This window comes from Notolepis coatsorum (genome assembly GCF_963971535.1).
Source record: "Notolepis coatsorum genome assembly, chromosome: 12".
Taxonomy (NCBI): Eukaryota; Metazoa; Chordata; class Actinopteri; order Aulopiformes; family Paralepididae; genus Notolepis; species Notolepis coatsorum.
The window spans coordinates 123889883-124034061 of record NC_140176.1 but is presented as its reverse complement, the minus strand read 5'-3'; the positions used below and the strand labels follow the sequence as shown (position 1 = coordinate 124034061).

Genomic DNA, 144179 nt, shown 5'->3' with positions numbered 1-144179 from the left:
CAGTCAGCATGGCCGTAAGCACACAAAAAAGGTTAACCAACGGAAGCAGGCAGCGCACCGGGGAAAAACCAGGCAACAGGCTGTTAACCCTAGCCTGGAGACTGCGGACGAGACAGGCGCCAGAGGGGACAGCTGAACACAGCCGCCCCGGCGGAAGGAGCGTAAGCTGGCGGTGTTGCATGACCAAGCCTCCATTTAACAACCCCCACCCAGAGGGGTCGAGGCAGAGAAGGCTGACACGATTGGCAGACGTCATGAACGTGCAGGGGCACCCTCAAACGGTGAACCCGGGAGTTGACACTGCTCCAACACACCAGGGAATCAACCACCTCGGTGTTACCCAATGCGGTGGTTGTTCCTATAACCCCTCAAGAAAAAACTCCAAAACACACCTGCGGGTATACACCGGCTATACCGCAGTACAAGTGTTCCAGTTTCCAAAAAGGGTTAACCCAGGCCTACGGGTCGCAAACATCACTTCGGACCGGGCCTGGCGGTACGGGAAGCACAGGGTCACCAGAGGAGGTCAAAAAACCACCCCCACAGGCCCCTCTTCGCCATGCGTGAGAGAGGAGCGAAAAATAATGGAGAACCAGCCCCTAAGCACACCGTACCTGGTATTCCCCGGCGGTCTCCCAACCAAGTACTAACCAGGACCAACCTGTGTAGCGGCCGAGATCCGACGAGATCGAGCGCGTACAGAATGGCATGGCTGTAAGCCATGACGACAGTGCTGAGTAAAAACATACCCAACCAGGGTCTCCATAGCGCTTAACCCTGTGACACCCAGACCGACCTGGCATTTTTCCCCCTGAAAAAAGCCCAAGTCCCTCAGGGTACCAGAACAGCAGATCTGCATCCCCGGCGGACAACGGGTTCAACTGATCTGGACCAGCGTGACCAGAACCAGTCCCGTGCCCTAACCACGCCGACATGCCTACTCCAGGAGAAGGGCAGATATGCGTGTTGATCTTAACATGAAAAGAAGGCGCCACCCAGACGTCGGGACGAACCGCGCCTGGTGGCCCACCCCAAGGGCGTGAGACCCCACTACATATGTTCAGATCCATCCCGTCATCATCCCCCAGACATGAACGAGAATCCGTCGACAACCCACCCAGGTCATGGGATGTGGTCGCCGGAAGAGGAAAAACCCCCATCTCAGTTGCTTTATAAAAACGCTGTTTCAACCACAAGCAACTAAGGCGTGCCAGTCAATCGCCTGTTTACAGCGAGCTAGCACTATACGTGCGTCGGGACACACCCCCATCAATGAACAGGCTATTTAGACCTGTCATTGAATCCCCAAGGCGCCCAGGGGAACGACAAGAGGGGTGTGACACTCCCTAACTCCAACACTTCTGGAATAGAAAGAAGGAAGCATCAACAGTATGTATCCCAGTCTACACAGCCGGGGTAAAAAATGTTCACATTTTTACATCCCACCACCCTCCCATAGGAAAGAGACGGGGATCCCCAGAGAGACTTCCCACGCGAGCTGTACAGATTGAAAAGAATATATTGCACCTTGAGCCATGTAAAAAACTGGTTTTAGGGCCTCCGGGGAAGAGGCACCGAACCCATACACACTCAATAAACGAATTGAATCGAATATACATACAATAGAAAAGGACCCTTCTAGAGGGTCCACTCACTTTGACAATCTGAGGAGGAAGGCTCTGTACTCTGATGGAGGCTTCCTCACATGGAAGAAGGAGTCCGAACTCACAGAAGGCCTGAGTAGGCGCTTGGTGAGGAGGAGCCCTGACCACCCCCCCTGAAAACAGATCCATCACATGGACCTGAACAGCACACGGAAGTCCTACCAACAGAGACGCGCACGGTGACGTACTCTATGGCGGGGGAATTCCTGCGGTGCACACGCCCAATATACCAGGCCGTGGGACCAGGAACTCCCTCCCCCCCCCCCCCCCCCCCCCCCCCGTAACGTGCCGAACCGCCACGTGACGGGAACCTTGAAGGACAGGGGGTGTACCCCTGACCGACAGAACAATGGGGAGAGGAAAGGTTACCAGTTCACCCCTTTACGACCCCACACCCATGATACGACGTAACGACAAAAAGAGAATATGACACAGTCATAGTCAGCTCTATGAAGCGTTTCACAGCTCCACACAGCGCACGAGCTAACCTGCTATCTGATTTTTACTAAGGAAAAACACAGAATAGAGAGGGCTCTAAGAACCCCGGTCCAACATACACATGTGCTTCTGTGGCCAGTACAACCCAGTTGTAGGTCACATGACACACACAACCCATCATCACCTACAAAAAATGGCAAAAACACTCAACAGAGGAACGCCGTTTTTTTCACAATGAGAGAATACATCATTCTTGATTAGTATCGACCACAGGCCTTGCTAAGCACACATGACAGCAACCAAACCAATTTCCCTTTAGGAAATAAGTTTCTCCAGCAGATTTAGCACAACCTCAGCAATCAAGCTGAGAGTTACATCGTATCCCTACCACACAAAAGACACAATTAATGCACAACATGTCTGATAGGAGGTGATAAAGTCCCCAGGGAACCGGGGGGGGAAACACAATCCTCCTATTTTACCCTCAATACGGCCAGTTAAAACAGGAAAACCTGTTAATGTGTGAACTCACTGTTCATTGTCATTACAGTCTGAGAAAGAACATTCTTTTACTCACTCGTCACCAAGCATAGCTTCATAGGTTAGTTGCCTTAGTAGTGAGTACACGGTACACATAAACACCATGATGTTTCTCACACAACAACCAGATCAATACATCACGACCTGCACGGAGAAGCTAACTGCCAGTGACAAAAACAGCTCACACACAACCCGCAACGTATCTCAAATGCATTGCAACAACACACGTTTTGGGAAAAAACACCGTTATTCACAATACATTTAGCAAGGTAAAACCAGAAGACGTGTTATGAGGTCTGGCCAACCCCGTACCTGCCCGGAACGCAGATCAGCGAAGTGCAGTCACAAGCCACCGTAGAACACAGCCGTCCCGTGTTGTTCGATCCGGGCAGCGTCGCCGCTCCACCAGTCGCTACAGTCCTCTTTGTTGACGCAATCCCCGTCTAGGCTCAGGCAGGGTCGACGAACATCCCCTGTCAAGGATGACGTCGTGGTCAAGAGTGTAAAACATGTTAAAAATCAAAGCACGTTCAACAGAATAGCATCAAGCTAACGGCTGCTCCAACCGTTCGGGTGCTATTGCTTCCGCTCGCGGGACGCCGATCTAAGACGCACGCGATCAGGAGCGAGCTCCCGGCGGCGCGCGAGAAGCCAAGCTACCCCGCGCCAGGCCACCGACCGGCTAACCGTAAGCTATGAACATGTAAACAATGACATAACACTCACCCAGACAGGCCGCCGTTCTGAACCCTCCTCACTTTTTAAGAGAAAAGAGAAAACAAGACGTCAACACCGCTTCACAACGGTGACATTAACACGTCCGGCGGAATCAGCACAGTACCAACTGGCCTGTATAGCTGACTTTGAACATGAATCTGCCGCTATCGCACATTACATGCACATATCCCCTCGTGAAGGAATACTCTCATTTGGATATGAAAGATGGGGTCTTAACACGGTGACAGAGAGAATCCACTCGTCCAGAACACACAGGGATCACCAGTGTCAATGGTCGCGGCCCACTAGTTAAAACTATAATGGTCGCCAGACCAAGGCCTTCTGTCGCCTAGACGGCTAAACAAAGGACCCTAGCCTGGGGCCGGTTTCCATAAACTTTGTCAAGTAGCCCCCATAGCACTAACAGACAAGTGGAGCCCGCCAGCAAACACTACTCACCCAACCTGGAACGCACCGCTCCTCACAACAGCGGCATGTCCGACAGTTCAGCTGTGGCCTGACAGGTTTCACCCCAACAAACACAGCAAGGAACTGCAGTTGAGAAGCATGCAGCGGCGTGCTCCCAATACGAAAACCGGCGGAGGGTTTGTAGAATGATCATCATCTTCTAGACACTCCAGTACGAAGACAATATCGCCGTATTTTCTCGAAAATAGTGAGAGAGAAAATAAAGATATGATGTCAACGTATCCTTGTTTCCCAAGCTGTTCCTAATCCAATTTCTTCCATCATGGTGTCAAGTGTGGGGATCTACCGAGGCACCTCTTCCTTGTGGTGAAAGCGAGAAGGAGGAGAGCAGGTGACCACACACCTGCTTATGAAGGTAAGCTGATGAGGGGTGTGGTCAGACTAATACTGGTATTAGAGGTACATTTGTGGTTTATTCAGTACGCGTGCACGTACGCGAGATAGTGCAGTAGCGATGCCAAGCTAAGCCACTAACGATACAGAACCTCTCTACCTCAGTATGTAACTGTTTTTAATTTAAAACATGATCACTAACCTCCCTACCTCAGTATGTAACTGTTTTTAATTTAAAACATGATCACAAACCTCCCTGCCTCAGTATGTAACTGTTTTTAATTTAAAACTTGATCACAAACCTCCCTACCTCAGTATGTAATTTTTTTTTTTTTCCTTTTTTCCTCCATTTTCCTCCGATTTTCCTCCGATTTTCTCCCATCCCAATGTTAGTCGTATGCCAATTCCCAGTCCCTTCCTGGTCGCTGCGCACTTACCCCCCACAGTCAGATCATCTGGGAGAGTGGAGGCTACCACGTGCTTCCTCCGACACACGTCCAGCCAATCACCGCTTCTTTTCACCTGGCAGCGCGGATTCTCATTGAGAGGGCGTAGCGTGTGGGAGGACCACACTATCCCCCTCACGTCCAATCCGCGCTTAGCAGGCGCCCCGACCGAACTGTAGGAGTCGCTGTTTACAACGACCCGGACCCACCCCGCCAGCTTCTCCCACCCTCTGATACAGCCAATTGTATCAGTGCAGACGGCCAGCCAAGCTGGTGACAACCCCGGAGCTGTGAGCTGGATTCGAACAGGCAAATCCAGCTCAGCTCCGGGGCTGGTGACGAACGCAATCTCCGCTCGGCCACCTAACCGCCTTAGTATGTAACTGTTTTAATATAAAACATGATCACTAACCTCTCTACCTCAGTAGGTAACTGTTTTTAATATAAAACATGATCACTATAACCTCTCTACCTCAGTATGTAACTGTTTTTAATTTAAAACATGATCACTAACCTCTCTACCTCAGTGTGTAACTGTTTTTAATATAAAACATGATCACTAACCTCCCTACCTCAGTATGTAACTGTTTTTAATATAAAACATGATCACTAACCTCTCTACCTCAGTATGTAACTGTTTTTAATTTAAAACATGATCATAAACCTCTCTACCTCAGTATGTAACTGTTTTTAATTTAAAACATGATCACTAACCTCTCTACCTCAGTGTGTAACTGTTTTTAATTTAAAACATGATCATAAACCTCTCTACCTCAGTGTGTAACTGTGTTTAATATAAAACATGATCACTAACCTCCCTACCTCAGTATGTAACTGTTTTTAATATAAAACATGATCACTAACCTCCCTACCTCAGTATGTAACTGTTTTTAATATAAAACATGATCACTAACCTCTCTACCTCAGTATGTAACTGTTTTTAATATAAAACATGATCACTAACCTCCCTACCTCAGTATGTAACTGTTTTTAATTTAAAACATGATCACTAACCTCCCTACCTCAGTATGTAACTGTTTTTAATATAAAACATGATCACAAACCTCTCTACCTCAGTGTGTAACTGTTTTTAATTTAAAACATGATCACTAACCTCCCTACCTCAGTGTGTAACTGTTTTTAATATAAAACATGATCACTAACCTCCCTACCTCAGTATGTAACTGTTTTTAATATAAAACATGATCACTAACCTCCCTACCTCAGTATGTAACTGTTTTTAATATAAAACATGATCACTAACCTCTCTACCTCAGTATGTAACTGTTTTAATATAAAACATGATCACTAACCTCTCTACCTCAGTATGTAACTGTTTTTAATATAAAACATGATCACTAACCTCTCTACCTCAGTATGTAACTGTTTTTAATATAAAACATGATCACAAACCTCCCTACCTCAGTATGTAACTGTTTTTAATATAAAACATGATCACTAACCTCCCTACCTCAGTGTGTAACTGTTTTTAATATAAAACATGATCACTAACCTCTCTACCTCAGTATGTAACTGTTCTGTATCGTTAGTGGCTTAGCTTGGCATCACACTGCACTATCTCGCGTACGTGCACGCGTACTGAATAAACCACAAATGTACCTCTAATACCAGTATTAGTCTGACCACACCCCTCATCAGCTTACCTTCATAAGCAGGTGTGTGGTCACCTGCTCTCCTCCTTCTCGCTTTCACCACAAGGAAGAAGTGCCTCGGTAGATCCCCACACTTGACACCATGATGGAAGAAATTGGATTAGGAACAGCTTGGGAAACAAGGATACGTTGACATCATATCTTTATTTTCTCTCTCACTATTTTCGAGAAAATACGGCGATATTGTCTTCGTACTGGAGTGTCTAGAAGATGATGATCATTCTAAAAACCCTCCACCGGTTTTCGTATTGGGAGCACGCCGCTGCATGCTTCTCAACTGCAGTTCCTTGCTGTGTTTGTTGGGGTGAAACCTGTCAGGCCACAGCTGAACTGTCGGACATGCCGCTGTTGTGAGAAGCGGTGCGTTCCAGGTTGGGTGAGTAGTGTTTGCTGGCGGGCTCCACTTGTCTGTTAGTGCTATGGGGGCTACTTGACAAAGTTTATGGAAACCGGCCCCAGGCTAGGGTCCTTTGTTTAGCCGCCTAGGCGACAGAAGGCCTTGGTCTGGAGACCATTATAGTTTTAACTAGTGGGCCGCGACCATTGACACTGGTGATCCCTGTGTGTTCTGGACGAGTGGATTCTCTCTGTCACCGTGTTAAGGCCCCATCTTTCATATCCAAATGAGAGTATTCCTTCACGAGGGGATATGTGCATGTAATGTGCGATAGCGGCAGATTCATGTTCAAAGTCAGCTATACAGGCCAGTTGGTACTGTGCTGATTCCGCCGGATGTGGTAAAGTCACCGTTGTGAAGCGGTGTTGACGTCTTGTTTTCTCTTTTCTCTTAAAAAGTGAGGAGAGGTTCAGAACGGCGGCCTGTCTGGGTGAGTGTTATGTCATTGTTTACATGTTCATAGCTTACGGTTAGCCAGTCAGCTGTTAACTGCTGCGTTAGCCTGCTGGATCGCTGCATGGCCTGCTTAAGGCCTACTATTAGCCAGTCAGCTGTTAGCTGCGGGGCTAGCATGTCGTGGTCGCTAGGTAACGTTAGCTTGCTGCTATGGCCATGGCTGGCGCGGGGTAGCTTAGCTTCTCGCGCGCCGCCGGGAGCTCGCTTCTGATCGCCGTTAGCTTGATGCTATTCTGTTGAACGTGCTTTGATTTTAACATGTTTTACACTCTTGACCGCGACGTCATCCTTGACAGGGGATGTTTCGTCGACCCTGCCCTGAGCCTGGACGGGGATTGCGTCAACAAAGAGGACTGTAGCGACTGGTTGGAGCGGCGACGCTGCCCGGATCGAACAACGCAGGACGGCTGTGTTCTACGGTGTCTTGTGACTGCACTTCGCTGATCTGCGTTCCGGGTAGGAACGGGGTTGACCAGACCTCATAACACGTCTTCTGGTTTTACTTTGCTAAATGTATTGTGAATAACGGTGTTTTTTCCCAAAACGTGTGTTGTTGCAATGCATTTAGGATACGTTGCGGGTTATGTGTGAGCTGTTTTTGTCACTGGCAGTTAGCTTCTCCGTGCAGATCGTGATGTATTGATCTGGTTGTTGTGTGAGAAACATCATGGTGTTTATGTGTACCGTGTACTCACTACTAAGGCAACTAACCTATGAAGCTATGCTTGGTGACAAGTGAGTAAGAGAATGTTCTTTCTCAGACTGTAATGACAATGAACAGTGTGTTCACACATTAACAGGTTTTCCTGTTTTAACTGGCCGTATTGAGGGTAAAATAGGAGGATTGTGTTTTTCCCCCCCGGTTCCCTGGGGACTTTATCACCTCCTATCAGACATGTTGTGCATTAATTGTGTCTTTTGTGTGGTAGGGATACGATGTAACTCTTAGCTTGATTGCTGAGGTTGTGCTAAATCTGCTGGAGAAACTTATTTCCTAAAGGGAAATTGGTTTGGTTGCTGTCATGTGTGCTTAGCAAGGCCTGTGGTCGATACTAATCAAGAATGATGTATTCTCTCATTGTGAAAAAAAACGGCGTTCCTCTGTTGAGTGTTTTTGCCATTTTTTGTAGGTGATGATGGGTTGTGTGTGTCATGTGACCTACAACTGGGTTGTACTGGCCACAGAAGCACATGTGTATGTTGGACCGGGGTTCTTAGAGCCCTCTCTATTCTGTGTTTTTCCTTAGTAAAAATCAGATAGCAGGTTAGCTCATGCGCTGTGGAGCTGTGAAACGCTTCATAGAGCTGACTATGACTGTGTCATATTCTCTTTTTGTCGTTACGTCGTATCATGGGTGTGGGGTCGTAAAGGGGTGAACTGGTAACCTTTCCTCTCCCCATTGTTCTGTCGGTCAGGGGTACACCCCCTGTCCTTCAAGGTTCCCGTCACGTGGCGGTTCGGCACGTTACGGGGGGGGGGGGGGGGGGGGGGGGGGAGGGAGTTCCTGGTCCCACGGCCTGGTATATTGGGCGTGTGCACCGCAGGAATTCCCCCGCCATAGAGTACGTCACCGTGCGCGTCTCTGTTGGTAGGACTTCCGTGTGCTGTTCAGGTCCATGTGATGGATCTGTTTTCAGGGGGGGTGGTCAGGGCTCCTCCTCACCAAGCGCCTATTCAGGCCTTCTGTGAGTTCGGACTCCTTCTTCCATGTGAGGAAGCCTCCATCAGAGTACAGAGCCTTCCTCCTCAGATTGTCAAAGTGAGTGGACCCTCTAGAAGGGTCCTTTTCTATTGTATGTATATTCGATTCAATTCGTTTATTGAGTGTGTATGGGTTCAGTGCCTCTTCCCCGGAGGCCCTAAAACCAGTTTTTTACATGGCTCAAGGTGCAATATATTCTTTTCAATCTGTACAGCTCGCGTGGGAAGTCTCTCTGGGGATCCCCGTCTCTTTCCTATGGGAGGGTGGTGGGATGTAAAAATGTGAACATTTTTTACCCCGGCTGTGTAGACTGGGATACATACTGTTGATGCTTCCTTCTTTCTATTCCAGAAGTGTTGGAGTTAGGGAGTGTCACACCCCTCTTGTCGTTCCCCTGGGCGCCTTGGGGATTCAATGACAGGTCTAAATAGCCTGTTCATTGATGGGGGTGTGTCCCGACGCACGTATAGTGCTAGCTCGCTGTAAACAGGCGATTGACTGGCACGCCTTGGTTGCTTGTGGTTGAAACAGCGTTTTTATAAAGCAACTGAGATGGGGGTTTTTCCTCTTCCGACGACCACATCCCATGACCTGGGTGGGTTGTCGACGGATTCTCGTTCATGTCTGGGGGATGATGACGGGATGGATCTGAACATATGTAGTGGGGTCTCACGCCCTTGGGGTGGGCCACCAGGCGCGGTTCGTCCGAACGTCTGGGTGGCGCCTTCTTTTCATGTTAAGATCAACACGCATATCTGCCCTTCTCCTGGAGTAGGCATGTCGGCGTGGTTAGGGCACGGGACTGGTTCTGGTCACGCTGGTCCAGATCAGTTGAACCCGTTGTCCGCCGGGGATGCAGATCTGCTGTTCTGGTACCCTGAGGGACTTGGGCTTTTTTCAGGGGGAAAAATGCCAGGTCGGTCTGGGTGTCACAGGGTTAAGCGCTATGGAGACCCTGGTTGGGTATGTTTTTACTCAGCACTGTCGTCATGGCTTACAGCCATGCCATTCTGTACGCGCTCGATCTCGTCGGATCTCGGCCGCTACACAGGTTGGTCCTGGTTAGTACTTGGTTGGGAGACCGCCGGGGAATACCAGGTACGGTGTGCTTAGGGGCTGGTTCTCCATTATTTTTCGCTCCTCTCTCACGCATGGCGAAGAGGGGCCTGTGGGGGTGGTTTTTTGACCTCCTCTGGTGACCCTGTGCTTCCCGTACCGCCAGGCCCGGTCCGAAGTGATGTTTGCGACCCGTAGGCCTGGGTTAACCCTTTTTGGAAACTGAAACACTTGTACTGCGGTATAGCCGGTGTATACCCGCAGGTGTGTTTTGGAGTTTTTTCTTGAGGGGTTATAGGAACAACCACCGCATTGGGTAACACCGAGGTGGTTGATTCCCTGGTGTGTTGGAGCAGTGTCAACTCCCGGGTTCACCGTTTGAGGGTGCCCCTGCACGTTCATGACGTCTGCCAATCGTGTCAGCCTTCTCTGCCTCGACCCCTCTGGGTGGGGGTTGTTAAATGGAGGCTTGGTCATGCAACACCGCCAGCTTACGCTCCTTCCGCCGGGGCGGCTGTGTTCAGCTGTCCCCTCTGGCGCCTGTCTCGTCCGCAGTCTCCAGGCTAGGGTTAACAGCCTGTTGCCTGGTTTTTCCCCGGTGCGCTGCCTGCTTCCGTTGGTTAACCTTTTTTGTGTGCTTACGGCCATGCTGACTGCCTGTTCTGCAGGGTCAGTGTGCCAGGCGGTGTACTATTGGGGGGACGGGGCCCGCTCGGCTTACGGCCATACCGACCTGAACACGCCCGATCTCGTCCGATCTCGGAAGCTAAGCAGGTTCTGGCCTGGTTAGTACTTGGATGGGATTCCGCCTGGGAATACCAGGTGCAGTAACTGAGGGGCCTTTGTCCGAATACGCTGGCGATGTGGGGGGCGGGGCACTACGTGCCCACCTGGTGGGGTCTTGATGCTGGCATCATGGACTTCTCCGGGCCCCCATTCTAGGGAGTCCAGTCCTTTTGGTGGGTCTGGGTCTTCCTTCGTGCTCCGCTGCTACGGCCTTGCCACGGGGTTGGGTTTGCCCTTGACCCCGTGATTCTGGGGGCAGTAACGAGGTTGTTCCTCCGTTCGTTCCCGGGTGGCATGCGGGTTGTGCGTGTGTGTAGTCGTGGGGTCAAGCCACGGTCTGCTCACCCTGTGCGTTGAGTTGCTTGAGTGCCTCTTCGCACGGTCGGGTCCGTCGCCCTCCCGTGACGTCCCTAATAGGGGGGCTACCCGCCATTAGGGGGGGTCGGGGGGGCTCGGCCCTCCCTGTTCTGATGGTTGTGGGGGGGCTGTCAGCGGGGTGTATTTGTCAGCCAGTGGCTCCGCTTGGCCTCCCTTGTGCAGTGTGATGCCAAGCTAAGCCACTAACGATACAGAACGATAGGTTATGACTATAACCAAGTTCTGTTAGTTAGGGGCGATGCTTGGCATCAGACGGCCGCTGCAGCCCTTGTCCTCACCTTGTGGTGAAAGCTTGGGAAGGAGGAGAGCAGGTGACCACACACCTGCTTATGAAGGTAAGCTGATGAGGGGTGTGGTCAGACTAATACTGGTATTAGAGGTACATTTGTGGTTTATTCAGTACGCGTGCACGTACGCGAGATAGTGCAGTGTGATGCCAAGCATCGCCCCTAACTAACAGAACTTGGTTATAGTCATAACCTATCGTTTTTAATATAAAACATGATCACTAACCTCCCTACCTCAGTATGTAACTGTTTTTAATATAAAACATGATCACTAACCTCCCTACCTCAGTATGTAACTGTTTTTAATATAAAACATGATCACTAACCTCTCTACCTCAGTATGTAACTGTTTTTAATATAAAACATGATCACTAACCTCCCTACCTCAGTATGTAACTGTTTTTAATTTAAAACATGATCATAAACCTCTCTACCTCAGTATGTAACTGTTTTTAATATAAAACATGATCACTAACCTCCCTACCTCAGTATGTAACTGTTTTTAATTTAAAACATGATCATAAACCTCTCTACCTCAGTATGTAACTGTTTTAATATAAAACATGATCACTAACCTCCCTACCTCAGTATGTAACTGTTTTTAATTTAAAACATGATCATAAACCTCTCTACCTCAGTATGTAACTGTTTTTAATATAAAACATGATCACTAACCTCCCTACCTCAGTATGTAACTGTTTTTAATTTAAAACATGATCACTAACCTCCCTACCTCAGTATGTAACTGTTTTTTATTTAAAACATGATCACTAACCTCCCTACCTCAGTATGTAACTGTTTTTAATTTAAAACATGATCATAAACCTCTCTACCTCAGTATGTAACTGTTTTTAATATAAAACATGATCACTAACCTCCCTACCTCAGTATGTAACTGTTTTTAATTTAAAACATGATCATAAACCTCCCTACCTCAGTATGTAACTGTTTTTAATTTAAAACATGATCACTAACCTCTCTACCTCAGTGTGTAACTGTTTTTAATTTAAAACCTGATCACAAACCTCCCTGCCTCAGTATGTAACTGTTTTTAATATAAAACATGATCACAAACCTCCCTACCTCAGTATGTAACTGTTTTAATATAAAACATGATCACTAACCTCTCTACCTCAGTATGTAACTGTTTTTAATATAAAACATGATCACTATAACCTCTCTACCTCAGTATGTAACTGTTTTTAATTTAAAACATGATCACTAACCTCTCTACCTCAGTGTGTAACTGTTTTTAATATAAAACATGATCACTAACCTCCCTACCTCAGTATGTAACTGTTTTTAATATAAAACATGATCACTAACCTCTCTACCTCAGTATGTAACTGTTTTTAATTTAAAACATGATCACTAACCTCTCTACCTCAGTGTGTAACTGTTTTTAATTTAAAACATGATCATAAACCTCTCTACCTCAGTGTGTAACTGTTTTTAATATAAAACATGATCACTAACCTCCCTACCTCAGTATGTAACTGTTTTTAATATAAAACATGATCACTAACCTCCCTACCTCAGTGTGTAACTGTTTTTAATTTAAAACATGATCATAAACCTCTCTACCTCAGTGTGTAACTGTTTTTAATTTAAAACATGATCACTAACCTCCCTACCTCAGTGTGTAACTGTTTTAATATAAAACATGATCACAAACCTCCCTACCTCAGTGTGTAACTGTGTTTAATATAAAACATGATCACTAACCTCCCTACCTCAGTATGTAACTGTTTTTAATATAAAACATGATCACTAACCTCCCTACCTCAGTATGTAACTGTTTTTAATATAAAACATGATCACTAACCTCTCTACCTCAGTATGTAACTGTTTTTAATATAAAACATGATCACTAACCTCCCTACCTCAGTATGTAACTGTTTTTAATATAAAACATGATCACTAACCTCCCTACCTCAGTATGTAACTGTTTTTAATTTAAAACATGATCACTAACCTCCCTACCTCAGTATGTAACTGTTTTTAATATAAAACATGATCACAAACCTCCCTACCTCAGTATGTAACTGTTTTTAATATAAAACATGATCACAAACCTCCCTGCCTCAGTGTGTAACTGTTTTTAATATAAAACATGATCACTAACCTCTCTACCTCAGTATGTAACTGTTTTTAATATAAAACATGATCACTAACCTCCCTACCTCAGTATGTAACTGTTTTTAATATAAAACATGATCACAAACCTCTCTACCTCAGTGTGTAACTGTTTTTAATTTAAAACATGATCACTAACCTCCCTACCTCAGTGTGTAACTGTTTTTAATATAAAACATGATCACTAACCTCCCTACCTCAGTATGTAACTGTTTTTAATATAAAACATGATCACTAACCTCCCTACCTCAGTATGTAACTGTTTTTAATATAAAACATGATCACTAACCTCTCTACCTCAGTATGTAACTGTTTTAATATAAAACATGATCACTAACCTCTCTACCTCAGTATGTAACTGTTTTTAATATAAAACATGATCACTAACCTCTCTACCTCAGTATGTAACTGTTTTTAATATAAAACATGATCACAAACCTCTCTACCTCAGTATGTAACTGTTTTTAATATAAAACATGATCACTAACCTCCCTACCTCAGTATGTAACTGTTTTTAATTTAAAACATGATCACTAACCTCTCTACCTCAGTGTGTAACTGTTTTTAATTTAAAACCTGATCACAAACCTCCCTGCCTCAGTATGTAACTGTTTTTAATATAAAACATGATCACAAACCTCCCTACCTCAGTATGTAACTGTTTTAATATAAAACATGATCACTAACCTCTCTACCTCAGTATGTAACTGTTTTTAATATAAAACATGATCACTATAACCTCTCTACCTCAGTATGTAACTGTTTTTAATTTAAAACATGATCACTAACCTCTCTACCTCAGTGTGTAACTGTTTTTAATATAAAACATGATCACTAACCTCCCTACCTCAGTATGTAACTGTTTTTAATATAAAACATGATCACTAACCTCTCTACCTCAGTATGTAACTGTTTTTAATTTAAAACATGATCATAAACCTCTCTACCTCAGTATGTAACTGTTTTTAATTTAAAACATGATCACTAACCTCCCTACCTCAGTGTGTAACTGTTTTTAATTTAAAACATGATCATAAACCTCTCTACCTCAGTGTGTAACTGTTTTTAATATAAAACATGATCACTAACCTCCCTACCTCAGTATGTAACTGTTTTTAATATAAAACATGATCACTAACCTCCCTACCTCAGTATGTAACTGTTTTTAATATAAAACATGATCACAAACCTCTCTACCTCAGTGTGTAACTGTTTTTAATTTAAAACATGATCACAGACCTCCCTACCTCAGTATGTAACTGTTTTTAATATAAAACATGATCACTAACCTCCCTACCTCAGTATGTAACTGTTTTTAATATAAAACATGATCACTAACCTCCCTACCTCAGTATGTAACTGTTTTTAATATAAAACATGATCACTAACCTCCCTACCTCAGTATGTAACTGTTTTTAATTTAAAACATGATCACTAACCTCCCTACCTCAGTATGTAACTGTTTTTAATATAAAACATGATCACAAACCTCCCTACCTCAGTATGTAACTGTTTTTAATATAAAACATGATCACAAACCTCCCTGCCTCAGTGTGTAACTGTTTTTAATATAAAACATGATCACTAACCTCTCTACCTCAGTATGTAACTGTTTTTAATATAAAACATGATCACTAACCTCCCTACCTCAGTATGTAACTGTTTTTAATATAAAACATGATCACAAACCTCTCTACCTCAGTGTGTAACTGTTTTTAATTTAAAACATGATCACTAACCTCCCTACCTCAGTGTGTAACTGTTTTTAATATAAAACATGATCACTAACCTCCCTACCTCAGTATGTAACTGTTTTTAATATAAAACATGATCACTAACCTCCCTACCTCAGTATGTAACTGTTTTTAATATAAAACATGATCACTAACCTCTCTACCTCAGTATGTAACTGTTTTAATATAAAACATGATCACTAACCTCTCTACCTCAGTATGTAACTGTTTTTAATATAAAACATGATCACTAACCTCTCTACCTCAGTATGTAACTGTTTTTAATATAAAACATGATCACAAACCTCTCTACCTCAGTATGTAACTGTTTTTAATATAAAACATGATCACTAACCTCCCTACCTCAGTATGTAACTGTTTTTAATATAAAACATGATCACTAACCTCCCTACCTCAGTATGTAACTGTTTTTAATATAAAACATGATCACTAACCTCCCTACCTCAGTATGTAACTGTTTTTAATATAAAACATGATCACTAACCTCCCTACCTCAGTGTGTAACTGTTTTTAATATAAAACATGATCACAAACCTCCCTACCTCAGTGTGTAACTGTTTTTAATATAAAACATGATCACTAACCTCCCTACCTCAGTATGTAACTGTTTTTAATTTAAAACATGATCACAAACCTCTCTACCTCAGTATGTAACTGTTTTTAATTTAAAACATGATCACTAACCTCCCTACCTCAGTATGTAACTGTTTTTAATTTAAAACATGATCACAAACCTCCCTACCTCAGTATGTAACTGTTTTTAATATAAAACATGATCACTAACCTCTCTACCTCAGTATGTAACTGTTTTTAATATAAAACATGATCACTAACCTCCCTACCTCAGTATGTAACTGTTTTTAATATAAAACATGATCACTAACCTCCCTACCTCAGTATGTAACTGTTTTAATATAAAACATGATCACTAACCTCTCTACCTCAGTATGTAACTGTTTTTAATATAAAACATGATCACTAACCTCCCTACCTCAGTATGTAACTGTTTTTAATATAAAACATGATCACTAACCTCTCTACCTCAGTATGTAACTGTTTTTAATATAAAACATGATCACTAACCTCCCTACCTCAGTATGTAACTGTTTTTAATATAAAACATGATCACTAACCTCTCTACCTCAGTATGTAACTGTTTTTAATATAAAACATGATCACAGACCTCCCTACCTCAGTATGTAACTGTTTTTAATTTAAAACATGATCACTAACCTCCCTACCTCAGTATGTAACTGTTTTTAATATAAAACATGATCACTAACCTCCCTACCTCAGTATGTAACTGTTTTTAATATAAAACATGATCACTAACCTCCCTACCTCAGTATGTAACTGTTTTTAATTTAAAACATGATCACAAACCTCTCTACCTCAGTATGTAACTGTTTTTAATTTAAAACATGATCACAAACCTCCCTACCTCAGTATGTAACTGTTTTTAATATAAAACATGATCACTAACCTCCCTACCTCAGTATGTAACTGTTTTTAATTTAAAACATGATCACAGACCTCCCTACCTCAGTATGTAACTGTGTTTAATATAAAACATGATCACTAACCTCCCTACCTCAGTGTGTAACTGTTTTTAATATAAAACATGATCACTAACCTCTCTACCTCAGTATGTAACTGTTTTTAATATAAAACATGATCACTAACCTCCCTACCTCAGTATGTAACTGTTTTTAATATAAAACATGATCACTAACCTCCCTACCTCAGTATGTAACTGTTTTTAATATAAAACATGATCACTAACCTCCCTACCTCAGTATGTAACTGTTTTTAATTTAAAACATGATCACAAACCTCTCTACCTCAGTATGTAACTGTTTTTAATTTAAAACATGATCACAAACCTCCCTACCTCAGTATGTAACTGTTTTTAATATAAAACATGATCACTAACCTCCCTACCTCAGTATGTAACTGTTTTTAATTTAAAACATGATCACAGACCTCCCTACCTCAGTATGTAACTGTGTTTAATATAAAACATGATCACTAACCTCCCTACCTCAGTGTGTAACTGTTTTTAATATAAAACATGATCACTAACCTCTCTACCTCAGTATGTAACTGTTTTTAATATAAAACATGATCACTAACCTCCCTACCTCAGTGTGTAACTGTTTTTAATTTAAAACATGATCACAAACCTCCCTACCTCAGTATGTAACTGTTTTTAATATAAAACATGATCACTAACCTCCCTACCTCAGTATGTAACTGTGTTTAATATAAAACATGATCACTAACCTCCCTACCTCAGTATGTAACTGTTTTTAATATAAAACATGATCACTAACCTCTCTACCTCAGTATGTAATGTTTTTAATATAAAACATGATCACAAACCTCTCTACCTCAGTATGTAACTGTTTTTAATATAAAACATGATCACTAACCTCCCTACCTCAGTATGTAACTGTTTTTAATATAAAACATGATCACTAACCTCCCTACCTCAGTATGTAACTGTTTTTAATATAAAACATGATCACTAACCTCCCTACCTCAGTATGTAACTGTTTTTAATATAAAACATGATCACTAACCTCCCTACCTCAGTATGTAACTGTTTTTAATATAAAACATGATCACTAACCTCCCTACCTCAGTATGTAACTGTTTTTAATTTAAAACATGATCATAAACCTCTCTACCTCAGTATGTAACTGTTTTTAATATAAAACATGATCACTAACCTCTCTACCTCAGTATGTAACTGTTTTTAATTTAAAACATGATCACTAACCTCCCTACCTCAGTATGTAACTGTTTTTAATATAAAACATGATCACTAACCTCCCTACCTCAGTATGTAACTGTTTTTAATATAAAACATGATCACTAACCTCCCTACCTCAGTATGTAACTGTTTTTAATATAAAACATGATCACTAACCTCCCTACCTCAGTATGTAACTGTTTTTAATATAAAACATGATCACTAACCTCCCTACCTCAGTGTGTAACTGTTTTTAATATAAAACATGATCACTAACCTCCCTACCTCAGTGTGTAACTGTTTTTAATATAAAACATGATCACAAACCTCCCTACCTCAGTGTGTAACTGTTTTTAATATAAAACATGATCACTAACCTCCCTACCTCAGTATGTAACTGTTTTTAATTTAAAACATGATCACAAACCTCTCTACCTCAGTATGTAACTGTTTTTAATTTAAAACATGATCACTAACCTCCCTACCTCAGTATGTAACTGTTTTTTATTTAAAACATGATCACAAACCTCCCTACCTCAGTATGTAACTGTTTTTAATATAAAACATGATCACTAACCTCTCTACCTCAGTATGTAACTGTTTTTAATATAAAACATGATCACTAACCTCCCTACCTCAGTATGTAACTGTTTTTAATATAAAACATGATCACTAACCTCCCTACCTCAGTATGTAACTGTTTTAATATAAAACATGATCACTAACCTCTCTACCTCAGTATGTAACTGTTTTTAATATAAAACATGATCACTAACCTCCCTACCTCAGTATGTAACTGTTTTTAATATAAAACATGATCACTAACCTCCCTACCTCAGTGTGTAACTGTTTTTAATATAAAACATGATCACTAACCTCCCTACCTCAGTGTGTAACTGTTTTTAATATAAAACATGATCACAAACCTCCCTACCTCAGTGTGTAACTGTTTTTAATATAAAACATGATCACTAACCTCCCTACCTCAGTATGTAACTGTTTTTAATTTAAAACATGATCACAAACCTCTCTACCTCAGTATGTAACTGTTTTTAATTTAAAACATGATCACTAACCTCCCTACCTCAGTATGTAACTGTTTTTAATTTAAAACATGATCACAAACCTCCCTACCTCAGTATGTAACTGTTTTTAATATAAAACATGATCACTAACCTCTCTACCTCAGTATGTAACTGTTTTTAATATAAAACATGATCACTAACCTCCCTACCTCAGTATGTAACTGTTTTTAATATAAAACATGATCACTAACCTCCCTACCTCAGTATGTAACTGTTTTAATATAAAACATGATCACTAACCTCTCTACCTCAGTATGTAACTGTTTTTAATATAAAACATGATCACTAACCTCCCTACCTCAGTATGTAACTGTTTTTAATATAAAACATGATCACTAACCTCTCTACCTCAGTATGTAACTGTTTTTAATATAAAACATGATCACTAACCTCCCTACCTCAGTATGTAACTGTTTTTAATATAAAACATGATCACTAACCTCTCTACCTCAGTATGTAACTGTTTTTAATATAAAACATGATCACAGACCTCCCTACCTCAGTATGTAACTGTTTTTAATTTAAAACATGATCACTAACCTCCCTACCTCAGTATGTAACTGTTTTTAATATAAAACATGATCACTAACCTCCCTACCTCAGTATGTAACTGTTTTTAATATAAAACATGATCACTAACCTCCCTACCTCAGTATGTAACTGTTTTTAATATAAAACATGATCACTAACCTCCCTACCTCAGTATGTAACTGTTTTTAATATAAAACATGATCACTAACCTCCCTACCTCAGTATGTAACTGTTTTTAATATAAAACATGATCACTAACCTCCCTACCTCAGTGTGTAACTGTTTTTAATATAAAACATGATCACTAACCTCCCTACCTCAGTGTGTAACTGTTTTTAATATAAAACATGATCACAAACCTCCCTACCTCAGTGTGTAACTGTTTTTAATATAAAACATGATCACTAACCTCCCTACCTCAGTATGTAACTGTTTTTAATTTAAAACATGATCACAAACCTCTCTACCTCAGTATGTAACTGTTTTTAATTTAAAACATGATCACTAACCTCCCTACCTCAGTATGTAACTGTTTTTTATTTAAAACATGATCACAAACCTCCCTAACTCAGTGTGTAACTGTTTTTAATATAAAACATGATCACAAACCTCCCTACCTCAGTGTGTAACTGTTTTTAATATAAAACATGATCACTAACCTCCCTACCTCAGTATGTAACTGTTTTTAATTTAAAACATGATCACAAACCTCTCTACCTCAGTATGTAACTGTTTTTAATTTAAAACATGATCACTAACCTCCCTACCTCAGTATGTAACTGTTTTTAATTTAAAACATGATCACAAACCTCCCTACCTCAGTATGTAACTGTTTTTAATATAAAACATGATCACTAACCTCTCTACCTCAGTATGTAACTGTTTTTAATATAAAACATGATCACTAACCTCCCTACCTCAGTATGTAACTGTTTTTAATATAAAACATGATCACTAACCTCCCTACCTCAGTATGTAACTGTTTTAATATAAAACATGATCACTAACCTCTCTACCTCAGTATGTAACTGTTTTTAATATAAAACATGATCACTAACCTCCCTACCTCAGTATGTAACTGTTTTTAATATAAAACATGATCACTAAACTCACTACCTCAGTATGTAACTGTTTTTAATATAAAACATGATCACTAACCTCCCTACCTCAGTATGTAACTGTTTTTAATATAAAACATGATCACTAACCTCTCTACCTCAGTATGTAACTGTTTTTAATATAAAACATGATCACAGACCTCCCTACCTCAGTATGTAACTGTTTTTAATTTAAAACATGATCACTAACCTCCCTACCTCAGTATGTAACTGTTTTTAATATAAAACATGATCACTAACCTCCCTACCTCAGTATGTAACTGTTTTTAATATAAAACATGATCACTAACCTCCCTACCTCAGTATGTAACTGTTTTTAATTTAAAACATGATCACAAACCTCTACCTCAGTATGTAACTGTTTTTAATTTAAAACATGATCACAAACCTCCCTACCTCAGTATGTAACTGTTTTTAATATAAAACATGATCACTAACCTCCCTACCTCAGTATGTAACTGTTTTTAATTTAAAACATGATCACAGACCTCCCTACCTCAGTATGTAACTGTTTTAATATAAAACATGATCACTAACCTCTCTACCTCAGTATGTAACTGTTTTTAATATAAAACATGATCACTAACCTCCCTACCTCAGTATGTAACTGTTTTAATATAAAACATGATCACTAACCTCTCTACCTCAGTATGTAACTGTTTTTAATATAAAACATGATCACTAACCTCCCTACCTCAGTATGTAACTGTTTTTAATATAAAACATGATCACTAACCTCTCTACCTCAGTATGTAACTGTTTTTAATATAAAACATGATCACAGACCTCCCTACCTCAGTATGTAACTGTTTTTAATTTAAAACATGATCACTAACCTCCCTACCTCAGTATGTAACTGTTTTTAATATAAAACATGATCACTAACCTCCCTACCTCAGTATGTAACTGTTTTTAATATAAAACATGATCACTAACCTCCCTACCTCAGTATGTAACTGTTTTTAATTTAAAACATGATCACAAACCTCTCTACCTCAGTATGTAACTGTTTTTAATTTAAAACATGATCACAAACCTCCCTACCTCAGTATGTAACTGTTTTTAATATAAAACATGATCACTAACCTCCCTACCTCAGTATGTAACTGTTTTTAATTTAAAACATGATCACAGACCTCCCTACCTCAGTATGTAACTGTGTTTAATATAAAACATGATCACTAACCTCCCTACCTCAGTGTGTAACTGTTTTTAATATAAAACATGATCACTAACCTCTCTACCTCAGTATGTAACTGTTTTTAATATAAAACATGATCACTAACCTCCCTACCTCAGTGTGTAACTGTTTTTAATTTAAAACATGATCACAAACCTCCCTACCTCAGTATGTAACTGTTTTTAATATAAAACATGATCACTAACCTCCCTACCTCAGTATGTAACTGTGTTTAATATAAAACATGATCACTAACCTCCCTACCTCAGTATGTAACTGTTTTTAATATAAAACATGATCACTAACCTCCCTACCTCAGTATGTAACTGTTTTTAATATAAAACATGATCACTAACCTCCCTACCTCAGTGTGTAACTGTTTTAATATAAAACATGATCACTAACCTCTCTACCTCAGTATGTAACTGTTTTTAATATAAAACATGATCACAAACCTCCCTACCTCAGTATGTAACTGTTTTTAATATAAAACATGATCACTAACCTCCCTACCTCAGTATATAACTGTTTTTAATATAAAACATGATCACTAACCTCCCTACCTCAGTATGTAACTGTTTTTAATATAAAACATGATCACTAACCTCCCTACCTCAGTATGTAACTGTTTATCATTTAAAACGTGATCACAAACCTCCCTACCTCAGTATGTAACTGTTTTTAATATAAAACGTGATCACAAACCTCTCTACCTCAGTATGTAACTGTTTATCATTTAAAACATGATCATAAACCTCCCTACCTCAGTGTACCTGCTTTTAATTTGATCTTTCTTTTCTTATATTTTCACCTGTGATTTTGTCCCATTTATTAAAATGTATTTGTATCCCTTTTATATGTGTTCTGATTCAGGGATGTCCGATATTATCGGCCTACCGATATTGGCATTAAAATGTGATATCGGAAATGATCGGTTTTCAATTTTTTTTATATATATATTTTTTAAACATTTATTTAACCTTTATTTACCCAGGCAAGCAAGTAAGAACTAATTCTGATTTGATTTATTGTCAAAAGTATGCATAATGTTGTGTTAATTCCACGACAACAGATATGTAATGTTAATTACCTGAAATTATTCCGTTTGGGGGGGGGCCTGCATATATCGGTATCGGTTGATATCGGTATCGGAAATTAAGAGTTGGACAATATCGGTATAGGTAAAAAAGCCAATATCGACGAACATCCCTAGTTCTGAACTGTTTGACCTTGTGATCTCAGTGTTGCAAATGAGGGTACGACATCAATGTCCATTTCGAGAAAATAAATAAAGGTTTCAAACTATTTAAATAAGACAATAGAAAATAAACAAACGTCATCAAGAGGTGCATTCACCCCCAAGCAATATGCTCGGTTTTAACAACTTTAATAATTAAAATATGGCCTTTACATTTTCCCTTTATTGTTAACAAATTTGACACATTTGTAAAGAATAATATAAATCTAACACATATCAGAATAATTACTCATATAAAACATAAACTTATCTTAATCCATTTGGTTCTATAATCAATATAAAACATTGAAGCTCTGTATAAAAGGGGACCACATATCTTGAGGATGGAATCAATTAAGGGAAATAATGGGGAGAAACAACAACATTAAAGGTGCTATAGATAAAAACCTTTGTAGAGCAATCTTTGATTTTTTTAAATAATAATAAATACATCCACAGAGTTAAACATTTTGTATCCCCTCCCTACTTCCCATTTCCCCACATGGAATGCACCTGATTGGATAAATGATATGTTGGTGCTCTAGTGCGACATCTAGTGGCTGAATGTTATCTATAGCACCCTTATGACAAATAATGGGAAGAAACAACACTAGAGAAGTGAAAATAAAAGCAAAACATTTTTAAAATACGTTTTCTCTCTACTGCAACATACAGTAAAAAATTATAATAATACAAAAAACTCCAACAGGGGCTGCTCATCAGATCTGGGTCAATAGCACTTGTAAATAATTGTGTTTGATTTGCGCTAATGGGAACACCGGTTGGGTGGAGTTCAACATTATCCGAACAATTCAGACAGGTACGTCAGTCAGTCAGGCACAGACATGTATATATATATAAAAAACCTGTTACTCATTATATATATACCGTACTTTTCGGACTATAAGCTGCGGCTTTTCCCCCCATTTTTCGACCCTGCGGCTTATATAACGGTGCGGCTTATATGTGGACAAAACCCGAAAATCGAAATATTGCTTTTTTACTGCATTGAAATGTTATTTATCTGTTCCTTTATTTACTTAATACAACTTATAAATGAGTTAATTCTTGTTATTTGTCCGACAGTATTGTGTCCCAATGGGAGTCATTCTCTGTAGAGGTGGGAGTCATTCTCTGTAGAGGTGGGAACTTAAAGCTCCATAAAGAACGGCCATGCACCACCACTCACAGAATCGAGAAAGAGCCATCAATCTGTCAATCCTTTCCGTGTCCGGGCCGGGTGAGGTTTCCTGTGTTGAGTCAAATTAAGCCGCAGGCTCCACTCCTTACATATGGTAATTAAACATTAAAACACACGCGGCTTATAGTCCAGTGCGGCTTATAGTGCGAAAAGTACGGTAATATGTAATTAGGTGAATCTCACCCAGACATGGGTGCTGGCACTGGCTAAGAATGATGTAAATACGGCTAGACCCAGGCCTGCTGCTTACGTAGCTCTGAATGTCAGTGGGACAAAGTCCAGCGTAGCAGCGCCCTCTAGAGGCACGGAGGGCGTTAGCTCGTCTGCAGGGGGCGGCGCCGAGGTCATTTTCTCCAAACCTCCTCACCAGAGATATAGGTGGCTTTGATGTTGAGGGCGTCATCGAGCAAAATGAGGTCTGAAAAGAAACGTTTTCATCATGGCAGCTGTACTCTCACTCTCTCTCACACACACACACACACACAATATAATGCACATCATATCTGAGTCCATGTCAGTCACCAGTCATTACAGACTAGGCATTGAAAAACAATGATTCCGTCAGTAGGTGTTGCTTAGAGAGATGGCTCTGATTTCTGGAACCCTAGGCTCTATTTCTTATATTTCTTACGTACCAATGATGATGTTGATCAGTAGAGTTCTTTCTGGGCACAATCCACGCTGTTCCTCATGCTAGCTCTGGATAGTTAGCTACAATCCATGCTGTTCCTCACGCTAGTTCTGGATAGTTAGCTACAATCCATGCTGTTCCTCACGCTAGCTCTGGATAGTTAGCTACAATCCATGCTGTTCCTCACGCTAGTTCTGGATAGTTAGCTACAATCCATGCTGTTCCTCACGCTAGCTCTGGATAGTTAGCCACAAACCATGCTGTTCCTCATGCTAGCTCTGGATAGTTAGCCACAAACCATGCTGTTCCTCATACTAGCTCTGGATAGTTAGCTACAATCCATGCTGTTCTTCATACTAGCCCCGGATAGTTAGCCACAAACCATGCTGTTCCTCATACTAGCTCTGGATAGTTAGCCACAAACCATGCTGTTCCTCATACAGGGTATCTGCAGGTTTAGCCCAGTCAGATTTAAGGCTTTTTAAGACTTTTTAATGCCACTCAGAATACAATTTAATACCAATTTCACAATAACAAAATGGCAAAAATCATGCAACGACACCAATTAGTTTAAGTTTAGGGACACGTTGGTCCAAAGATGTTTATTAAAAAATAACTTGGAAACTTAAAAATCTTGAACTTAAAGGAGTAACTGGATTGGATGAATTTCAACAAAGAGGTGACCAAACATAAATAGCAAATATAGCTATACAAAATATACCAGGGGCCAAGCAGCAAGTGCAACAGCCACATTTCCGTCAGAACACATACTACCATAGGACTGATACCTGTAAGAACACATGATTATTACCAATGGGACTGATACCTGTCAGAACACATAACTATTACCACCCTCCCCAGGGTATCAAAAAAGTCAACCAACAAACTAGATTCTTGTGCCGGATCTCCTCTCTGGTAAACAAGAATACCCTGAAGACTCTTAACAGGAGCACTCATTCAAGGGTACTACGACTATGCTTGCACCTCATGGTACCAAAGCACCTCAAAGGCCCTAAAAACAAGATTACAAACATCACAAAACAAACTGGTCAGACTACTGCTTAACCTCACTCCTAAAACCCACTTTACCCCTGCCCACATTCAAAACCGCTCTTAAAGAGCACCTACGGGAGGCTGCAATTAGAAACTGGGCACCATAAATGTCCAACGCCCCCCCCCCCCCCCCCCCTAATGTACAGTCTCCTTCCCATCATATGTATATATTTTCTGTTAGGATCTCTGGGTAACAGTACTGTATATTTGCATATGTCACAAATGTAACAGTACAGTTACTATGAATTGAAAATGGGGGACCCTGATGTAAACAAGACGAAAGTCTCTCTGGTCTGCATCCCCTTAACAATTGTGTGTATTGATCTGTTATCTGTTAATAAAGTTTTTCATTTATTCATCCAGTCGTTTTGTTTTTGTGGTTTGGTTGAATGAATGAAAACTTTGTTTAACAGATTGCAGAATGGGTACAATACAGTACGGCTCAATACACACAATTGTTAAGATGATGCAGACCAGAGAAAGACTTTAGTCTTGTTTACATCAAGGTCCCCCATTTTCAATTCATAGTGACATTTATGACACTCAACATACATGACATTTATGGCATATGGACATACAGGTATATAGTACAGTTACATTTGTGACATATAAGATATGCAAATATACAGTACTGTTACCCATAGATCCTAACATACATATGATGGGAGGATACTGTACATTAGGAGGGGGTGGGTGGAAGGAAAAAATACATAGTGGGTGACTCTCATCGAACATAAACACAAACGTGTCCTTGTTTACATCCGTGAATAGATTATTTTCAAGTTAAGACCTCAGCTTCAAGTGTTGGCGTGGAGCCGCATGTTATCCAGACTTCTGTTGGTGCAGATGTTATAGTCCTACCTGAGATGGCGGGGCCGAAAAGAAATTCGAAATAGTAGTTTGCAGGCGCCGTTTTTGCAGAGGTACGCTTAGCGCTGCTCAGCATGTGCGACTCGACTGCTCTTTTTTTGTTGTTGCAGCAGGCCTCGTAATGGTCTTTGACTGGGACCAACCATGGCGCAAACAGTGGATTGTCGAGCCAGTTCTCGTTGAATTGGCACTTTCCCATATTAACGAGTGCAAATGCTAAACTAAACGTAACGTTATCGCTTCCGCTTCGCCTTGCTAACGTTAGCTAGACTCCACTGAAATTGTTCCCGGCCAACATAAGGACCCGTGTTGGTTCCGCCCCATTCCGGTCTGCGTGATGCTACAACGCGGTCAATAAAAACTCCCGACTTTATCTCCCGTTAACCGTACTTCCCCAGATTTCATAATAAAACATGACATGGCATTTTATCTTTCCTTTCTATGGCATTTTTAAGACCTCTGAAAATGGATTTAAGACATTTTAAGACAAACTAAGGCCTTAATTATTGATAAACCAATTTAAGACTTTTTAAGACTTTTTAAGGATCCGCGGACACCCTGTCATACTAGCCCCGGATAGTTAGCCACAAACCATGCTGTTCCTCATACTAGCCCCGGATAGTTAGCCACAAACCATGCTGTTCCTCATACTAGCCCCGGATAGTTAGCCACAAACCATGCTGTTCCTCATGCTAGCCCCGGATAGTTAGCCACAAACCATGCTGTTCCTCATACTAGCTCTGGATAGTTAGTCACAAACCATGCTGTTCCTCATACTAGCTCTGGATAGTTAGCCACAAACCATGCTGTTCCTCATACTAGCTCTGGATAGTTAGCCACAATCCATGCTGTTCCTCATGCTAGCTCTGGATAGTTAGCCACAAACATGCTGTTCCTCATACTAGCCCGGGATAGTTAGCCACAACACATGCTGTTCCTCATACTAGCTCTGGATAGTTAGCCACAAACCATGCTGTTCCTCATGCTAGCTCTGGATAGTTAGCCACAAACCATGCTGTTCCTCATACTAGCTCTGGATAGTTAGCCACAAACCATGCTGTTCCTCATACTAGCTCCAGATAGTTAGCCAAAAAAAACCATGCTGTTCCTCATACTAGCTCTGGATAGTTAGCCACACATGCTGTTCCTCATGCTAACTCCAGGACAGTTAGTCACATAAGGTAGCAGTCCCTATAAGACAAGGTATTATCACTTCATGGAACTCTCTCTCGCTCTCTCTCTCTCTATTCAAATGGGCTTTATTGACATGGGAAACATACGTTTACATGGCCAAAGCCAAACAAAACAATCAAACAGAGAAATAAAAAGAAATCCGTACATTACAGAAGGAATTTCTTGTACAGTCTTCTGTACGGCTTCTCAGTTACAATGGGTGACAATATTGTCACAAGGAAAGATGAAATTACATACCAATATCTGACTTTTTTGCATTGGAAAACACTTAGAGATCTGTCATAATGAAAACATGACAAAGCCATTTGACTATCTTGTTCATAAACAATGGTGTCAGGACTTTTCATTTTGATGACACTGACACTTTCATTGACATGAATACTTGCTTTTGAAGAAGCTTTTTTGTACATGTAGATTTTGCCTAAATTCATCGTGGTTTTTTAATAAAATTGTGTGATATTCTATTCCAGTTGTGTTTTTTTCATTTTTTTTTTATATAGTGATACACACAATGACCGGTCTGAGAATACTTCTGTGTGTGTGTGTGTGTAACCAAATGCATACCTACATGTATGACCTATATCGATCTAATACTTTTGGATATGAGAATTTTTTCAATAAGTATGGATGCCTGAACACAGAATGACACCAGTATCACTGACTACCACGGCAAGCCTATAGAAAATTATTCTATTTAATAATAATAATAATAATAATTATAAATGTCTTTCTCTCTGTATCTTTCTTTCTCTCTCTCTCTTTCTATTATATTACTATACTATTATATATCTATCTAAATATCTAAACCTCTGTCTATCTAGTGTGTGTATGCATGGCATCAAATCAAAGTGTGTGTTGCTGTAGGCCTGCCTGTATTGATCAGTCACACTATACCCCCATTCAGCCGTAATTGTTCCGTGCTGGGCCTTTGTTTCATGGTGTGAATTGGTCTAGTGACATTGACATCACATTGCATTCTGGGAAGGAGTGTAGTTCCCTTATCATTAGCTGAATTCACTGAATTATCTTCAGAGGCTCCTGCTGCAAATTGGTAATGACTGTACCAGAATGTTTGATAGGACATTGATTGAAAACTATCGGCTAAAATTTTACAATTGATGGCTTACTTTGAAGGTATGAATCTGTAATTTTATATTATGTAACAAAAAAAAGGGAAAATTCTCAGGAGGAGGAGCTCTTGAGTTTAGACTCCTACACAAAGAAAACAAGAGAGATCATAGTGGATTTTAGAAGATCAAAGCCTGACCACTCCCCTCTGCTCATCAACAACGAGGTAGTGGAGAGGGTCACTGAGTTCAAGTTCCTGGGTCTCAGTGTGAGTGAGAGCCTGTCCTGGAGCACCAACACCGCCTCAGTGATCGGAAAAGCTCAGCAACGCCTATACTACCTAAGGAAGCTGAAGCAGGCTGGCCTGCCATGAAATCTCCTTGTCAACTTTTATCATTGTGCGGTTGAGAGTGTGCTGACCTACGGTGTGTCTGTGTGGTTCTCCAGCTGCACAAAGGCAGAGCAAGAGGCTCTACAGAGGGTGGTGAAGGCGGCAGGCAGGATCGTCGGGACCCCTCTACCAAACATCACCTCCGTCTTCACCTCCCGCTGCCTCCACCGCTCCAAGTGTATCATCAAGGACCAGTCTCACCCAGCACATCACCTCTTTCAGCTCCTTCCCTCAGGGAGGAGATACCGGTCCATACATGCCAAGAGTTCAAGATTTAAGAACAGCTTTTTCCCCCAAGCAGTCAGACTGTTAAACGCTCATTGACTGTCCCCTCACGTGCACCATGCACTTACCTGGACTTGATAATCACTGTTACCACTCATCATGCACTTTATTATTTAAAATATTCTGTTATGTACAGTGTTATATGTGTTATGTGTTTCATGTATGTATATATTGTACTACGGTCTGTGGGAGCTCCCCCGAAATTTCGTTGTATACTGTGCAATGACAATTAAAAGTCTATTCTATTCTATTCTAAGGGTTAACAAAAAAAAGGATTCAATGTCCCTCGATGACATCACTGATGGCCATATTCAAACTCATTTACCCTCAATATAACTGTCAAACTAAATTGATGTGTGCAACACATGTGGTATTAGCTACATGACCTGGTCGGAGAGTGCAGAGTCTATCTACCTCAACCAGTTAGCATTAGGGATGCACCGATCCAACTTTTTCAGTCAGATACCGATACCTGGCTTTGGGTCACCTGTCTTGATCGTTGCTCGTATGTGCCCCCCACTGGTTGATCGTAGGGAGATACTATCGCATGTCCCCTCCGATACATGCGGAGTCAGCCCGCCACTTCTTTTCACCTGCCAGCGCGGACTCTCATTGGTGAGGTGTAGCGTGTGGGAGGCTCACACTACCCTCACCATCTCCTGTCCTTGCTGTGCAGGCGCCCTGACCGACCTGTAGGAGTCGCTGTTTACAACGATCAGATTACCACCCATCGACTTCCCTCCCGCTGACTCTGCCAATTGAGTCAGTATGACGGCCGACCAAGTCGGAGGCAACACTGACAGCCGGATTCGATACCAGTGTCTCTCGCGTTGGTGACGAGCACAATGTCCGCTGCGCCACCCAGCCGCCTTACCCATGCCATTATCTGAAATGAAAAAAAATATATATATAAATAATCTAACCCTAACTAACCTTACTGTCATGGAGGCTTGACTTAAAACATTATTTCCTAACTTAGTGAAACTAAATGTAACAAATTAACACATAGATATAAATGTACTGAATTGTTATTTCTTATTTTATTTCTTATATTATATAATTTCTTTTCTTTTTTTAATAAATCTTATTTTTTTACCGATACCCGATCCAGCTATTTTAGTGATATCGGGGCCGATATCCGATATCAATATCGGTGCATCCCTAGTTAGCATCTTGTATTTTGGTGACGTGTCCCTTTAACCCCAACCAGCGGTTCACCCTCACCGGCGTCTGAGCCGTAGTCCAGGCTTCCCTTCTGCTCGCTGATCCCCAGGAGCTGAGCCGGGTGGAGAGAGGCGGCTTCCAGAGCCTCCTCCACACTGCAGCCTGGTGGAGCACACAGGTGACCATGTTAAACACACAGGTGACCATGTTAAACACACAGGTGACCATGTTAAACACACAGGTGACCATATTAAACACACAGGTGACCATGTTAAACACACAGGTGACCATATTAAACACACAGGTGACCATGTTAAACACACAGGTGACCATGTTAAACACACAGGTGACCATATTAAACACACAGGTGACCATATTAAACACACAGGTGACCATATTAAACACACAGGTGACCATATTAAACACACAGGTGACCATATCAAACACACAGGTGACCATGTTAAACACACAGGTGACCATGTTAAACACACAGGTGACCATGTTAAACACACAGGTGACCATGTTAAACACACAGGTGACCATATTAAACACACAGGTGACCATATCAAACACACAGGTGACCATGTTAAACACACAGGTGACCATATTAAACACACAGGTGACCATATCAAACACACAGGTGACCATATTAAACACACAGGTGACCATATTAAACACACAGGTGACCATATCAAACACACAGGTGACCATATCAAACACACAGGTGACCATATCAAACACACAGGTGACCATGTTAAACACACAGGTGACCATATTAAACACACAGGTGACCATATTAAACACACAGGTGACCATATTAAACACACAGGTGACCATGTTAAACACACAGGTGACCATGTTAAACACACAGGTGACCATATCAAACACACAGGTGACCATGTTAAACACACAGGTGACCATATTAAACACACAGGTGACCATATCAAACACACAGGTGACCATGTTAAACACACAGGTGACCATATCAAACACACAGGTGACCATATTAAACACACAGGTGACCATGTTAAACACACAGGTGACCATATTAAACACACAGGTGACCATATTAAACACACAGGTGACCATATCAAACACACAGGTGACCATGTTAAACACACAGGTGACCATATCAAACACACAGGTGACCATATTAAACACACAGGTGACCATATTAAACACACAGGTGACCATATTAAACACACAGGTGACCATATTAAACACACAGGTGACCATGTTAAACACACAGGTGACCATGTTAAACACACAGGTGACCATATTAAACACACAGGTGACCATATTAAACACACAGGTGACCATATTAAACACACAGGTGACCATGTTAAACACACAGGTGACCATGTTAAACACAGGTGACCATATCAAACACACAGGTGACCATATTAAACACACAGGTGACCATGTTAAACACAGGTGACCATGTTAAACACAGGTGACCATGTTAAACACACAGGTGACCATATTAAACACACAGGTGACCATGTTAAACACACAGGTGACCATATTAAACACACAGGTGACCATATTAAACACACAGGTGACCATGTTAAACACACAGGTGACCATGTTAAACACACAGGTGACCATATTAAACACACAGGTGACCATGTTAAACACAGGTGACCATATCAAACACACAGGTGACCATATTAAACACACAGGTGACCATGTTAAACACACAGGTGACCATGTTAAACACAGGTGACCATGTTAAACACACAGGTGACCATGTTAAACACACAGGTGACCATGTTAAACACACAGGTGACCATATCAAACACACAGGTGACCATATCAAACACACAGGTGACCATATTAAACACACAGGTGACCATATTAAACACACAGGTGACCATATTAAACACACAGGTGACCATGTTAAACACACAGGTGACCATATCAAACACACAGGTGACCATATTAAACACACAGGTGACCATGTTAAACACACAGGTGACCATATCAAACACACAGGTGACCATATTAAACACACAGGTGACCATGTTAAACACACAGGTGACCATATTAAACACACAGGTGACCATATTAAACACACAGGTGACCATATCAAACACACACCTGCACATATTAACCCTTTCACTACCACACTACAGAAGGTTAACCTTTCACTACCACACTACAGATGGTTAACCCTTTCACTACCACACTACAGAAGGTTAACCTTCTGTAGTGTGGTAGTGGAAGGGTTAACCCTTTGGTAGCAACACTACTATCACCGACATCTAAGAAGGGAGATCCCCCCTTGAACGGCCCTTCTAAGGTTTCTCCCCTCCACACTCCGCTTTTTTCCTATTGCTAGGTTTTTAGTGAGTTTTTCCTTACCTTCGCGTGGGGTATGTCTGGGAGTGTTGCATTCATTTTTTTTAATCCACTTTTTCTCCTCTTTCTATTTTTCGCCCATCCCAATTCCATTGTGCCAATTCTTCCCTCCCCTGTCTTGAACATTGCTCGCATATGCCCCCCACTGGCCGGTTGTAGGGAGGATAGAAGCCTTGCATCACGTGTCCCCTCCGGTACACAAGGAGGCAGCCTGTCACATCTTTTCACCTGCCAGTGCGGACTCTCATTGGCGAGGTGTAACGTGTGGGAGGCTCACACTACCCCCGCCATTTCCTGTCTCTGCTGTGCAGGCGTCCCCAACCGACCTGTAGGAGTCGCTGTCCACAACGTCCAGATTACCACCCATCGACTTCCACCCTCTAATTCTGCCAATTGAGTTAGTATGACGGCTGGCCCAAGCCGGAGGCAACGGCGACAGCCGGAGTCGAACCCGCTGTCTCTTGCGTTGGTGACGAGCGCAATGTCCACTGCGCCACCCAGCCGCCCTGGAGTGTTGCATTAATTTAATTAATTAATTTTACATTTTATTTTGGATTTCCTGGTGTTTTTGTCTTTGTTCTTGATTTATTGTGATGTTTCTTCTTGACTTGTTTAAAGAAGACATGTCCGGCCCATGGGGACATTAATGTGTGTTGTCGGGCCTTACAAAATACATTTGATTTGATTTGACATGCACATATTAATCACATGTGCACATATTAATCACTGTGACGGATACGTCTGTGCACCGCACCCGCACATGTTAACCGTATTGTTTGTACACGTTTACATTCATGATACACATACACAATTTCTATTTCACATAATGACACACGACACATAGACTTGCGTACTGATATCATATCCATTCTTTATTATTTGACTTACATGGTTAAGTGCATGCATGTTGTTCATTGTTTGTTTTCTCCAACTCTGCAGCCAGCCATCCCCACTCTGGGCAAACAGAGCAGCTGTGACTGATCGGTCCTAAATGGCCGGATGGGGGGGGGGGGGGGGTGTGGACCAAACCATGTTGTGGGAGATGCCGGGGGGGGGGGGGGGTTTATTGTATTGTAATTTAGTTTCCTTATATGTATTTCCTTATTAATTAAGATTATTAGTTGTGCAGTTTGGTAGTTGTGTTGTGTGTTTATTGTTTGTTAGATTAATTAGAAGTGTAAGATATTATTTAGTAAAATATTAATTATCAATTAGCCCACTTAGATTAGATGTATCTGGCCAGGGCCTATATATAGTTTTGAGTTCTTAGTTGTCATTGTCTTCCGTTCTGTTCAGGTCTGGTTTTGTCCTGCTGTATTATTTGGACCATTTATGTTATATTTAAATTATGTTTTTGCATGGGTAAATAAAACCCTTATTCTTTGGCTGTTTTTGAAATGGGTAAAATAAAACCCTTATTTTTTGGCAAAACCACTGTGTCCTCCTTGTCTGGCTGCTTGGTCCCTTACAAATGGTGACAGCGGTGGGATCAGCACGCAGAGGACGGTGTTTTTTTTTTTGGAATTACTATTTTTATTTTTTTTCTCCCTTGCTTCCCTGAAGAAGATGCCACGAGGAAGGGGAAGGGGGAACCCTGGGCAGCAGTCGGCTGTACCAGAAGTACCAGAAGACTATGTGGAAAACGACGATGGGGAAGAACCTGGAGCAACTGGAGGGGCCGGTGAGCCACCTGGAGGTGTCAGTGGAGAACCCACCCTAACAGACCTATCCAACATCCTCCGAGCCTTTATGGGCCAGCAACAGGTCAGGGAGACCCGAATGGAGGACGAAGCGGCAAGGCAAGGGCAGAGGGTTAAAGACATACAGCACCAGTTCTCTCTACTTCAGTTGGAAGTCACAGCACGTACCTTCCCAGCCACGTTACCACCCCCAGAGGACTCACCTACAGGCGTGACTCCTCACAGGCAGAGTTACTGTTTGGAGCCAGCCAACACACGGGCAGCCTCTCTGGTCAGTATCGAGTTCCCCAGGAACCCAGACTGGAAAAATTGACTGATTCAGATTATATTGAACATTTTCTAGTAACTTTTGAGCACATTGCAGGTGCATGTAGGTGGCATAAAGCAGATTGGACCTTTCGACTGGTTCCTCTACTCACTGGTAAGGCCAGGAGTGCCTATGTAAACATGGATGCTGATGACTCACTTGATTATGACCAAGTCAAAACAGCCATTCTCCAGAAGTATGATATTAACCCAGAAACATACAGACAGAGGTTTCGATCATGGGAGGTGCAGTCCAACGAGACCCCTAAAGAGCTTTATGTAAGGCTAAAAGAACTGTATGACAAATGGGTCCAGCCTAAAGGCAAGACTGTGAAGGACATTGGAGAAACCATGATATTGGAACAGTTTCTGAGAATGTTGTCCCCTGAGCTACAGGTGTGGATCCGGGAACATGACCCTGGCACGGCAGCAGAAGCAGCTTGTCTGGCTGACATCCTTGTGGCCGCCAGACGGAATAACCAACCGTGGACCAATGCTGCATGGAAGGTAGCCAAGGAGCCGTGGCGACCGGGTTCATTCCCGCAGGCCACTCGCCAAGCATCCACCGATGTGGGTAAGTTTCCCCAAAGGGGAAACCCGCCAATGACTGTCAGATACTCCAGCCCAAAAGTGCCTGTTTGTTATCTGTGTGGGCAGGAGGGGCATACCAAGCCCATGTGCCCTAAAAACCCTGTCAAGCAGACCCAGTTATGCTATGCTCCACGATACAGGACTGAGCCCGAGTGGAAGTATGAGCAGCCCACAAGGGAGATCACAGTGGAAATCAATGGCCAGGAGCTCAGGGCATTGATCGACACGGGTAGTGCACAAACTCTGGTTCATCAGCAGTATGTACCACTCCATCAAGTGCGCACCTCAGAAACAGTTCCCATATGTTGTGTGCACGGGGATGAAAAGGCATACCCCACTGCTGATCTGTATATTAAGGTACAGGGACAAGCTTACCTGCTCACTGTTGGCATTTCCAATAACCTACCCTTTCCTGTCATATTAGGAAACGACTTGCCGGTGCTGTTTGATTTGCTGCAGTCCCGTCAGACCTGCAATGCTGCCCTCACCCGAGCTCAGGCTAAGCAGACGACCGAACCTGATCAGACACTTGCTGTGCTGCCATTCTATGATGTAGAGGTGGGGGCAGAACCAGGTAAACCACGGAAACCCCGCAAGCAAAGGAGAGGAGAGAAGTTTCAAGGTACTGTTGTCCATCCCCAAGGTGAACCAAACCCAGAGCTTCCCCTAGGCTTTAGAATACCGACCAACATTATTGACATGCAACAAGCAGACCCCAGCCTAGTTGGCTGTTTATCCAAGGCTAAAGGGAGAGGGAAAGTTGAGGCTGGACTTGAGAGTGGCCCTGATAACTACTTTTTACAGCGAGGTATCCTTTATCGCCAGACTAAGTCCACTGAGCAGATGGTGGTTCCAAAAGCGACCCGGGAAGTAATACTTGATCTGGGACATTCCATTCCCTGGGCTGGCCACCTAGGAAAGCATAGAACCACTGCCCGCATACAGAGACAATTATTTTGGCCTGGCCTACGTAGAGATGTCGCTGCCTACTGTCGGAGCTGCCCTCAATGCCAGTTGACCGCAAAGTGGGACTATGCCAAAGCACCTCTCCAGCCATTACCAGTTATAGGCACTCCATTCGAACGACTAGGTATGGATGTGGTCGGTCCACTAGAAAAGAGCAAGTCTGGTAACCGGTTTCTGCTAGTCATTACAGATTATGCCACAAAATATCCTGAAGTGTTCCCCCTCAAGTCAGTCAAAGCCAAGACTGTTGCATTCTGTCTGGTGCAGTTCTTCTCCAGGGTAGGGTTCCCCCGTGAAATACTTATGGACCAGGGCACAAATTTCATGTCCAAGCTCCTGAAGGATGTATACCAGCTGTTGGGCATCAGAGGCTTAAGAACAACACCATATCATCCACAGACCGATGGTCTAACCGAGCGTTTCAATCAGACCTTAAAACAGATGCTCCGCAAGTTTGTCAGTGACTCTGGTTCTGATTGGGACCAGTGGCTCCCATATCTGATGTTTGCTTACAGAGAAGTACCACAGGCCTCTACCAGCTATTCACCTTTTGAGTTGATGTATGGACATGAGGTAAGGGGGCCTCTTTCACTCCTGAAGGATGTCTGGCAGAGGGACCAGGAGGTAAACGAACCCTGTGATGTTGTCTCTTATGTGATTCAGATGCGGGAGAAGCTGACAAGGATGTCTGCTCTGGCCCAGGAGAGTATGGTGGTGGCCCAGCGACGGCAAAAGACCTTGTATGATCGGTCTGCCGGGGAGAGGAGCTTTGAAACAGGCCAGGAAGTGCTGGTCATGCTACCTACTGAGGAAAGCAAGCTGCTGGCAAAATGGCAAGGGCCCTTCAAGGTAATCAAGAAACTTGGTTCCACCACTTACCAAATCTCCACCCCAGGTCGTGGCCGTTCTACCAAGAACCTACATGTCAACCTACTGAGAGAGTGGGTCCCCCGACCAAAGCCACCAGACAGTCTACCAGTGCTGCTGATCCGGAGGGTAGAGGAGGATGATGCTGGAGAGCTACCGGAGCCTACCTCGCCTGTCCTGGATCTACACCATCTGTCGCCAGAACGACAGGTACAACGGCTCAGGTACAAGCTGTATGTGATCCAGAGGTGGTCCAGGAGAACCCTGGCCGTACACAGGTAGTAGAACATGAGATTGTGCTGAAGGACAATGCTGCTGTTAAACGCATGAGTTATCGCATTCCTGAACGCTTGCTAGAGTCCCTCAAGAAGGAGATTGACCTCATGCTGTCCCTTGGCATCATCGAGCAGTCCCGAAGTGAGTGGTGCAATCCCATTGTTCTTGTTCCAAAGAAGGATGCATCGATCAGGTTCTGTATTGACTTTCGTTATTTGAATTCAGTGTCAATTTGATTCCTACCCAACACCCCGTATCGATGACCTGATTGACCGTCTGGGTCAAGCCAAATATTTGACTACCATTGATCTATGTAAAGGATATTGGCAGGTTCCCCTTTCCCACAAGTCACGTGAGCTTACTGCTTTCCGGACAGAGTGGGGCCTGTTCCACTTTACAGTGATGCCCTTTGGATTGCATGGTGCGCCGGCCACCTTCCAGCGGCTCATGGATGGGGTCATCAGTGGATTGTCAGAGTTTGCCTCAGCCTATCTGGATGACATTGTTGTTTATAGCAACACCTGGACAGATCACATGGGACACCTGAAGAGGGTCTTTCAGTGTCTCAAGGAGGCTGGCCTCACCATCAACCCATCCAAATGTGCATTCGCCAGAGTCGAGACCGAGTACCTGGGATATGTCATCGGGAACGGGGTCTGCCGGCCTCAGGTCCACAAGGTCCAAGCCATTCAGCAGTGTCCCCTGCCACAAACCAGGAAGCAGTTGAGGTCGTTTTTGGGCATGTCAGGTTAGTACCATAGATTTGTGCCCAACTACTCTGCCAGGGCTGCCCTCCTCACTGACATGCTCAGCCAGAACTGTCCCAACCCGTTGAGGTGGACAGAAGAGGCTGTTTTGGCCTTTGAAGACCTTCAGCAAGCTCTAAGGAGTGACCCTGTATTGTGTTGCCCAGATTTCACTAAGACTTTCTTTCTACAGACTGATGCCTCAGATCGGGGTGTAGGGGCCGTCCTTCTGCAGGGCTCGCCTGATGACCGACACCCCGTGGTTTTCATCAGTAGGAAGCTGTTTCCTAGAGAGACGAGGTACTCCACCATCGAGAAGGAGTGTCTGGCAGTCAAATGGGCCATTTCCTCTCTGAAGTACTATCTTCTGGGACGTGAGTTCATTCTGGAGACTGACCACAAGGCGCTGACATGGATGGAGAGGATGAGAGATTCCAACAGCCGGATCACTCGCTGGTATCTCGACCTGCAGCCCTACAGATTCCGTGTCCTCCACATCCCGGGCAAGGACAATGTGACTGCTGACTACCTGTCCCGCTGTGCCAGCGAGCTTCCAGAGGAGGGGGAGTATGTGACGGATACGTCTGTGCACCGCACCCGCACATGTTAACCGTATTGTTTGTACACGTTTACATTCATGATACACATACACAATTTCTATTTCACATAATGACACACGACACATAGACTTGCGTACTGATATCATATCCATTCTTTATTATTTGACTTACATGGTTAAGTGCATGCATGTTGTTCATTGTTTGTTTTCTCCAACTCTGCAGCCAGCCATCCCCACTCTGGGCAAACAGAGCAGCTGTGACTGATCGGTCCTAAATGGCCGGATGGGGGGGGGGGGGGGGGGGGGGGGGGTGGACCAAACCATGTTGTGGGAGATGCCGGGGGGGGGGGGGGGGTTATTGTATTGTAATTTAGTTTCCTTATATGTATTTCCTTATTAATTAAGATTATTAGTTGTGCAGTTTGGTAGTTGTGTTGTGTGTTTATTGTTTGTTAGATTAATTAGAAGTGTAAGATATTATTTAGTAAAATATTAATTATCAATTAGCCCACTTAGATTAGATGTATCTGGCCAGGGCCTATATATAGTTTTGAGTTCTTAGTTGTCATTGTCTTCCGTTCTGTTCAGGTCTGGTTTTGTCCTGCTGTATTATTTGGACCATTTATGTTATATTTAAATTATGTTTTTGCATGGGTAAATAAAACCCTTATTCTTTGGCTGTTTTTGAAATGGGTAAAATAAAACCCTTATTTTTTGGCAAAACCACTGTGTCCTCCTTGTCTGGCTGCTTGGTCCCTTACAATCACACATACATTCTGGCACACCAGCGCTCACCTGAAGCCTGTTTGAAGTGCCTCACACACATGTCCATGGTAGCGATGCTGCCACAGAGAGTCGTGGTGCCTGAAACGTATGGATTAAAAGAGTGACATATCTGAACAGAGGACAATTTTGCAACTCTAGGAGGCTGATGGATGTTCTAAAAATAATGCTCTTTATTATTATTTATTATTATTATTATTATTATTATTATTATTATTATTATTATTATTATTATTATATACCGTAATTCCTCTAATAGTAACCCCGGCTTGTATTTGTTTCAACTGTAGCTGATACCAGGCTTGTATTAGGAGGAGGCCTGTATAAGAGAGAGGCCTATATTTCTAATTTTCAAACAGATCATAATGAATAAATCAACATTTTGTGTCAGTTTGAACCCAGTAAAATGTACTGGGTTCATTTATTGAAACCAAGTACTGTATGAAATACGGTAGTAAACAGTGCAATTACAGGTGGTCAAAAAAAGTTAAATAAAGTAAAATAGTGCAATCACAATACTGGTATAATAATAATAATAATAATAATAATAATAATAATAATAATAATAATAATAATAATAATAACTTCGTTTTATACAATTCTGAGGTAGGCTTAGTAAATGTCTCTTGGTAAACATTAACACCATACCATTATATGGTATTTACTGCACAGCCAGGCCAGCATATACATGAAACCCGGCTTGTATTAGGAGGCTGGCTTATAATTGCTTAGCTCAACAGCGCACCCGGTCATTAATAGAGACCCGGTTTTTAATTAAATACCGGTTACTATTAGAGGAATTACGGTATGTATATATTTTTTTTGCATAAGCCTATGGCTCTTCTAGTGCTAAATGATGGGGCCTGTTTGACACACTTCAAGTTGTTAATTAAAAACTCAGTGGAGAGCCACACCTGCTACATACGCCTGAAGACCCTGGATCTCAATGACCTGTTGGCCCAGGGTGTGGCGTCCTGGAGGGAGACCCATGGCTGTGATCGCATCCGTTACCAAGACCAGACCTGGAGGAACAAGACACCGTTAACTATCACCAGACCTGGAGGAACAAGACACCGTTAACTATCACCAGACCTGGAGGAACAAGACACCGTTAACTATCACCAGACCTGGAGGAACAAGACACCGTTAACCATCACCAGACCTGGAGGAACAAGACACCGTTAACTATCACCAGACCTGGAGGAACAAGACACCGTTAACTATCACCAGACCTGGAGGAACAAGACACCGTTAACTATCACCAGACCTGGAGGAACAAGACACCGTTAACTATCACCAGACCTGGAGGAACAAGACACCGTTAACTATCACCAGACCTGGAGGAACAAGACACCGTTAACTATCACCAGACCTGGAGGAACAAGACACCGTTAACTATCACCAGACCTGGAGGAACAAGACACTGTCACCAACAACCACCACTCCCAAACCACTACTCATGTGAATACCAAGGAGGTGGATTGATTGATTGAACATTTTATTAACAGATTGCAGAATGGGTACAATACAGTACGGCTCAATACACACAATTGTTAAGGGGATGCAGACCAGAGAAAGACTTTCGTCTTGTTTACATCAGGGTCCCCAATTTTCAATTCATCGTAACATATATGACATACATGACATACAGATAGTTTCAAGTTCAAGTTCAAGTTTCTTTAATAGTTGTCATACAGAAGTACAGAATACTTTCATACAAAATGCTTCTTACTGTTACGCTCCAGAGACTGTGCTAGACAAGATAGTATCAAATAACATAGTATAGCATGTAATTTAGAAGTAGAAAATGAGGTCACAGTGTTCAGTATAGACATATGTACAATGTTCGATGCAGAATAGACGTAACTGAGTTACCATATAATATACAATACTATGCAGTGTACTAATGTACAGTACTATATAGTGCAAAGCAGAAATGGGATGAGGTACAATTTAGGTACAATTTACAGTAAGATGTACGAGTTGTAGTGCAATCCTTCATCAATAAATATAAAGTGTGGGGAGTGGGTGCTACAGTGTGTTTGTTTAAAGTGGGTGTGTGCTATAAAGTGTGTGGAGTGGGTGCTACAGTGTGTTTGTTTAAAGTGAGTGTGTGCGTGTGGATGTGTGTGCTATGTGCGTTTGGTGGTTGTTGTTGTGTAGTGTTCATTGTTCAGCAGATAGACAGTACTGCTACATCTATACATTTATGACATACCAGATTTGCAAATACAGTACCGTTTGTGATACGAAAAGAGTCCAGAAAAGAGAGTATATACATTTGACATTGAAACTGTACATTGGAGGAGGTTGGGGGGGGGGGTTGGGTAGGAGGAGTGGGTGGGGGACACTGTACAACTGAACAAGCAAAACTGTACATTGGAATATTGACAAGACCATACTTGGTAATTTACTGTACATTGGGGGGGGGTTGTGTTTGGACATTTACAGGGGCCAGTTTAGAATTGCAGTCTCCCATAGGTGTTCTTTGAGAGTGGTTTTGAAAGTGGGTAGTGATTCACATTCCTTTACAGCTTTGGGTAGGGCGTTCCACATTGATGTGGCATAATTGCGAAACGTGTTTAGTCCCTTGTTTGAGCCGAATCTGGGTTTAACATGATTTGTGGAGCTTCCTCTGGTGTTGTGATCGTGGTATTCACTGACCTTTGGGAAGTATTTTGACATGTACATGGGTACCTTGGTCATGTAGTGTATCTTGTAGACCTGGCCCATTGCAAGTTGCTGTACTCTGTTGTCTACTCTAAGCCATCCTAGGTTGTCAAAGTGGGCAGGGGTGAGGTGGGTTCTAGGAGTAAGGTCAAGCAGTAGTCTGACCAGTTTGTTTTGAGATGTTTGTAATTTTGTTTTTAGCGCCTTTGAGGTGCTTTGGTACCATGAGGTGCAAGCATAGTCGTAGTACCCTTGAATGAGTGCTCCTGCCAGAGTCTTCAGGGTATTCTTGTTTACCAGTGAGGAGATCTGGTACAAGAATCGTGTTCGTTGGTTGACTTTTTTTATTACATTGGATGCCATTTTGTCACAGGAAAGATTTGCCTCTAGGATGGAACCCAGGTAGGTAATATCTTCTTTCCTTGTGACAATATCGTCACCCACTGTAACTGAGAAGTCGTCGGTCTTGCTGAGTTTGTTATTTGAACCGAAGAGAATGGACTCTGTTTTACCCAGGTGTAATGATAGTTTGTTATCAGCGAGCCATATGCAGATTTTGCCTAGTTCAGAGCTGAGGGTTTTTTCAACCTGTAACTTGTTCTTGTCAGAGACCAGCAGGGCTGAGTCGTCTGCAAACAGGAACAAGTTGCAGTCACAAGCTGACGACATGTCATTTGCATAAATTGGAGATCAGGAGAAGTCACTGCAGTCATGTACTGTCTATCTACCTTAACCAGTTAGCATGTTGTATTAGCTACATGACCTGGTCAGTGCTGTCTATCTACCTTAACCAGTTAGCATGTTGTATTAGCTACATGACCTGCTCAGTGCTGTCTACCTTAACCAGTTAGCATGTTGTATTAGCTACATGACCTGGTCAGTACTGTCTACCTTAACCAGTTAGCATGTTGTATTAGCTACATGACCTGGTCAGTGCTGTCTATCTACCTTAACCAGTTAGCATGTTGTATTAGCTACATGACCTGGTCAGTGCTGTCTATATACCTTAACCAATTAGCATGTTGTATTAGCTACATGACCTGGTCAGTGCTGTCTATCTACCATAACCAGTTAGCATGTTGTATTAGCTACATGACCTGGTCAGTGCTGTCTATCTACCATAACCAGTTAGCATGTTGTATTAGCTACATGACCTGGTCAGTGCTGTCTATCCACCTTAACCAGTTAGCATGTTGTATTAGCTACATGACCTGGTCAGTGCTGTCTATCTACCTTAACCAGTTAGCATGTTGTATTAGCTACATGACCTGGTCAGTACTGTCTATCTACCTTAACCAGTTAGCATGTTGTATTAGCTACATGACCTGGTCAGTGCTGTCTATCTACCTTAACCAGTTAGCATGTTGTATTAGCTACATGACCTGGTCAGTGCTGTCTGTCTACCTTAACCAGTTAGCATGTTGTATTAGCTACATGACCTGGTCAGTGCTGTCTATCTACCTTAACCAGTTAGCATGTTGTATTAGCTACATGACCTGGTCAGTGCTGTCTATCTACCTTAACCAGTTAGCATGTTGTATTAGCTACATGACCTGGTCAGTGCTGTCTATCTACCTTAACCAGTTAGCATGTTGTATTAGCTACATGACCTGGTCAGAGCTGTCTATCTACCTTAACCAGTTAGCATGTTGTATTAGCTACATGACCTGGTCAGTACTGTCTATCTACCTTAACCAGTTAGCATGTTGTATTAGCTACATGACCTGGTCAGTGCTGTCTATCTACCTTAACCAGTTAGCATGTTGTATTAGCTACATGACCTGGTCAGTGCTGTCTATCTACCTTAACCAGTTAGCATGTTGTATTAGCTACATGACCTGGTCAGTACTGTCTATCTACCTTAACCAGTTAGCATGTTGTATTAGCTACATGACCTGGTCAGTACAGTAACTGTCTATCTACCTTAACCAGTTAGCATGTTGTATTAGCTACATGACCTGGTCAGTACTGTCTATCTACCTTAACCAGTTAGCATGTTGTATTAGCTACATGACCTGGTCAGTACTGTCTATCTACCTTAACCAGTTAGCATGTTGTATTAGCTACATGACCTGGTCAGTACTGTCTATCTACCTTAACCAGTTAGCATGTTGTATTAGCTACATGACCTGGTCAGTACTGTCCATCTACCTTAACCAGTTAGCATGTTGTATTAGCTACATGACCTGGTCAGTGCTGTCCATCTACCTTAACCAGTTAGCATGTTGTATTAGCTACATGACCTGGTCAGTGCTGTCTATCTACCTTAACCAGTTAGCATGTTGTATTAGCTACATGACCTGGTCAGTGCTGTCTATCTACCTTAACCAGTTAGCATGTTGTATTAGCTACATGACCTGGTCAGTGCTGTCTGTCTACCTTAACCAGTTAGCATGTTGTATTAGCTACATGACCTGGTCAGTGCTGTCTATCTACCTTAACCAGTTAGCATGTTGTATTAGCTACATGACCTGGTCAGTGCTGTCTGTCTACCTTAACCAGTTAGCATGTTGTATTAGCTTCATGACCTGGTCAGTGCTGTCTACCTTAACCAGTTAGCATGTTGTATTAGCTACATGACCTGGTCAGTGCTGTCTATCTACCTTAACCAGTTAGCATGTTGTATTAGCTACATGACCTGGTCAGTGCTGTCTATCTACCTTAACCAGTTAGCATGTTGTATTAGCTACATGACCTGGTCAGTGCTGTCTATCTACCTTAACCACTTAGCATGTTGTATTAGCTACATGACCTGGTCAGTGCTGTCTATCTACCTTAACCAGTTAGCATGTTGTATTAGCTACATGACCTGGTCAGTGCTGTCTATCTACCTTAACCAGTTAGCATGTTGTATTAGCTACATGACCTGGTCAGTGCTGTCTATCTACCTTAACCAGTTAGCATGTTGTATTACATTTACATTTACATTTAGTCATTTAGCTGACGCTTTTATCCAAAGCGACTTACAAGTTCTGTGCGACAAGACAGCAAGAAGGGTATAACTCTATCAGCTGAGTAACAATGTTCATCAAAGTGTTGCGTGTTACAGTGTAGGTTAGTTTATTAGGACAAGTGCATGACATTAAGGTTAGTCAGGGTTAGATTTTTTTTTTTTTTTTTTTTATCATTTCAGATAATGGTTGAAGAAGTGAGTCTTTAGTCGACGGCGAAAGATTGGACGGGATTCGGCTGTCCTAACTGGGATGGGTAGTTCATTCCACCATTGTGGGGCAAGGACTGAGAATAGGCGGCTTCTCTTTGATGACCCTCCGGGAGCTTGGATAGGAGTAGATCTGAGGCGGCCAGAAGATGCAGAGCGTAGGGGTCTTGAGGGTGTGTAGTTAGAGACCATTGACCGGAGGTAGGCGGGAGCGGTTCCCTTTGCCGCACGGTATGCTAGGTCGAGGGCCTTGAAGCGGATACGTGCAGCAATGGGGAGCCAGTGCAGGTCCCTAAGAAGTGGGGTGACATGGGCCGACTTCGGTAGGTTTGAGATCAGGCGGGCCGCTGCATTTTGAATGAGTTGAAGAGGCTTGGTGGCAGTGGCCGGGAGGCCAGCTAGCAGTGCGTTGCAGTAGTCGAGGCGGGAGATGACTGTTGATTGGACGAGGAGTTGGGTGGCTTCTTTTGTCAGGAAGGGGCGTATCCTTCTGACGTTGCTCAGGAAGAATCTGCAGGTTCTGGTTGTCGCTGCGATGTGAGCAGAGAAGTTCAACTGGTCGTCGAGGACAACACCAAGGTTCTTGGCGGTCGGCGACGCGGTCACAGCTGCATTCTCGACTGTGATGGAGAGGTCGGTCAGGGGGGAGGATTTGGCCGGCAGGTGGAGCAATTCTGTTTTGCTTAGGTTCAGTTTGAGGTGGTTGGTCGTCATCCAGGCGGAGATGTCGGACAGACAGGCCGAGATCCGCTCAGAGACGTGGATATCTGAGGGAGGGAAGGAGAGGAAGAGTTGAGTATCATCGGCATAACAATGATATGAGAAGCCATGAGACGTGATAATGTTACCCAGTGATTTAGTGTAGAGGGAGAAGAGAAGGGGTCCTAGGACCGAGCCCTGGGGGACACCCGTCCGGAGGGGGCGGGTGGCCGACAGAGTCCCTCTCCATGACACTTGGTAGGAGCGGTCATTGAGGTATGATGTCAGCCATGTCAGCGCAGATCCAGCCACTCCCATTCCTGCGAGGGCCGCGAGGAGGATCTGATGGTTGACTGTGTCGAAGGCTGCAGATAGATCTAGGAGAATCAGGACAGAGGAGAGGCCTTTCGCTTTTGCTAAGTGAAGTGCCTCTGTGACCGCAATGAGGGCCGTTTCTGTGGAGTGGCCAGTCCGGAAGCCAGACTGATTGGGGTCTAGGAGGTCATTCTGTAAGAGATAAGCAGTAAGTTGGTTGGATACAGCACGTTCAAGTGTTTTAGAAAGGAAGGAGAGAAGAGAGACAGGGCGATAGTTGGCTATGACGGTGGGGTTCTGGGTTGGTTTTTTTATGAGGGGCGTGACTCTGGCTTGTTTTAGGGAGGTGGGGACCACCCCCGAGTTGAGTGAGGAGTTGATGGTTGCAGTTAGGAATGGGAGGATGTCCGGTGCTATGGTCTGGAGGAGTGGGGAGGGTAGCTGGTCCAGCTGGCATGTAGTCGGACGGTTCGACGTTACCAGTGTCAGGGTCTCGGCTTCTGTAATGGGAGAGAAAGATGACAGAGTGAAGGATGAGGTTCTCGATTCAGCGTTTGGAATGGGTGGGGGTTGGGAGAAGGAGCTGCGGATGTTCTCCACTTTTTCCTCAAAGAAGATCGCAAAGTCTTCGGCAGAAAAAGATGAGGGAGGAGGAGGTGGGGGGGGAGTGAGGAGGGAGGACATGGTAGCATGCAGTTTGCGAAGATTCTTGGCAGAGGCCTCGATCCTATGGTGAAAGAAAGAAGCTTTGGCATTAGTAATGGTTTTGGAGAATGTTAACAAGAGGTTGTGATATGTGTCGATGTCAGCAGTGAGGCCTGACTTTCTATACTTCCTCTCAGCCGCTCTCAGGACCTGTCTTTGTTCTCTCACTGCATCCGTCAGCCATGGACTGGGTGGGGAACGGCGGGCAGGTTTCTCAACGAGGGGACAGAGCTTGTCGAAGGAGGTTGCAAGGGCTGAGAGGAGGGTGGAGGTTGCCATCTCTGTGGGGAGAGCAGAGAAGGTGTCACTCAAAGGTAGAGCGGATATTATGTCAGAGGAGAGGGTGGAGGGGGATAGGGAGGGCAGGTTGCGTCTGAGTGAGACGGTTTGAGTTGGGGTGAAGACTTTTCGGTTAAGCATGAGAGTTAGTGAGAAGGATATGAAGGAATGGTCAGATACATGTAGGGGAGTTACCGTGGTGTTAATGATGCTGGAGTTACGGGAAAATATGAGATCCAAGGAGTTGCCTGCTTTGTGGGTGGGAGGCATGGCAGTGGGAGTCAGGTCAAATTGTTGTAGGAGGGAGACCACTGGGACCGACTGAGATGAGTCAGGCAGGTTGAAGTCGCCCAATAGAAGGAGGGGGGTACCATCTTCCGGTAAGGAGCTTAGAAGCATGTCCAGCTCATCTGTGAAGTGATCGAGGGGACCTGGAGGGCGATAGAGTGTAACAATGGTGAGATTGAAAGGATTAGAGACAGATACTGCATGATATTCGAGGGAGGAGAGTGACAGTTCTGGGAGTTGCGTTAGGTTTGTAGCCCATGAAGGAGATGTCATGAGGCCAGTGCCTCCACCCCGTCTGGAGGGTCGAGGTGTGTGAGTGAAGTTATAGTTTGTAGATAATGCTGCAGGTGTTGACGAGTTATTGGGGGTTATCCAAGTCTCAGTTAGAGCCAGGAGCTGCAGATTTAGACTATGGGCGTAGGCAGTAATGAAGTCAGCTTTCTTGACTGCTGATTGACAATTCCATAAGCCTCCCTGTACTGTGACAGGTGTATTAGTGGCTGTAGGAGGGTAGGAGAGATTAGCCGGGTTGCTAGCAAACTGGCGTGGATGGGTTGATTCTGTTCTTGAGGAGCAGATTGTGGATATAGGTATGAGGCACATTGTGGTGTCAAGAGTGGTAGGAGGAGGTTGAAGGGGGTAGGGAGGAAGCGAGATAGTAGGGAAATAGCAGAGTGGGAGGGAAATATGGGATTATGGTGTACTTAGCACTGGGTGGATCGGTGGATCCCTCCGCGGAGAACTCCAGGAAAACTCCTCCTCTTTGTCCCTCTTCGTTTCTCGACGCTTCGCTGACGCTAAGCCAGCAAGTCTTTAAATCACTATCACTAATTACTGATGAGTGACACCTGCAGCAAAAGGCCACACCTCCAGTTTCTGTCAGCTGGGTGAAACTAATTACAAACAATTTCCACGACACAATTTAGTCACACACTTCAAAATGATGTACACAGTATTATTCAGTTAAAAGATCCTACCCTCTCTGCTGTTGTCCTCAGAATGAATCCAACAGAGAAAAAGCTGGTATTTAAGCAGAAAAACTGTCACAAGTGCCCACTTAACTACATGCACAAAGGCCACACCTCCAGTTTCTGTCAGCTGGGTGAAACTAATTACAAACAATTTCCACAACACAATTTAGTCACACACTTCAAAATGATGTACACAGTATTATTCAGTTAAAAGATCCTACCCTCTCTGTATTAGCTACATGACCTGTCAGAGCTGTCTATCTACCTTAACCAGTTAGCATGTTGTATTAGCTACATGACCTGGTCAGTGCTGTCTATCTACCTTAACCAGTTAGCATGTTGTATTAGCTACATGACCTGGTCAGTGCTGTCTATCTACCTTAACCAGTTAGCATGTTGTATTAGCTACATGACCTGGTCAGTGCTGTCTATCTACCTTAACCAGTTAGCATATTGTATTAGCTACATGACCTGGTCAGTGCTGTCTATCTACCTTAACCAGTTAGCATGTTGTATTAGCTACATGACCTGGTCAGTACTGTCTGTCTACCTTAACCAGTTAGCATGTTGTATTAGCTACATGACCTGGTCAGTGCTGTTTATCTACCTTAACCAGTTAGCATGTTGTATTAGCTACATGACCTGGTCAGTGCTGTTTATCTACCTTAACCAGTTAGCATGTTGTATTAGCTACATGACCTGGTCAGTGCTGTCTATCTACCTTAACCAGTTAGCATGTTGTATTAGCTACATGACCTGGTCAGTGCTGTCTATCTACCTTAACCAGTTAGCATGTTGTATTAGCTACATGACCTGGTCAGTGCTGTCTATCTACCTTAACCAGTTAGCATGTTGTATTAGCTACATGACCTGGTCAGTGCTGTCTATCTACCTTAACCAGTTAGCATGTTGTATTAGCTACATGACCTGGTCAGTGCTGTCTATCTACCTTAACCAGTTAGCATGTTGTATTAGCTACATGAGCTGGTCAGTACTGTCTACCTTAACCAGTTAGCATGTTGTATTAGCTACATGACCTGGTCAGTGCTGTCTATCTTAACCAGTTAGCATGTTGTATTAGCTACATGACCTGGTCAGTGCTGTCTATCTACCTTAACCAGTTAGCATGTTGTATTAGCTACATGACCTGGTCAGTACTGTCTATCTACCTTAACCAGTTAGCATGTTGTATTAGCTACATGACCTGGTCAGTGCTGTCTATCTACCTTAACCAGTTAGCATGTTGTATTAGCTACATGACCTGGTCAGTGCTGTCTGTGTACCTTAACCAGTTAGCATGTTGTATTAGCTACATGACCTGGTCAGTGCTGTCTATCTACCTTAACCAGTTAGCATGTTGTATTAGCTACATGACCTGGTCAGAGCTGTCTGTCTACCTTAACCAGTTAGCATGTTGTATTAGCTACATGACCTGGTCAGAGCTGTCTGTCTACCTTAACCAGTTAGCATGTTGTATTAGCTACATGACCTGGTCAGAGCTGTCTGTCTACCTTAACCAGTTAGCATGTTGTATTAGCTACATGACCTGGTTAGTACTGTCTATCTACCTTAACCAGTTAGCATGTTGTATTAGCTACATGACCTGGTCAGTACTGTCTATCTACCTTAACCAGTTAGCATGTTGTATTAGCTTCATGACCTGGTCAGTGCTGTCTACCTTAACCAGTTAGCATGTTGTATTAGCTACATGACCTGGTCAGTGCTGTCTATCTACCTTAACCAGTTAGCATGTTGTATTAGCTACATGACCTGGTCAGTGCTGTCTATCTACCTTAACCAGTTAGCATGTTGTATTAGCTACATGACCTGGTCAGTACTGTCTACCTTAACCAGTTAGCATGTTGTATTAGCTACATGACCTGGGCCCTGTTTCTTGTACCTGGATAACTGAGTTAGCCGGATAACTTTAACTGGATAACTGGGTTAGCCGGACTTTCCGGTTTCATGTACGTGGATTTTCCAAATCACCATGACAACATATCCAAAAGTTTGAGCCTGGTCGAAAGCAGAGTTCAAGTTCAACTTAGCCTGAACCATCGCCACGCCCCCGCAAAGAAGTGACGGCCCGTTTCCTGAAACTATTCCCACAGTCTACGATCTGCATTATACCATTCTGAATTACGTTCTTGTGCTCCATTCTTCCAGAGGGGGCTTTTGAAATGTAAAATAGACCCAAAATGCTGATACTAAATTCACTTTGTCCTAAATAATGCACGTTATATATACCGTGGCGACGGTGGCGCTCGCTCGTGCGATGTACACATTATGTGGTTATTTCAATTGTAACTGGGATTAAGATGTCTGATGAGATGCGCTGTTTGACGGATTTGAGAAATTGAATGAGCCGTTGACGTCACATTAATGAATGAGGATAAAGAGATAAACTTCATTCATAACAAAGGATATTCTAAACACGGGTCTCTCGTTCATTAATGTATAAACAATGAATTTATCCCATCTGGCACAGTGGTCCAGCGGTAGTGCTCAAGCCTGCCAACCCAGCGACCCGGGTTCAAAACCCGGTCTTTCCAATATGATTTTTTTGAATATAATATTAATGATTATACGCCAAAGTAGCCTGGTTTTAAGTTAAAATATTATAAATCTACATGCATTGAGGATGTCATTCTTTATATAGCTCTCAACGTGCACCAAATTGAATTATTCCTATATTGCAGAAAGAAGGAGACGACTAGGGTCTTGAACCCCGGTCGTCTGTGTGAAAGTCAAAAGAACAACCCGTTAGACCACATTGGAGATAAGTTAAAGATTGACTATACATCAATCAATGGGTAAGAGAGCCGTAACGTAATTCTGTATAACAGTTAACTAATTATTTTCGCTAGCAAGATCTCATTTGATTATTCAATCCAGCAGGCAAGTTTAAAGAAATATAATCTGATTGATTGAGGTAATGAGGGACTTAAAATTAGCCTATAGATAACGCATTTAACTTGTCGGCGAGGCGATTGAGCCGTACTGCAATATGTTAATAAAGTTTTAAATCAATTAATCAATCAATGCCGCTAGAGAATCAGGATTTCTGCGATCGACACCTGCTGTCTTCTCAGCTGAGGCGGGCGCGCGCACTGATCCTGAGAATCAAGTCTGGCTTGAGTTAACGAGACTGAATCCACCTTCTTGGAACAGGAAAATCCCGGCTTCAAACATCGGGTTAACTGAAGCTGGATAATGACATCTTGATCGACTTAGTTGAACCACGTACAAGAAACAGGGCCCAGGTCAGTGCTGTCTATCTACCTTAACCAGTTAGCATGTTGTATTAGCTACATGACCTGGTCAGTGCTGTCTATCTACCTTAACCAGTTAGCATGTTGTATTAGCTACATGACCTGGTCAGTACTGTCTATCTACCTTAACCAGTTAGCATGTTGTATTAGCTACATGACCTGGTCAGTGCTGTCTATCTACCTTAACCAGTTAGCATGTTGTATTAGCTACATGACCTGGTCAGTGCTGTCTATCTACCTTAACCAGTTAGCATGTTGTATTAGCTTCATGACCTGGTCAGTGCTGTCTATCTACCTTAACCAGTTAGCATGTTGTATTAGCTACATGACCTGGTCAGTGCTGTCTATCTACCTTAACCAGTTAGCATGTTGTATTAGCTACATGACCTGGTCAGTACTGTCTGTCTACCTTAACCAGTTAGCATGTTGTATTAGCTACATGACCTGGTCAGTGCTGTCTATCTACCTTAACCAGTTAGCATGTTGTATTAGCTTCATGACCTGGTCAGTGCTGTCTATCTACCTTAACCAGTTAGCATGTTGTATTAGCTACATGACCTGGTTTTGATTGATTGATTGATTAAAAAGTTTATTAACAGATTGCAGAATGGGTACAGTACAGTACAGCTCAATACATACAATTGTTAAGAGGATGCAGACCTGAGAAAGACTTTCGTCTTGTTTCCATCAGGGTCCCCCATTTTCAATTCACCTTATGACACACATGACATACAGATAGACAGTACTGCTACATCTATACATTTATGACATACCAGATTTTCAAATACAGTACTGTTTGTGATACTAAAAAAATCCAGAAGAAGAGTGTATATACATTTGACATAGAAACTGTGCATTGGGGGAGGTTGGGTAGGGCTGTACATTGGAGGGGGGGGGGGGGGACACACTGTACATTGGAATACTGACATACATTTGACATAGAAACTGTACATTGGAGGAGGTTGGGTAGGTGGGGTGGGGTTGGGTGGGGCTGTACATTGGAATACTGACAAAGCCATGCTTGGTCTTTATTGTACAACTGGGTTAGGACATTTGTAGGGGCCAGTTTTGAATTGCAGTCTCCCGTAGGTGTTCTTTGAGAGTGTTTTTGAAGGTGGGTAGTGATTCACATTCCTTTACAGCTTTGGGTAGGGCGTTCCACATTGTTGTGGCATAATTGCGAAACGTGTTTAGTCCCTTGTTTGAGCCGAATCTGGGTTTTACATGATTTGTGGAGCTCCCTCTGGTGTTGTGATCGTGGTATTCACTGACCTTTGGGAAGTATTTTGACATGTACATGGGTACCTTGGTCGTGTAGTGTATCTTGTAGACCAGGCCCATTGCAAGTTGCTGTACTCTGTCGTCTACTCTAAGCCATCCTAGGTTGGCAAAGTGTGCAGGGGTGAGGTGGGTTCTAAGAGTCAGGTCAAGCAGTAGTCTGACTAGTTTGTTTTGAGATGTTTGTAATTTGGTTTTTAGTGCCTTTGAGGTGCTTTGGTACCATGAGGTGCAAGCATAGTCGTAGTACCCTTGAATGAGTGCTCCTGCCAGAGTCTTCAGGGTATTCTTGTTTACCAGGGAGGAGATCCGGTACAAGAATCGAGTTCGTTGATTGACTTTTTTTTATTACATTGGATGCCATTTTGTCACAGGAAAGATTAGCCTCTAGGATGGAACCCAGGTAGGTAATTTCATCTTTCCTTGTGACAATATTGTCACCCACTGTAACTGAGAAGCCGTCTGTTTTGCTGAGTTTGTTATTTGAACCGAAGAGAATGGACTCTGTTTTGTCCATGTGTAATGATAGTTTGTTGTCGGCGAGCCATATGCAGATTTTGCCTAGTTCCGAGCTGAGGGTTTTTTCAACCTGTAACTTGTTCTTGTCAGAGACCAGCAGGGCTGAGTCGTCCGCAAACAGGAACAAGTTGCAGTCACAAGCTGACGACATGTAATTTGCATAAATTAGGAACAGTAGTGGTCCTAGTATGCTTCCTTGTGGAACACCACAGTTCACTGTGAGGGGGGGGGATAGGGTACCGTTTACCTCCACCATCTGTTCTCTCCCCTCCAGGTAGGATTGTATCCAGCTCACTGATAAACTATCAAAACCAATTGCTTTTAGCTTGTCAATCAGAATGGTGTGATTGACAGTGTCGAAGGCCTTTTGTAGGTCTAGCATGACCATGCCGCAGTATTTGCCCGCGTCCACCTCTTGCTTGATGTGGTCGTTCAAATAGAGAAGGCATGTGTCAGTGGAGTGGGATGTTCTGAAGCCAGATTGGAATTCGTAGATTAGATTTTTATCCGTAAGGTACTTTTCGACCTGTTCGTATAATATTTTTTCCATGACTTTCGAGATGGATGTAAGGATAGAAACAGGGCGGTAGTTGCCTGGGTCTAATTTGCTGCCCTTTTTGTGCAGGGGTGTTACTCTCGCTATTTTGAAGTCCTTGGGGACGTGTCCCTGTTTTATGGAGAGGTTTATTATGTGTGTGATGACTGGGGTGATGGCGGCTGCTGAGTCTCTGAGGAATTTGGAGGGGATGTTGTCATGGCCAGTGGCCTTGTTCGGTTGGAGGGCGCTCAGTTTATTGAGTACCTCATCTGTAGTTACCATTTCCAGTTTGAAATCGTCTTTGTGGACGCCTAGGTTCTTGTAGTATGCTACTATGTGTTCTACCCCATACTGCCCTGAGTGGGAGGGTAGTTTGTTTACCAGTGTTGTGGCTATGTTCGTGAAGAAAGTGTTTAAGTAATTGGCTACATCCAGTTTGTCTGTGATGAGCGTGTTGTCCGTCTTTATGTTTATGTTTGAGAACCTGGTTTTAAGTTTTTTACTGCAGCCTAGTTGATTATTGAGTAATTTCCAAAGTTCACGTGGTTTATTTTTGTTTTCCTCAGTTTTGTCATTGATGACATTTTTTTTTGCAGTTTTTATCATGGAGTTTACGTCATTTCTTAGTCTGTTTCTTTCTAGTTTGAGTTCAGTCATGTGAGCTTGGAGTTCACTGCTCGTGCTTATGGTAAGCTTTGACTGACTTTTATGAAATTCAGAGCATTTTTTGTCTCTGGCTTTCATAGCGGTCAGTATTTCAGTGTGCATCCACGGCTCAGTGCGATTTTTTACCCTGGTGGTTCTTAGGGGGGCCATGTTGTTTAGTATTGTTGAGAATTTGGTTTTGAAGCCAAGCCAGGTTTCTTCAACCAGTGTACCATTGAGTTCATCTGACCAGTCCTGGCTCTTCAGTTCAAGGTTAAAGGCCTCGCTAGAGTAGGTTTTGAGGTCTCTAGATGTGACCGTTTTGTGACAGCCAGCCTTTTGCTTTAGATTTTTGCGGGAACAGAATATCATATAATGATCACTTAACCCGCATGCTATAACCCCTTTATTGGAGATCATGGACTTGTCGGAGGTCAGGATGAGGTCAATGGTAGTCTGGGTTGATTCACACACCCTTGTGGTCAGTGCTGTCTATCTACCTTAACCAGTTAGCATGTTGTATTAGCTACATGACCTGGTCAGTACTGTCTATCTACCTTAACCAGTTAGCATGTTGTATTAGCTTCATGACCTGGTCAGTGCTGTCTATCTAACTTAACCAGTTAGCATGTTGTATTAGCTACATGACCTGGTCAGTACTGTCTATCTACCTTAACCAGTTAGCATGTTGTATTAGCTACATGACCTGGTCAGTGCTGTCTATCTACCTTAACCAGTTAGCATGTTGTATTAGCTACATGACCTGGTCAGTGCTGTCTATCTACCTTAACCAGTTAGCATGTTGTATTAGCTACATGACCTGGTCAGTGCTGTCTATCTACCTTAACCAGTTAACATGTTGTATTAGCTACATGACCTGGTCAGTGCTGTCTATCTACCTTAACCAGTTAGCATGTTGTATTAGCTACATGACCTGGTCAGTGCTGTCTATCTACCTTAACCAGTTAGCATGTTGTATTAGCTACATGACCTGGTCAGTGCTGTCTATCTACCTTAACCAGTTAGCATGTTGTATTAGCTACATGACCTGGTCAGTGCTGTCTATCTACCTTAACCAGTTAGCATGTTGTATTAGCTACATGACCTGGTCAGTGCTGTCTATCTACCTTAACCAGTTAGCATGTTGTATTAGCTACATGACCTGGTCAGTGCTGTCTATCTACCTTAACCAGTTAGCATGTTGTATTAGCTACATGACCTGGTCAGTGCTGTCTATCTACCTTAACCAGTTAGCATGTTGTATTAGCTTCATGACCTGGTCAGTGCTGTCTATCTACCTTAACCAGTTAGCATGTTGTATTAGCTACATGACCTGGTCAGTGCTGTCTATCTACCTTAACCAGTTAGCATGTTGTATTAGCTACATGACCTGGTCAGTACTGTCTGTCTACCTTAAACAGTTAGCATGTTGTATTAGCTACATGACCTGGTCAGTGCTGTATATCTACCTTAACCAGTTAGCATGTTGTATTAGCTTCATGACCGGGTCAGTGCTGTCTATGTACCTTAACCAGTTAGCATGTTGTATTAGCTACATGACCTGGTCAGTGCTGTCTATCTACCTTAACCAGTTAGCATGTTGTATTAGCTACATGACCTGGTCAGTACTGTCTGTCTACCATAACCAGTTAGCATGTTGTATTAGCTACATGACCTGGTCAGTACTGTCTATCTACCTTAACCAGTTAGCATGTTGTATTAGCTACATGACCTGGTCAGTACTGTCTATCTACCTTAACCAGTTAGCATGTTGTATTAGCTACATGACCTGGTCAGTGCTGTCTATCTACCTTAACCAGTTAGCATGTTGTATTAGCTACATGACCTGGTCAGTGCTGTCTATCTACCTTAACCAGTTAGCATGTTGTATTAGCTACATGACCTGGTCAGTGCTGTCTATCTACCTTAACCAGTTAGCATGTTGTATTAGCTACATGACCTGGTCAGTGCTGTCTATATACCTTAACCAGTTAGCATGTTGTATTAGCTACATGACCTGGTCAGTGCTGTCTATCTACCATAACCAGTTAGCATGTTGTATTAGCTACATGACTTGGTCAGTACTGTCTGTCTACCATAACCAGTTAGCATGTTGTATTAGCTACATGACCTGGTCAGTGCTGTCTATCTACCTTAACCAGTTAGCATGTTGTATTAGCTACATGACCTGGTCAGTGCTGTCTATCTACCTTAACCAGTTAGCATGTTGTATTAGCTACATGACCTGGTCAGTAGGGATGGGTACCGAATTCGGTACTTTTGAGTTACCGAACCGAAACACGTCGGTACTACCGAGTATCGAATCAAGTGAGAAACCAAAAAAAAAAAAAAAATTATATACATTTTTTATTTTTTTTTTTACTTTTTTCTTTTCATGTCAACGTTCACACGCACAATATATGCTTACCTAGGATTTGACTTGATTCAACAACAAAGCAGTCGGAGCAATGACAAGCCGAAAACTGTCGAAATTGTAGTTATTTGAAGTTTGGATTTTTTTTTACGACTGAGGTAGGTAAATAAAATTTCGACAGTTTTCGGCTTGTCATTGCTCCGACTGCTTTGTTGTTGAATCAAGTCAAATCCTAGGTAAGCATATATTGTGCGTGTGAACGTTGACATGAAAAGAAAAAAGTAAAAAAAAAGTAAAAAAAGAATAATTAATAAAAAATATTTTTTTTTAAAGTACCGAAAAAAGGTACCGTTGGGTACCGGTATCGATTCACAGGTACCGGTACCGGTACCGGTATCGGTTCAAATGTGAAAGGTACCCATCCCTACTGGTCAGTGCTGTCTATCTACCTTAACCAGTTAGCATGTTGTATTAGCTACATGACCTGGTCAGTACTGTCTATCTACCTTAACCAGTTAGCATGTTGTATTAGCTTCATGACCTGGTCAGTGCTGTCTCAGAGCTCCTCTTTCAACATAACTGAAGCATTAAACAAAATGACCCAGTCAACGAACTATTCACTTTAGTTTATTAATGCATGAGGCGTTGTCTAATGTTATCTAGCTACTGATAGCGCCTGATATCATCAGTTTGGCATTCGATTTCGCAGGTGCTGGCTAACTGGCTATCGTTCTGTGAGCTAACGTTAGTACCTGGCTGGCGCTGGCTAAACTAACTGGCTATCGTTCTGTGAGCTGGCGTTGGTACCTGGCTGGCGCTGGCTAAGCTAACTGGCTATCGTTCTGTGAGCTGGCATTTGTACCTGGCTGGCGCTGGCTAAGCTAACTGGCTATCGTTCTGTGAGCTGGCGTTAGTACCTAGCTCGCGCTGGCTAAGCTAACTGGCTATTGTTCTGTGAGCTGGCATTAGTACCTAGCTGGTGCTGGCTAAGCTAACTGGCTATCGTTCTGTGAGCTGGCGTTGGTACCTGGCTGGCGCTGGCTAAGCTAACTGGCTATCGTTCTGTGAGCTGGCGTTGTTACCTAGCTACCGTTACTGTTTAAACAAAAATGTTAATAAATGGGAGCTTCCTCAAACAGCCATCTCTTTCCCGACAATCCCCTCTGTGCACGAACCCTTACATATGGTCATTAAACATTAAAACACCTGCGGCTTATAGTCCAGTGCGGCTTATATATGTACACATCATTCAATTTAGCTGCTGCGGCTTATATTCAGGTGCGCCTTATAGTCCGAAAATTACGGTATGTATGTTTTATATCGGCAAAAGTCCAAAAGAAACACCATGACCAGGAGACAAACCAACAATGACTGTGGTTATGGGCGAGTGCTCTCACCACTAGACTAAGACACCCACCCACCCTGATACAAACAGCAATACTATGATCATGGTTCGTTTTAACATTTAACGATTATGGTTAAGATATAAAGTTAAGGTTCGACGGTTATGGTTTAAAAAAAATAAAATGTATATACTTTATTGTGTCAATGAAGTCACTCTACATTTAGGTGTAGTATATGTACACACATATAGATAGATACACATATCGATACATACATGTATGCATACATACACACATACATACATACACACACAAATGTACATACAAAAACATAAGTGCATACATAAACAAAAGAGTGAGTACCAGTATAGATGTTACTGATCCTGGACTAGTAAACCTATCCATCCATCCATAATATACATCCAATATCCATCCCTACTCGTCCCCACATACATATTAAAATTAAAACCTCAACCCCATAACCTCAAAAACACAACTGGACAAATCTACTGAATACTTCAAGAAAACTAAATTGAAGATTTAAGCTATATTAAAAATAAATGGGAGAAGGAACTGAAAACAAATATACCAGATAATGAGTGGAATCAACGTTTTTAAAGATATCTTCCATTACATAAAATCACCCTTTGTACACTTGGAAAATAAATATGAGGTACTTTAGAACAGTGGTTCCCAAAGTCAGGGTCGCGACCCAGAGGTGGGCCGCGAGCAGCCATGGGAGGGCCGCGAGATGATTAAAAAAAAAAATAAAAAAAAAAATTTGTCAGGTCACTGAACTTAGAAGCAGGCCAGGACAGTGTTTCTAGTTGTATTCTAAAATTCTATTCTAAAATGTGACTATATGGTTTTATATTAACTTAATAAATAAACAAAAACGAAAAATCTACTTATTTCAACGAACATTTCAAACTAAATAACAGATTATGCACATAAAACGCTGAAAACAACCGAAGCAACAATAGTATTTTAATGAGGCTATTATTATTATCATGTGGGCACTCTGGGGACTTTTCTGGAAATGTTAAAAGCTTATGTAATTATATTTATGTAAACATTGTATATTTTTTTCTCCTTTCTATCTTTTTCTCCCATCCCCCAATTCTGGGGGGTCCTTATGCCAATTCCCCTTCCTGGTTGTTGCCCTACTGTCGGTCTGGGGAGGGTGTAGACTACCACACGCTGCCCTACTGTCGGTCTGGGGAGGGTGTAGACTACCACACGCTGCCCTACTGTCGGTCTGGGGAGGGTGTAGACTACAAAATATGAATGAAAACAAAATATATGGCCAAGTTGAGCCTTGATGATGACATGCGTGTTGCCTTGTCAAAGATCTCCCCACGTATTGACCGTATTATTAGCCAGCAGCAGCAGCGGACCTCGCATTGAGCTAGAAATGTCCACTGAGTGAACAAGTGCTTATTTTCTGTATTTATTTATATTTTTTGAGAAATGGTAACTTGGTGATCCTTTTCTGTATTTAAAAAAAATACATGATTTTCTGTTTTTGAGAAATTGTCAAACTTATCCAAATATGCTATTTTTATGGAGAACAGTGCAGCTGCAACAGATAGCACTTTAGTGATCCTTTTCTGTATTTAAAAAAAAAACTTTTGTCATCAGATTCAGACAACTTTATTGATCCCGCGTGGGGCAATTCATATTTGCAGATTCACCAACAAGCAACAAAGACAAACAAACAACAAAACATCTCAACGACAGCACGGCAAATAAAGAGTCATTGTATCATCATTGTAGCAAAAAAGACAGGACCGGGAAAGTCTTTATCGTATGTAGGGGTGCCCTGGAATATTTTATTGAACACAGGGGTGCCTTGGCAGCAGAAATGTTGAGAACCCCTGGTGTAGACTACCACATGCTGCCCTACTGTCGGTCTGGGGAGGGTGTAGACTACCACATGCTGCCCTACTGTCGGTCTGGGGAGGGTGTAGACTACCACATGCTGCCCTACTGTCGGTCTGGGGAGGGTGTAGACTACCACATGCTGCCCTACTGTCAGTCTGGGGAGGGTGTAGACTACCACATGCTGCCCTGCTGTCAGTCTGGGGAGGGTGTAGACTACCACATGCTGCCCTACTGTTGGTCTGGGGAGGGTGTAGACTACCACATGCTGCCCTACTGTCAGTCTGGGGAGGGTGTAGACTACCACATGCTGCCCTACTGTCAGTCTGGGGAGGGTGTAGAACTACCACATGCTGCCCTACTGTCAGTCTGGGGAGGGTGTAGAACTACCACATGCTGCCCTACTGTCAGTCTGGGGAGGGTGTAAACTACCACATGCTGTCCTACTGTCGGTCTGGGGAGGGTGTAGACTACCACATGCTGCCCTACTGTCAGTCTGGGGAGGGTGTAGACTACCACATGCTGCCCTACTGTCTTGTCTGGCAGCTGGATTCGATCCCAGAGTCTCTGCGGTGGTAGGAGAGTGCTTAGTCCTCTACGCCAGGGGTTCCCAAACTTTTCAGGCCAGGGCCCAGAAAATAAGGCGTCAGGCGTTTTTTCTTTTTTTTTTTTTTTGCCATGTGACCGATTTTTTAAGCCAAATATCACTTCAATCCTTTTAAGTTAGTTCAAGTTAGTTATTCATTTATATGTGCTATTTATGAGAGGGCTAACTTGTTGCAAAATAATAATGATAATAATAATAGCCTCATTAAAATACTATTGTTGCTTCGGTTGTTTTCAGCGTTTTATGTGCATAATCTGTTATTTAGTTTGAAATGTTCGTTGAAATAAGTAGATTTTTCGTTTTTGTTTATTTATTAAGTTAATATAAAACCATATAGTCACATTTTAGAATACAATAGAATAGAATTTTAGAATACAACTAGAAACACTGTCCTGGCCTGCTTCTAAGTTCAGTGGCCTGACAAAAAAAAAAGAAAAAAAAGAAAAAAGATTTTTTTTTTTTTTTTAAATCATCTCGCGGCCCACCCGTGGCTGCTCGCGGCCCACCTTTGGGTCGCGACCCCGACTTTGGGAACCACTGCTCTACGCTACCCAGCCGCACAATAAACATTGTACAGATCGCTAAAATACGTACATATACTACTTATGGTTATAGCATAACATATGATATGTAAATCTTTGGAATAAATAAATAAATGTGGTGGATTAGTACATATGTGAGGTGACCTGAGGGGTGCGCTCGGTGAGCGATGCGGAGGGCGGCCGGGTTGGTGTGGATCCCATCCGCTATCATGCCATAGTAAACCTTTCTGCCTGCAGGAATCTGATCACTGGTCAGCAGGCCCACTATACCAGGGTCACGATGGTGGAACTGCAGCACAATGCAACACATTCATTCAATCAATCAATCATAATCAATCATCTATTAACCTCTTAACACGACCTCGGGCCGTCATGCCCGTGTGTGGGACGCACGCACGTCGCAGCACTTTGGGAGCGTCTACCGGCTCTGTGATATATGGTACTCGGGTTCGATTAAGAGTACTGTGTTGAAGAGTGTTGTGATCGACTGATGATGGCTGTTGTGCATCCCTGACCTGACGCTCACTAAACCTGTTGCTGTGGCGACCAACTGAGCTTGTGTGTGTTGTCCAGTTATTGCTATAAGGAACCCAGTCAAAACTACAACAGGCTCTGTGCTTTATTTTTCGGCGATCATGTAAAATCCATAAAAAAATATAAAAATAGGCAAATCTAGGGCGGCTAGGTGGTGCAGTGGGCAAGGCACTCACCACCAATGCTGGAGACGCTGGGTTCGAGCCCAGCTCTCCACATTGTTTTCAGTTTGGCTGGTCGTCCGTGCAGTATTAGGGGGAGGGAAAACTGAGGGGTGGGGATCGGGCGTTGTGGACAGCGACTCCTACAGGTCGGTTGGTGCGCCTGCGCAGTAGAATCAGGAAGCGATGGGGGCGGCGTCCCTCCAAAAGCGCAGACCCCTGACGCTGAAAGATTGCGCTGCGCAGGTGGAAAGATGCGACTGCTGTTACCTCAAGTACCGGAGGGGACTCGTGCTATGTATGACTTAGTCCACATTGCAGCCGGCTTGTGGGAGGCAAGAAACAGCGTTCGAGACAGGGGAGGGTTGAATTGGATGATACGAAAAATTGGGATGGGAGAAAAATAGAAAAATGGGATCTAAAAGTGGATCCAACATTTTTTTTTCTGGCAAATCCAAGTTTTGAACGGTATACCGTTCAAAACTTGGATGTGCCGAATTTTTTTACAGATTTTTATAGAATTTTGACCTGTACTACATAAGACTTCAGGCTATGGAACCGCTGTGTTTTACAGCTCATACCTCTATGCTGGAATAATGGAATCTGGCAACCACTAAAGAGAAATGTGAGTACACAAGTTCAAGTTCAACTCAAGTTCAAACCTCTGCTACTCTATTTCATTAGCACTAAAAGTGAGTGCATTAGTAACTTCAGAATGTTATCTTTCAAAAGAGACCAGGCTCATGTGCTATAAGTATAAAGCTAAGCTTTGCAAAAAAGTATGCAGTCCTCAAGTTCAAGGCCACTTTTCTGCCTACCTGTTAAGAGGTTAATAGCCATTAAATATAGATAACATTTCTATGTAGAGTAAAATGTTAACCTTCTGTAGTGTGTGGTAGTGAAAGGGTTAACCTTCTGTAGTGTGGTAGTGAAAGGGTTAATCTTCTGTAGTGTGGTAGTGAAAGGGTTAACCTTCTGTAGTGTGGTAGTGAAAGGTTAACCTTCTGTAGTGTGGTAGTGAAAGGTTAACCGTCTGTAGTGTGGTAGTGAAAGGTTAACCTTCTGTAGTGTGGTAGTGAAAGGGTTAGCCTTCTGTAGTGTGGTAGTGAAAGGTTAACCTTCTGTAGTGTGGCAGTGAAAGGGTTAACCTTCTGTAGTGTGGTAGTGAAAGGTTAACCTTCTGTAGTGTGGTAGTGAAAGAGTTAACCTTCTGTAGTGTGGTAGTGAACGGGTTAACCTTATGTAGTGTGGTAGTGAAAGGGTTAACCTTGTGTAGTGTGATAGTGAAAGGGTTAACCTTCTGTAGTGTGTTAGTGAAAGGGTTAACCTTCTGTAGTGTGATAGTGAAAGGGTTAACCTTCTGTAGTGTGTTAGTGAAAGGGTTAACCTTCTGTAGTGTGGTAGTGAAAGGGTTAACCTTCTGTAGTGTGTTAGTGAAAGAGTTAACCTTCTGTAGTGTGTTAGTGAAAGGGTTCACCTTATGTAGTGTGGTAGTGAAAGGTTAACCTTGTGTAGTGTGATAGTGAAAGGGTTAACCTTCTGTAGTGTGGTAGTGAAAGGGTTAACCTTATGTAGTGTGTTAGTGAAAGGCTTAACCTTCTGTAGTGTGGTAGTGAAAGGGTTAACCTTCTGTAGTGTGTTAGTGAAAGAGTTAACCTTCTGTAGTGTGTTAGTGAAAGGGTTAACCTTATGTAGTGTGGTAGTGAAAGGTTAACCTTGTGTAGTGTGATAGTGAAAGGGTTAACCTTATGTAGTGTGGTAGTGAAAGGCTTAACCTTCTGTAGTGTGGTAGTGAAAGGGTTAACCTTATGTAGTGTGATAGTGAAAGGGTTAACCTTCTGTAGTGGTAGTTCAAGAACAGGACTGAGGGGACACTGAGGACACTGAGGACACTGAGGAGGGGACACAGAGGAGGGGACACTGAGGACACAGAGGAGGGGACACTGAGGACACTGAGGAGGGGACACTGAGGACACTGAGGAGGGGACACTGAGGAAACTGAGGAGGGGACACTGAGGACACAGAGGAGGGGACACTGAGGACACTGAGGAGGGGACACTGAGGACACAGAGGAGGGGACACTGAGGAGGGGACACTGAGGAGGGGACACTGAGGACACTGAGGAGGGGACACTGAGGACACAGAGGACACTGAGGAGGGGACACTGAGGACACTGAGGACACTGAGGAGGGGACACTGAGGAGGGGACACTGAGGACACTGAGGAGGGGACACTGAGGACACTGAGGAGGGGACACTGAGGACACTGAGGAGGGGACACTGAGGACACTGAGGAGGGGACACTGAGGACACTGAGGACACTGAGGACACTGAGGACACTGAGGAGGGGACACTGAGGAGGGGACACTGAGGACACTGAGGACACTGAGGACACTGAGGAGGGGACACTGAGGACACTGAGGAGGGGACACTGAGGACACTGAGGAGGGGACACTGAGGACACTGAGGACACTGAGGACACTGAGGACACAGAGGAGGGGACACTGAGGAGGGGACACTGAGGACACTGAGGACACTGAGGGGACACTGAGGAGGGGACACTGAGGACACTGAGGACACTGGGGACACTGAGGACACTGAGGAGGGGACACTGAGGAGGGGACACTGAGGACACTGAGGACACTGAGGAGGGGACACTGAGGACACTGAGGACACTGAGGAGGGGACACTGAGGACACTGAGGACACTGAGGAGGGGACACTGAGGACACAGAGGACACTGAGGAGGGGACACTGAGGACACTGAGGAGGGGACACTGAGGACACTGAGGACACTGAGGACACTGAGGAGGGGACACTGAGGACACTGAGGAGGGGACACTGAGGACACTGAGGACACTGAGGACACTGAGGAGGGGACACTGAGGACACTGAGGACACTGAGGACACAGAGGACACTGAGGACACAGAGGAGGGGACACTGAGGACACTGAGGACACTGAGGACACTGAGGACACTGAGGACACTGAGGACACTGAGGAGGGGACACTGAGGACACAGAGGAGGGGACACTGAGGACACTGAGGACACTGAGGACACTGAGGACACTGAGGACACTGAGGAGGGGACACTGAGGACACTGAGGACACTGAGGACACTGAGGACACAGAGGAGGGGACACTGAGGACACTGAGGAGGGGACACTGAGGAGGGGACACTGAGGAGGGGACACTGAGGACACTGAGGACACTGAGGAGGGGACACTGAGGACACAGAGGACACTGAGGAGAGGACACTGAGGACACTGAGGACACTGAGGAGGGGACACTGAGGACACTGAGGACACTGAGGACACTGAGGAGGGGACACTGAGGAGGGGACACTGAGGACACTGAGGACACTGAGGAGGGGACACTGAGGACACAGAGGACACTGAGGACACTGAGGAGGGGACACTGAGGACACTGAGGACACTGAGGACACTGAGGAGGGGACACTGAGGACACTGAGGACACTGAGGACACTGAGGACACTGAGGAGGGGACACTGAGGACACTGAGGAGGGGACACTGAGGAGGGGACACTGAGGACACTGAGGACACTGAGGACACTGAGGACACTGAGGACACTGAGGAGGGGACACTGAGGACACTGAGGAGAGGACACTGAGGACACTGAGGAGGGGACACTGAGGACACTGAGGAGGGGACACTGAGGACACTGAGGAGGGGACACTGAGGAGGGGACACTGAGGACACTGAGGACACTGAGGACACTGAGGACACTGAGGAGGGGACACTGAGGACACTGAGGACACTGAGGACACTGAGGACACTGAGGAGGGGACACTGAGGACACTGAGGAGGGGACACTGAGGACACTGAGGAGGGGACACTGAGGACACTGAGGAGGGGACACTGAGGACACTGAGGACACTGAGGACACTGAGGAGGGGACACTGAGGACACTGAGGACACTGAGGACACTGAGGACACAGAGGAGGGGACACTGAGGACACTGAGGACACTGAGGACACTGAGGACACTGAGGAGGGGACACTGAGGACACAGAGGACACTGAGGAGGGGACACTGAGGAGGGGACACTGAGGACACTGAGGAGGGGACACTGAGGACACTGAGGACACTGAGGAGGGGACACTGAGGACACTGAGGACACTGAGGACACAGAGGACACTGAGGACACAGAGGAGGGGACACTGAGGACACTGAGGACACTGAGGACACTGAGGAGGGGACACTGAGGACACAGAGGACACTGAGGACACAGAGGAGGGGACACTGAGGACACTGAGGACACTGAGGACACTGAGGACACTGAGGAGGGGACACTGAGGACACTGAGGACACTGAGGACACTGAGGACACTGAGGAGGGGACACTGAGGACACAGAGGACACTGAGGACACAGAGGAGGGGACACTGAGGACACTGAGGACACTGAGGACACTGAGGACACAGAGGAGGGGACACTGAGGACACAGAGGACACTGAGGACACAGAGGAGGGGACACTGAGGACACTGAGGACACTGAGGACACTGAGGAGGGGACACTGAGGACACTGAGGACACTGAGGACACTGAGGAGGGGACACTGAGGACACTGAGGAGGGGACACTGAGGACACAGAGGACACTGAGGAGAGGACACTGAGGACACTGAGGACACTGAGGAGGGGACACTGAGGACACTGAGGACACTGAGGACACTGAGGACACTGAGGGGACACTGAGGACACTGAGGACACTGAGGACACTGAGGAGGGGACACTGAGGACACTGAGGAGAGGACACTGAGGACACTGAGGGGACACAGAGGACACTGAGGACACTGAGGAGGGGACACTGAGGACACTGAGGAAACTGAGGAGGGGACACTGAGGACACTGAGGAGGGGACACTGAGGACACTGAGGACACTGAGGACACTGAGGAGAGGACACTGAGGACACTGAGGACACTGAGGACACTGAGGACACTGAGGACACTGAGGACACTGAGGACACTGAGGAGGGGACACTGAGGACACTGAGGACACTGAGGACACTGAGGACACTGAGGAGGGGACACTGAGGACACTGAGGAGGGGACACTGAGGACACTGAGGACACTGAGGAGGGGACACTGAGGACACTGAGGACACTGAGGAGGGGACACTGAGGACACTGAGGACACTGAGGACACTGAGGACACTGAGGACACTGAGGAGGGGACACTGAGGACACTGAGGACACTGAGGACACTGAGGACACTGAGGAGGGGACACTGAGGACACTGAGGAGGGGACACTGAGGACACTGAGGACACTGAGGAGGGGACACTGAGGACACTGAGGACACTGAGGACACTGAGGAGGGGACACTGAGGAGGGGACACTGAGGACACAGAGGAGGGGACACTGAGGACACTGAGGACACTGAGGAGGGGACACTGAGGACACTGAGGACACTGAGGACACTGAGGACACTGAGGAGGGGACACTGAGGACACAGAGGACACTGAGGAGGGGACACTGAGGACACTGAGGACACTGAGGAGGGGACACTGAGGACACTGAGGACACTGAGGACACTGAGGACACTGAGGACACTGAGGACACAGAGGACACTGAGGAGGGGACACTGAGGACACTGAGGACACTGAGGAGGGGACACTGAGGACACTGAGGACACTGAGGACACTGAGGACACTGAGGACACTGAGGAGGGGACACTGAGGACACTGAGGACACTGAGGACACTGAGGACACTGAGGACACTGAGGACACTGAGGAGGGGACACTGAGGACACTGAGGACACTGAGGAGGGGACACTGAGGACACTGAGGACACTGAGGACACTGAGGACACTGAGGACACTGAGGACACTGAGGAGGGGACACTGAGGACACTGAGGACACTGAGGACACTGAGGACACTGAGGAGGGGACACTGAGGACACTGAGGACACTGAGGAGGGGACACTGAGGAGGGGACACTGAGGACACAGAGGAGGGGACACTGAGGACACTGAGGAGGGGACACTGAGGACACTGAGGACACTGAGGACACTGAGGACACTGAGGAGGGGACACTGAGGAGGGGACACTGAGGACACTGAGGACACTGAGGACACTGAGGAGGGGACACTGAGGAGGGGACACTGAGGACACTGAGGAGGGGACACTGAGGACACAGAGGACACTGAGGAGGGGACACTGAGGACACTGAGGAGGGGACACTGAGGACACTGAGGAGGGGACACTGAGGAGGGGACACTGAGGACACTGAGGACACTGAGGACACAGAGGAGGAGACACTGAGGAGGGGACACTGAGGACACTGAGGACACTGAGGACACTGAGGACACTGAGGAGGGGACACTGAGGACACTGAGGACACTGAGGACACTGAGGACACTGATGAGGGGACACTGAGGACACTGAGGACACTGAGGACACTGAGGACACTGAGGACACTGAGGACACTGAGGAGGGGACACAGAGGACACTGAGGACACAGAGGACACTGAGGACACTGAGGAGGGGACACTGAGGACACAGAGGAGGGGACACTGAGGACACTGAGGACACTGAGGACACTGAGGACACTGAGGACACTGAGGACACTGAGGAGGGGACACTGAGGACACTGAGGAGGGGACACTGAGGAGGGGACACTGAGGACACAGAGGACACTGAGGACACAGAGGACACAGAGGACACTGAGGACACTGAGGACACTGAGGAGGGGACACTGAGGACACTGAGGACACTGAGGACACAGAGGACACTGAGGACACTGAGGAGGGGACACTGAGGACACTGAGGACACAGAGGACACTGAGGACACTGAGGACACAGAGGACACAGAGGACACTGAGGACACTGAGGACACTGAGGACACAGAGGACACAGAGGACACTGAGGAGGGGACACTGAGGACACTGAGGACACTGAGGACACTGAGGACACAGAGGACACTGAGGACACTGAGGACACTGATGAGGGGACACTGAGGACACTGAGGACACTGAGGAGGGGACACTGAGGACACTGAGGAGGGGACACTGAGGAGGGGACACTGAGGACACTGAGGACACTGAGGAGGGGACACTGAGGACACTGAGGAGGGGACACTGAGGACACTGAGGACACTGAGGACACTGAGGACACTGAGGAGGGGACACAGAGGACACTGAGGACACAGAGGACACTGAGGACACTGAGGAGGGGACACTGAGGACACAGAGGAGGGGACACTGAGGACACTGAGGACACTGAGGACACTGAGGACACTGAGGAGGGGACACTGAGGACACTGAGGACACTGAGGACACTGAGGACACTGAGGAGGGGACACTGAGGACACTGAGGACACTGAGGACACTGAGGAGGGGACACTGAGGAGGGGACACTGAGGACACAGAGGACACTGAGGACACTGAGGACACAGAGGACACTGAGGACACTGAGGAGGGGACACTGAGGACACTGAGGACACAGAGGACACTGAGGACACAGAGGACACTGAGGACACTGAGGAGGGGACACTGAGGAGGGGACACTGAGGACACTGAGGACACAGAGGACACTGAGGAGGGGACACTGAGGACACAGAGGACACTGAGGACACTGAGGACACTGAGGACACTGAGGACACTGAGGACACTGAGGACACTGAGGACACTGAGGACACAGAGGACACTGAGGAGGGGACACTGAGGACACTGAGGAGGGGACACTGAGGACACTGAGGAGGGGACACTGAGGAGGGGACACTGAGGACACTGAGGACACTGAGGACACTGAGGACACTGAGGACACTGAGGAGGGGACACTGAGGAGAGGACACTGAGGAGAGGACACTGAGGACACTGAGGACACTGAGGAGGGGACACTGAGGACACTGAGGAGGGGACACTGAGGACACTGAGGACACTGAGGAGGGGACACTGAGGACACTGAGGACACTGAGGAGGGGACACTGAGGACACTGAGGACACTGAGGACACTGAGGAGGGGACACTGAGGACACTGAGGACACTGAGGACACTGAGGACACTGAGGACACAGAGGAGGGGACACTGAGGACACTGAGGACACTGAGGACACTGAGGACACTGAGGACACAGAGGACACTGAGGAGGGGACACTGAGGACACTGAGGACACTGAGGACACTGAGGACACTGAGGAGGGGACACTGAGGACACTGAGGAGGGGACACTGAGGACACTGAGGACACTGAGGAGGGGACACTGAGGAGGGGACACTGAGGACACTGAGGAGGGGACACTGAGGACACTGAGGACACTGAGGAGGGGACACTGAGGACACTGAGGACACTGAGGACACTGAGGAGGGGACACTGAGGAGGGGACACTGAGGACACAGAGGAGGGGACACTGAGGACACTGAGGACACTGAGGAGGGGACACTGAGGACACTGAGGACACTGAGGACACTGAGGACACTGAGGACACTGAGGAGGGGACACTGAGGACACAGAGGACACTGATGAGGGGACACTGAGGACACTGAGGACACTGAGGACACTGAGGACACTGAGGAGGGGACACTGAGGACACTGAGGACACTGAGGACACTGAGGACACTGAGGAGGGGACACTGAGGACACTGAGGACACTGAGGACACTGAGGAGGGGACACTGAGGACACTGAGGACACTGAGGACACTGAGGACACTGAGGACACTGAGGAGGGGACACTGAGGACACTGAGGACACTGAGGACACTGAGGACACTGAGGACACTGAGGACACTGAGGAGGGGACACTGAGGACACTGAGGAGGGGACACTGAGGACACTGAGGACACTGAGGACACTGAGGAGGGGACACTGAGGACACAGAGGAGGGGACACTGAGGACACTGAGGAGGGGACACTGAGGACACTGAGGACACTGAGGACACTGAGGACACTGAGGACACTGAGGAGGGGACACTGAGGAGGGGACACTGAGGACACTGAGGACACTGAGGACACTGAGGAGGGGACACTGAGGAGGGGACACTGAGGACACTGAGGAGGGGACACTGAGGACACAGAGGACACTGAGGAGGGGACACTGAGGACACTGAGGAGGGGACACTGAGGACACTGAGGAGGGGACACTGAGGAGGGGACACTGAGGACACTGAGGACACTGAGGACACAGAGGACACTGAGGAGGGGACACTGAGGACACTGAGGACACTGAGGACACAGAGGACACAGAGGACACTGAGGACACTGAGGACACTGAGGACACTGAGGAGGGGACACTGAGGACACTGAGGACACTGAGGACACTGAGGAGGGGACACTGAGGACACTGAGGACACTGAGGAGGGGACACTGAGGACACTGAGGAGGGGACACTGAGGAGGGGACACTGAGGACACTGAGGACACTGAGGAGGGGACACTGAGGACACTGAGGAGGGGACACTGAGGACACTGAGGAGGGGACACTGAGGACACTGAGGACACTGAGGACACTGAGGACACTGAGGACACTGAGGAGGGGACACAGAGGACACTGAGGACACAGAGGACACTGAGGACACTGAGGAGGGGACACTGAGGACACAGAGGACACTGAGGAGGGGACACTGAGGACACAGAGGACACTGATGAGGGGACACTGAGGACACTGAGGACACTGAGGACACTGAGGACACTGAGGAGGGGACACTGAGGACACTGAGGACACTGAGGACACTGAGGACACTGAGGACACTGAGGAGGGGACACTGAGGACACTGAGGACACTGAGGACACTGAGGAGGGGACACTGAGGACACTGAGGACACTGAGGACACTGAGGACACTGAGGAGGGGACACTGAGGACACTGAGGACACAGAGGACACTGAGGACACTGAGGAGGGGACACTGAGGACACTGAGGAGGGGACACTGAGGACACAGAGGACACTGAGGACACTGAGGAGGGGACACTGAGGACACTGAGGACACTGAGGACACTGAGGAGGGGACACTGAGGACACAGAGGAGGGGACACTGAGGACACTGAGGACACTGAGGAGGGGACACTGAGGACACTGAGGACACTGAGGACACTGAGGACACTGAGGAGGGGACACTGATGACACAGAGGACACTGAGGACACTGAGGACACTGAGGAGGGGACACTGAGGACACTGAGGACACTGAGGACACTGAGGACACTGAGGACACTGAGGACACTGAGGAGGGGACACTGAGGACACTGAGGACACTGAGGAGGGGACACTGAGGACACTGAGGACACTGAGGAGGGGACACTGAGGAGGGGACACTGAGGACACAGAGGAGGGGACACTGAGGACACTGAGGACACTGAGGACACTGAGGAGGGGACACTGAGGACACTGAGGACACTGAGGACACTGAGGACACTGAGGAGGGGACACTGAGGAGGGGACACTGAGGACACTGAGGACACTGAGGACACTGAGGAGGGGACACTGAGGAGGGGACACTGAGGACACTGAGGAGGGGACACTGAGGACACAGAGGACACTGAGGAGGGGACACTGAGGACACTGAGGAGGGGACACTGAGGACACTGAGGAGGGGACACTGAGGAGGGGACACTGAGGACACTGAGGACACTGAGGACACTGAGGACACTGAGGAGGGGACACTGAGGACACTGAGGACACTGAGGACACTGAGGACACTGATGAGGGGACACTGAGGACACTGAGGACACTGAGGACACAGAGGACACAGAGGACACTGAGGACACTGAGGACACTGAGGACACTGAGGAGGGGACACTGAGGACACTGAGGACACTGAGGAGGGGACACTGAGGAGGGGACACTGAGGACACTGAGGACACTGAGGAGGGGACACTGAGGACACTGAGGAGGGGACACTGAGGACACTGAGGAGGGGACACTGAGGACACTGAGGACACTGAGGACACTGAGGACACTGAGGACACTGAGGAGGGGACACAGAGGACACTGAGGACACAGAGGACACTGAGGACACTGAGGAGGGGACACTGAGGACACAGAGGAGGGGACACTGAGGACACTGAGGACACTGAGGACACTGAGGACACTGAGGACACTGAGGACACTGAGGAGGGGACACTGAGGACACTGAGGAGGGGACACTGAGGAGGGGACACTGAGGACACAGAGGACACTGAGGACACAGAGGACACAGAGGACACTGAGGACACTGAGGACACTGAGGAGGGGACACTGAGGACACTGAGGACACTGAGGACACAGAGGACACTGAGGACACTGAGGACACTGAGGAGGGGACACTGAGGACACTGAGGACACAGAGGACACTGAGGACACTGAGGACACAGAGGACACAGAGGACACTGAGGACACTGAGGACACTGAGGACACAGAGGACACAGAGGACACTGAGGAGGGGACACTGAGGACACTGAGGACACTGAGGACACTGAGGAGGGGACACTGAGGACACTGAGGACACTGAGGACACTGAGGACACTGAGGAGGGGACACTGAGGACACTGAGGAGGGGACACTGAGGAGGGGACACTGAGGACACTGAGGAGGGGACACTGAGGACACTGAGGACACTGAGGACACTGAGGAGGGGACACTGAGGAGGGGACACTGAGGACACAGAGGACACTGAGGACACTGAGGACACTGAGGACACTGAGGACACTGAGGACACAGAGGACACTGAGGACACTGAGGACACTGAGGACACTGAGGACACTGAGGACACTGAGGACACTGAGGAGGGGACACTGAGGACACTGAGGACACTGAGGAGGGGACACTGAGGACACTGAGGACACTGAGGAGGGGACACTGAGGACACAGAGGACACTGAGGACACTGAGGACACTGAGGACACTGAGGAGGGGACACTGAGGACACTGAGGAGGGGACACTGAGGACACTGAGGACACTGAGGACACTGAGGACACTGAGGACACTGAGGACACTGAGGACACTGAGGACACTGAGGAGGGGACACTGAGGACACTGAGGACACTGAGGAGGGGACACAGAGGACACTGAGGACACTGAGGACACTGAGGACACAGAGGAGGGGACACTGAGGACACTGAGGACACTGAGGACACTGAGGACACTGAGGACACAGAGGAGGGGACACTGAGGACACTGAGGACACTGAGGACACTGAGGAGGGGACACTGAGGACACAGAGGAGGGGACACTGAGGAGGGGACACTGAGGACACTGAGGAGGGGACACTGAGGACACTGAGGAGGGGACACTGAGGACACTGAGGAGGGGACACTGAGGACACTGAGGAGGGGACACTGAGGACACAGAGGAGGGGACACTGAGGACACTGAGGAGGGGACACTGAGGACACTGAGGAGGGGACACTGAGGACACTGAGGACACTGAGGACACTGAGGACACTGAGGAGGGGACACTGAGGACACTGAGGACACTGAGGACACTGAGGAGGGGACACTGAGGACACTGAGGACACTGAGGACACTGAGGACACTGAGGAGGGGACACTGAGGAGGGGACACTGAGGAGGGGACACTGAGGACACTGAGGACACTGAGGAGGGGACACTGAGGACACTGAGGACACTGAGGAGGGGACACTGAGGACACTGAGGAGGGGACACTGAGGACACTGAGGACACTGAGGAGGGGACACTGAGGACACTGAGGACACTGAGGACACAGAGGAGGGGACACTGAGGACACTGAGGAGGGGACACTGAGGACACAGAGGAGGGGACACTGAGGACACTGAGGAGGGGACACTGAGGAGGGGACACTGAGGACACTGAGGACACTGAGGACACTGAGGACACTGAGGACACTGAGGACACTGAGGAGGGGACACTGAGGACACTGAGGACACTGAGGAGGGGACACTGAGGACACTGAGGACACTGAGGACACTGAGGAGGGGACACTGAGGACACTGAGGAGGGGACACTGAGGACACTGAGGACACTGAGGAGGGGACACTGAGGACACTGAGGAGGGGACACTGAGGACACTGAGGACACTGAGGACACTGAGGAGGGGACACTGAGGACACTGAGGAGGGGACACTGAGGACACTGAGGAGGGGACACTGAGGAGGGGACACTGAGGAGGGGACACTGAGGACACTGAGGACACTGAGGAGGGGACACTGAGGACACTGAGGAGGGGACACTGAGGACACTGAGGACACTGAGGACACTGAGGAGGGGACACTGAGGACACTGAGGACACTGAGGACACTGAGGAGGGGACACTGAGGACACTGAGGAGGGGACACTGAGGAGGGGACACTGAGGACACTGAGGAGGGGACACTGAGGAGGGGACACTGAGGAGGGGACACTGAGGACACTGAGGAGGGGACACTGAGGACACTGAGGAGGGGACACTGAGGAGGGGACACTGAGGACACTGAGGAGGGGACACTGAGGACACTGAGGACACTGAGGACACTGAGGAGGGGACACTGAGGACACTGAGGAGGGGACACTGAGGACACTGAGGAGGGGACACTGAGGAGGGGACACTGAGGACACTGAGGACACTGAGGAGGGGACACTGAGGAGGGGACACTGAGGACACTGAGGACACTGAGGAGGGGACACTGAGGACACTGAGGACACTGAGGAGGGGACACTGAGGACACTGAGGAGGGGACACTGAGGACACTGAGGACACTGAGGAGGGGACACTGAGGACACTGAGGAGGGGACACTGAGGACACTGAGGACACTGAGGAGGGGACACTGAGGACACTGAGGACACTGAGGACACTGAGGACACTGAGGAGGGGACACTGAGGACACTGAGACTACTTACAGGCAGCATGGCGTTGAAGAGGTGGGTGATGAAGGAGGCTCCGTGCCGGACGGCCTCCTCAGCCTGGGACAGGTTGGCCACCGAGTGTCCTGTAGAGAAACCACGTCAGTGTCCTGTAGAGAAACCACGTCAGTGTCCTGTAGAGAAACCACGTCAGTGTCCTGTAGAGAAACCACGTCAGTGTCCTGTAGAGAAACCACGTCAGTGTCCTGTAGAGAAACCACGTCAGTGTCCTGTAGAGAAACCACGTCAGTGTCCTGTAGAGAAACCACGTCAGTGTCCTGTAGAGAAACCATGTCAGTGTCCTGTAGAGAAACCATGTCAGTGTCCTGTAGAGAACAGAGTCCTGTAGAGAAACCATGTCAGTGTCCTGTAGAGAACAGAGTCCTGTAGAGAAACCACGGCAGTGTCCTGTAGAGAACAGAGTCCTGTAGAGAACAGTGTCCTGTAGAGAAACCACGGCAGTGTCCTGTAGAGAAACCACGGCAGTGTCCTGTAGAGAACAGAGTCCTGTAGAGAAACCATGTCAGTGTCCTGTATAGAACAGAGTCCTGTAGAGAAACCACGTCAGTGTCCTGTAGGGAACAGAGTCCTGTAGAGAAACCACGTCAGTGTCCTGTAGGGAACAGAGTCCTGTAGAGAAACCACGTCAGTGTCCTGTAGAGAACAGAGTCCTGTAGAGAAACCATGTCAGTGTCCTGTAGAGAACAGAGTCCTGTAGAGAAACCACGTCAGTGTCCTGTAGAGAACAGAGTCCTGTAGAGAAACCACGTCAGTGTCCTGTAGAGAACAGAGTCCTGTAGAGAACAGTGTCCTGTAGAGAACAGAGTCCTGTAGAGAACAGAGTCCTGTAGAGAAACCACGTCAGTGTCCTGTAGAGAACAGTCCTGTAGAGAAACCACGTCAGTGTCCTGTAGAGAACAGAGTCCTGTAGAGAAACCACGTCAGTGTCCTGTAGAGAACAGAGTCCTGTAGAGAAACCACGTCAGTGTCCTGTAGAGAACAGAGTCCTGTAGAGAAACCACGTCAGTGTCCTGTATAGAGAACAGAGTCCTGTAGAGAAACCACGTCAGTGTCCTGTAGACGTGTAACCTACCCAGAGACACAGTGATGCCCCTCTGGCACAGCCCCTGCACCACCGACTGGCTATTGGCTAGTTCAGGGGCCAGTGTCACCATGGCAACCGTGTCCAAGCTGCCATAGGCCTCCAGCACGTCGCTCATCCCACCTGACTGGAAGGTGCGTACATACTGCTCTGGGTGAGCGCCCTTCTTCTGCAGACTGATGAACGGGCCTTCCAGATGAAAGCCTTGAGGAAGAGAGAGAGAGAGAGACGGGGGGGGGGGTAGAGAGAGAGGGAGAGAGAGAAAGAGAGGGGGGGTAGAGAGAGAGGGAGAGAGAGAAAGAGAGGAGGGTAGAGAGAGAAAGGGAGAGAGTGAGAGAGGGGGATACTTAGGGAATGAATGATTGAGACCAAAAAACAATGCTGAATTATTTTGGACTCAACTCACACATATCCCAAAACAGTTTTGCAGATGAAAACATTGCAATCCCGAATTGGCGTTCTTTAAAGCTGCAGTCATATTTTCTGCCCACTAGTGGGCAGCATGGAGCCACTCTAAACAAACCCTTAATTTCTCCCAAAAACGAAAGCCTGTAAAAACACAGTAACACTTGTACTTGTAACAAAGAGATGTGCTGAAAAGATGAATTGGTAAATACGTCACCTACACACATAATACTGTTCTGACAGCACAATATTAATCATTTAATCTTTTCGTTGTACTTGTGCTGTATGATGACAATACATTTGAATCTAATCTAATCTAAAACATATAATCCTTTTGTAAAATATCACTTTACCTCTCAACTGACTGCAGTGTAAAGGACAGAAAGAAAGGAAACCAACATTCCTTTTCACTATATCCAATCCAATCCACTTTATTTATACTATAGGCAAAAGATTACTTGTCAAAATGTCAACACTTAACACTTTGATTGCCCAACCCAAGTTTTCTCGGGTTTACCCCCCGCGGGTTGAAGGCCCATCACGAGAATATTCGTTTTTTCTCGTTTTTTTATTTATTAGCGATTTGAAATCATATTTCATCAACCAGGTCTACCGTTGGAAAATTAGCCACTCCAGTGAAAAAAGCGCCCCCTATCGTCTCCCAGATGGTAATTCACCCCTTTGGATTGAACTCAATGAAAATGAATGAGAAAAAAAATCCCTGACTCCACATTTTACTTCTCACTCACGCAGCCGGGGTCGATCAGCTCCACTAGTGAGCCTCAGAGCAGCGGAGATTATGTGTTTTTACAGTATACACGGTGAATCAATAAAATGATTGATTTTTTTGAATGGCGATCAGGAATTGGAATAATCCATTTGGATACCATCTGATCTCAGGTAAGGAATCTATGTTACCAGGCTTAGGATAATCAGATCCGTTTTCACAGAGATATAAGCTTTTATGTGATTATGTGATATGGCTGTTTGGCTGTGCGAGCGGTCAGTAACTAGGAGAATCGATTTTCAGCTCGCAGCACGAGCGTGCATGCGCACATCGATAATCTAGCGTTTATTTGAAAACGATTCATAAATAGGCCGAAAAATGACAACGTTCTAGAATATTCCAGTAAAGGCCGATTATCATGGAATGTCTTATTTTTTCCGTGAAATCGAGTGCTTTTCAAAATGCTAGAAAACGGAAATGAAGCGATAAAAAAACAATCTGCTACGACAATGTTGACTGGAAAAGGAGTCTTTGATAAGCGACGGGCAGATTAGACACATAGCCATAATTTAAAACATAGATTAGGCGATATTAACGCTAACATTGAAGTGGTGCTGGGCATTCAAGGGGGTAAAAAGGAATTAAGCTTGGGCAGTGAAAGTGTTAATACATGTCATGTCATTTAGCTGAACGCTTTTATCCAAAGCGACTTACAAGTTCCGTACGACAGGTCAGTAGGAAGGGTAACAAACAGTGTTGAAACTTGAGTGCTACAGTCTTGAGTGCATATTAGCATAGTAGGTAGTAATATAGACAAGGACGATTATTTAGGAGCAAAGTGCACGACAGTAAAAGACAGTACAGGGCTGTACGCTAAGCTTTTTCACTAGGGGCACACTTGCCCCTAAATGAGAAATTTAGGGGCAAAAAATATTTTTTAGGGGCAAATTTTTAAATAACAATTTTACCATTATTTATATCGATTGTTTTTATATAATTTTTTTTTAATAAAATATATATATTATATAATCATACTTGTAGTTGTATTATCTGCGAGACATCGCCACCACGCAACAAGTCTAAATGCTCGCTATATGCAACCAGCTCCACTGTCTGTGTGTACTGAGTAGCCTCCAGCTACGGCCAGGATTCTCCGGAGCTGCAGCTGGGCCCTATACTGTAGCCTCCAGCTACGGCCAGGATTCTCCGGCGCTGCAGCTGCTCCCTATTGACTATATTCAGCGTGCCCTCAGCTCGAATACGCATCGACTCAGTGTTATAAGACATTGATATCAGGACGGAGCTATCTGAACTATTTAGTTTAAAACCTGTTCCACCCCAGGTGAAATCTGCATAAAATGTATACCTATGGTAAATGGAATATTGCTCCACTTCTACAAGGGCTATTTGCATATTCTTGGTATCTAGGAACATCTATGGACCTCAATGAATGTATTCTCAGTGTCAGAAATATTGTGTCTATTACTAGGCTTGCTTAAATTCTGATGAAACAAAGGAAAATATGAATTATGATTTTTCTTTTCATCTTTGACAGTGAATAAAACCATGATAATAATGACCAAACTTAAAAAACTGCCACTGAGCTAATTCAGTACCCTCTTGAGATCATGTGTACAAAAGATCTAAGGAAATTAATAAAGGGAAGATGATAAATTGAAGGTTTTGTATATACAGTACTGAATTCTCCCATCCGGACCAATGCAATTTGAAATATTATTATAGAATATAGAATATATGCTTATACATTACCTTATTATAGCCAATTCGCACATTTATATATATATACATATAGTATCTTTCAAATGGCCGAGTTCAATTTGGATATAGTATCACCAGGCATGTATAATAACATATACAGATATTTAATGTAATCGACTGTACTTTTTTATTTCTCCCACAGTGTAATCATTTTGTAACTAATTTCAGATCTAATTATTCCTACATGATTACAATAGTGTGGAGAAACTGACTGCGTTTCAATATTTGTCAAAAACGTTACCTTTTGTAGCTTATTATCGCGAATCATAACAATTATTGATATGATTCATTCAGAATGCCTAACTTTGAACGACCATAGCGGACCATGGGAAGTGTAGTTTTGAGAAATTCCGACGCTGGCAGATAGCTGGTGATGCGCTCTTCAAAATGGCCGCAAAGAAACTACAATTCCCATGGTTCAACATTTCCATTTACGCTTCAGCGTCAAAAACGCGAGTGAAAAATAAAAACTTAAAATGATATAAACTCACTTTTAACCTATTGCTAAACTATTGCCAACCTAACGTTTTACATTCTACATGTATTTGTGACATAGTAGTGATAATAATACTTGAAAACGTTTGATTTTAAAAACGTTAAATTATTGCAGCACTCATAAAAATACTAATATATGATAATAATGTCAAAAAGGGGTCGGTACCGTGGCCGTGGGGTGGAACAGGTTAATGGGACGTTTCGTTTTGAACAGTAAGCTAACGCAAGCTATCATGCACTACTAGACTTACTGGAGCATTTGTTGATAGCTATCAGTAGCTAGCCGGCTGGCAGGCTCACCGAGGTCCCAGTGTTTACAACAGCCACGGGTGCGAGAGGGCTGGAGGAGAAGCAGATGCCACATCTCTCTCCGTGTGTCTGAGTTCAGTTCAGTTCGGCTCACTATAGGAGGTCGAACAACGCGTCGAAAATATGAAGCAATACTAACTTTACTTTTCTTCATAGCTAAATCAGACAGTCAGCCAGTCTATCAGAGTGAGTGCTCAGTCGATTGTTCCCGCTGATCATACCTGCTGAGTGCTCACTGCTCAGCTCGCGTGAGTGACGTCATCGCGTCATCACACGCCTTGGATAATTTAGGAGTGAAATGCGAATCCAAGGCTTGAAAGCACTACTCGCAAGCCCGCCCCCAGATAATATTTACCAATCGCAACGGCCAATTAAAGGGGCAATTCGCGACGATATCATCGCAGCGTACAGCCCTGCAGTACGAAGGTTAGTCTTTTTGTTCTTCATTTCAGATATTGATTGAAGAAGTGTATGTTTTTAAGTCGACGGGGGGGAAATCGGTCCCGACTGTGGTGGGAGGTTCGTTCCACCATTGGCCATTAACCCTTTCACTGCCACACGACAGCCGGTTAACCCTTTCACTGTGACAATACAGAAGGTTAGCCCTTTACTATCACACAACCGACGGCGATGCTCCATCATTAATATTAATATAATTAACTAATGATGGAGCATCGCCGTCGGTTGTGTGGCAGTGAAAGGGTTAACCTTCTGTCGTGTGGCAGTGAAAGGGTTAAGAGGACCATTATGATTGATTTAAATGAAATCATTAGAATGATTAACTCTTAGCCCTAATGTAAGGAATGTCAACACACAGCCTCTATCTGTAGGATTCACAGGCAAGCTTAGATTTACAAATACAGGAAATGACGCAATCAATGGCTAAAGTCGACAGCGCTCCTCCGTTACAACAGAAGAAGAAAACCTTACCCAGGACTCTAGCTCCGTTACAACAGAAGCAGAAAACATTACCCAGGACTCCAGCTCCATTACAACAGAAGAAGAAAACATACGGTTAGACAAAGATCCCAATGATTGTGGTAGCTATAGGCCCTTGAGTCTTCTCGGGGCCGATTTAAAAGTGTTTGCCAAGGTGCTGGCCCGCCGCCTGCAGAGATTTATGACGGTATTGGTACACTGCGATCAAACTGGTTTTATCCCGGGGCGCCTGGCTGCAGATAATCTTAGGAGGCTGTTGCATGTAGTCGATAACAGTAAAGACAATACAGCTCCGTCCACAGTTCTGTCTTTGGATGCCATGAAGGCGTTTGACAGACTAGAATGGTCATACCTGTGGAAGGTACTTGAGGTCATGGGTCTTGGAAAGAATTTTATTCATATGATGAAAGTCCTGTATGCCTCGCCGTCGGCAATGATACTGACAGGCAAAAACTGTTCCACACTTTTCCCAGTCTCCAGATCTTCTAGACAGGGTTGTCCTCTGAGCCCAGGACTATTCGCGCTTTCCCTCGAACCATTGGCCCAATTTATTAGGCAATCGGAGGACATCGTCCCCATAATGATCAATAATACACCACACAAAATTGCTCTCTATGCGGATGACCTACTGATTTTTATGGATGACCCTTCCCGGTCGGCCACAAAATTATTGGGAATAATCAACGACTTTGGTAAATTGTCAGGCTTTAAGATTAACTGGAACAAATCAGCCTGCCTACCTCTCAATGAGCTGGCCAAGGCGGTGCGACTACCAGCTGATATCCCCATAGTGGAACATTTTAAATACTTAGGCATAGAGATATTCCCCACGCTGAGTCAAACTACTAAGTTCAACTTCACGGGTACTTATGATAAAATACGCCAGGATCTAGACAGATGGTCATCCCTTCCTAACTCCTTACAAGCCCGAGCTTCCATAATCAAAATGAACGTCCTGCCTAGGATAAATTTTGTTAGCTCAATGCTCCCCCTGCCCCCTCCAATAGACCACTGGCGCAAGGTACAATCGATGGTATCTAAGTTTATCTGGAATAACAAACGCCAGAGAATCAAAAGAGCTACTACTCAACGTAGGAAACAAGATGGGGGCCTCGCAATCCCTGATTTTAAGCTTTATTTCTGGTCCTTTTCACTGAGACCTCTGATGTGCTGGCTAGACCCTGTAGATGCTGTATCTTGGTGCTCCTTAGAAGCGGCGGCGGTCTCACCGCTAAGATTGCAGGATGTGGTGTACTCCACTGTCCCTATTTCGAAATGCCGACTGAGGTATGGACCGATCATAACTCACGTGATCCAGACGTGGCGTAATGTACAGAAGTCGTGTGGGGTTAAATGCCCGTGGCACCTGGACTCTCCAATTTTTAATAACCAGCAATTACTTGTTGGGCACAAGCCGGTTAATATTCCTCAATGGCAAAGGAGGGGGGTTCATACTCTGGAGGATATTTATGATAAGAACGGCCTCCGTGCGTTTCAGGACTTAAGAGAATTTTATGATCTTCCCGGCGAGTCCTTCTTTCTTTACCTTCAACTAAGGTCAGCGCTGAGGGCGCATGGCGTGCCGTGGGCTCAAGCTTTGCAACCACACCCCTTCCTCAGGCTCATAGTGGACAGGACGACCTCCAGAGGGTTTGTCTCAGACTTTTATACGCTCTTAATTCAATCCACGTATAAAAATGTATCATTGGATACAATCTGGCGTGTGGATATCCCGGAGTTGGACCCCGAGTTTGACTGGGATGATGTTTGGGCAAATGTGGCATTGTCTTCCCGCAACCCCAATCACCAGCAAATTAATTTTAATTATATTCATAGGACCTATCTTACACCTAGGAAGCTATTTGCTATGGGACTGATAACCGACTCTCGGTGCACTTTGTGCTCTCAAAAGGCCACTGGCACTTATATGCATATGTATTGGGATTGCCCACCAGTGGCCCGCTTCTGGAGGTCAATAACGGACAAACTTTCAGATCTGTGTGGCTTAACTATCCCATTCACAGCTGTTACGCTACTCCTGAACGATATAACAACACTACCCGCGTCCGTACAACTGAAAAGGGTTGTCCTAGCGGGTGTCACAGCAGCGAAGAAGCTAATAGCATTGAGATGGAAGGAGCCTGAGAAGCTCACAGTGATTAACTGGTCCCTAACACTGTTGGATGTGATTTATCTTGAGATATCCACGGCGCGGGTGATTGGGGTGGGGCAGGCTGGGATTGACCTGTGGTTCGCAGCAGCTGAGAAGGTTAGGACCGCCGTGTGCGGCTGAGCGGGGTTGGGGTGCTTGTTTGGGGGAGTCCGGCGGTCTCGTGGGAGGGGGAGGAGGAAATGTCTTGTCTGTCATGTCTTTTGTGATGTCTTGAATTTAACTAGGGATTTTATTGGGGGGCAGCTATTTAGCTAGTTCTTCGCTATTTGGTCATTAGATAGTACCCCTGGAATTTTGAATTTAAAATTTAAAAAGGTTGAACTCTGTTTTCTTTTCTTTTTGTCTTTATAATTTATAAATTGTTATATTCTGTATTATTATTGTTTTTGTTATTTTCCTGTGAAGTTCTGTGTATTGTGATTGTGATTAATGTGTTGTCTTGTTTCATGTAAGTAATAATAAAAAAAAATTGATAAAAAAAAAAAAATACCATGCTATTGTCATTGACCGTCTTCACCAGGCAGTTGGTGTCAGTGGCACAGCCCTATCATGGTTCACCTCCTACCTCAGTGATAGAAGCTTCTCCGTTAATATCGGAAACTGCTCCTCCCCCTCTGCCTCTCTCTCTTGCGGGGTTCCACAAGGCTCCATCCTTGGCCCTATCCTATTCTCCCTATACATGCTGCCCCTTGGTCTGATCATTAAAAAACACAACATCTCTTTCCATTTTTATGCTGATGACACTCAGGTCTATCTCCCCATGAAACCCAACAATATAAACAATCTTGACAGTCTTCGTTCCTGCCTAGACGACATCAATTGCTGGATGGCACACAATTTTCTACAGCTCAGTCAAAGTGTGAAATCCTCCTTTTCGGCCCTCCGAACCAAACCAGTGTCATTGCCAGCAGCCTGGGTAACCTGTCTCCCCTAGTCAAGCCCTTTGTTAAAAACCTGGGCGTGCTCTTTGACCCTGAGTTTTCCTTCAATAGGCAGGTAAACTCTGTGGTGAAGGGGTGCTTTTTCCAGCTCCGGTCCATAGCCAGGATCAAGGCCATTCTCTCCCCCTCAGACCTGGAAAGAGTCATTCACGCCTTCATATCCTCACGCTTAGACTACTGTAACTCCCTGTACCTGGGGCTAAATAAATCCACCATAGCCCGTCTACAACTCCCCCAAAATGCTGCCGCTAGACTGCTCACAGGTACCCGGAAGAGAGCTCACATCACCCCTGTACTTGCCTCCCTCCACTGGCTCCCGGTGCGCTAGACTTTTATTGGTTTACAAAGCCCTAAATGGTAAGGCCCCTGCTTACCTAGCAGACCTCCTCACCCCCTATACCAACGCCAGGGCCCTCAGATCGGCTGATAAGGGTCTCCTAACCACCCGTAGGTCTAACTTCAAGTCTAGGGGGGGACGTGCTTTTGCGGTCGCAGCCCCTGACCTCTGGAACAGCATCCCCATGTCCATTAAATCTGCCCCCTCCATCGAGTCTTTTAAATCAAAACTCAAAACCCACCTATATCGCCTGGCCTTCCCTGACTCACTTTGACTCTTGCCGTACTTGTTGACGTGTTGTTCTGTTTTTCCTTTGTCTATCCGTTGATTTTATCTGGCTGCCACGACCGTGGAGTCAGAGCCGCCCCCACAACGCACGGAGGACGCGGCAATGGAGAAGCGCTGGTGAAGGGTGACGTTGTGAACGCTCGAACCCTCCGAAGATGCAGACATTATGTCTTAGCTTTTCTCGTAAATTGGCGAGAGAGAAAAATAAGATACAATGTCCACGTAGTTCCTTTCCAACAACTATTTCGGCACTAAACTCAAGTGGTGTATACAGACACTTGTCGTGGTGAAAATAGGGAAGGAGCTGTTAGTATGGTCACGTCCCCACTTATGTAGAGGAGCGGATGTGGGTGTGGCCAGGCGGATGGGTGTGTACATGTGGAGACATTTTATTCAGAATTAGATTGAAAGGGATAAGTTCCACTACGAGCAGAGCGTAAGCTATACGGTAATATAACATTACCCAGGACTCCAGCTCCATTACAACAGAAGAAGAAGAAAACATTACCCAGGACTCCTCCTCCTCCGTTACAACAGAAGAAGAAAACCTTACCCAGGACTCCTCCTCCGTTACAACAGAAGAAGAAAACATTACCCAGGACTCCTCCTCCGTTACAACAGAAGAAAACATTACCCAGGACTCCTCCTCCTCCTCCGTTACAACAGAAGAAGAAGAAACCCTTACCCAGGACTCCAGCTCCGTTACAACAGAAGAAGAAACCCTTACCCAGGACTCCTCCTCCTCCGTTACAACAGAAGAAGAAGAAACCCTTACCCAGGACTCCAGCTCCGTTACAACAGAAGAAGAAACCCTTACCCAGGACTCCTCCTCCTCCGTTACAACAGAAGAAGAAAACATTACCCAGGACTCCTCCTCCGTTACAACAGAAGAAGAAAACCTTACCCAGGACTCCTCCTCCGTTACAACAGAAGAAGAAAATATTACCCAGGACTCCTCCTCCGTTACAACAGAAGAAGAAACCCTTACCCAGGACTCCTCCTCCTCCGTTACAACAGAAGAAGAAAACCTTACCCAGGACTCCTCCTCCGTTACAACAGAAGAAGAAAACCTTACCCAGGACTCCAGCTCCGTTACAACAGAAGAAGAAACCCTTACCCAGGACTCCTCCTCCTCCGTTACAACAGAAGAAGAAAACATTACCCAGGACTCCTCCTCCGTTACAACAGAAGAAGAAAACCTTACCCAGGACTCCAGCTCCGTTACAACAGAAGAAGAAAACCTTACCCAGGACTCCTCCTCCGTTACAACAGAAGAAGAAAATATTACCCAGGACTCCTCCTCCGTTACAACAGAAGAAGAAACCCTTACCCAGGACTCCTCCTCCTCCGTTACAACAGAAGAAGAAAACCTTACCCAGGACTCCTCCTCCGTTACAACAGAAGAAGAAAACCTTACCCAGGACTCCAGCTCCGTTACAACAGAAGAAGAAACCTTACCCAGGACTCCAGCTCCCTGCGCCCCTCCGTTGTAACTCTGGATCTCAGGCAGAACCTAGAAGAGAACAGGTTCATGAGAGTGTTGAACCAGGAAGTAACCCACAGAAGCAGTCTCAGTGGGGATTCTGACAGACAGAATGACAAATTATATATATATGTACATATAGTGTTTTATATATATGTACATAGTGTTATATATATATATATATATATATATATATATATATATATATATATATAATCAAAAAGTCAAAAGTATACATAATGTTGTGTTAATTCCTTTTTTCACGCTCAGCCCCCTGGTTCACCTACGAGCTGCGAAAAATGAAGACAACTGGGCGTGTCCTTGAGCGACTGGGCGTGTCTTTGAGCGACTGGGCGTGTCCTTGAGCGACTGGGCGTGTCCTTGAGCGACTGGGCGTGTCCTTGAGCGACTGGGCGTGTCCTTGAGCGACTGGGCGTGTCCTTGAGCGACTGGGCGTGTCCTTGAGCGATGCCTCAGGGCCCCAGGCCTCACCACCAGGAGGCCGACTCAAAGTCCCTCAGAGACGCGGCACAGTCACAGTTTTACTCCAACATAATTAACAACAGCCCGGGCAACTCCAAGCAGCGATTCTCCACCATAAACCAACTTCTCAAACCGCAAACTCTCACACACACAGACATCACAGAGGAACGGTGGAATAACTTCAAAGTCGACACCATCCGCTCCCTCCTCACCAGCCCCTCCACTCCACCCGCCCCCACTGCCTTCCCACAGCCAGCGATCGCCCAGCCTCTCTGCTCTTTCTCCATCGTCACACAGCGAGAGGGTGAGGATACCATCAACACGATGAAACCCTCCACCTGTGCCCTGGACCCCTTCCCCACCGCCCTGGTTAAATCAAACATTTGTGCCATAAGTCCCCTGATCACCAAAATCATAAACCTTTCCCTCCAGTCTGGCCATGTTCCCTCTGTTCTAACAAACTGCCATCATCACACCCCTCCTCAAAAAACCCCCCTCGGACCCGGCAGTCCTTGCCATCTCAAACCTCCCCTTCAGCTCCAGGGTCCTGGAGAAAGCGGTAGCTGCACAGCTCCAGGACCATCTCCAACGCAATGAAATTGCAGAGAAGTTCCAGTCTGGCTTGTCTAGATTAAATATAATCTATCGAGATTAAAACCTTTTCATCCTTTTTTTGATAAGCAAAAACCATAAACTTTTCAAATGTATTGCTAACTGCCAAAACCTTAAAACTTTAAAACCTTTAAATCATCTCCTGAACTTCAAAAATGTGTGTCATCTGCAAACAAAACCCCAGTAAATACCAGTTCTAAACTAACTAAGTGGTAAATACCAGTTCTAAACTAACCACATGGTAAATACCAGTGATAAACTAACCAAGTGGTAAATACCAGTGATAAACTAACCAAGTGGTAAATACCAGTGATAAACTAACCAAGTGGTAAATACCAGTGATAAACTAACCAAGTGGTAAATACCAGTGATAAACTAACCAAGTGGTGAATACCAGTGATAAACTAACCAAGTGGTAAATACCAGTGATAAACTAACCAAGTGGTAAATACCAGTTCTAAACTAACCAAGTGGTAAATACCAGTTCTAAACTAACCAAGTGGTAAATACCAGTGATAAACTAACCAAGTGGTAAATACCAGTTCTAAACTAACCAAGTGGTAAATACTAGTTCTAAACTAACCAAGTGGTAAATACCAGTGATAAACTAACCAAGTGGTAAATACCAGTTCTAAACTAACCAAGTGGTAAATACCAGTGATAAACTAACCAAGTGGTAAATACCAGTGATAAACTAACCAAGTGGTAAATACCAGTGATAAACTAAACAAGTGGTAAATACCAGTGATAAACTAACCAAGTGGTAAATACCAGTTCTAAACTAACCAAGTGGTGAATACCAGTTCTAAACTAACCAAGTGGTAAATACCAGTTCTAAACTAACCAAGTGGTAAATACTAGTTCTAAACTAACCAAGTGGTGAATACCAGTTCTAAACTAACCAAGTGGTAAATACTAGTTCTAAACTAACCAAGTGGTGAATACCAGTTCTAAACTAACCAAGTGGTAAATACCAGTTCTAAACTAACCAAGTGGTAAATAATAGTGATAAACTAACCAAGTGGTAAATACCAGTGATAAACTACCAAGTGGTAAATGAATGAATGAATGAATGAAAACTTTATTTAACAGATTGCAGAATGGGTACAATACAGTACGGCTCAATACATACAATTGTTAAGGGGATGCAGACCTGAGAAAGACGTTTGTCTTGTTTCCATCAGGGTCCCCCATTTTCAATTCATATAAACATATATGACATACATGACATACAGATAGTGTGTAAGTGGTAAATACCAGTGATAAACTAACCAAGTGGTAAATACCAGTGATAAACTAACCAAGTGGTAAATACCAGTGATAAACTAACCAAGTGGTAAATACCAGTGATAAACTAACCAAGTGGTAAATACCAGTGATAAACTACCAAGTGGTAAATACCAGTGATAAACTAACCAAGTGGTAAATACCAGTGATAAACTAACCAAGTGGTAAATACCAGTGATAAACTACCAAGTGGTAAATACCAGTGATAAACTAACCAAGTGGTAAATACCAGTGATAAACTAACCAAGTGGTAAATACCAGTGATAAACTAACCAAGTGGTAAATACCAGTGATAAACGAACCAAGTGGTAAATACCAGTTCTAAACTAACCAAGTGGTAAATACCAGTTCTAAACTAACCAAGTGGTAAATACCAGTTCTAAACTAACCAAGTGGTAAATACCAGTGATAAACTAACCAAGTGGTAAATACCAGAGATAAACTAACCAAGTGTGAAATACCAGTGATAAACTAACCAAGTGGTAAATACCAGTGATAAACTAACTAAGTGGTAAATACCAGAGATAAACTAACCAAGTGGTAAATACCAGTGATAAACTACCAAGTGGTAAATACCAGTGATAAACTAACCAAGTGGTAAATACCAGTGATAAACTAACCAAGTGGTAAATACCAGTGATAAACTAACTAAGTGGTAAATACCAGTGATAAACTAACCAAGTGGTAAATACCAGTGATAAACTAACCAAGTGGTAAATACCAGTGATAAACTAACCAAGTGGTAAATACCAGTGATAAACTAACCAAGTGGTAAATACCAGTGATAAACTAACCAAGTGGTAAATACCAGTGATAAACTAACCAAGTGGTAAATACCAGTGATAAACTAACCAAGTGGTGAATACCAGAGATAAACTAACCAAGTGGTAAATACCAGTGATAAACTAACCAAGTGGTAAATACCAGTGATAAACTAACCAAGTGGTGAATACCAGTGATAAACTAACAAGTGGTAAATACCAGAGATAAACTAAGCAAGTGGTAAATACCAGAGATAAACTAACCAAGTGGTAAATACCAGTGATAAACTAACCAAGTGGTAAATACCAGTGATAAACTAACCAAGTGGTAAATACCAGAGATAAACTAACCAAGTGGTAAATACCAGTTCTAAACTAACCAAGTGGTAAATACCAGTGATAAACTAAACAAGTGGTAAATACCAGTGATAAACTAACCAAGTGGTAAATACCAGTGATAAACTAACCAAGTGGTGAATACCAGTTCTAAACTAACCAAGTGGTAAATACCAGTTCTAAACTAACCAAGTGGTAAATACCAGTGATAAACTAACCAAGTGGTAAATACCAGTGATAAACTAACCAAGTGGTAAATACCAGTGATAAACTAACCAAGTGGTGAATACCAGTGATAAACTACCAAGTGGTGAATACCAGTGATAAAATAACCAAGTGGTGAATACCAGTGATAAACTAACCAAGTGGTGAATACCAGTGATAAACTAACCAAGTGGTGAATACCAGTGATAAACTACCAAGTGGTAAATACCAGTGATAAAATAACCAAGTGGTAAATACCAGTGATAAACTAACCAAGTGGTAAATACCAGTGATAAACTAACCAAGTGGTAAATACCAGAGATAAACTAACCAAGTGGTAAATACCAGTGATAAACTAACCAAGTGGTAAATACCAGTGATAAACTAACCAAGTGGTAAATACCAGTGATAAACTAACCAAGTGGTAAATACCAGAGATAAACTAACCAAGTGGTAAATACCAGTGATAAACTAACCAAGTGGTAAATACCAGTGATAAACTAACCAAGTGGTGAATACCAGTGATAAACTAACCAAGTGGTGAATACCAGTGATAAACTAACCAAGTGGTGAATACCAGTGATAAACTAACCAAGTGGTGAATACCAGTGATAAACTAACCAAGTGGTAAATACCAGTGATAAACTAACCAAGTGGTAAATACCAGTGATAAACTAACCAAGTGGTAAATACCAGAGATAAACTAACCAAGTGGTAAATACCAGTGATAAACTAACCAAGTGGTAAATACCAGAGATAAACTAACCAAGTGGTAAATACCAGTGATAAACTAACCAAGTGGTAAATACCAGTGATAAACTAACCAAGTGGTAAATACCAGTGATAAACTAACCAAGTGGTGAATACCAGTGATAAACTAACCAAGTGGTAAATACCAGTGATAAACTAACCAAGTGGTAAATACCAGAGATAAACTAACCAAGTGGTAAATACCAGAGATAAACTAACCAAGTGGTAAATACCAGTGATAAACTAACCAAGTGGTGAATACCAGTGATAAACTAACCAAGTGGTAAATACCAGAGATAAACTAACCAAGTGGTAAATACCAGTGATAAACTAACCAAGTGGTAAATACCAGTGATAAACTAACCAAGTGGTAAATACCAGTGATAAACTAACCAAGTGGTGAATACCAGTGATAAACTAACCAAGTGGTAAATACCAGTGATAAACTAAGCAAGTGGTAAATACCAGTGATAAACTAACCAAGTGGTAAATACCAGTGATAAACTAACCAAGTGGTGAATACCAGTTCTAAACTAACCAAGTGGTGAATACCAGTGATAAACTAACCAAGTGGTAAATACCAGAGATAAACTAACCAAGTGGTAAATACCAGTTCTAAACTAACCAAGTGGTAAATACCAGTGATAAACTAACCAAGTGGTAAATACCAGTGATAAACTAACCAAGTGGTAAATACCAGTGATAAACTAACCAAGTGGTAAATACCAGTGATAAACTAACCAAGTGGTAAATACCAGTGATAAACTAACCAAGTGGTAAATACCAGAGATAAACTAACCAAGTGGTAAATACCAGTGATAAACTAACCAAGTGGTAAATACCAGTGATAAACTAACCAAGTGGTAAATACCAGTGATAAACTAACCAAGTGGTAAATACCAGTGATAAACTAACTAAGTGGTAAATACCAGAGATAAACTAACCAAGTGGTAAATACCAGTGATAAACTACCAAGTGGTAAATACCAGTGATAAACTAACCAAGTGGTAAATACCAGTGATAAACTAACCAAGTGGTAAATACCAGTGATAAACTAACCAAGTGGTAAATACCAGTGATAAACTAACCAAGTGGTAAATACCAGTGATAAACTAACCAAGTGGTAAATACCAGTGATAAACTAACTAAGTGGTAAATACCAGAGATAAACTAACCAAGTGGTAAATACCAGTGATAAACTACCAAGTGGTAAATACCAGTGATAAACTAACCAAGTGGTAAATACCAGTGATAAACTAACTAAGTGGTAAATACCAGTGATAAACTAAACAAGTGGTAAATACCAGTGATAAACTAACCAAGTGGTAAATACCAGTGATAAACTAACCAAGTGGTGAATACCAGTTCTAAACTAACCAAGTGGTAAATACCAGTTCTAAACTAACCAAGTGGTAAATACCAGAGATAAACGTTAGGTTATGACTATAACCAAGTTCTGTTAGTTAGGGGCGATGCTTGGCATCGCCTTCTGCACTATCTCGCGTACGTGCACGCGTACTGAATAAACCACAAATGTACCTCTAATACCAGTATTAGTCTGACCACACCCCTCATCAGCTTACCTTCATAAGCAGGTGTGTGGTCACCTGCTCTCCTCCTTCCCAAGCTTTCACCACAAGGTGAGGACAAGGGCTGCAGCGGCGTCCGATGCCAAGCATCGCCCCTAACTAACAGAACTTGGTTATAGTCATAACCTAACGTTCTGTATCGTTAGTGGCTTAGCTTGGCATCGCCTTCTGCACAAGGGAGGCCAAGCGGAGCCACTTGGCTGACAAATACACCCCGCTGACAGCCCCCCAAAACCATCAGAACAGGGAGGGCCGAGCCCCCCCGACCCCCCCTAATGGAGGGTAGCCCCCCTATTAGGGACGTCACGGGAGGGCGACGGACCCGACCGTGCGAAGAGGCACTCAAGCAACTCAACGCACAGGGTGAGCAGACCGTGGCTTGACCCACGACTACACACACGCACAACCCGCATGCCACCCGGGAACGAACGGAGGAACAACCTCGTTACTGCCCCCAGAATCACGGGGTCAAGGGCAAACCCAACCCCGTGGCAAGGCCGTAGCAGCGGAGCACGAAGGAAGACCCAGACCCACCAAAAGGACTGGACTCCCTGGAATGGGGGCCCGGAGAAGTCCATGATGCCAGCATCAAGACCCCACCAGGTGGGCACGTAGTGCCCCGCCCCCCACATCGCCAGCGTATTCGGACAAAGGCCCCTCAGTTACTGCACCTGGTATTCCCAGGCGGAACCAACCAGGCCAGTAAGCCGAGCGGGCCCCGTCCCCCCAATAGTACACCGCCTGGCACACTGACCCTGCAGAATAGGCAGTCAGCATGGCCGTAAGCACACAAAAAAGGTTAACCAACGGAAGCAGGCAGCGCACCGGGGAAAAAACCAGGCAACAGGCTGTTAACCCTAGCCTGGAGACTGCGGACGAGACAGGCGCCAGAGGGGACAGCTGAACACAGCCGCCCCGGCGGAAGGAGCGTAAGCTGGCGGTGTTGCATGACCAAGCCTCCATTTAACAACCCCCACCCAGAGGGGTCGAGGCAGAGAAGGCTGACACGATTGGCAGACGTCATGAACGTGCAGGGGCACCCTCAACCGGTGAACCCGGGAGTTGACACTGCTCCAACACACCAGGGAATCAACCACCTCGGTGTTACCCAATGCGGTGGTTGTTCCTATAACCCCTCAAGAAAAAACTCCAAAACACACCTGCGGGTATACACCGGCTATACCGCAGTACAAGTGTTTCAGTTTCCAAAAAGGGTTAACCCAGGCCTACGGGTCGCAAACATCACTTCGGACCGGGCCTGGCGGTACGGGAAGCACAGGGTCACCAGAGGAGGTCAAAAAACCACCCCCACAGGCCCCTCTTCGCCATGCGTGAGAGAGGAGCGAAAAACAATGGAGAACCAGCCCCTAAGCACACCGTACCTGGTATTCCCCGGCGGTCTCCCAACCAAGTACTAACCAGGACCAACCTGTGTAGCGGCCGAGATCCGACGAGATCGAGCGCGTACAGAATGGCATGGCTGTAAGCCATGACGACAGTGCTGAGCAAAAACATACCCAACCAGGGTCTCCATAGCGCTTAACCCTGTGACACCCAGACCGACCTGGCATTTTTCCCCCTGAAAAAAGCCCAAGTCCCTCAGGGTACCAGAACAGCAGATCTGCATCCCCGGCGGACAACGGGTTCAACTGATCTGGACCAGCGTGACCAGAACCAGTCCCGTGCCCTAACCACGCCGACATGCCTACTCCAGGAGAAGGGCAGATATGCGTGTTGATCTTAACATGAAAAGAAGGCGCCACCCAGACGTCGGGACGAACCGCGCCTGGTGGCCCACCCCAAGGGCGTGAGACCCCACTACATATGTTCAGATCCATCCCGTCATCATCCCCCAGACATGAACGAGGATCCGTCGACAACCCACCCAGGTCATGGGATGTGGTCGCCGGAAGAGGAAAAACCCCCATCTCAGTTGCTTTATAAAAACGCTGTTTCAACCACAAGCAACTAAGGCGTGCCAGTCAATCGCCTGTTTACAGCGAGCTAGCACTATACGTGCGTCGGGACACACCCCCATCAATGAACAGGCTATTTAGACCTGTCATTGAATCCCCAAGGCGCCCAGGGGAACGACAAGAGGGGTGTGACACTCCCTAACTCCAACACTTCTGGAATAGAAAGAAGGAAGCATCAACAGTATGTATCCCAGTCTACACAGCCGGGGTAAAAAATGTTCACATTTTTACATCCCACCACCCTCCCATAGGAAAGAGACGGGGATCCCCAGAGAGACTTCCCACGCGAGCTGTACAGATTGAAAAGAATATATTGCACCTTGAGCCATGTAAAAAACTGGTTTTAGGGCCTCCGGGGAAGAGGCACCGAACCCATACACACTCAATAAACGAATTGAATCGAATATACATACAATAGAAAAGGACCCTTCTAGAGGGTCCACTCACTTTGACAATCTGAGGAGGAAGGCTCTGTACTCTGATGGAGGCTTCCTCACATGGATCACATGGAAGAAGGAGTCCGAACTCACAGAAGGCCTGAGTAGGCGCTTGGTGAGGAGGAGCCCTGACCACCCCCCCTGAAAACAGATCCATCACATGGACCTGAACAGCACACGGAAGTCCTACCAACAGAGACGCGCACGGTGACGTACTCTATGGCGGGGGAATTCCTGCGGTGCACACGCCCAATATACCAGGCCGTGGGACCAGGAACTCCCTCCCCCCCCCCCCCCCCCCCCCCCCCCGTAACGTGCCGAACCGCCACGTGACGGGAACCTTGAAGGACAGGGGGTGTACCCCTGACCGACAGAACAATGGGGAGAGGAAAGGTTACCAGTTCACCCCTTTACGACCCCACACCCATGATACGACGTAACGACAAAAAGAGAATATGACACAGTCATAGTCAGCTCTATGAAGCGTTTCACAGCTCCACACAGCGCACGAGCTAACCTGCTATCTGATTTTTACTAAGGAAAAACACAGAATAGAGAGGGCTCTAAGAACCCCGGTCCAACATACACATGTGCTTCTGTGGCCAGTACAACCCAGTTGTAGGTCACATGACACACACAACCCATCATCATCACAATGAGAGAATACATCATTCTTGATTAGTATCGACCACAGGCCTTGCTAAGCACACATGACAGCAACCAAACCAATTTCCCTTTAGGAAATAAGTTTCTCCAGCAGATTTAGCACAACCTCAGCAATCAAGCTGAGAGTTACATCGTATCCCTACCACACAAAAGACACAATTAATGCACAACATGTCTGATAGGAGGTGATAAAGTCCCCAGGGAACCGGGGGGGGAAAAACACAATCCTCCTATTTTACCCTCAATACGGCCAGTTAAAACAGGAAAACCTGTTAATGTGTGAACTCACTGTCCATTGTCATTACAGTCTGAGAAAGAACATTCTTTTACTCACTCGTCACCAAGCATAGCTTCATAGGTTAGTTGCCTTAGTAGTGAGTACACGGTACACATAAACACCATGATGTTTCTCACACAACAACCAGATCAATACATCACGACCTGCACGGAGAAGCTACTGCCAGTGACAAAAACAGCTCACACACAACCCGCAACGTATCTCAAATGCATTGCAACAACACACGTTTTGGGAAAAAACACCGTCATTCACAATACATTTAGCAAGGTAAAACCAGAAGACGTGTTATGAGGGTCTGGCCAACCCCGTACCTGCCCGGAACGCAGATCAGCGAAGTGCAGTCACAAGCCACCGTAGAACACAGCCCTCTTTGTTGACGCAATCCCCGTCTAGGCTCAGGCAGGGTTGACGAACATCCCCTGTCAAGGATGACGTCGTGGTCAAGAGTGTAAAACATGTTAAAAATCAAAGCACGTTCAACAGAATAGCATCAAGCTAACGGCTGCTCCAACCGTTCGGGTGCTATCGCTTCCGCTCGCGAGACGCCGATCTACGACGCACGCGATCAGGAGCGAGCTCCCGGCGGCGCGCGAGAAGCCAAGCTACCCCGCGCCAGGCCACCGACCGGCTAACCGTAAGCTATGAACATGTAAACAATGACATAACACTCACCCAGACAGGCCGCCGTTCTGAACCCTCCTCACTTTTTAAGAGAAAAGAGAAAACAAGACGTCAACACCGCTTCACAACGGTGACATTAACACGTCCGGCGGAATCAGCACAGTACCAACTGGCCTGTATAGCTGACTTTGAACATGAATCTGCCGCTATCGCACATTACATGCACATATCCCCTCGTGAAGGAATACTCTCATTTGGATATGAAAGATGGGGTCTTAACACGGTGACAGAGAGAATCCACTCGTCCAGAACACACAGGGATCACCAGTGTCAATGGTCGCGGCCCACTAGTTAAAACTATAATGGTCGCCAGACCAAGGCCTTCTGTCGCCTAGACGGCTAAACAAAGGACCCTAGCCTGGGGCCGGTTTCCATAAACTTTGTCTAGTAGCCCCCATAGCACTAACAGACAAGTGGAGCCCGCCAGCAAACACTACTCACCCAACCTGGAACGCACCGCTCCTCACAACAGCGGCATGTCCGACAGTTCAGCTGTGGCCTGACAGGTTTCACCCCAACAAACACAGCAAGGAACTGCAGTTGAGAAGCATGCAGCGGCGTGCTCCCAATACGAAAACCGGTGGAGGGTTTGTAGAATGATCATCATCTTCTAGACACTCCAGTACGAAGACAATATCGCCGTATTTTCTCGAAAATAGTGAGAGAGAAAATAAAGATATGATGTCAACGTATCCTTGTTTCCCAAGCTGTTCCTAATCCAATTTCTTCCATCATGGTGTCAAGTGTGGGGATCTACCGAGGCACCTCTTCCTTGTGGTGAAAGCGAGAAGGAGGAGAGCAGGTGACCACACACCTGCTTATGAAGGTAAGCTGATGAGGGGTGTGGTCAGACTAATACTGGTATTAGAGGTACATTTGTGGTTTATTCAGTACGCGTGCACGTACGCGAGATAGTGCAGAAGGCGATGCCAAGCTAAGCCACTAACGATACAGAACTAAGCAAGTGGTAAATACCAGAGATAAACTAAGCAAGTGGTAAATACCAGTTCTAAACTAACCAAGTGGTAAATACCAGTGATCAACTAAACAAGTGGTAAATACCAGTGATAAACTAACCAAGTGGTAAATACCAGTGATAAACTAACCAAGTGGTGAATACCAGTTCTAAACTAACCAAGTGGTAAATACCAGTTCTAAACTAACCAAGTGGTAAATACCAGTGATAAACTAACCAAGTGGTAAATACCAGTGATAAACTAACCAAGTGGTAAATACCAGTGATAAACTAACCAAGTGGTGAATACCAGTGATAAACTACCAAGTGGTGAATACCAGTGATAAAATAACCAAGTGGTAAATACCAGTGATAAACTAACCAAGTGGTGAATACCAGTGATAAACTAACCAAGTGGTGAATACCAGTGATAAACTAACCAAGTGGTAGATACCAGTGATAAACTACCAAGTGGTAAATACCAGTGATAAAATAACCAAGTGGTAAATACCAGTGATAAACTAACCAAGTGGTAAATACCAGTGATAAACTAACCAAGTGGTAAATACCAGAGATAAACTAACCAAGTGGTAAATACCAGTGATAAACTAACGAAGTGGTAAATACCAGTGATAAACTAACCAAGTGGTAAATACCAGTGATAAACTAACCAAGTGGTAAATACCAGAGATAAACTAACCAAGTGGTAAATACCAGTGATAAACTAACCAAGTGGTAAATACCAGTGATAAACTAACCAAGTGGTAAATACCAGTGATAAACTAACCAAGTGGTGAATACCAGTGATAAACTAACCAAGTGGTGAATACCAGTGATAAACTAACCAAGTGGTAGAATACCAGTGATAAACTAACCAAGTGGTAAATACCAGTGATAAACTAACCAAGTGGTAAATACCAGTGATAAACTAACCAAGTGGTAAATACCAGAGATAAACTAACCAAGTGGTAAATACCAGTGATAAACTAACCAAGTGGTAAATACCAGAGATAAACTAACCAAGTGGTAAATACCAGTGATAAACTAACCAAGTGGTAAATACCAGTGATAAACTAACCAAGTGGTAAATACCAGTGATAAACTAACCAAGTGGTGAATACCAGTGATAAACTAACCAAGTGGTAAATACCAGTGATAAACTAACCAAGTGGTAAATACCAGAGATAAACTAACCAAGTGGTAAATACCAGAGATAAACTAACCAAGTGGTAAATACCAGTGATAAACTAACCAAGTGGTGAATACCAGTGATAAACTAACCAAGTGGTAAATACCAGAGATAAACTAACCAAGTGGTAAATACCAGTGATAAACTAACCAAGTGGTAAATACCAGTGATAAACTAACCAAGTGGTGAATACCAGTGATAAACTAACCAAGTGGTAAATACCAGTGATAAACTAACCAAGTGGTGAATACCAGTGATAAACTAACCAAGTGGTAAATACCAGTGATAAACTAAGCAAGTGGTAAATACCAGTGATAAACTAACCAAGTGGTAAATACCAGTGATAAACTAACCAAGTGGTGAATACCAGTTCTAAACTAACCAAGTGGTAAATACCAGTGATAAACTAACCAAGTGGTAAATACCAGTGATAAACTAACCAAGTGGTAAATACCAGTTCTAAACTAACCAAGTGGTAAATACCAGTTCTAAACTAACCAAGTGGTAAATACCAGTTCTAAACTAACCAAGTGGTAAATACCAGTTCTAAACTAACCAAGTGGTAAATACCAGTTCTAAACTAACCAAGTGGTAAATACCAGTGATAAACTAACCAAGTGGTAAATACCAGTGATAAACTAAACAAGTGGTAAATACCAGAGATAAACTAACCAAGTGGTAAATACCAGTTCTAAACTAACCAAGTGGTGAATACCAGTTCTAAACTAACCAAGTGGTAAATACTAGTTCTAAACTAACCAAGTGGTAAATACCAGTGATAAACTACCAAGTGGTAAATACCAGTTCTAAACTAACCAAGTGGTAAATACCAGTTCTAAACTAACCAAGTGGTAAATACCAGTGATAAACTAACCAAGTGGTAAATACCAGAGATAAACTAACCAAGTGGTAAATACCAGTGATAAACTAACCAAGTGGTAAATACCAGTGATAAACTAACTAAGTGGTAAATACCAGAGATAAACTAACCAAGTGGTAAATACCAGTGATAAACTACCAAGTGGTAAATACCAGTGATAAACTAACCAAGTGGTAAATACCAGTGATAAACTAACCAAGTGGTAAATACCAGTGATAAACTAACTAAGTGGTAAATACCAGTGATAAACTAACCAAGTGGTAAATACCAGTGATAAACTAACCAAGTGGTAAATACCAGTGATAAACTAACCAAGTGGTAAATACCAGTGATAAACTAACCAAGTGGTAAATACCAGTGATAAAATAACCAAGTGGTAAATACCAGTGATAAACTAACCAAGTGGTAAATACCAGTGATAAACTAACCAAGTGGTAAATACCAGTGATAAACTACCAAGTGGTAAATACCAGTGATAAACTAACCAAGTGGTAAATACCAGTGATAAACTAACCAAGTGGTAAATACCAGTGATAAACTAACCAAGTGGTAAATACCAGTGATAAACTAACCAAGTGGTAAATACCAGTGATAAACTAACCAAGTGGTAAATACCAGTGATAAACGAACCAAGTGGTAAATACCAGTTCTATACTAACCAAGTGGTAAATACCAGTTCTAAACTAACCAAGTGGTAAATACCAGTGATAAACTAACCAAGTGGTAAATACCAGTGATAAACTAAACAAGTGGTAAATACCAGAGATAAACTAACCAAGTGGTAAATACCAGTTCTAAACTAACCAAGTGGTGAATACCAGTTCTAAACTAACCAAGTGGTAAATACCAGTTCTAAACTAACCAAGTGGTAAATACCAGTTCTAAACTAACCAAGTGGTAAATACCAGTGATAAACTAACCAAGTGGTAAATACCAGAGATAAACTAACCAAGTGGTAAATAACAGTGATAAACTAACCAAGTGGTAAATACCAGTGATAAACTAACTAAGTGGTAAATACCAGAGATAAACTAACCAAGTGGTAAATACCAGTGATAAACTACCAAGTGGTAAATACCAGTGATAAACTAACCAAGTGGTGAATACCAGTGATAAACTAACCAAGTGGTGAATACCAGTGATAAACTAACCAAGTGGTAGATACCAGTGATAAACTACCAAGTGGTAAATACCAGTGATAAAATAACCAAGTGGTAAATACCAGTGATAAACTAACCAAGTGGTAAATACCAGTGATAAACTAACCAAGTGGTAAATACCAGAGATAAACTAACCAAGTGGTAAATACCAGTGATAAACTAACCAAGTGGTAAATACCAGTGATAAACTAACCAAGTGGTAAATACCAGTGATAAACTAACCAAGTGGTAAATACCAGAGATAAACTAACCAAGTGGTAAATACCAGTGATAAACTAACCAAGTGGTAAATACCAGTGATAAACTAACCAAGTGGTAAATACCAGTGATAAACTAACCAAGTGGTGAATACCAGTGATAAACTAACCAAGTGGTGAATACCAGTGATAAACTAACCAAGTGGTAGAATACCAGTGATAAACTAACCAAGTGGTAAATACCAGTGATAAACTAACCAAGTGGTAAATACCAGTGATAAACTAACCAAGTGGTAAATACCAGAGATAAACTAACCAAGTGGTAAATACCAGTGATAAACTAACCAAGTGGTAAATACCAGAGATAAACTAACCAAGTGGTAAATACCAGTGATAAACTAACCAAGTGGTAAATACCAGTGATAAACTAACCAAGTGGTAAATACCAGTGATAAACTAACCAAGTGGTGAATACCAGTGATAAACTAACCAAGTGGTAAATACCAGTGATAAACTAACCAAGTGGTAAATACCAGAGATAAACTAACCAAGTGGTAAATACCAGAGATAAACTAACCAAGTGGTAAATACCAGTGATAAACTAACCAAGTGGTGAATACCAGTGATAAACTAACCAAGTGGTAAATACCAGAGATAAACTAACCAAGTGGTAAATACCAGTGATAAACTAACCAAGTGGTAAATACCAGTGATAAACTAACCAAGTGGTGAATACCAGTGATAAACTAACCAAGTGGTAAATACCAGTGATAAACTAACCAAGTGGTGAATACCAGTGATAAACTAACCAAGTGGTAAATACCAGTGATAAACTAAGCAAGTGGTAAATACCAGTGATAAACTAACCAAGTGGTAAATACCAGTGATAAACTAACCAAGTGGTGAATACCAGTTCTAAACTAACCAAGTGGTAAATACCAGTGATAAACTAACCAAGTGGTAAATACCAGTGATAAACTAACCAAGTGGTAAATACCAGTTCTAAACTAACCAAGTGGTAAATACCAGTTCTAAACTAACCAAGTGGTAAATACCAGTTCTAAACTAACCAAGTGGTAAATACCAGTTCTAAACTAACCAAGTGGTAAATACCAGTTCTAAACTAACCAAGTGGTAAATACCAGTGATAAACTAACCAAGTGGTAAATACCAGTGATAAACTAAACAAGTGGTAAATACCAGAGATAAACTAACCAAGTGGTAAATACCAGTTCTAAACTAACCAAGTGGTGAATACCAGTTCTAAACTAACCAAGTGGTAAATACTAGTTCTAAACTAACCAAGTGGTAAATACCAGTGATAAACTACCAAGTGGTAAATACCAGTTCTAAACTAACCAAGTGGTAAATACCAGTTCTAAACTAACCAAGTGGTAAATACCAGTGATAAACTAACCAAGTGGTAAATACCAGAGATAAACTAACCAAGTGGTAAATACCAGTGATAAACTAACCAAGTGGTAAATACCAGTGATAAACTAACTAAGTGGTAAATACCAGAGATAAACTAACCAAGTGGTAAATACCAGTGATAAACTACCAAGTGGTAAATACCAGTGATAAACTAACCAAGTGGTAAATACCAGTGATAAACTAACCAAGTGGTAAATACCAGTGATAAACTAACTAAGTGGTAAATACCAGTGATAAACTAACCAAGTGGTAAATACCAGTGATAAACTAACCAAGTGGTAAATACCAGTGATAAACTAACCAAGTGGTAAATACCAGTGATAAACTAACCAAGTGGTAAATACCAGTGATAAACTAACCAAGTGGTAAATACCAGTGATAAACTAACCAAGTGGTAAATACCAGTGATAAACTAACCAAGTGGTAAATACCAGTGATAAACTACCAAGTGGTAAATACCAGTGATAAACTAACCAAGTGGTAAATACCAGTGATAAACTAACCAAGTGGTAAATACCAGTGATAAACTAACCAAGTGGTAAATACCAGTGATAAACTAACCAAGTGGTAAATACCAGTGATAAACTAACCAAGTGGTAAATACCAGTGATAAACGAACCAAGTGGTAAATACCAGTTCTATACTAACCAAGTGGTAAATACCAGTTCTAAACTAACCAAGTGGTAAATACCAGTGATAAACTAACCAAGTGGTAAATACCAGTGATAAACTAAACAAGTGGTAAATACCAGAGATAAACTAACCAAGTGGTAAATACCAGTTCTAAACTAACCAAGTGGTGAATACCAGTTCTAAACTAACCAAGTGGTAAATACCAGTTCTAAACTAACCAAGTGGTAAATACCAGTTCTAAACTAACCAAGTGGTAAATACCAGTGATAAACTAACCAAGTGGTAAATACCAGAGATAAACTAACCAAGTGGTAAATAACAGTGATAAACTAACCAAGTGGTAAATACCAGTGATAAACTAACTAAGTGGTAAATACCAGAGATAAACTAACCAAGTGGTAAATACCAGTGATAAACTACCAAGTGGTAAATACCAGTGATAAACTAACCAAGTGGTAAATACCAGTGATAAACTAACCAAGTGGTAAATACCAGTGATAAACTAACTAAGTGGTAAATACCAGTGATAAACTAACCAAGTGGTAAATACCAGTGATAAACTAACCAAGTGGTAAATACCAGTGATAAACTAACCAAGTGGTAAATACCAGTGATAAACTAACCAAGTGGTAAATACCAGTGATAAACTAACCAAGTGGTAAATACCAGTGATAAACTAACCAAGTGGTGAATACCAGAGATAAACTAACCAAGTGGTAAATACCAGTGATAAACTAACCAAGTGGTAAATACCAGTGATAAACTAACCAAGTGGTGAATACCAGTGATAAACTAACCAAGTGGTAAATACCAGTTCTAAACTAACCAAGTGGTGAATACCAGTTCTAAACTAACCAAGTGGTAAATACCAGTTCTAAACTAACCAAGTGGTAAATACCAGTTATAAACTAACCAAGTGGTGAATACCAGTGATAAACTAACCAAGTGGTGAATACCAGTGATAAACTAACCAAGTGGTGAATACCAGTGATAAACTAACCAAGTGGTGAATACCAGTGATAAACTAACCAAGTGGTAAATACCAGTGATAAACTAACCAAGTGGTAAATACCAGTGATAAACTAACCAAGTGGTAAATACCAGAGATAAACTAACCAAGTGGTAAATACCAGTGATAAACTAACCAAGTGGTAAATACCAGAGATAAACTAACCAAGTGGTAAATACCAGTGATAAACTAACCAAGTGGTAAATACCAGTGATAAACTAACCAAGTGGTAAATACCAGTGATAAACTAACCAAGTGGTGAATACCAGTGATAAACTAACCAAGTGGTAAATACCAGTGATAAACTAACCAAGTGGTAAATACCAGAGATAAACTAACCAAGTGGTAAATACCAGAGATAAACTAACCAAGTGGTAAATACCAGTGATAAACTAACCAAGTGGTAAATACCAGTGATAAACTAACCAAGTGGTAAATACCAGTGATAAACTAACCAAGTGGTAAATACCAGTGATAAACTAACCAAGTGGTAAATACCAGTGATAAACTAACCAAGTGGTAAATACCAGTGATAAACTAACCAAGTGGTAAATACCAGTGATAAACTAACCAAGTGGTGAATACCAGAGATAAACTAACCAAGTGGTAAATACCAGTGATAAACTAACCAAGTGGTAAATACCAGTGATAAACTAACCAAGTGGTGAATACCAGTGATAAACTAACCAAGTGGTAAATACCAGTTCTAAACTAACCAAGTGGTGAATACCAGTTCTAAACTAACCAAGTGGTAAATACCAGTTCTAAACTAACCAAGTGGTAAATACCAGTTATAAACTAACCAAGTGGTGAATACCAGTGATAAACTAACCAAGTGGTGAATACCAGTGATAAACTAACCAAGTGGTGAATACCAGTGATAAACTAACCAAGTGGTGAATACCAGTGATAAACTAACCAAGTGGTAAATACCAGTGATAAACTAACCAAGTGGTAAATACCAGTGATAAACTAACCAAGTGGTAAATACCAGAGATAAACTAACCAAGTGGTAAATACCAGTGATAAACTAACCAAGTGGTAAATACCAGAGATAAACTAACCAAGTGGTAAATACCAGTGATAAACTAACCAAGTGGTAAATACCAGTGATAAACTAACCAAGTGGTAAATACCAGTGATAAACTAACCAAGTGGTGAATACCAGTGATAAACTAACCAAGTGGTAAATACCAGTGATAAACTAACCAAGTGGTAAATACCAGAGATAAACTAACCAAGTGGTAAATACCAGAGATAAACTAACCAAGTGGTAAATACCAGTGATAAACTAACCAAGTGGTGAATACCAGTGATAAACTAACCAAGTGGTAAATACCAGAGATAAACTAACCAAGTGGTAAATACCAGTGATAAACTAACCAAGTGGTAAATACCAGTGATAAACTAACCAAGTGGTGAATACCAGTGATAAACTAACCAAGTGGTAAATACCAGTGATAAACTAACCAAGTGGTGAATACCAGTGATAAACTAACCAAGTGGTAAATACCAGTGATAAACTAAGCAAGTGGTAAATACCAGTGATAAACTAACCAAGTGGTAAATACCAGTGATAAACTAACCAAGTGGTGAATACCAGTGATAAACTAACCAAGTGGTAAATACCAGTGATAAACTAACTAAGTGGTAAATACCAGTGATAAACTAACCAAGTGGTAAATACCAGTGATAAACTAACCAAGTGGTAAATACCAGTGATAAACTAACTAAGTGGTAAATACCAGTGATAAACTAACCAAGTGGTAAATACCAGTGATAAACTAACCAAGTGGTAAATACCAGTGATAAACTAACCAAGTGGTAAATACCAGTGATAAACTAACCAAGTGGTAAATACCAGTGATAAACTAACTAAGTGGTAAATACCAGAGATAAACTAACCAAGTGGTAAATACCAGTGATAAACTACCAAGTGGTAAATACCAGTGATAAACTAACCAAGTGGTAAATACCAGTGATAAACTAACTAAGTGGTAAATACCAGTGATAAACTAAACAAGTGGTAAATACCAGTGATAAACTAACCAAGTGGTAAATACCAGTGATAAACTAACCAAGTGGTGAATACCAGTTCTAAACTAACCAAGTGGTAAATACCAGTTCTAAACTAACCAAGTGGTAAATACCAGAGATAAACTAAGCAAGTGGTAAATACCAGAGATAAACTAAGCAAGTGGTAAATACCAGTTCTAAACTAACCAAGTGGTAAATACCAGTGATAAACTAAACAAGTGGTAAATACCAGTGATAAACTAACCAAGTGGTAAATACCAGTGATAAACTAACTAAGTGGTAAATACCAGTGATAAACTAACCAAGTGGTAAATACCAGTGATAAACTAACCAAGTGGTAAATACCAGTGATAAACTAACCAAGTGGTAAATACCAGTGATAAACTAACTAAGTGGTAAATACCAGAGATAAACTAACCAAGTGGTAAATACCAGTGATAAACTACCAAGTGGTAAATACCAGTGATAAACTAACCAAGTGGTAAATACCAGTGATAAACTAACTAAGTGGTAAATACCAGTGATAAACTAAACAAGTGGTAAATACCAGTGATAAACTAACCAAGTGGTAAATACCAGTGATAAACTAACCAAGTGGTGAATACCAGTTCTAAACTAACCAAGTGGTAAATACCAGTTCTAAACTAACCAAGTGGTAAATACCAGAGATAAACTAAGCAAGTGGTAAATACCAGAGATAAACTAAGCAAGTGGTAAATACCAGTTCTAAACTAACCAAGTGGTAAATACCAGTGATAAACTAAACAAGTGGTAAATACCAGTGATAAACTAACCAAGTGGTAAATACCAGTGATAAACTAACTGTAACTGAGGGGTACAATTCCCTGACTGTATTGATAAGTATGGTATCATTAAACCACTACCGCTTGATGTACTTTAACTTCTGGCCATCCAGTACACGATATCTAAGTATGATGAACACTTTCCCACATATGAAACCAGGTCCACACAAATATAACAGTCGAAGGTTTAATATAGCAAAAGGTATATACAACATTCACTTAATTACATTTATGATTTGAATGCACTTGTAAGGCAAATGAGTATTCGTAGGCAAATCAACACTGAATGTCCAATCTCTGGTTACGCAGGAAGCAAGTATACAACCTGGTTCTTTAGGGAAACTATAGCGATGGTACTTAAGGATTATAGCGGGATACTAAAGGGGTCCTGCTGGTTGTAAGTCAGTAAGGGGGGGGGGGTTTGGAGAGCCGTCAGCTGCATCCCATCTGGCCAACGATTCCTGGGGAGAATTCAGGTACAGAAAACAGTGCCCGCAGGATCTTGATCCACAGATGAATACACTTGGGCCCTCTTGTAGACGGTAGCTGTAGGTCCACAACGAAGGAGAAGCGAGGCGGCCTCGGTCTGGGTTGAGCGCCGTCTCACCTGGGCTCCTCTCGGGGGTAATTCCAACACTCACTGGCGTTGGCTGTTATCCGCTCCACAAATCAAAGCACCCAAAGCAAATAGATATTCCATGCCGTATAGGCTCAGCAGTCGTCCGGGTAGGTAATCCAATGTGCAGGTCCACTCGTCCTCGCCCAGAACTCCTCGGATGAAAGCACCACGCGTGGTCTGCCCAGCCTGGTTAAGACTCTAGATAACGCGAGGAACGATGGGGGTGCTGCTCACTTTAGAACTTTAACCGAACGATGCACCATACATAATAGACTATTATTACTTAATAGAAATACGTCCCACTCGACGGTACAGTGCCAAACTATGACAATTCAGCTATGAATTTACACGAGGTCTCAATGCCTATTCTGGGGCCAAATAGGCCATACTGCACCACACGTGGGTCGTGGGTGAGGCTTCACGTCTGTTACTAGGTTGGAGGGTAAAGGACTAATGGACTAAAAGAAAGTTCTACTTTACTTGCGCCCTATTTATATGCACGGTGAACAAATAGTACCATTCGTATTTCGGTAGCCGTATTCCTACGCGGAACCGGGGCTAGTTGGGACATGTTCGTCGGCACTATTGAACTTGACTCAAGGGGCCTGTCTGCTGGCGCCAGGTTCTTGTCCAATGAGAGAATGAACTATTATGGGCTTTAGTAGACTAAAGGGATATTCAGTGTATATGTACAAAGAATATACAAGGGATATCAAACGATATACAAATACTATTAAATATATATCCATAAATAAATATATATATTCGGTTTAATCTGATCCTTCACAACAGCCGCCCCCTAATTAGTCCCACCTAATTAGCTAAGCAGAGACAGATTAACCGCACTGTCTACCACTCAAGGTCCGCTGTAAGGGTCAGTCAACTCACAAAGTCATGGGGTCATGGTCGTCATCGATAGTGTCTGGGAGTCTTGGCAGTTCTATTAGCCTCGCCACGGGTCGTGTGTAAGTTCGCCCTTGGACGAGCACTTCAGCTGCTCGGACCTTGCCATCGGCACCGGTGATCACTTTGCTTACGCGGCCAGCCGGCCACATAGCTCTGGGTAGTGACTGGTCGATAATCATGACGACTGTTCCTTCTGTCAAATTGTCTCTCTCTTTTACCCACTTCTGGCGGGTCTGTAGAGACGGTAGATAGTGGAGTAGGAAGCTATTCCAAAACTTGTCAGCCAGTACTTGACTGTACCTCCACATTCTTCGGCCGTTCGCTTCTTCAGGCCTGTACATTGTCTGGGGTAGCGCGGGGTCCAGCCGCCCCATCAAGAGTGTGTTGGGGGTGACTGGGTCGACATCTGCTACATCACTTGAGACGTAACCGAGGGGCTTGGAGTTCAATACTCCCTCGATCTCCGTGAGGACTGTCATTAGGACTTCTTCCGCCACAGTCTGGGCCCCAAGCACGGCGTACAGGGCTGTCTTTATAGAACGTACTTCTCGTTCCCAGGTTCCACCGAAGTGGGGTGCGTTCGGGGGATTAAACTGGAAGTCAATCTGGGATGGAGCGAGGTGGGTCTTAAGTTCTGGGCCCATAGCTTGGAAGCTCTCTCTCAGCTCTCTTTCTCCGCCTTTGAAGTTTGTCCCGTGATCAGACAACAATGTAGACGGTTTTCCTTTCCGCGATGTGAATCTTCGGAAGGCCATAAGGAATGAGTCTGTGCTCATGGTTGGAAGGAGTTCGATATGTATCACTCTGGTGGTCATGCATTTGAATACAATACCCCACCGCTTCTCGGTTCCTCTTCCTTTCTTTATATACAACGGGCCAAAACAGTCCATGCCTGTGGAGTGAAAGGGCTTGTCGCCGAGTCGGAGGCGACAGGGAGGTAGGTCAGCCATCCGGGGTATGCTGGGCTGCGCGCGCCACTTTCGGCAGTCTAGACAGGTTCGCTGGAAGCGTCGCACTGCTTCTCTCCCTTGAAGTATCCAATAGCGACGTCTGATCTCCGCGAAGACTCTCTCTGCTCCTGCGTGGTGCACATCCTCGTCGTATTTCTTTATGATCAGCTCTGTGACCTTGTGTCGGCTGTTCAAGACTATCGGGTACTTAACGTCATCCGGTAGGTCGGGGGCTCTCCGCAGACGACCACCCACTCTGATGAGATTATGGGCGTCACTCTCGGGTGCCAGGTGGAGCAGTCTGCTGTCTGATGGGATGGGCTTTCCTCCCTGTAGACAGTCTAGCTCATCGGGGAACGAGTCTCTCTGGGCTCGTTGTAGTAGAAGAAGTTCTGCTTCTTCGTAGTCAGCTGCTGAAATGTCAGTGGTGGGCTGAATCTCTGGGTGGTGCCACAGGAATGTCTTTAGCTGCGCACTTTGTAGGGTGAGGCAATCATCTATGTTGGGGTCTGTGGAGGCGACTGTGCTCAATCCACAGAACATAGGTTTCTTGTTTTCAGCCTCCTCTTTACTCGCTTCCCGTGGGGTGGGCGTAGGCCACTCTTCTTCCGGGAGCTTGAGGAACTCTGGTCCGTCACTGTAGATGTTGTGACGGGTGAGGTCATCTAGGGACATTCCCCGGGTGATGACGTCAGCTGGGTTGTGTTTGGTGTCCACATACCGCCAGCTCGCTGCTTCTGTTAACTCTTGAATCTCTGTGACTCTGACTCCCACGAAGACCTTGTATCTGCATGAATCAGACTTGATCCATGTGAGTACTGTCGTAGAGTCTGACCACAAGATTGTTCTTTGCACCGGGATGGTGAGTTCACGTTGGATTAACGTGGCTAGATGCGCTCCTGCTAGGGCTGCGCAGAGCTCTAGACGCGGGATAGATTGTTGCTTTCGTGGGGCTATTCTTGAGCGAGCCAGGATGAAAGCGGTGTGTATCTCTCCTCCATTCTCTTGGGCACGCAAGTAGGCCACAGATCCATAGGCTACTTCGGAGGCGTCGCTGAAGACGTGTAGATCCATCTTGCATGTCTCTGGCCTCACTGTGGGTGGGAAGTAGCTGCGGCGTATGTTGACACCTGGGAGTGAGCGGAGTTCCGTCTCCCACTCTCTCCATGTGGAGGCAAGGTGTGCGGGTATTGGGTCGTCCCAGCCCTGGTCCTTGTCCCATAGTGCTCGTACAATCATCTTTGCCCTGGTGGTGTAAGGTAGAATACATCCCAACGGGTCATATTGTCTGGCGAGTGTTCTGTACACACTCCGTCTGGTGGTCGGTATCGCCGTCGACCTTCCCTGCTCCGTGGTCAGGGGTTTGTGTCTATAGTGGAGCGAGTCTGTTTTGAAGCGCCAGACTAGTCCTAGTGTCATTTCTTGGGCTTCTCCTGGGATGGTCGCCATCCAGGTCTCGCTACTGGCTGCCTTGTCCGCGGGGGAGAGGCTGCGCAATACTTGCGGGTCGCTGCTGGCCCACTGCCTGAGATCAAAGCCGCCTTTGATCAGGGAGGCGCGTAGCTTGAGTAGGAGAGCCTCGGCTTCTTCTTGGGTCGAAACGCTTTGTAAACAGTTGTCCACGTAGAAACTGTTCTTCACACTGTGTCGGACCTCTTCATCTGCTGCTGGGTCCTCTGCGACGTGTTTCTGCAGTGCAAATGTAGCACAGCACGGGCTGCATGTGGTTCCGAAGGGGAGGACTTCCCATTGGTATATGGCTGGGTGCTCATCTCCGATCCTCTCTCTCCATAGGAACCGCAGTAGGGGCTTATCCTCCTCCACTAGTCTCACCTGCAGGAACATCCCTTTGATATCCCCGCTGATAGCCACCTTGTCCTGACGGAAGCGTAGTAGCACGCCTAGTAGAGAGGGGCCGAGTGTGGGGCCGGGCAAGAGCTCTTTATTCAGATTCTGGGATCCGATCTGGTAGCTGCAGTTAAACACAATGCGATCCTTGCCGTTGTGGTGGACCTTGTGGTGCGGCACGTACCATGATTCGGTCGTCTGATCGGCCTCTTTAATGTCAATCTTCATTACGTGTCTCGCTGTGATTAGCTTCTCAATCTCAGCGCGGTACACACTCTCTTGAGCGGGGTCTTTGGCTAGACGCCGCTCTGTGTTCAATAGATACCGCTCCGTAGCTTCTCTCGTGGCGTGAAAGGTGGGCATTCCCTCTCGCCTCAGGAGTGGAGTTGCGTATCTCATCACTCCGCCGACTGTGACTCTCTTTGTCCCTTGCTCGAGGAGGTTTATGGCGTAAATGTCTTCTTTAGAACGAATGTCTTTCTTTTCGTTCTTAAAGGGCATTGTCTCTAGTGTCCATAGCCTCTCGACATGCTGCAGGAGAGTGGTGTCTTCTTCTGTCACTCTGGAGTGGAGGCAGCTAGTGGCTGCTGTTCGGTTGAGAGATTTAGCGAGGGGGCCTTGTAGTGTCCATCCTAGGCGGGTCTCGACTGCTGCAGGACAGCCTCTGGGTCCTGTATGGACCCGGTCTATCGGGACTATGAGGTCTGCATGGTCGGAGCCTATCAGCAGGGTCGGGGTGGCGCCGTCTATGAGCGGGATAGGTAGTTGACGCAGGTGCACATATTTATCCATCAGCTTGGCGATGGGGTAGGTGTACTGTGATAGTCCTATTTCTTGGCTGGTGAAAGCATTTGTAATCCTATACCGTCTCTCTGGCTGCCCGCTTGCTGCGATAGTGAAGGAGACATTCTCGCCTTTTATCGTCTTTAAATCTCTTCTTATTGTCCGAATCGTCATCTGGTTCTCGCTCCCCCGCAGTCCCAGCTGGGCCGCAGCGGATGCGAGGAGAAGGGTCTTCTCTGACCCGTCATCAAGGACGGCGTAAGTGTCCATGACTTTATCTTGGTGGCTCAATGTTACACGGACTACCTTTAAGAGCACCTGGGCGCCACTGCTGCTGGCGGGGTCAATGTACATGACACTTGCCTTTGTGCTGCTCGATGGTACAGGTGCAGGCTTTCTTCTGTTACTGTCGTGTAGGACATCTAGGTGGGCTCCGTCACACCGACTGCACCTCTTCTTTAGGCGGCACTCGGCTGCCATGTGACTGCGCGCACATCGGTAACAGCGCCTGTTGGACTTTATCCATTGACTCACTTCTTCTGCATTCATCTTCTTGAACAGGTCACATTGTGACAGCCAGTGTTCCTTCTCGCAGTACGGGCACACCTTCTTCCACTTCTCTTTTCTCGAGGGGGTACTGTGGTTCTTACTGCTCGGTACTGATTCTGATTGGTGCATGACAGTCACTGATCTTCTTCCATCGTTTACTCTCCTAGGTCCCTCTCTGGAGCTTGGTGTGCTCCGCACGAATGTATCCAAGCGTAGGCTGCTGACTTCTCTCGTCAGGAAGTCGGCTAAATCGAGGAGGGATGGTTCGGGACCGTTAGGATCACGGTGGTCTCTTTGCCGCCTAAAGCGCTCTTGTCTGGCGGGCGGCAGCTTCTCTAAAATCCTCTCGACGTTAGAGTTGGCGTATAGCTCGTGCATACCCTTTTCTCGTTGCGCTCCCAGCATCCCTACCAGGGACTGCACTTTTATAGACAGGTCGTCTAGTGAGCGATTGTCTGTTGCTGGGGGTAGGCGGTCAATATGCCTTATCTCTTGGATTACGTAATCCCATATACGTCCATATCTCTGGTCCAGCGCTGCTAGAGCCGCGGTGTATGGGGTCGTAGAGGTGGCATAGGCTAGCGCTATATTGTGCGCTCGGGGTACTTTCAGGTGCTTCAGTAATATTGCATACTTGTGGCGTTCGTCAACGACATCCACCATCATTGTCTCTAAGCACATCCGGAGCTCCGTGTACTGTGCTCGATTCTCATGGGTGAAGTCTGGAAACGTCGGTGTGCCAATGTATGACGCCGTGGGCGAGTCTCCTCTTGCGCCTCTCTGTGGGCTGGTACCGGCAGGGTACCATGGCCCGCTGGTCCAGGTGCTGTTCCTCGGGGCTGGTCGTGCGTCATGCTCACCCGTGAATAGAGTCGGGGGTCTGTAGCGCAGCGCCGCGGGGGTATAGCCTGGGCTGTACTGGACCTCCTGGTCCGGTGGAGTACTGTGCTGTCGTCGGGCTTGGTTCTCCTCCTCTCCCTCTTCTTCTTCTGTCAGGTCCTCTAGATCCTGTAGTCGTTTATTTAGCCTCTCCGCAGTGTATGCTGCTCCTTCCTTGTAGCTGGGTCTCGCTTGGACCGGTCGGGGAGGGGGGTCTGCGGGGGGTATAGGCTCTCTCTGGTGGTCAAGTTCAGGGTCGCTTGGTCGGTTAGGGGATGCTGCCCTTGACTGTTGTCTCGACGAGGCCCTTGAACCCCTGGCGGAGGGAGAGGGTGTTGCCTTGGTGATCAGCTGCTCCATTAGCTGCGCTTGTAGTCTGTCGCGCTCGGCTTGTAGTCTGTCGCGCTCGGCTTGTAGTCTGTCGCGCTCGGCTTCGCGCTGGATGAGAGCGATGTCGCGCTCTGCTTCTCTTTGGGCACCGTCAGCGGCGCGCTGGGTGTCGGACCGGTCTCTTGCCATATTCTCTTCCGTCTGAAGGCGTCTCATCTCCAGGCGTATGTGCTCTTCTTCGCTCCGTTGCTGTGTTTGGAGTCGATCGCGTTCACCCTGAAGTCGATCGCGTTCACCCTGGAGTCGATCGCGTTCGGTAGAGGCTGTCAGGCTGACGAGGAACGCCTGTGACAGCATCCTCTCCGCCTCGCTGGGGGAAGACGCTTGTAGAGGTGAGCCGCTCCTGGCTGTCCTCGTTGGGGAGTCCTGGAGCTCTATCTCCTCGGCGCTCTCCTCATCTTGTTCCGTGCAGGGTTCCACCTCTGGAGGGTTGTCTTCCTCCCGGAGCTGGTCTGGGACTACTTCTTCGGTATTGGCGGGGGGTAAAGGCATGTCTGTTCCCTCCTGGTCCCCACCGTGAGCTTGGTCAGTTACATTAGAACCCACTAGGGCCTCTGTGGTCGGGGTAACCTGGTCGTTAAGGTCAGACATAATTTTACTTTCTACTTTTACCGCATTTACCGTCTGTAGAAGGCTAGGTAGTTAATAATAATAATAATTCATTTAATTTATATAGCGCTTCTCAATAACCCGAAGTCGCTGACAGTAGTCGGGAGCAGGGGTACAAACAAAGAGGCGAAAGCAAAGAAACAAAACAAAACAACAAAGAAACAAAAACAAAGGAACATGAGACCATGGGGGGAACGGGGGAGACAGCCTGGTGGCACAAAAAAAAGACTAGAGACATATCGATCAGGTTGGAGGGGAGGGGGGGGTTTAGGGGTGGGGGGGGTTGAAGGCAAGGGAGAACAGGTGGGTTTTGAGGCGAGCTTTGAAGGTGGAGAGTGTAGGGGAGTCTCTGATGGACTGGGGGAGGGAGTTCCAGAGTCGGGGTGCAGTGCGAGAGAAGGCCCGATCTCCGAAGTTTTTGAGCTTGGATGTCGGGACAGTGAGGGAGGCAGTGGAGGAGGACCGGAGGGAACGGGTTGGGCGGTAGGGGAGAAGGAGATCAGTCAGGTAGGGGGGGGCCAGGCTGTGGAGGGCTTTGAAGGTGAGGAGTAGTGTTTTAAAGTTAATGCGGTGTTTGATCGGGAGCCAGTGGAGGGAGTGGAGGACAGGAGTGATGTGTTCGCGGGACCGGGTGTTGGTGAGGAGGCGGGCGGCTGAATTTTGGACCATTTGCAGTTTATGGAGGGAGCGGGAGGTGATACCAGTGAGGAGGGAGTTGCAGTAGTCCAGGCGGGAGGAGATGAAGGCGTGAATGAGGGATTCAGCAGCGGGGGGGGAGAGGCAGTGACGGATTTTTGCGATGTTGCGGAGGTGAAAGTAGGATGTTTTGACGATGGAGCGGACGTGGGGGTCAAATGAGAGGGTGGGGTCGAGGAGGACACCAAGGTTGCGGACTAGGGGGGAGGGGGTGATGGTGGAGTCGTTGATGGTGAGTGTGATGGGTCCGGATCTGGTGAGGGTGGTTTTGGTGCCAATGATGAGGAGTTCAGTCTTGTCACTGTTGAGTTTGAGGAAGTTGTGGGTCATCCAAGTTTGGAGTTCGGTGATGCATGATTCAATGTGACTGAGGGGTGGGCTGTGGGGGGATTGTGTACTGATGTATATTTGGGTGTCGTCAGCGTAACAGTGGAAGTTGAGGTGGTATTTGCGGATGATGTGACCAAGGGGGAGAATGTAGCAGATGAAGAGCAGGGGGCCTAGGACTGAGCCTTGGGGGACCCCCTGTGTGACTGGGGAGGGGGGGGAGGTGTGGCCTGAGAGGGAGATGAATTGGTGTCTGTCAGTGAGGTAGGAGGAGAACCAGTCAAGTGCTGTGCCCTCAACACCCAGTTGGTGCAGCCTTTGGAGGAGGATGGAGTGACACACTGTGTCAAAGGCTGCACTGAGATCGAGTAGGATCAGGATGTTGAGGGCACCGGAGTCAGCGGAGATGAGGAGGTCGTTGATGACCTTTACCAGTGCAGTTTCGGTGCTGTGAGCGGGACGGAAGCCAGACTGAAGGGGTTCATATAGGGTGTTGGACTGGAGATGGGAGTGGAGTTGGGAGGCAGCAATACGTTCCAGTGTTTTTGAGAAAAAAGGGAGATTGGATATGGGGCGGTAGTTGGAGAGGGTGGATGGGTCGAGAGTGGGTTTTTTGAGGACAGGGGTGACAGCGGCGAGTTTGTAGGGGGAGGGGACGTGGCCTAGGGATAGTGACTGGTTGAAAAGGGCGGTGAGGTGGGGGATGAGAGCAGGGAGGCAGGCTTTGGTGAGAGTAGTGGGTAGGGGGTCAAGGGAGCAGGTAGTGGTCTTGGAGGTAGTCATGAGGTCCATGATGAAGGAGGAGTCAACTGGGGCGAAGGCAGTAAAAGGGGTGGGAGGGATGGAGTCAGGTGGGGGAAAAATGTTGGTGGGGGGGGCGAGGGTGGGGGAATTGGCGATGCGGGCAGTCAGTGAGCTGTTGATTAAAGATATTTTATTATTAAAGAAGAGGAGAAACGAGTTGCAGAGGTCAGGGGAGGAGAGTGAGTTATTGTCCGGGGGTTGTAAGAGTTTCTTGACAGTGGAGAAGAGGGTCCGGGGGTTGCGGTTGCTGCTGTTGATGATGGTGGAGTAGTGGGCAGATTTGGCAGCTTGGAGTGCATCACGGTAGGAGGAGACGTGCTGTTTGTGGAGGTCAGCGTGGATGGTGAGGCGGGTTTTTTTATAGAGGCGTTCGAGTTGACGGCCGGTCTGCTTCATGGAGCGGAGTTCCGGAGTGTACCAGGGGGAGGAGGTGGTGAATGAGACAGTGATGGTTTTCAGGGGTGCCAGTGAGTCGAGGGAGTCAGAGAGAGTAGAGTTGAGGAGGAGGGCATAGTCGTCGGGGTTAGAGGGGGCGGAGTCAGGGGGAAAAGCGGAGGATATGGATTGAGACAGTGTGAGAGGGTCAATGGATTTTATGTTACGGAAAGAGATGGTGCGTTTGATGGAGTGGTGGGGTGGGGGAAGGGGAGCGGAGAAAAGGATGCAGTAGTGGTCAGAGAGTGGGAATGGGATGGGGTGAGGATTGGATATGGGTAGGGAGGCAGAGCAAACAAGGTCAAGTGTGTGGCCTTTGTTGTGGGTGGGGAAGTTGATGTGCTGGGTGAGGCTAAAACAGTCAAGGAGGGAGAGGAAGTCAGGAGTGAGGTTTGAGTTTGGTTGGTCAACATGGATGTTGAGGTCACCGGTAAGTAGGAGGCGGGTGGAGAGAGTGGAGGCTATGGTCAGGAGATCAGAAAGTTCAGTTAAAAAAGAGGGATGAGGCTTTGGAGGGCGGTAGAGGAGTAGTGCAGTGATAGAGTTGGGGAGGGAGAGGGCAAGGTATTCGAAGGATAGCATGGGAGGGAGGTTTAGGTGCAGTTCAGTGATGGATAGGGAGAGTTTGTGAAAAACGGCAAGACCCCCCCCTCGGCCAGAGAGGCGGGGCTTGGCGATGAAGCTGTAATTTGGGGGGGTAGCTTGGTTGAGGGAGTAGAAGTCCAAGGGCTGTTGCCAGGTTTCAGTGAGGAGGAGTAGGTCCAGGTTGTTGTCCAGTAGTAGTTCATAGATCAGAGGTGATTTGTTGGAGAGAGAACGGGTGTTGAGGAGAGCAAGGGAGATGGATGGGGGAGCAGGGAGGAAGGAGCGAAGGTTATCAAGGTTGGCGGTGCGGCGGGTGGGGGTGGCAGGGGGGCGAGAGGTAGTCCAGGAAGAGGGGATGTATGAGCCGTCAGGGAGGTGGAGAGTCCGGTTTCGATTTAGGCGGGGGCCTCTGTGGATGTTGCGACGGCGACAGTGAATGCCAGCGTTTCTGGCAGCAGTGGCAGTGGCAGCGGGGAGGCGGTAGTTGTTGTTGAGCGAGTGAAGATCAGCAGGAGTATATGAGAGGCGGCAGGGGGGTGGGGGGGGGCAGTGAAAAATGGGGGGAGGGGGGGTTGTGAGAATCCAAGGGGAAAACGGTAGGAGAAGCAGGAGTCCAAGTTGGGTGTAGAATAGGAGCAGGAGTGGGTTAAAAGTTGGTAGTAGCTGGAGGGCGGAGAGTTGGAGTAGAATGTTGAGCAGATCACTCCGGGGCTGCAGCTGGACAATGGGAGCACTCCAGAGTTGCAGCTGGATACTGGGAGAGAGAGTGTTGTTGTTTTGAAGCAGCGTGTAGTAGCCGGCTCCAGACCAAGCCCGCGTAGCGGGCCGACCTGACCGCGCCATACCAGCAGCCAAGACCGAGAGGAGAGTGAGGGCAGTAGTATAGTATCGCCGACACTCACCCGAGGAGATGGGGAACCCGCAAACCAGCGCGAGGGAGTGGTGTCGCCCTCGCGGGAAGGGAGTAATAGGATAGCACGGCCAGGCAGGCAGTGCCAGCAGCGAGTGGCTGGTTTAGCCGACAGCAGACAGCCAGGAGCAGACGCACAGGACCGGTCCGGAGGACAGGTAAGGTTTTGTCTGGGAGAAAAATGTGTAGATCCGGGAGTTTGTTTTCCAGTGGCAAGGTTTGTAGTCCAGTTTGAGATCCAGTGATGGTGGGAACGGTGAGAGTACAGTCGGCAGGTCCAGAGAGCAGGGGGGGAAGAGAGGACGTGAAATGTTTGTAGAGAGTCAGGACGGGCGCAGGAGAGGACGGGAGAGACAAGCAGCGTCGACGGTAGAAAACAAAATAACAAATAGAGTACAAGGAATGGACGTGGGGGAAACGGGTAACAGGGCTGGGATACAGTTTAAACAGGTAAATAGAGATACGGACAGAAGCGGCAGTCACAGGTTAACGCCAGCAATGCTCTGGATCCGAGAAAAACAAGAAAACAGCTGTTTTCTGACAGCGTAATCCTCTAAGTACTGAGGTGTCTGTCGTCTGCGCCGCGGGCGTTCTACGTTAGGAGGACTGTTTCGTGGAGTGTTCATCATAGGCCATTTTAATATTAATAACACTATATTAATATTACACTAGTTACCATCCGGTTCGAAGGACCAATTGTAACTGAGGGGTACAATTCCCTGACTGTATTGATAAGTATGGTATCATTAAACCACTACCGCTTGATGTACTTTAACTTCTGGCCATCCAGTACACGATATCTAAGTATGATGAACACTTTCCCACATATGAAACCAGGTCCACACAAATATAACAGTCGAAGGTTTAATATAGCAAAAGGTATATACAACATTCACTTAATTACATTTATGATTTGAATGCACTTGTAAGGCAAATGAGTATTCGTAGGCAAATCAACACTGAATGTCCAATCTCTGGTTACGCAGGAAGCAAGTATACAACCTGGTTCTTTAGGGAAACTATAGCGATGGTACTTAAGGATTATAGCGGGATACTAAAGGGGTCCTGCTGGTTGTAAGTCAGTAAGGGGGGGGGGGGGGGTTTGGAGAGCCGTCAGCTGCATCCCATCTGGCCAACGATTCCTGGGGAGAATTCAGGTACAGAAAACAGTGCCCGCAGGATCTTGATCCACAGATGAATACACTTGGGCCCTCTTGTAGACGGTAGCTGTAGGTCCACAACGAAGGAGAAGCGAGGCGGCCTCGGTCTGGGTTGAGCGCCGTCTCACCTGGGCTCCTCTCGGGGGTAATTCCAACACTCACTGGCGTTGGCTGTTATCCGCTCCACAAATCAAAGCACCCAAAGCAAATAGATATTCCATGCCGTATAGGCTCAGCAGTCGTCCGGGTAGGTAATCCAATGTGCAGGTCCACTCGTCCTCGCCCAGAACTCCTCGGATGAAAGCACCACGCGTGGTCTGCCCAGCCTGGTTAAGACTCTAGATATCGCGAGGAACGATGGGGGTGCTGCTCACTTTAGAACTTTAACCGAACGATGCACCATACATAATAGACTATTATTACTTAATAGAAATACGTCCCACTCGACGGTACAGTGCCAAACTATGACAATTCAGCTATGAATTTACACGAGGTCTCAATGCCTATTCTGGGGCCAAATAGGCCATACTGCACCACACGTGGGTCGTGGGTGAGGCTTCACGTCTGTTACTAGGTTGGAGGGTAAAGGACTAATGGACTAAAAGAAAGTTCTACTTTACTTGCGCCCTATTTATATGCACGGTGAACAAATAGTACCATTCGTATTTCGGTAGCCGTATTCCTACGCGGAACCGGGGCTAGTTGGGACATGTTCGTCGGCACTATTGAACTTGACTCAAGGGGCCTGTCTGCTGGCGCCAGGTTCTTGTCCAATGAGAGAATGAACTATTATGGGCTTTAGTAGACTAAAGGGATATTCAGTGTATATGTACAAAGAATATACAAGGGATATCAAACGATATACAAATACTATTAAATATATATCCATAAATAAATATATATATTCGGTTTAATCTGATCCTTCACAACACTAACCAAGTGGTGAATACCAGTTCTAAACTAACCAAGTGGTAAATACCAGTTCTAAACTAACCAAGTGGTAAATACCAGTGATAAACTAACCAAGTGGTAAATACCAGTGATAAACTAACCAAGTGGTAAATACCAGTGATAAACTAACCAAGTGGTGAATACCAGTGATAAACTACCAAGTGGTGAATACCAGTGATAAAATAACCAAGTGGTAAATACCAGTGATAAACTAACCAAGTGGTGAATACCAGTGATAAACTAACCAAGTGGTGAATACCAGTGATAAACTAACCAAGTGGTGAATACCAGTGATAAACTACCAAGTGGTAAATACCAGTGATAAAATAACCAAGTGGTAAATACCAGTGATAAACTAACCAAGTGGTAAATACCAGTGATAAACTAACCAAGTGGTAAATACCAGAGATAAACTAACCAAGTGGTAAATACCAGTGATAAACTAACCAAGTGGTAAATACCAGTGATAAACTAACCAAGTGGTAAATACCAGAGATAAACTAACCAAGTGGTAAATACCAGTGATAAACTAACCAAGTGGTAAATACCAGTGATAAACTAACCAAGTGGTAAATACCAGTGATAAACTAACCAAGTGGTGAATACCAGTGATAAACTAACCAAGTGGTGAATACCAGTGATAAACTAACCAAGTGGTGAATACCAGTGATAAACTAACCAAGTGGTAAATACCAGTGATAAACTAACCAAGTGGTAAATACCAGTGATAAACTAACCAAGTGGTAAATACCAGAGATAAACTAACCAAGTGGTAAATACCAGTGATAAACTAACCAAGTGGTAAATACCAGAGATAAACTAACCAAGTGGTAAATACCAGTGATAAACTAACCAAGTGGTAAATACCAGTGATAAACTAACCAAGTGGTAAATACCAGTGATAAACTAACCAAGTGGTGAATACCAGTGATAAACTAACCAAGTGGTAAATACCAGTGATAAACTAACCAAGTGGTAAATACCAGAGATAAACTAACCAAGTGGTAAATACCAGAGATAAACGAACCAAGTGGTAAATACCAGTGATAAACTAACCAAGTGGTGAATACCAGTGATAAACTAACCAAGTGGTAAATACCAGAGATAAACTAACCAAGTGGTAAATACCAGTGATAAACTAACCAAGTGGTAAATACCAGTGATAAACTAACCAAGTGGTGAATACCAGTGATAAACTAACCAAGTGGTAAATACCAGTGATAAACTAACCAAGTGGTGAATACCAGTGATAAACTAACCAAGTGGTAAATACCAGTGATAAACTAACCAAGTGGTGAATACCAGTTCTAAACTAACCAAGTGGTAAATACCAGTGATAAACTAACCAAGTGGTAAATACCAGTGATAAACTAACCAAGTGGTAAATACCAGTTCTAAACTAACCAAGTGGTAAATACCAGTTCTAAACTAACCAAGTGGTAAATACCAGTTCTAAACTAACCAAGTGGTAAATACCAGTTCTAAACTAACCAAGTGGTAAATACCAGTTCTAAACTAACCAAGTGGTAAATACCAGTGATAAACTAACCAAGTGGTAAATACCAGTGATAAACTAAACAAGTGGTAAATACCAGAGATAAACTAACCAAGTGGTAAATACCAGTTCTAAACTAACCAAGTGGTGAATACCAGTTCTAAACTAACCAAGTGGTAAATACTAGTTCTAAACTAACCAAGTGGTAAATACCAGTGATAAACTACCAAGTGGTAAATACCAGTTCTAAACTAACCAAGTGGTAAATACCAGTTCTAAACTAACCAAGTGGTAAATACCAGAGATAAACTAACCAAGTGGTAAATACCAGTGATAAACTAACCAAGTGGTAAATACCAGTGATAAACTAACTAAGTGGTAAATACCAGAGATAAACTAACCAAGTGGTAAATACCAGTGATAAACTACCAAGTGGTAAATACCAGTGATAAACTAACCAAGTGGTAAATACCAGTGATAAACTAACTAAGTGGTAAATACCAGTGATAAACTAACCAAGTGGTAAATACCAGTGATAAACTAACCAAGTGGTAAATACCAGTGATAAACTAACCAAGTGGTAAATACCAGTGATAAACTAACCAAGTGGTAAATACCAGTGATAAACTAACCAAGTGGTAAATACCAGTGATAAACTAACCAAGTGGTAAATACCAGTGATAAACTACCAAGTGGTAAATACCAGTGATAAACTAACCAAGTGGTAAATACCAGTGATACACTAACCAAGTGGTAAATACCAGTGATAAACTAACCAAGTGGTAAATACCAGTGATAAACTAACCAAGTGGTAAATACCAGTGATAAACTAACCAAGTGGTAAATACCAGTGATAAACTAACCAAGTGGTAAATACCAGAGATAAACTAACCAAGTGGTAAATACCAGTGATAAACTAACCAAGTGGTAAATACCAGTGATAAACTAACTAAGTGGTAAATACCAGAGATAAACTAACCAAGTGGTAAATACCATTGATAAACTACCAAGTGGTAAATACCAGTGATAAACTAACCAAGTGGTAAATACCAGTGATAAACTAACCAAGTGGTAAATACCAGTGATAAACTAACCAAGTGGTAAATACCAGTGATAAACTAACCAAGTGGTAAATACCAGTGATAAACTAACCAAGTGGTAAATACCAGTGATAAACTAACCAAGTGGTAAATACCAGAGATAAACTAACCAAGTGGTAAATACCAGTTCTAAACTAACCAAGTGGTGAATACCAGTTCTAAACTAACCAAGTGGTAAATACTAGTTCTAAACTAACCAAGTGGTAAATACCAGTGATAAACTACCAAGTGGTAAATACCAGTTCTAAACTAACCAAGTGGTAAATACCAGTTCTAAACTAACCAAGTGGTAAATACCAGTGATAAACTAACCAAGTGGTAAATACCAGAGATAAACTAACCAAGTGGTAAATACCAGTGATAAACTAACCAAGTGGTAAATACCAGTGATAAACTAACTAAGTGGTAAATACCAGAGATAAACTAACCAAGTGGTAAATACCAGTGATAAACTACCAAGTGGTAAATACCAGTGATAAACTAACCAAGTGGTAAATACCAGTGATAAACTAACTAAGTGGTAAATACCAGTGATAAACTAACCAAGTGGTAAATACCAGTGATAAACTAACCAAGTGGTAAATACCAGTGATAAACTAACCAAGTGGTAAATACCAGTGATAAACTAACCAAGTGGTAAATACCAGTGATAAACTAACCAAGTGGTAAATACCAGTGATAAACTAACCAAGTGGTAAATACCAGTGATAAACTAACCAAGTGGTAAATACCAGTGATAAACTAACCAAGTGGTAAATACCAGTGATAAACTAACCAAGTGGTAAATACCAGTGATAAACTAACCAAGTGGTAAATACCAGTGATAAACTAACCAAGTGGTAAATACCAGTGATAAACTAACCAAGTGGTAAATACCAGTGATAAACGAACCAAGTGGTAAATACCAGTTCTAAACTAACCAAGTGGTAAATACCAGTTCTAAACTAACCAAGTGGTAAATACCAGTGATAAACTAACCAAGTGGTAAATACCAGTGATAAACTAAACAAGTGGTAAATACCAGTTCTAAACTAACCAAGTGGTAAATACCAGTTCTAAACTAACCAAGTGGTAAATACCAGTGATAAACTAACCAAGTGGTAAATACCAGTGATAAACTAAACAAGTGGTAAATACCAGAGATAAACTAACCAAGTGGTAAATACCAGTTCTAAACTAACCAAGTGGTAAATACCAGTTCTAAACTAACCAAGTGGTAAATACCAGTTCTAAACTAACCAAGTGGTAAATACCAGTGATAAACTAACCAAGTGGTAAATACCAGAGATAAACTAACCAAGTGGTAAATACCAGTGATAAACTAACCAAGTGGTAAATACCAGTGATAAACTAACTAAGTGGTAAATACCAGAGATAAACTAACCAAGTGGTAAATACCAGTGATAAACTACCAAGTGGTAAATACCAGTGATAAACTAACCAAGTGGTAAATACCAGTGATAAACTAACCAAGTGGTAAATACCAGTGATAAACTAACTAAGTGGTAAATACCAGTGATAAACTAACCAAGTGATAAATACCAGTGATAAACTAACCAAGTGGTAAATACCAGTGATAAACTAACCAAGTGGTAAATACCAGTGATAAACTAACCAAGTGGTAAATACCAGTGATAAACTAACCAAGTGGTAAATACCAGTGATAAACTAACCAAGTGGTGAATACCAGAGATAAACTAACCAAGTGGTAAATACCAGTGATAAACTAACCAAGTGGTAAATACCAGTGATAAACTAACCAAGTGGTGAATACCAGTGATAAACTAACCAAGTGGTAAATACCAGTTCTAAACTAACCAAGTGGTGAATACCAGTTCTAAACTAACCAAGTGGTAAATACCAGTTCTAAACTAACCAAGTGGTAAATACCAGTTATAAACTAACCAAGTGGTGAATACCAGTGATAAACTAACCAAGTGGTGAATACCAGTGATAAACTAACCAAGTGGTGAATACCAGTGATAAACTAACCAAGTGGTAAATACCAGTGATAAACTAACCAAGTGGTAAATACCAGTGATAAACTAACTAAGTGGTAAATACCAGTGATAAAAGTCACTCAAACCACCTGCATCAAGAAAAGAATAATCTACTGAATCTGCTGCCTTGCATCCGATTGGTCCCGACTTTACGATCTAACTAGTGACCTGAACGCCATCACCGCGCTATCACGTCATACATTCAGGACTCGACGAGGACCGACTGAAGGCACCATAACACCTGGTGGTAGACGGCCGGCGGGACCGACTGAAGGCACCATAACACCTGGTGGTAGACGGCCGGCGGGACCGACTGAAGGCACCATAACACCTGGTGGTAGACGGCCGGCGGGACCGACTGAAGGCACCATAACACCTGGTGGTAGACGGCCGGCGGGACCGACTGAAGGCACCATAACACCTGGTGGTAGACGGCCGGCGGGACCGACTGAAGGCACCATAACACCTGGTGGTAGACGGCCGGCGGGACCGACTGAAGGCACCATAACACCTGGTGGTAGACGGCCGGCGGGACCGACTGAAGGCACCATAACACCTGGTGGTAGACGGCCGGCGGGACCGACTGAAGGCACCATAACACCTGGTGGTAGACGGCCGGCGGGACCGACTGAAGGCACCATAACACCTGGTGGTAGACGGCCGGCGGGACCGACTGAAGGCACCATAACACCTGGTGGTAGACGGCCGGCGGGACCGACTGAAGGCACCATAACACCTGGTGGTAGATGGTGGGCGGGGAGGTGACCAGGGTTAACACCTGGTGGTAGATGGCGGGCGGGGAGGTGACCAGGGTTAATACCTGGTGGTAGATGGTGGGCGGGGAGGTGACCAGGGTTAACACCTGGTGGTAGATGGCGGGCGGGGAGGTGACCAGGGTTAATACCTGGTGGTAGATGGCGGGCGGGGAGGTGACCAGGGTTAATACCTGGTGGTAGATGGTGGGCGGGGAGGTGACCAGGGTTAATACCTGGTGGTAGATGGTGGGCGGGGAGGTGACCAGGGTTAATACCTGGTGGTAGATGGTGGGCGGGGAGGTGACCAGGGTTAATACCTGGTGGTAGATGGCGGGCGGGGAGGTGACCAGGGTGGGGCAGAAGGAGGTCACACCGTGCTCCAGGATCTTGTGGGCCACGAAGGCCACCCCGCCGCGGACGTCCTGCGTGGCCTGGGAGAAGTCGACGCCGTATCCTCCTGGGAGGGGTCAGGGGTCAGGGGTCAGAGGGTCAGGTTCAGGTGTATTTGTCATCGACTGTTCACAAATGTATGTTAATGTATGTAATGTTGTGCTGTCAGGCGATAAAAAAAATGTATCTAATTAATTACAGGATTTGTAATTAATTAATTAATCTAATTAATCGCATTTTTATCGCATAATCATTTTAGGCCTGATATTCTATATTCTATAATCATATTTCAGTACTGTATCTACAAAACCTTCTGTTTAATCATCTTCCATTTATTCATTATCTTAGATTTGTCAGGTCTGGTCAATTTGAGCATTTAGTGTTATTCACAGTCAAAGATAAAAAAAAAAGAAAAAAGAATTGATATTCTCATTTGGTTCATTACAATTTACTCAAGCCAAGTAACAGACACAGTATTTCTGACACTGGGAATACATTCCCTGAGATCCATAGATGTCCCTAGAATCAGATACCAAGAACATGCAAATGGGCATTTAAAAAAAAAAGGCTGTAAATGTTTATTCTACGTTCTTATGGAATGAATGAGATTTAAAAAAAATTAAATTAAAAAAAAAATAATAGAAAATACCTTTAATACTTTTAAATTAATTTTGCTATGTAATTAATTAATCTATTTAACATGATAAACGTACAGCCCTATATCTCGTCAGGAATGACGAGATAAATGTTTGGTCATTGACTTATTATGGAAATTATAATGGAAATATAAAGGTGATCGGCGACTTACATTTACATTTAGTCATTTAGCTGAACGCTTTTATCCAAAGCGACTTACAAGTTCTGTACGACAAGTCATCAAGAAGGGCACAACTCTATCAGCTGAGTAACAATGTTCATCAAAGTGTTGCGTGCTACAGTGTAGGTTAGTTTATTAGGACACGTGCAGGACAGTAAGGTTAGTTAGGGTTAGAGTATTATTATTTTTTTCATTTTAGATAATGGTTGAAGAAGTGCATCTTTAGTCGACGGCGAAAGATTGGACGGGTTTCGGCTACTGTCCTAACTGGGGTGGGTAGTTCATTCCACCATTGTGGGGCAAGGACTGAGAATAGGCGGCTTCTCTTTGATGACCCTCCCGGAGCTTGGATAGGAGTAGGTCTGAGGCGGCCAGAAGATGCAGAGTGTAGGGTCTTGAGGGTGTGTAGTTAGAGACCATTGACCGGAGGTAGGCGGGAGCGGTTCCCTTTGCCACACGGTATGCCAGGTCGAGGGCCTTGAAGCGGATTCGTGCAGCAACTTGAGACAAGTTATGCTATATTATGAGTTAAAATCATACACCGTAATTTTCTGACTATAAGCCGCGCCTTTTCCCCCCATTTTTCGACCCTGCGGCTTATATAACGGTGCGGCTAATCTATGGATTTTTACAGCTAACGGCCACTAGGGGACCTCCTAAATCTATGGATTTTACAGGTTACAGTCCACCACCTTTAACTCTCACTCGCTCTTCTCTCACAGGCCCACAGCTGCTGCAGCATTACACACCTTGCCCCTCCTCCTCCCCCTCACAGACCCATGTCAACAAACCCTTACGGCAAGAGTCAAGTGCATGAGCAGCTCAACTATGTCAACTATTCACTTTAGTTTAATACATGAGGCATTGTCTAATGTTATCTAGCTGGCTAGCTACTGATAGCTCCTGATATCAACGTCTGATATCATCAGTTTGGCATTCGTTTTCGCAGGTGCTGGCTAGCGTTGGCTAACTAGCTATCGTTCCGTGAGCTAACGTTAGTACCTAGCTAACGTTACTGTTTAAACAAACATTTTAATAAATGGGAGCTTCCTCAAACAGCCATCTCTTTCCCGACAATCCCCTCTGTGCACGAACCCTTACATATGGTAATTAAACATTTAAACACCTGCGGCTTATAGTCCAGTGCGGCTTATATATGTACACATCATAAAATTTAGCTGCTGCGGCTTATAGTCAGGTGCGCCTTATAGTCCGCAAATTTACGGTAAACGAGTTTTATCTGTTTTGTTCTTATGGACTGATTATGGAATATGTATTCTATGGTTTGGATAATTGCGATATTTGACTTGTGAATATTGAGTGAGCTTTGATTCACTTGTTTTGTTTGTTGTGATGTTTTCTTGTGAGTACTTCAATGTTTGTGGTTTTATATTTTTATTTAAAAATATGTTGTGTTTGTATTTTAAATGTTTGGACCCCAGGAAGAGTAGTCTCACCTTGGTGTAGACTAATGTGGATCCACAATAAAACAATAAAACAATAAAAGAGTAGAGGAGAGACTGTTTCTTGACAGATTGCAGCGCTTCTATAATCAGTAAACAATAATAAACAGTCAAGTTTCAAACTAAATACACACATGGGTTTACATAGGTGATCTGAGTGAGGGACTAACATACAATTAAACATTTCCAGGACAAAATTTTTTGTTGCCATTTTAGTTAATTCTCCAGGTTTTCCAGGTTGTTTATCGGGAATGTTCTGAGTGTGTATGGTTTATTTATTACCATTAACCTGGACATAATGAAGCCAGGCGCTATGACACATCCTGTATGGTTTATTTATTACCATTAACCTGGACGTCTATGAAGCCAGGTGCTATGATGCATCCTCCACAGTCCACACACTTGTCTGCGTAACCCTGCTCGTCGAAGAACAGCTTCTCTGGGTCCAGAATCTTCCCCCCACGAACCCACAGGTCATCCCTGCAACATACCAATCAATCGGTAAATGAATCAACCAATCAATCGGTCCAATAGTACACTATGACATCATTGTGGTGTAAGAGTCTGGTTACAAAGCTCTGTGTCTCTGTGTGTGTGTGTCTCTCTCTGTGTGTGTGTGTGTGTCCCTCTCTGTGTCTCTGTGTGTGTCTCTCTCTGTGTCTCTGTGTGTGTCTCTCTCTGTGTCTCTGTGTGTGTGTCTGTCTCTGTGTGTGTCCCTCTGTGTGTGTGTGTCTTTGTGTGTGGCTCTGTGTCTGTGTGTGTCTCTCTCTCTGTGTGTCTGTCCCTCTCTGTGTCTGTGTGTCTCTGTGTGTCTGTCCCTCTGTGTGTGTGTGTCTCTCTCTGTGTCTGTGTGTCTCTCTGTGTGTGTGTGTGTGTGTGTGTGTGTGTGTGTCTCTCTCTGTGTCTCTGTGTGTGTCTCTCTCTGTGTGTGTCTGTGTGTGTGTCCCTCTGTGTGTGTGTGTCTCTCTCTGTGTCTGTGTGTCTCTCTGTGTGTGTGTGTGTGTGTGTGTGTGTGTCTCTCTCTGTGTCTCTGTGTGTGTCTCTCTCTGTGTGTGTCTGTGTGTGTGTCCCTCTGTGTGTGTGTGTCTCTCTCTGTGTCTGTGTGTCTCTCTCTGTGTGTGTGTGTGTGTGTGTGTGTGTGTGTGTGTGTGTGTGTGTGTGTCTCTCTCTGTGTCTCTGTGTGTGTCCCTCTCTGTGTCTGTGTGTGTCTCTCTCTGTGTCTGTGTGTGTGTCTCTGTGTGTGTCTCTCTCTGTGTGTCTGTGTGTGTGTCCCTCTCTGTATGTGTGTGTGTCTCTGTGTGTGTCTCCCTCTCTGTGTCTGTGTGTGTGTCTCTGTGTGTGTCTGTGTGTGTGTGTCCCTCTCTGTGTCTGTGTGTGTCTCTGTGTGTGCCCCCTCTGTGTGTCTGTGTGTGTGTCTCTCTCTGTGTGTCTGTGTGTGTCTGTGACTCGGTGTGTGTGCGAGTGTCTCTGTGTGTGTGTGTGTGTGTGTGTGTGTGTGTGTGTGTGTGTATGTGTATGTGTGTGTGTGTGTGTGTCTGTGTGTACCTCTGTATGTGTATGTGTGTGTGTGTGTCTGTGTGTACCTCTGTGTGTGTATCTGTGTGTTTGTCTGTGTGTGTCTGTCTCTGTGTGTCTGTTTGTCTGTCTGTGTGTCTGTGTGTGTGTGTGTCTGTGTGTGTCTGTGTGTGTGTGTGTGTGTGTGTGTGTGTGTGTGTGTGTGTGTGTGTCTGTGTGTGTACCTCTGCAGCTTGTGGTCTCTCAGTATCCTGCAGTTGATGAACCGAGTAATGGTATCTTCTGACACTGATTTATTGGAAGGCATTGTGTTTCTTATGTTGATGTGTTTCAGCTCGTTCCCTCAAGTCGTTCCCTCAAGTTGTTCCCTCAGGTCGTTCCCTCAGGTTGTTCCCTCAAGTTCAGCACGTTCCCTCAGGAGTGGAGGCCGTCCACTCACTCTGGACGCACTGGCTTATAGAGGACTGAAAAAGATGCAGAATAAAACATGTTACTACACTATATAACAGGTCTACTGCTGAATAAAACATGTTACTACACTATATAACAGGCCTACTGCTGAATATAACATGTTACTACACTATATAACAGGTCTACTGCTGAATAAAACATGTTACTACACTATATAACAGGCCTACTGCTGAATATAACATGTTACTACACTATATAACAGGCCTACTGCTGAATAAAACATGTTACTACACTATATAACAGGTCTACTGCTGAATAAAACATGTTACTACACTATATAACAGGCCTACTGCTGAATAAAACATGTTACTACACTATATAACAGGCCTACTGCTGAATATAACATGTTACTACACTATATAACAGGCCTACTGCTGAATATAACATGTTACTACACTATATAACAGGCCTACTGCTGAATAAAACATGTTACTACACTATATAACAGGCCTACTGCTGAATAAAACATGTTACACTATATAACAGGTCTACTGCTGAATATAACATGTTACTACACTATATAACAGGCCTACTGCTGAATAAAACATGTTACACTATATAACAGGCCTACTGCTGAATATAACATGTTACTACACTATATAACAGGTCTACTGCTGAATATAACATGTTACTACACTATATAACAGGCCTACTGCTGAATAAAACATGTTACTACACTATATAACAGGCCTACTGCTGAATAAAACATGTTACTACACTATATAACAGACCTACTGCTGAATAAAACATGTTACTACACTATATAACAGGCCTACTGCTGAATATAACATGTTACTACACTATATAACAGACCTACTGCTGAATATAACATGTTACTACACTATATAACAGGCCTACTGCTGAATATAACATGTTACTACACTATATAACAGGCCTACTGCTGAATATAACATGTTACTACACTATATAACAGGTCTACTGCTGAATATAACATGTTACTACACTATATAACAGGCCTACTGCTGAATAAAACATGTTACTACACTATATAACAGGTCTACTGCTGAATATAACATGTTACTACACTATATAACAGGCCTACTGCTGAATAAAACATGTTACTACACTATATAACAGGCCTACTGCTAGGCCTGCCACGATAACACATTTTGCTGGGCGATTAATTGCCCCCGAAAATATCGCGATAAGCGATATTATTGCGACCGGTTAGAGAATTTTTTTTGAGAAATTTATTTCCCAAAACCTTTATTTTGAAGCCCACCGCTCCGTCTTTTCCGGTGTTTTAGACTTTTATTTTGAAGCCCACCGACCGGACCGGAAGTATTGTTGTGATTATCCTAAGCAGAAACTATGAGCCGACAACTGGTCTCGTCCGGTGTTCTGCAAAATCCTACTCTCTGCAGAATTCTACTGCCGAGCGCTCCTGTTTTTGAGCTAATGATAAAACAAATTGTTGGTGAACAACTAACTTTAGGTTAGTTTTAACGTTAGCTACTAACGTTAGATGCAGCTACTACAGGCAATCAACGATGAGGAGGAAGCGTCAAAGCAGTATATAATAGAATAGCTGTGGTGCGTAAGCACTGCAGCACGACTCGAAACTACCGGAGTGTTATAATAAATTAATTCATGTTTAACTTGTCCCCGTGTCCAGTCCTTTGACTAGCCCCACCCGTTCATTGTAAACAATGATGCATGTACTTGTATTAACGTTATTCTGTGTTGTACTTGTAGCTATGCTATACGTTGTATTTCGTTTGTTAGCTATTTAGCTAATGTTGTTAGCATGGAATGAGAATCAAAGCTCTATCTTTCATCTTTATTTAGCAGTCCAGTTTCTCCGGGCAGTAGCGAGTAACTACTTGGGTCTAAAAATAGCTAACGTTACACTACAAATAATGCTACTTGGTTAAAAGGAGCAACACTATTGAGAAATGTCTATGTGGCGTTGCCCCACGGAGCTCCCGTGCTGTACTCTAGTAACGTCAGCGGCCCGCCTCCCAACACGGACAGTGACTGACAAGGCACTGGTTCCGCCTCATTAAAACAAACGCGCAAATAGCAATTAATCGCGCCCGTCAAAATCATTGCATTCATTTTAATTATCGCAGCAATTAATCGATTTATTGCTTATCGCGGCAGGCCTACCTACTGCTGAATAAAACATGTTACTACACTATATAACAGGCCTACTGCTGAATAAAACATGTTACTACACTATATAACAGACCTACTGCTGAATAAAACATGTTACTACACTATATAACAGGCCTACTGCTGAATATAACATGTTACTACACTATATAACAGGCCTACTGCTGAATATAACATGTTACTACACTATATAACAGGCCTACTGCTGAATAAAACATGTTACTACACTATATAACAGGCCTACTGCTGAATATAACATGTTACTACACTATATAACAGGCCTACTGCTGAATATAACATGTTACTACACTATATAACAGACCTACTGCTGAATATAACATGTTACTACACTATATAACAGGCTTACTGCTGAATATAACATGTTACTACACTATATAACAGACCTACTGCTGAATATAACATGTTACTACACTATATAACAGGCTTACTGCTGAATATAACATGTTACTACACTATATAACAGGCCTACTGCTGAATATAACATGTTACTACACTATATAACAGGCCTACTGCTGAATATAACATGTTACTACACTATATAACAGGCCTACTGCTGAATATAACATGTTACTACACTATATAACAGGCCTACTGCTGAATAAAACATGTTACTACACTATATAACAGCACTACTGCTGAATAAAACATGTTACTACACTATATAACAGGCCTACTGCTGAATAAAACATGTTACTACACTATATAACAGGCCTACTGCTGAATATAACATGTTACTACACTATATAACAGGCCTACTGCTGAATAAAACATGTTACTACACTATATAACAGGCCTACTGCTGAATATAACATGTTACTACACTATATAACAGGCTTACTGCTGAATATAACATGTTACTACACTATATAACAGGCCTACTGCTGAATATAACATGTTACTACACTATATAACAGGTCTACTGCTGAATAAAACATGTTACTACACTATATAACAGGCCTACTGCTGAATATAACATGTTACTACACTATATAACAGGCCTACTGCTGAATAAAACATGTTACTACACTATATAACAGGCCTACTGCTGAATAAAACATGTCACTACACTATATAACAGGCCTACTGCTGAATATAACATGTTACTACACTATATAACAGGCCTACTGCTGAATATAACATGTTACTACACTATATAACAGGCCTACTGCTGAATATAACATGTTACTACACTATATAACAGGCCTACTGCTGAATATAACATGTTACTACACTATATAACAGGCCTACTGCTGAATATAACATGTTACTACACTATATAACAGGCCTACTGCTGAATAAAACATGTTACACTATATAACAGGCCTACTGCTGAATATAACATGTTACTACACTATATAACAGTCCTACTGCTGAATAAAACATGTTACTACACTATATAACAGGCCTACTGCTGAATATAACATGTTACTACACTATATAACAGGCCTACTGCTGAATAAAACATATTACTACACTATATAACAGGCCTACTGCTGAATAAAACATGTTACTACACTATATAACAGGCCTACTGCTGAATATAACATGTTACTACACTATATAACAGGTCTACTGCTGAATATAACATGTTACTACACTATATAACAGGCCTACTGCTGAATAAAACATGTTACTACACTATATAACAGGCCTACTGCTGAATAAAACATGTTACTACACTATATAACAGGCCTACTGCTGAATATAACATGTTACTACACTATATAACAGGCCTACTGCTGAATAAAACATGTTACTACACTATATAACAGGCCTACTGCTGAATAAAACATGTTACTACACTATATAACAGGCCTACTGCTGAATATAACATGTTACTACACTATATAACAGGTCTACTGCTGAATATAACATGTTACTACACTATATAACAGGCCTACTGCTGAATATAACATGTTACTACACTATATAACAGGTCTACTGCTGAATATAACATGTTACTACACTATATAACAGGCCTACTGCTGAATATAACATGTTACTACACTATATAACAGGCCTACTGCTGAATATAACATGTTACTACACTATATAACAGGCCTACTGCTGAATATAACATGTTACTACACTATATAACAGGCCTACTGCTGAATATAACATGTTACTACACTATATAACAGGCCTACTGCTGAATATAACATGTTACTACACTATATAACAGGCCTACTGCTGAATATAACATGTTACTACACTATATAACAGGCCTACTGCTGAATATAACATGTTACTACACTATATAACAGGCCTACTGCTGAATATAACATGTTACTACACTATATAACAGGCCTACTGCTGAATATAACATGTTACTACACTATATAACAGGCCTACTGCTGAATATAACATGTTACTACACTATATAACAGGCCTACTGCTGAATATAACATGTTACTACACTATATAACAGGCTTACTGCTGAATAAAACATGTTACTACACTATATAACAGGCCTACTGCTGAATATAACATGTTACTACACTATATAACAGGCCTACTGCTGAATAAAACATGTTACTACACTATATAACAGGCCTACTGCTGAATATAACATGTTACTACACTATATAACAGGCTTACTGCCGAATAAAACATGTTACTACACTATATAACAGGCCTACTGCTGAATATAACATGTTACTACACTATATAACAGGCCTACTGCTGAATATAACATGTTACTACACTATATAACAGGCCTACTGCTGAATAAAACATGTTACTACACTATATAACAGACCTACTGCTGAATAAAACATGTTACTACACTATATAACAGGTCTACTGCTGAATATAACATGTTACTACACTATATAACAGACCTACTGCTGAATAAAACATGTTACTACACTATATAACAGGCCTACTGCTGAATATAACATGTTACTACACTATATAACAGGCCTACTGCTGAATATAACATGTTACTACACTATATAACAGGCCTACTGCTGAATAAAACATGTTATTACTAGGGCTGTCTTAAAGGGGAACTATTTTACTATTTCTTTCACTATTTGGGCACTTTTACACAATTCCTGTGAGTCTATGGAACACCTCTGTAATATATATATTTTTTTTATTCATTGTTTTGTATTTCTAATCAAGTCCTCAAAAACAGCATTTTTCTACCTCAAGATCTCGAGCCGTTTTGAGGCTGGGCTCCAACCACTGTGTGCAGCTCATCTTGTATCTCAACATTATCATGCAGCTGAGTCTCTCTGACATCACAAATCATCACATTTTCAGATGACTCAGTTCAGTGAGGGTGAATATTGTGAGAGGAGAATTGGAAGTCTCACTGCAAAGTAGGGGTGGACGGTATAAACGGTATACGGTATAAACGGTATGAATTTGCTCTACGGTATGGATTTTGAGTATACCGTGTAACCGGTAGTGCAGCTCTAAAATAGCAATGACGTCATGTAACCACAGCGCGACTATTTCACTCGCATTTGCCCCTAAAAATAGATAGAATTAGTCATAGATAATAGATATGTGCGAACTGGAAAAAGTTATTTAGGAGGCTTCGCGCAGTGGGCGTGCCAGCCCCTACCGCACGCATGTAAACACGGGTCTAGTAGTCTAGTGGGACGGGACACGGGAGCTGTCGGCGTCTCCCTGAGCTAACGTTAGCTTAGCTACCGTTACTAAATGACCCAGTCAACTATTCACTTTTAGTTTAATACATGATGGGGCATTGTCTAACCGAACGGTATCTAGTCGGCCAGCTACCGATAGCTCCTGACATCAACAAACGCTCCACAAAGTCTAGTACTAGAGACGTGTATGCTACCTGTTAGCTCACGTTAACGCAAATTAGTTCACCGTTCAAAACGAAATGTCCCATTGAACTAAATAATTCACTGAGGCGTTGTATTAACGTTATATATGCAGTAGCTACAGATAGCTCATGATATCAATGTCTTATAACACTGATTCGATGCGTATTCGAGCTGAGGGCTTGCTAACGTTATAATACCAATACAATAGGGTCCAGGTGCAGCGCCGGAGAATCCTGGCCGTAGCTCTGCTCGAGGCTACTAGAGTATAGGTCCAGGTGCAGCTCCGGAGAATCCTGGCCGTAGTACACAGACAGTGGAGCTTGTTGCGTGGTGGCGATGTCTCGCAGATAATACCAGTACAAGTCTAATTATATAATATATATATTTTATAAAAAATATATATATATATATATAAAATTAAAAAAAAAATTATCAAAAACGATGATACCGTGATATATACCGTTACCGTCTATGCTTCAAATTATACCGTGATATAAATTTTAGACCATACCGTCCACCCCTACTGCAAAGTCAGCAGCTCGCTGGTTCGACCTTGGTGAGTCGTCCGGAGTTTGTTTTGACTGGCTGGCAACATTCTTTCCAGCCACGTTAAATTAGATTTTGAGTAGAGTGAATTATAACTCTAATGATTTGAGTGGAGTGAGTTTTAACAACTCCGTCCAAATGACTGAATGTGTTAGTCCAAGTGTCTTAGTCAGTTCATTTTGGTAGGTCCTGTAATAAAAAAAGTCAACCAACAAACTCGATTCTTGTACCGGATCTCCTTTCTGGTAAACAAGAATACCCTGAAGACTCTGGCAGGAGCACTCATTCAAGGGTACTACGACTATGCTTGCACCTCATGGTACCAAAGCACCTCAAAGGCGCTAAAAACAAGATTACAAACATCTCAAAACAAACTGGTCAGACTACTGCTTGACCTGACTCCTAGAACCCACCTCACCCCTGCCCACTTTGACAACCTAGGATGGCTTAGAGTAGACGACAGAGTACAGCAACTTGCAATGGGCCTGGTCTACAAGATACACTACATGACCAAGGTACCCATGTACATGTCAAAATACTTCCCAAAGGTCAGTGAATACCACGACCACAACACCAGAGGGAGCTCCACAAATCATGTTAAACCCAGATTCGGCTCAAACAAGGGACTAAACACGTTTTGCAAATTATGCCACATCAATGTGGAACGCCCTACCCAAAGCTGTAAAGGAATGTGAATCACTACCCACTTTCAAAACCACTCTCAAAGAACACCTACGGAAGGCTGCAATTCGAAACTGGCCCCTGTAAATGTCCAACCCCCCCCCTCCTAATGTACAGTTTCCTCCCCCTCGTATGTATATATTGTCTGTTAGGATCTCTGGTTAACAGTACTGTATATTTGCATATCTTGTATGTCACAAATGTAACAGTACTGTCATCATGCATGTCAGAAATGTCAAGATAATGTCAAATGTGATCCCCTTAACAATCGTGTGTATTGAGCCATACTGTATTGAACCCATTCTGCAATCTGTTAATACAGTTTTCAATCAATCAATCAACAACAGCCCAACCCCAGAGACACCAATATAAAACGATGGTATCTTATCATTCTTATCAATAAGGTGCAGCAGCACAGACTTTGACCCCATAATAACTTCAACCCCTCATGGCTGAATTGTTTTAGGCAAATGCAGCATTACACAAATACAAATGTATGTAAGATATGCACAACTGTAAACTATTGCAAGACAATCTGTGCAACTCTGCTCTTCAGTCCAGCTTCGTTCAGAGCAGCACTTTGATGCGGGTCGGAGGCTATGGAACATTACAGCGTTCAATCAACAAAAAGCTGCACATATCTATCTATGTAATTGGTCGTCTCTATGATATACGATATACAATGACGTGCTAACGCGAACAATTTCTAAGAGGAGTGACGTTAGCTACTTGCCCCAGAGGAGAATCCACAACAGTCGTCAGGAATCAACGGATACAAGGAGCAACAGACATCATGTGACGGAGGCGGAGAGAGCAGCGTCAGGTCAGCTGACCAAACAGGAACTATAGACTACTGCACTTCCGCGTTACATGGAGGTCGTGAAGGGGAAGGGGGGGGGGGGTAGACCACTGCACTTCCGCGTTACATGGAGGTCGTGAAGGGGAAGGGGGGGGGGTAGACCACTGCACTTCCGCGTTACATGGAGGTCGTGAAGGGGAAGGGGGGGGGGGTAGACCACTGCACTTCCGCGTTACATGGAGGTCGTGAAGGGGAAGGGGGGGGGGGGGGTAGACCACTGCACTTCCGCGTTACATGGAGGTCGTGAAGGGGAAGGGGGGGGGGGGTAGACCACTGCACTTCCGCGTTACATGGAGGTCGTGAAGGGGAAGGGGGATAGAATAGAATAGAAATACTTTTATTATCCCGTGGGAAATTAGACACTGCAAATCGCTCACATTTAAACATTTAGACAGGAGGTCACAATTTAGAATGATAACACAAATCAAATCAAGTTGCCTAGGATAAGAGTAGAGTAAAATAAAATAGGATAAAATGAAATGAAATAAAATATACAGAAATAAATACAGTAAGAATATACTGAGCATACTGAGCATGGGGTAAACAATTTGGTCAATATAATTATAATTTAAATCTAACTAAATGAAATATGAAATATAAAAGGGGGGGGGGGGGGGGGGGGAGAAAGGAAGGAATAATGAGAGCCATGACATAAACTGGTTGTAGCTAAGAAATGCAAAGTGCACACTAAATAATCAAAAACAAATTAACAACTTAGCTAACTAACTAACAACAACAATAATAATAATAATAAAAATAAAACAAATAAATGTTTTCTATTTCTTTTTTTTGATAATCTTTTTTATTTTCTTTCACATGAAACAAGACTAAACTTAATACAGTAATAATAATAATAATAATAATAATAATAATAATAATAATAATAATAATAATAATAATAATAATAATAATAATAATAATAATAATAATAATAATAATAATAATAATAATAATAATAATAATAATAATAATAATAATAATAATAATAATAATAATAATAATAATAATAATAAACAGGACTTCACAGGATAATAATAGTAATAATAATAAGAATAATGACAATATAAATAACAAAAATAATAAATACAGAACATAAAAATCTAATTATATGATCAAATCAAATCAAATTTATTTGTAAGGCCCGACATCATCATCATTAAGTGGCTTCTTCGTTCTGAAGGTTGCCCATCACTCTCCAACCCATTCTGTCCCACTTCTTCTCTCCAACTCCGTGACTCCGCCTCTCACTTCGCTCCAATCACAGACGTTGTCTACCCAGCCTCTTCTTGGTCTTCCACTTCCTCTCTTTCCATCCACCTTCCCCATCACCACCTTCTTGATCATCTCCCCGCTGGATCCTCTCAGAACATGCCCGCACAACTCCATCTTTCTCTTTTTCAACCTCTCCAGCAGCTGTCCTCCTTGCATATCCGCTCTTCTCAGTACCTCCTCTGTTAGGGATTGTTAGCAGAGGGCCCAGGCGCAAACAGATACGAGGTAAAGGTAGATTGTCAAAAAATGAGCACTGCTCCTTTAATTCGAACACTTCGAGCCAGGGGTGAAGTGTAACAAAAATACTTCCAAGGCAGCAGCAAAACAAAACAAAGTATAGCTCAGCTAAGACTGGCAGAGGGCAAAATACAAAACAAAGAATAATCTCATAAAGAGAGCATGTCCAAAAACACAACACTAAATGACACTGGGAAACTTACTATGAACACAGGAGAGCAGCACATGAAACAGGGACGAGGAAATCAAACATGGAACCGAAACAATGAACCGACAATAAGAGTAGGGAACACAACACCAGATATAGGGGAAACTATTAACACTAGAGACAGCAGGGCAATTAGCAAAATGAGACACACATGAGGGAAGGCAGAACTAACAACACAAGAAGACTGAACACTAGACAGAGTAAACAAAACATACAAGGAACTAATAAATAACAATTAACCAGGGAACAAGAGACAATGTAGCAGGGGAAAGGCACAGAGAGACATGTAGACATTGAATATAAACCAGTGCACCAGGAGGGTGAGTGACAACAAAGATCCAGGGGCTGGGAAAGAAAAGTCTGTGCAAAGGTGGGGGCTGTTGAGGAGGATGGAAATGGGAGAAAGGTCCAGGGACAGGTGAATCCAAGCCACAACATAAGAATGACAAAAAAAAATTGTAAAATGTACTCAGTTTGAGTAAAATGTACTAATAGGGCAGGTAGGCCTATCTATATATCTATAGATTTCACAAAAGATAAATGGTCAATAACACCACATGTAGGCTGATATGTAGCCTACCTTTGAGGCCTGCCCTATTCAGATATGGTTCTAATGTTCCTAGTGAAACAGGGGAGAGGGGTGAGTAAACCAGTGATTATATCTCAGTAACAGAATCTTCTCAAACCTCTTGTCAGAAAGTCTGTTCCTTCTAGGCGTGAGCACCAACCCTCCCAGACTAAAAAGCCGTTCCACAGGAGCACTTGATGGGTTGGAGTGTTATACTTCAAGAAAATGTTCTTTATGTTTGAAGGTCTATCCAGTATCTGAAGCTCATGCTCTTAAAAAACAGTCTATTAAACGGTACTGCTCCTCCTATGCTATTATTATTATTATTATTATTATTATTATTATTATTATTATTATTATTATTATTATTATTATTATTATTATTATTATTATTATTATTATTATTATTATTATTATTATTATTATTATTATTATTATTATTATTATTATTATTATTATTATTATTATTATTATTATTATTATTATTATTATTATTATTATTATAATAATTATAATTATATAATAATAATAATAATAATAATAATTATTATTATTATTATTATTATTATTATTATTATTATTATTATTATTATTATTATTATTATTATTATTATTATTATTATTATTATTATTATTATTATTATTATTATTATTATTATTATTATTATTATTATTATTATTATTATTATTATTATTATTATTATTATTATTATTATTATTATTATTATTATTATTATTATTATTATTATTATTATTATTATTATTATTATTATTATTATTATTATTATTATTATTATTATTTATTATTGTGTGCTACTGACAACCTACATACTGCAGTATTGATTGATTGATTGATTGAAAAGTTTATTAACAGATTGCAGAATGGGTACAGTACAGTACGGCTCAATACATACAATTGTTAAGAGGATGCAGACCCGAGAAAGACTTTCGTCTTGTTTCCATCAGGGTCCCCCATTTTCAATTCATCATATGACACACACGACATACAGATAGACAGTACTGCTACATCTATACATTTATGACATACCAGATTTTCAAATGCAGTACTGTTTGTGATACTAAAAAAATCCAGAAGAGTGTATATACATTTGACATAGAAACTGTGCATTGGGGGAGGTTGGGTAGGTGGGGTGGGGCTGTACATTGGAGGTGTGTGTGAGTATGGTGTTCCATGTTCATGAATAGTGCAATGCAAAAGATGTTTAACTCAAAGGTGGAACATACCTGCACTATGGTTTAAATCCAGTAAAGAAATCCAGAAGTCGATGCTTCGGGTTTGGTTTTTTCTATCAGTTTGGTCGTGCTGTGCTGTATATTCCAGATGCGGTAGACAGTATTTTGTTTCCTCCGCATAGTGTTTGTTTGTTTGTTTGTTTGTTGTTTGCAAGAAAGCGTTACCAGCGTGAACGTCTCCCTGCTAGCTCGGTAGTTTTGGTGAGCCTGATAATAACAATAACAGCCGCGCCCACCAGCATGGAACAACGTGAGGTTGCGTGCTGTGACGTCACTCCCCCAATACAAGGAAATACAGCTCCAAACGTATATTTTTGACTGTCTAAAACGAAATAAAATACTGCATTCCGCCTGCATTATGAATTTATGATGAGATAGTAACGAAATAGTAACGCACAGCCACTTGGACAAGTAACTGCAATCAGATTACTGGCTTTTAAAGATTAACGCGTTAGATTACTATTTTCGGGGAAAAGTAATCAGATTACTGTAAGGCGTTACTTAGTAACGCGTTAGTGGCATCACTGGTCGTGTCACGTGAGGTAAAGAAGTGGTCCGACCAATCAGAGGCCACGCTACAGGACGCACTCGATGACTTCGACTGGGGAATGCTTCAGGCGAGCAGTGAGTTTGCTGATGTTGTTGTGAGTTTCATAACAACACTAGCGGATAGCATTGTACCCACGAAAAAGGTTCGGGTCTTCCCGAACCAGAAACCGTGGGTTGACAGTACTATCCGAGTGGCTCTGAACGCTCGCACCACTGCTTATAACCTGGGCAGAGCGTCAGGAAACAAACGACACAAGAGGTTTATGGCGAGGACTACGGATGATAACTGACTACAAAGTCAGCACCCCCTCAATGGGGAGTGCCGACGCCTCTCTCGCGGACCAACTCAACTCCTTTTACGCACGGTTCGGTGCAAACAATGGCAACGCTAGCTCACCGGCTAACGACGTCACTGACGCACCGGTCGTCGTGGAGGGGCATCCGTGTGGGGGGGGCACTCTCTCAGTGACGGAACACAGTGTGAGAAGAGCATTTATGCGGGTGAACACCAGAAAGGCAGCTGGCCCAGATGGGATAACAGGACGTATACTT

The 144179-nt window shown here is 44.2% G+C and overlaps 1 protein-coding gene across 1 annotated transcript; it reads right to left on the bottom strand.

Annotated features, from left to right (window-relative positions):
• Window positions 1–23299: 23299 nt before the first annotated feature.
• On the bottom strand, window positions 23300–139476 carry amdhd2 (amidohydrolase domain containing 2). The gene is made up of 12 exons (XM_084326340.1): window positions 139414–139476; window positions 131247–131486; window positions 129851–129987; window positions 127155–127294; window positions 87685–87739; window positions 77825–78037; window positions 76729–76817; window positions 62402–62546; window positions 41086–41193; window positions 40184–40252; window positions 31077–31178; window positions 23300–24778 (listed from the first exon to the last, which is right to left on the bottom strand). The coding sequence occupies exons 2-12, from the start codon at window positions 131327–131329 to the stop codon at window positions 24705–24707; spliced, it is 1215 nt and encodes a 404-aa protein (XP_084182466.1). The 5' UTR covers window positions 131330–131486; window positions 139414–139476; the 3' UTR covers window positions 23300–24704.
• Between the last annotated feature and the right edge of the window lie 4703 nt (window positions 139477–144179).

Excerpts from the sequence above, each read along its gene's own strand:
- amdhd2 (XM_084326340.1), bottom strand. The coding sequence starts at position 131,329 with ATGCCTTCCAATAAATCAGTGTCAGAAGATACCATTACTCGGTTCATC. Across the intron at positions 62,547-76,728 it reads TCTTCAACGCCATGCTGCCT|TTCCACCATCGTGACCCTGG; the intron begins GTAAGTAGTCTC and ends ATTGTGCTGCAG. Across the intron at positions 41,194-62,401 it reads TCACCGAGCGCACCCCTCAG|GTCTGGTCTTGGTAACGGAT; the intron begins GTCACCTCACAT and ends TTGTTCCTCCAG.